The sequence below is a fragment of the Misgurnus anguillicaudatus genome, chromosome 3 (genome assembly GCF_027580225.2).
Source record: "Misgurnus anguillicaudatus chromosome 3, ASM2758022v2, whole genome shotgun sequence".
NCBI lineage: Eukaryota > Metazoa > Chordata > Actinopteri > Cypriniformes > Cobitidae > Misgurnus > Misgurnus anguillicaudatus.
In genome coordinates, this window is record NC_073339.2 from 48282718 (window position 1) to 48426896 (window position 144179).

At 37.3% G+C, this 144179-nt stretch overlaps 4 protein-coding genes, 2 long non-coding RNA genes and 1 pseudogene across 7 annotated transcripts; 5 read left to right on the top strand and 2 right to left on the bottom strand.

Moving 5' to 3' along the window:
* The first annotated feature begins 17855 nt into the window (after positions 1 to 17855).
* Positions 17856 to 20096, top strand: LOC141349192 (B-cell receptor CD22-like; annotated as a pseudogene).
* A 126-nt stretch (positions 20097 to 20222) lies between these two features.
* On the top strand, positions 20223 to 20957 carry LOC129445122 (uncharacterized). Its single transcript, XR_012360825.1, has 4 exons — positions 20223 to 20296; positions 20465 to 20510; positions 20591 to 20671; positions 20798 to 20957. It is a non-coding gene; the product is annotated as an uncharacterized lncRNA (long non-coding RNA).
* Positions 20958 to 24907: 3950 nt separating this feature from the next.
* On the bottom strand, positions 24908 to 26932 carry LOC141363542 (uncharacterized). The gene is made up of 5 exons (XM_073866295.1): positions 26648 to 26932; positions 25670 to 25981; positions 25334 to 25579; positions 25136 to 25249; positions 24908 to 24991 (listed from the first exon to the last, which is right to left on the bottom strand). The coding sequence occupies exons 1-5, from the start codon at positions 26721 to 26723 to the stop codon at positions 24957 to 24959; spliced, it is 783 nt and encodes a 260-aa protein (XP_073722396.1). The 5' UTR covers positions 26724 to 26932; the 3' UTR covers positions 24908 to 24956.
* Positions 26933 to 27859: 927 nt separating this feature from the next.
* On the top strand, positions 27860 to 32471 carry LOC129445124 (uncharacterized). Of its 2 annotated transcripts, none has more exons than XM_055206254.2 (5): positions 27860 to 28014; positions 28486 to 28806; positions 29054 to 29320; positions 29462 to 29614; positions 31921 to 32471. In XM_055206254.2, exons 2-5 carry the CDS (start codon positions 28518 to 28520, stop codon positions 32088 to 32090), a joined length of 879 nt encoding a protein of 292 aa, XP_055062229.2. In that variant the 5' UTR covers positions 27860 to 28014; positions 28486 to 28517; the 3' UTR covers positions 32091 to 32471. The 2 variants fall into 2 exon arrangements, with proteins under 2 accessions (XP_055062229.2, XP_055062232.2); XM_055206257.2 differs by having other exon boundaries at positions 27931 to 28014; positions 28467 to 28806.
* A 2217-nt stretch (positions 32472 to 34688) lies between these two features.
* Positions 34689 to 36328, top strand: LOC141363543 (uncharacterized). The gene is made up of 2 exons (XR_012369064.1): positions 34689 to 34947; positions 35411 to 36328. It is a non-coding gene; the product is annotated as an uncharacterized lncRNA (long non-coding RNA).
* A 915-nt stretch (positions 36329 to 37243) lies between these two features.
* gart (phosphoribosylglycinamide formyltransferase) lies at positions 37244 to 70366 on the top strand. The gene is made up of 22 exons (XM_055206258.2): positions 37244 to 37353; positions 40062 to 40211; positions 40309 to 40404; positions 42913 to 43087; positions 43532 to 43643; positions 61587 to 61655; positions 61766 to 61891; positions 62003 to 62090; positions 62174 to 62259; positions 62721 to 62889; positions 64128 to 64362; positions 64604 to 64698; positions 64887 to 64996; positions 66133 to 66331; positions 66583 to 66834; positions 66911 to 67063; positions 67153 to 67356; positions 68723 to 68875; positions 68956 to 69086; positions 69249 to 69390; positions 69542 to 69657; positions 69840 to 70366. Exons 2-22 carry the CDS (start codon positions 40067 to 40069, stop codon positions 70032 to 70034), a joined length of 3051 nt encoding a protein of 1016 aa, XP_055062233.2. The 5' UTR covers positions 37244 to 37353; positions 40062 to 40066; the 3' UTR covers positions 70035 to 70366.
* A 1226-nt stretch (positions 70367 to 71592) lies between these two features.
* Positions 71593 to 81424, bottom strand: hemk2 (HemK methyltransferase 2, ETF1 glutamine and histone H4 lysine). The gene is made up of 7 exons (XM_055206259.2): positions 81338 to 81424; positions 73652 to 73808; positions 73239 to 73325; positions 73066 to 73156; positions 72576 to 72659; positions 72324 to 72465; positions 71593 to 72208 (listed from the first exon to the last, which is right to left on the bottom strand). Exons 2-7 carry the CDS (start codon positions 73777 to 73779, stop codon positions 72105 to 72107), a joined length of 636 nt encoding a protein of 211 aa, XP_055062234.1. The 5' UTR covers positions 73780 to 73808; positions 81338 to 81424; the 3' UTR covers positions 71593 to 72104.
* Positions 81425 to 144179: the final 62755 nt, after the last annotated feature.

Consider the following 144179-nt stretch of genomic DNA (forward strand, 5'->3'; position numbering starts at 1 on the left):
ATTAATTAACGGTCATTTCATTTTAAGAAAACTTGACTCAATCACGTTGAACCGATGTCCATAATTGAATTACGTGGATCCAACAAGTTTTTTATTTCATTTTAATAAAAGAGTTGTGTGTAATCTTTGTGATGCTGTTAAAAACACATGCTGTGTTTTAAAGTTCAGTTGTTAAGCATGAATGTCCAGTTTCATTTAGACAAAAACTTCATTTAAGTTTAATAATAATTTTTGTGCTACGGCTGTATGTCAACGTTCAAAACATCATTTCTTGAGTGCCCCAAAAGAAAGAAAACATGTGTGAGTAAACACCAAAATATATTTCATTTCTAATTTAACTTTTCCTCTAAAAACATCCGGACTACACATCAAATGAAATGTATTTGATGCGTTTGTGTGTCAGGTGTGGATTTATAAGCAGCACTTCTCACAGTGTGCTACAGGTACTGTATACTTTATAAGGTAGATGACTCGTTTCCATGACAACTCATGAGGATACAGATGAGAGTTTATCATTTATTTTTAGCTCATAAGAACACATCTAATCTATTTCTAACTTTACTCCAATCACCTGATTTATTCTCATCTGACCGCTGGACTGTATTTTAGCTTTCTATGTGAAACATTTTAAACTTATAAAGTCAGTCAGAAATTCAACTTAGAAATTCAATCTGAAATGAAATTAAAGTTGAATTGACAATGATAAGGTGAATATTTCTGTGCTGAAAGATTTAAATGAAAGATTTCCCATAATAATCACACAATTCAAAGATGTATATGTAAATCATTGTATTAGTATGTGTCTTCCCCTGGGATCGACCCCACAACATTTTACCATGCTAATGCAATGCTATACCATCGAACTACAAGAGGAGTTCACTTTCAGTCATTTATTTATTCATTCTTGTTAGTTTTAGTTGCTTTTGTCATATTAATTATATGATGTTATGTCTTATATATTTACTTTCCTTCTTATTGCATTTTTATCCATGTTTTATTTTCTTTTAGTTGCTCTTCTGCCTCATTAATTTTATGATGCTATGTGCTTTGTTAAGCAACTTGGTCAGTCTTGTGCTATTTTAAATGTGCTATATAAATAATAATAATGAATAATTCGTTACATTTATATAGTGCTTTTCTGCACATTTAAAAACGCTTTACATATAAAAGGGGGGGTTCTTCTCAACCACCACCACCTGGATGATGTGACGACAGCCATATTGCAATAAAATAAAATAAACTTGAAACTTATTTGGCTTCCCATACAGCAAAAATATATAAATTTTCAAATATAATTTTAAAATATACAAAAAATGGCCAAAAAATATGTATAATGTGTATATGTATATGTAAATATATTTCGAAATATGTTTACCAAAATGTATTTTCAGCAAAACATTTTTGGCCATTTTTTGTATTTTAAAATAAAATAAAATAAAAATAGCATTTATATTCATGTTGCATTGAAAGAAAACATAACTTTTGAAACAAGTTTTGAAAACATAAGGTTTGAAAAGATTGAAATTAAATATATTTTCAACTGCAAAAATATACTTTTAATTTAAAATTTTATACATAACTATACATTTTATACTTTATATATTTTAAACAAAGTTTTATGTTTTGGCCAGGAAAAATATATTTTGTAAAATTAGAAATGTATGTGTTCCTCCTGAAATACATTTTGAAATATATGCTAATGTATGAAGGTTAAAGCCAAATATATTTTCAAATTCAGAAATATATTTAATGATGTAAGCTTTACTTTGTACGAAATATATTAAACATATATTTAATACTTTGGTCATATTTTTTATTTTAATTTTGGTATTTATTTATTTATTTATGCTGTAATTCTGTATTATGTTCTGTATTAACTTAGAGATTTTTACACTAAATATCTATTACTGTGGTATTGTGTCAGTAACCAAAATGATCTATAATCTGAATCAGACTTGACTGTATGTTGAAGATTCTGGGTGTTGAATGATTAAACTGTGAGACAGAATGAGAACAGACAGGAGAGCGCATTACATAGTAAGATATCTCATCTTTTACACAGCGTACACCATAAAAGATTGAAAACACAAAGGGATGTTTCTGATATAATAGGGTCAGTGTGTGAAGACATTGTTCTCACTTGACAAACATCAAACTAAGATGAAGTTTGAGTTGTTTTGTGTTGAGAGGACACGTGAAATGTGTTTCAGCATCTCTGCTGCTTGACTTTAGATGAACGCTCTCATTCTTTATTGCTCATTTTAGGCCATAGATTCTCCAAAAACCTTCAATGAATGTTACAAAATGTGTAAAGCTGAAGAAAAGGATTTAGTTATGTTTACATTTCAATATTTTTTTATTTCCATTTTTGCCTGTCCGGGCGAGCTGGAAGGCGACTGATTTCTCTGAAGAGCATCTTCTCTTTGATGTTGTTGGTGAACGTTGCTCCACAGAGACCGACGGTTTCTCCGATCCAGGGCAGAAGAACGCTCGCTGCTTTGATCTTCACCATGCATGAATCTTTGCGATTTTCCTCCAGTATGCCACCGTAGCTGTGATGTGTATTTCAAAACCTAACATTTATTTCTGACTGTAAGGCCATTTACTACGGTAAGTGTTGGTAAAGACCAGAAGAGGTTCACATCTGGATGCAATGAGAGAAATAAATGAGAATAGAGTTAAGCTGGAAGACTTAGAAATATTTTTTTAGAAATATCTAAATATGTCCATAACTCGTGTGAAGATTTAAGAGAGACTACTCAGATTACTGCCAACATTCGACTTCAAAACAAGTGAGACTGAAATCATGGATTGTTTATTACACAATGCTGTGAAGAAATGTGTGCATGTACATGTGTTATACATTTTTATTACATGCATTATTTTGACCTTTTTTAAAGGTGATGGGCTAAAGGAGGTTTTTTGTAATGAGTCAACAACAAACCTGGTGTCTCAATCTGAAAGAGAAAACAAAGATGCTTCTTCATGAAGCATCATCAAAGTCTGGAGTCAATAATCAGAACTTGAATATTTCTCATGAAATACATCTGTGATCATATCAACCATTTATATCAACAATTGTCTCATTTGTGTCTATTTTTATTTCTCTGAAGGAATTTTAGAGAAACATCTGAGACGAGGTTTGAGTCTCCAGAGCTTTAAGCCAGAATAGTTTTCTCAGGGGCTTCGCAGTGAAAAGTGGAACATGAATCAAATCTTTGTGGCCATGAAGACCGTGGAGAGCTTGATGAAGAAGATCTTCTGCTTCCTGCAGACCTCATCATTAATGAACTAAACTAAATGAAACCAACATTGTACATACATGTATGTGATTAGTACCGCTAAAGATGATTCAAATAAGTGCATGTATGACATTGACCTGCTCACTCTTTTGCTCAGACGTTCAGATGTTCCTGCGTCTACTAAAGCACACAAGATGCTCTTCAGAACCTTCTGAACCATGAGGAGATCCAGAGATGATGTTCTGTCAGCTGGTGTCTTACTTTCTTTAAGGTCCTGCAGATTGAAGTGAGGTCCGCTCAGGTCAGTGTGAGGACATTTGAAGACTCTTGAAGTGAAGCTTTTTTCACTTTACAGAAAGTGAGCATCCATAAACAAAGATGACAGCTTTCAAATCTCATACGTCTGTATGTTTGGATGCTTCCTAGCCGCTCACTAGGGTTTGTAACAGAACACAAATGTGTTTTTTTTCTCTTTGTTTTCTCTCTGGGCTTCTGTCGATGCTCTTGAAATACACGAGTGTTGTGTAGTGAAGGTGAGATGGGCGGCGTGAGATTTGTGTCACTATTGATCAAACTCTAACAGCTGACCAGTGGCAGAATTTTGGCCAGATGAGCTGAACGTCTGTCACAATCGTTTACAGCAGGATAAACATACACAACTGTGATGCTTTCTAAACACTTGTTCATGTTGTTTCACTACAAAAGCACAAAGTATTGTAATAGTGTAGTCCATCTAATCGTGATTTTAAAAGTTACGCTCAGACTGGAAATGACGTTTTGATTGTTAAAATGGTGATTTTTTATGGGAGAGTTACATCTACAGTCCATCCTGAGCTAAAGACAAAATAATACAAGCATGTCCTTCAGATCGAGCTCTAGACACAAATCATGAAGGACTAAAACAAAAACATCAAATTGTAGGGTAAATATATTAAAGCAAAGAGCAAATTCTCCCGATTTCATTTTTGTTGACATGACAGATATTGTTGTATTTGGTTCTCAGGATTTTCATATCTGCCGTATTTACTTTCATTAGACGTGAAGAGCATCTGTAAACACAACAGCCATCTGTCAAATCCCACGTCTCCATCATACATCAAGGTTAGCAGGATTCAGATGTGCCGTATCTGTTTCATTTACTTCAAAGAGAATTTCCAAGAGCACACGTTCACCGAATTATAATGATATTAAAAACTTTTAAAAATGTTAAAAAGCCTTTTGTTTTGGTGAGGGATAATGCTTGGTTTTCATTGGATCTTCTTATTTTGAAGATCAGAACTTCACGGCTGCGATCACAAGGGATGTAATTATCGTGAAAGAAAAAACAACGAGTGTAATGCCAAAGAGAATATCACACGATGGGGTAAAACATCACAGTTTTACAATAACACACCCACCACAAGTTCAAATGTACAAACACATAACCTCTCTTCCAATACTTAGTTTTTATATGAAGATTCCTTGAAATGCTAGCTATGCGGCTCACTGCGTTTTATGACCGAGTTAAATGAGTTAAGTATGACCAAACCTTACATGTCTGACTCATAAACTGAAAGTCAAGTATCGCTAAACCTTTCAAAGAAAATGACAAACAAACACATTCTGCTCGCTAGTTGATTCTCAATGAGCTCTCGACATTTCCACGATAACATACTCAAGAGATAAACACGCTTTCTTAACATTTCTGTGATGATGTTTTTCCTAAAACCGCTTCGAAGTCGTCAGCTCTGGTTCTTATCTGGGTTAAGTGTTTTTATTCTTCCATAGCTTTAAATCACATCTTAATGTTGGCTTTAAAGAAATGACACATTTTGTTTTTAGATGATTCATTCAGCTAAACATTTCTATGTTTGTATGAAGGTTTTATTATATAATATGGTTTATATACAACACTATCAAATAACACAACTATTCATGTAAATGTATATGCTCAGATGTATAATTCACATGGTCAGACATGATTAAATACTTTGATATTTTTTGTATTATTATCTACAGTAAAGTAAAGCTGCTTTATAAAACAAAATTTAGGGCAGTGGACTCCACTGGGCTCCATTAAAACGCTGATATATTAACTGTCATCATTATTAGATGAAGGTCACAACAACTGCACATGTCTCTTATTCACATGAGAATATGTTTTTAATTCATATTATACCAAAAAAAGATCAATATGAGAGGTCATTTATATAGAGAAAATGTAGTATAGGGTCTGTAGGGAAAACTGCAGTGACCCGATTAAAACACAGTCAACATCAACTGCTCGACTTCTCACAACACAAATCACATTTTTATTTTGTCATATTTGTCACAATATTAATTCTTATTGTGTGTACTTGAAAACTTTGAGCTCAGAAAGTAAAAGATGTCAGCTTTTTATCATGGTTAAAAGTGCTTTGTTAGGCACCATTTCAGATGTCACGTACATGGAGCGTTGGCTGTACGTCTGATGCGGTACACTTTTCTGTCGTAGTAACCTCTGATTGTTTAATAATACAGGATTTTCTGGAGATTTTAGTTTAAATGTTCACCCGGAAACAACACAAAGCCCACTGTTGATAGAAAAAGCTTTCATGTTTACATCGGTGACAATATGCTTCATCAAGAACAAATAAACCCTCCATGTTTAAAAGTATCTTAACGTGTTTGCTGTCGTTGTTAACTTGAATGGTGGTTGTTGCCAGTAGCAGTCGGTGACTTCTCTTCTGTGGGGCAGGAATTCAAAATATGTGTTCAGCACATCATGTGTATATGTGCATCATGCGTCATGTCAAAATACATGCTTGCTGCAGATGCGTCGAAAGTGTTCATGATAAAAAAGACGCTCACAAAACACTCACAAGAGACTAACTTAACACTAAACTCTGATTACGCATGAAATTAAGCGAGTATCTGGCAAACGTGAGTGTCCCTTTTATCATAAACCCCTTTGAAGCATCTGCAGCAGGCACTTATTTTGACATGACACATGATACACATAGGTTCACATGACACAACAAACACATATTTTGACATGATGCATGATGCACATCGGTTCACATGACGCAACGAACACATATTTTGACACAACAAGCCACACACATGACACGCCGAACACATATTTTGACATGATGTGTGATGCACATAGGTTCACATGACGCAACGAACACATATTTTCAAACAACAAGCCACACACAATGCGCCAAACACATATTTTGACATGATGTGTGATGCACATAGGTTCACATGACCCGCCGGACACATATTTTGACATGATGCGTGATGCACATAGGTTCACATGACGCGCCAAACACATATTTTGACATGACAAGACACACACATGATGTGATAAATACATGTTTTAACGAGCTGAAACTGGTTGTTGCACATCGGTTTGTTATCGTGGCGACATCTGCAAGGCGACAACATGATGCGGCACAAAACGTGATTGGTTGCTTTTTATGTCAGTCATATGGACTATTGGACAGTCTTTGGGTCAAAGTCATACATGCACTTGTATTTGAAATCTGTCTTCTGTAGGAAGGTCTGCCTGATATATGTGAAGCATATTCAACATCCCACATCATACCCCCATTTGTACTTTAATACCTCACATAAAGGGATCATTGAAATGTGTGATCTTACATTTTGGATTGAACTCTGTTGAATTAATAAAGAGCTGTAAAAATCCCACAGACGCGACCCAAGTATCCAGTCAGCAGGCAATCAGAAACGCATGGCCACAACTAAAATTTAACAACAAAATCACAATGAGCCGTCAACCTACAGCCAACAACTAATTTATCTTATAACATTAAAAATAAATATTCTATTTGAAGAAAAATGATTATCAACTTGAAAACTGCAATCTCTTTAGATGATGTGCTCGTGCATCTCTCCTGATGATTGTGAAATCTGTTTTACACCCAGTGGATCACATGCACATATAAGAATAATATCAGTGGTTCTGTCGAGAGACAACACAATCTAGACACTGACTGACTGATAACTGAAAAGAACAAATATCTGTTCAGAATGTCCAGGGTCTGTAGAGGATTACTGAGATGAATGAGTACAAATAATGATGAGGCCAGAACAAACAGCTCAATCCTTATCTACTGATCCAGAATCAGCTCTGTGGTAAAGTGACGGGAAAATTAAACATCTTTATTCATGTCAAAACCTACTGATGATTTGATATCTTCTGAAACCACATCCTGATGGAAATAAAGCTCGTATTGTATGTCTGTGACGACTGAAGTGTGGCTGTGATTCGACTTAACATTAAAAATAATGACACATATTACAGCTGAGTTTACTATTTCATCAATACTTTCCAGTATTTTATTTTAAAATCATTTCTGAATTTTTATTACATACTTTAAGCATGACAACAAAGGACTATAAAAGAACAAAAGAGGTTAAAAGGTTTCCAGTCTTTATGGTATGAAAGATTTGTTAATGTTTTACATTTTGTAGTATGTAGTAATGCTACAATTAAATGTTGTAAATTACATTGTATGCTTCAGCACACTGCAAAAAATCATTTGCTGCCTTAAATTTTTTGTTGAATCAACTCAGATTTACAAGTCATTTCAACTTACTATTATTTGTTTTGACTAGTGATCAATTGTTAGCCACTCGTCTCTTGTCAAGTTAAATAATAGTAAGTTTACAGTGCAGTGATACCTGGTTGCACTATACTGTACATTTATTTTTAAGAGTGCATGTTTGTTTTGCAAGAAACACTGCTTTTAAGTTTATGTTCCACCATTAGTGAAATAGGAAAGGGTTAAAGACCTAAAACCCATTAACTGGTTTTGGTAAGTTGCAGTTCAGTGATGGTACTTTTGGTGATGAGGCTGACTAGTGATTAAAATGTATGAAAAATGATGTAAAGATTACCATTGAGGGCATCAATGACCAGACGTGTCACTCTGAAATGACTGATAAATGTTTGTTAATGTGAAGTAATAAGAGTTCACGGCTGTTTAATGAATGATTTACATATAGAGAGATTGTTGCTGTTTAAACTGAGAGACTGACCATTCACCGTGATTAATAAGAAATCTCTTACAATAATTCATATTTGACCTCATTATTTTTACAGTCCTCCCCTGTGTGTCCGTTCAGACTTCATTTCCCATTACAAAGATGTTGACTGTACCGCAGTAAAACCCTTCTAATGTAATAGAGGACGAGTACAGGATCATCACTACATGCATTGTTTATGTGACCTGGATATGAGTCTCACCTAAATGTCAATTTCATACTTCTACCATCATAAAGAGATAAACTCTTGGTGTTGTGTATCGTACATCTACAGGATTACAAGAGGCAGCCTTCCCATCTCCAAAAGGGGGTCAATTCCCAAATACCCCCATGATAAAATGCCCAACTAATTTTTTTGTACCTCATCTTTTTAAATTATATTAAGCCTTCCAGTTCTGCATAATTAAGGGTGTGGCCACTTGAGTGACAGTACAGTTGAGCTGGGTGGGCGTGGTTTCAGCAACCAGCCACCTCAGCTTCACCCACTTCCCACTTCTTTACACAGTTTCGGTTATCTGTGAGTTGGCGATGTCAGGCACCGCCTACTATTGGCTCTTCACAAACCTTTGGGTGATGTCATGGACACATCTTTTTTACAGTCTATGATTACATAATAATTCTCAGCTGATAGGGAATTAGATGAGTTAAGCATTCGTGTGTAATTCTGATTAAAGTTAGACATCAAAGAGACTAAATGCATGATGTTGGGACGGTTTCTGCCTCAGGCTTCATGGTGCGTCTCTCATTTACATTTGATGTTCAGCACAGAAGCACATGTTGAATGAAGGTCAGGGAGAGAAGTACACACGATTCAATCTGATCAGGATACGCTGGGGTGAAGGTGGCTTATTTATATTGTCTGTGTTGTGTTGTTTGTTTCAACATCCAATTCACTACAGCAATCATGCAAACACCAAATGTACACAAAGATCACATCGTTTCTGTAGCTCAGTGTTTCCCAATCCTGGTCCTCGGGCACCCCCACCCAGAAAGTTTTAGATGTCTCCTTATTTAAAACACCTGATTCGACTCATCAGCCTCCTTCCAAAATGGTAAACATGTGTCCCTAACAAGCTGTTGAGTTAAATCAGGTGTGTTAAATAAGGAGACATCTAAAACTTTCTGGGAGGGGGTGCCCGAGGACCAGGGTTGGGAAACACTGCTGTAGCTCAACGGGTAGAGCATTGTGCACAAAGGTTTGAATGTACGCACTGTCAGTCACTTGCAAAACATTTGCAGAATGCAAAATATAAACACACTTTTCTGTCTGCTGGCTGTGGCACGGTCGTGAATTTCTTCCACTTCTGTAAGGACTCAGAGGTGTTTGACTGAATGTGTTTACTGATTTATTCCAACTAAACTTCACATCAATTTCACATCAAGCATCTCGTGCTGAAGATTTCCATAAATGTAAATGTGAAGGAGTTGCGATCATCCTCCACGTTAACATTTCATCCATCCGTCCCTGCACAACACGTGCCTGCTTCGGGCGCTTTAAACTCACTGACATCGTGAATCAAAGCGTTCATGCAGATCGACATTACAAGTCGCAGATGTAAAGCAAGGTTACGGATGTGTTGATGTGGTTGGTTAAGGCGAGGAGAGAAGTCATTATTAGTTTCCTGAAAGAGCCCGAGGCGCAGCGACAAAAGGCCCTTTAAAAATGAGACGGTGGCTCTCTGGTCCATTAGCCTGAAGGAGAAGTTCTGCTGGTGGTCTTCCATTACTCTGGCATCTCTCTGCCCTCCAGAGGAATCACTGCAACCTCACGGCCGTTCATCATCGCAACACATGAAGGGAATTTCTTCCTCCGGGGTCAATGGGTTTCATCGGTCATCGTTCCGTAGGAGATTCTGGGAAGCTTTCGGTTATTTGTGTCGGATTTAGCGGACTTGCTTGCATTACAGTATGGGACCTCATTTATAAAGTGTGCGTATGCATAGATTTGATCCTAAAATGTGCATATGCAAAAATCCACATCAGGGTCTAAACAGACATACACACTTTTGCTTGTCAGATTGCAGCAGGTTTTTGGAAGTATAAGGGGGCGTGCACACCAAAGCTTTTAAGCCCGCAGCTGGCGCATGTTTTCAATTGATTCCAATGGAAACTCTGCGGTTTTCAAATTAGCCGGTGCTCGGCGCTGAGCATCGAAATTTGATAGAGATTCAACTTTAGGTGAAAAGCTCCGCTAGTCAATGTCAGCTCTCACATGGCCATCCAATCACAGTGGAGGAGGGGCGGGACAAGTATCAAAGCAACCAACCGGTTCACAGCTCAAGTATCACAGCTAAAAAGCGCTCGGCTGAAAAAACTGCTGGCATTCGGTGTCCTCCAGGCGTTTTCAGCTGCATTTAAAAGTTTTGGTGTGCACAACCCCTAAGTCATTCTAGCTCTTTTAGGTCAATGACAGTAATTAGACGTCGTTTAAAGGCATAAATCTGCCTTTAAATGACTTTTAAAACTTTTAAACAAAAGTTTTCAAAAACCATATAGTTAAACCATAGTTATTGTAGTAAAACCATGGATTGGCTGATAGTAATCAATACACCAAAAAAAAACATGGTTACTACACTTTTACCACAATAAAACCATGGTTAATTTTCGTAAGGGCAGTTACGCACAATTTCAAGCTCATTTACCATTTACAGATCTCACAGCTGAAAGTAAGCCATACACACTTTTCTATGCGTACAAAAGTGCGCATTATGAATCACACGTGCGCACTTTTGAGAAATGTTTGTAAGATCAAATTTGAGGCCATAAATGTTTGTTTAACCAGCCTGATCTAACTTTAACTTTCAAAAACACAAAACATATTTTGTCTATTTAAATAGATGCTGAAGCATACAATGTAGACGTATTTGCAACATTTAATCACAGCATTGTTAAGTTTTTACAACTACAAAACGTAAAACATTTACAAATTTTTCATACCATAAAGATTGCTGTTTAATTTCCCTTTAACCATTTTATCGAAAATGTTATCACCCTATCCCAAACCTTACCCTAAACACAAACACTTTTTATACCAAAAATTAAATACGTAATGTATTATTTTTATATTATGCAACGTAACGGACAGAAATATGTAGAAATATGCACAATATAGCATTTAAAAGATATTTTAACCCGCTAATAAAGTTCTACCCAGAAACAGTTTATTAAAATCATTCTAAGAAGTGTAATCACAATTATTTAGTGTGAAATTTCAACAGGATTACAAAAGTAGTTAAAATGATGATGTGTTGCAGCCCGGTCCTCTCTGGAGTTTAAGTACAGAGAAATATTAAAGTTATAAATCCACCAGAACGTTAATCCAGCTTCTCTCTGTCAAGGCGCGCATTTTAAAAGTATATCGACTGAAAGACGGCAATGTCACAAATCTCTGACGTAACACACAAGAGACAATGAGCATTTAATATCACTGCTGTAATGTGTCGTAAAGCTTCTTGAGGTGCAATATTTGAATTCACATTCATAACGAACGCAAGATTTTATGTTTATGGTCGCTGATGAGAAGTAAGATCAAGATCGCTGGATAAAAGGCTGAATTTAGATCTGTTCCTCACAATCATATACATTTTAAAGATGTGGATTACATCCAATTCTTTTGTGCATTTATATTGTGTTTTGGTGTAATTATAATTGTTGCATAGGAGAAAACACCTTTTGTATGTCATGGCAAACAAACTAAATATTACAAAATGGTTAAATAATTACAGAAATGTTATTCATTTTAAGGTTTTATTGTTTAATATTGTGTAATTCTCTGAAAGTCATGAACATTTCATTAGATGAATGAGTAAACTGTCTTAAATAAATAAGTCAGAACCAATGCCCGCAATTTTAATATTTAAGAATATGTACAAATCCGCACATCTGTAAAGCTGTTAATATGTAAATAATTAACATATTAGTCCTGTCAACACGTTGATATTATACGTTTCAGTGTATATGAAAACGTAAGTAGTGTGGAATAAACACGTATTCTCATGAGATCACGTTGGTTTAACTTGAATCCTACTTTAAATTTCTTCAATTCATCAAAACTCCCACAAACTCAAACTCTGATAGATTTTCACAGTATGTGGTGATTACATTACAGATCCAGGATCAGCATTATCAACCACAGAGAGAGAAACTTGAATGCTTGCTTGTTTTGACGCCTACATTTGTGTCCCACTATAATGGCTGTCAGTTTTATAGTTTGTAATACATAAAGAATGATGTAAATGAGATGAATCCTCATCCGCACATCACAAACCTGCGTCTAAACTTCTCTTCGGAGTTTTCAAACTCTCTGAAATCATAAAACTTTCTGCCCGAGATGGAACCTTGTGTTTAACTAACTGTTAACTAGTCCTACCCTAAAGGTCTTTCAGATCACACACACAGGTTTAGATCAAGTGCTGGCAGCAGATGCTATGATCTTTAGCCTTTAGTCCCGGTGTGGATGAAGCGTTGTCCACCGCTGCTGCTGGTCATTCAGCGTGGATGAAAGAAAGATCTCCCTCTTCATTTCCAACACAAGATGAATTCTCTTCCTGCTTCACGCGGCTCGGGGCAGGAGGGTAACTCAGGGTTGCAGACAATCCGCAAAATGTCAAAGGTTGACGTCTAAATTGGTACAGAGGCCCAATTCTGCGAAGGTTGGGAAATGTAGCGAAGAAAATGACATTTGAAGGCTAAACTAGGATGCAGTCATCTGTGTCGACAGCGTTCATGAGCTAATGGCCACCTGTCTTTCTGTCTGAAGTGAGACGGGTGTCGTGAGACTGAAACAGACTCTTTAGACAAACGTTTGCAGTACTTGCTTTCAGATGTCAACCACAATCTAATCTATAATCTTCCAACGTCCGGCCATAAACTTGTTTTAAATAAGCAAAAAATAAATTTCTATGGCCAAAAAATATGTTTTAAAAATATGTTAAATGCATTTTGTAGAAAGAGAAACTTAATATATATTAAAAATATATTTGGCTTTAAATTTCATATATTAACAAATATTTCAAAACGTATTTAAGTGGCAATGCATTTTTCTTTCAATGTGACGTGAATATAATAATATATATTTATATATATATATATATATATATATATATATATATATATATATATATATATATATATATATATATATATATATATATATATATATATAAAACATATTTCAAAATATACAAAAAATAACCAAAAATATATTTGTTAAAATACATTTTGTAAACATATTTCAAAATATATTTATAAGTATTTTTTACTCATTTAAGTATCAACTTTGTCTCAGATGTTTCTCATAGTATTCCTGACAAAAAAGAAAAAAGAAATCGACTAAGTCAATTGATGAGGCACAATTATTGTCATTTTGAGGATGAATTTGTTATCCACATTTGATCATTTGAACATCATTTGATTGTGAAAAGTATTTGATGAAAGATGTTTAAGTTCATATTGAAATCTCTGACTTAATTCATGTCAATGAGATATTTCCTCCATGTGTTAGAACATCAACCGGCGATCAAGATCGTAGCACTTTGAGATTTGTAAAGTGCATTATAAATAAAATGTATTTTTATTATTATTATTCCAGATTCATCTGTCTAAACTACACAAGCGCACAAATGATTGAGTTTCATTTCTCATCATCTGCTTTCATAACATCAACATCTCAACAGAGCAAGTTTAACATGCCAATGTGCTCCTTAAAGTTACTCGAGATATTTATTTATATGTCTTGTTGGTTAATTTGGGCTCTTAGACTTACAAACATGATGTTATATGAAAAGCAGAGCATCCAGATTCATTTACACTGATGGTGCAACACTGACACCCAGTTTTCACTGAATGTATTACAGAAAGATTGACCTGAAAATGTGAAACATCATCTGATCTATTGTTATGTAATGAGATAAAAGTATGATAAGTTAACACCTTTGCAAACATTTTCTTTAGTCTATATTCATAAGCTTCTCTTTTACAGTAAGTGCGGTGAATGAACAGAAGTCAAATCAGATGTTATTAAAGTATTTTGTCATCTTGACTCAATATCACAACAAATTTACACAAAGTTGGACTAAAATAAAACAATGAAAAAAAATGACACTGAGAAAGATATTTCTGTTTTTATTGAGAAATGTGGCTGTTGAGGAACAGAATGACACTTTAGTTTCCCATCTGTATATTTGTCATGATTTACGAGGAACAGGACCCAAGTGCAGGTAAAGTAGAACTCAAAAGAGGTTTATTTAAAACAAAAGCCAACGTGGGGGGAAATGACATAAACAGATAACAATAACACACTATTGCAAACCTACACAGAAACTTACTTTACTTATACAACAAACCAAAACCATTCAGCACAGGACAGAACACACTGGGGCTTTAAATAGGAAAAGCTAAACAAAATAATGAGGGAAGGTCGGGTGAGTGGAATTAACCAATAATGAATAATTAATGAGGAAACAAGGGGGCGGAGTCAGAGACAGACACGGCAGCAAACAGCCCCAATAAAGGCCATGTGCTACCACACAAAACATGGGTACCACGACGATCCTCCCACATGAATTACTGTGACAGGCTAGCAGGATCTACAAAAAGGGACTACCAAAACACACTTGTAGCCAATCAGCAGTAAGGGGCGTGTCTACTAACCAACATCATAGCCTGGGTTGTGTAGGGGCGTGTTTGTTAGATGATTTCAAATGTGAACTTTGGCTTTCAGAGATCATGCACCCCACCTTTAAGTAGGTACTCATTAAAATTAGGTACCTACCCAGAGAGTATGCGGCGCCGCTAGAACTGACAGACGGATGACGTTAAAGTGCGCGAGAGCGAGACAGAATTACACTTTGTATGATTTCTCGGATCGGTCTTGCAGCGCCGCATGAAGTCAAACAAGCCTATTATGTTTTCATTCTCTCTCTCTCTTTCTCTGCACTAAATAGCAATGCTGTGGTTGGATAATGCAGATTAAGGGGCGGTATTATTGTAATTAGACTCGCTACATCACAAAACAGGCGAAATCTGATTGACCTCATTTTTCACATGCTTGCAGAGAATGGTTGATCAAAACTAAATTACTGAGTTGTTCTTTTTCATGTTTTCTAGTTTGACCCTTATGAAAATTAACCATGGTTTTACTACAGTTAAAACTAAAAATTATACATATAGAAAGTACACATATATATACATTTAATAAATGTTTTATTTAAATATTGTTTTTTATTTATATATAATTTAGAATATATAAAAATATAAATAAATATATATATATATATATATATATATATATATATATATATATATATATATATATATATATATATATATATATATATATATATATATATATATACACATGTAAATGTTTCTAAAATACATACATGAATGTGTGTGTATTTATATATACATAACAATTACACAGAGCACAAACTCATATGTTATGCAAAAATTAACTTTTATTTTGTATGAGATTAATCTAGATTCATCTATGCCCAGCTCTACTAAAAATCCATGTAAAGCCTGGTAACCACAAAATAGCCATTGTTTTGACAACTATGGTTAGTGCTGATAGTAATCAACACACCAAAAAAAAAACATGGTTACTGTAGTAAAGCCATGGTAACCACAAAATAGCCATTGTTTTGACAACCATGGTTAGTGCTGATAGTGATCAATACACCCAAAAAAAAAACATGGTTACTACATTTTTACCCTAATAAAACCATGGTTAATTTAGCGAGGATAGAAGCACTATTTAAACATGGAAAGTCTGAATTTCAAGCTTTGACCCCTTTAAGATGTTTTTTTTTTCAGTGATGTACTTCCTTGATGCTGGAGGAGAAAAAAACTTTGCCCACTAGAAAAAAAGCTGTTAACCACAGAGTTTGTGTTCTCTTGGTTCCTGAAGATTAGACAGACTCGACACGGTAAGACAAAACTACATAATAGCAATTGTTGGTTCTTTCTGTAGATGAAGTTTAGCACATGACATGAAAACATTATACAGAAACATCTCCATAACTCAATATTAATGTACATAAACTGATGAAGTAATAATAATAATGAATGTGATAAACTATAACTATACATTAGTGTATCACCTTTACATGTACACTCTAAGAAAAGATGTGTTAATTTTAACACACTGTTTTGTGTTATCCTATTTAACACATTATGTGTCATTTCGGGTTGATTTTGAGTTCAAATAAATAGAAGAGACAACACAAGATGTGTTAAAACAACACAAACACTAGATGTGTTGTCCTAAACTAGACACAAGATGTGTTATTTTAACACATTCGTTTTAAGAGTGTAGTGTACTGTTCAGGTTTCATGATTATTTCTGTATTATACAGTAGATATAGTGTTTGATGATGATGTCATTGAGAATGGCTTCTCTTCCTCTGATATTTCTGCTCATTGTTCAAGGTAAATATTACATTAATTTTTTTCTGGTAACTTTTATTTAATTTAGAATTGCTTTATTTGTATGTCTTATTTGATGCTGCAGTTTGTGCTTTGTGCCTGATGTTGTCTTGTTACGCTTTCACACTCGATTCTGTAAATCTTTTCACATTCTCCATTTCTTTTTTGTACTTTCTTTTTTATTTATTTTTATAAATGATACATACAAACAGAACATACAATTTGGTCACCAATACATTTTACATAGGTCATATTAACAGAAAAAAAACATGTCATTTCATGCAGTGGTCAGTGTACATCATGGCTCCATCCACACAATCCATTTTCCCCAATATTGCAAATATTTATCCATCCTCAGGTTTAAGGAATATGACTTACACTCCATGCTTTGAATACTGGTTACAAAATTTAACCATTCCATGTTTGTTAGAGGGTCTGGTTGTATCCACTTTCATGTTACGGTACATTCAGACGGGGCGAAAGCGTTAACGCTTGATGTAAGGCTTGTCTGAAGCCTGGCCAACAGCCAATCACAGTGGCTGCATCACATTCTCTGGTTTTCCATAAATGTAATTGGCTGGCTCTGCATAGGTTAATTGCATAAGGTGATCTGATTGGCTGACGTACGCGTTGCCGCTTGAAAAGTTGAGAAATGCGCCGGCAGATCCACAATTCAGTTCGGCAACGCATGACATCACCCATTAAAAGTGAATGGGAAACGTTAACGTTTACGCCCCGTGTGAACGTACCATTACAGCTTTCTTGCTGGCTGCTAACAGTATCTTTAACAGGTATTTGTCCTCCTTTCTCAAACTTGTTGGTTAGTTACCCAAGTAAATTGTTAGAAATGAGCAGTCAATTTCACTTCCAAAGATAGTATGTAATATTTGTATTACTTCCTGCCAATATATCTGAATGACTGGGAAACTCCAGAAAACATGAAAGTGGTCTGCCAGCTGTTCTCCACACCTCCTCCGAAACAGACCTTTCCCCTTTACCTACAGTCTGAAAAGATTTTAAGTTGGGGGTTAGAAAGTATCTAATGAGATTGCGCCAGCAAAAATCTCTCCATGCACCCGGATACAACTGTGTCATAACCTCCCCCCTAAGGAGTGGCTACCAGACACTCCACCTCAGGGTAAGCAAAAAGAAGCCATGGGAAACAACTCAGAAGATTCGACCATCACGGGAACCGACTCAGAAGATTCGACCATCATGGGAAACAACTCAGAAGATTCGACCATCACGGGAACCAACTCAGAAGATTCGACCATCATGGGAAACAACTCAGAAGATTCAACCATCACAGGAACTGACTGTAACTGCTAACAGAAGTGGGAGGAATTATGATAATGTCGGTCTTGTCTACATCACCAATTCCAGAAAGTAAACACTTGCCTACAATCCGTGTGTTTGTTGTAGTCCAAGAAAAGAGAAATCTTGAATCTGACCGTAGGTGCAATTCTCCCAGGAAATTCTAGATTCTCAAAGATGATGTTTTCTGCCATGATCTGTTGTTTTATGTAGAAGTATAACATGCTTTCATGTTGAAGGACCCTGTGAAACAGATAAATGAATTGTGTGTTTCAGGAGTTTATAGTGCTGATGATGAGATGGATGTGAATTACAGCCCTTCATTCATCTGTGCACTAAAGGGTTCAACAGTGATAATAAACTGCACTTATAAATACCCTACTGGACATCAGATAACTAATGCTTTCTGGACAAAGATTAACAGTCCTGATCCTCCAGATCTGTTCAAGGACTCTGAATACAGTCAGAGGATTCAGTATCTGGGAGATAAACATCACGACTGCACCATGAGACTGACTGATGTGAGAAAGACAGATTCACGCAAATACTATTTCAGATTCATTACTAATAAAAAGAAATACATTGATGTTTCTGGAGTGACTCTTAATATCACAGGTAAGTGAATTACTCACTAATGATAATAATGTGTGTAGAATGACATGTAGATATCTGTATCTGTGTTGTGTTGTCAGATCTTCAGATAAATTCTTCAGATGAGAGAGTGACAGAGAGACAATCTGTGAATCTGACTTGTAAAAGTAGATGCATTCTGACTGACAGATCAACATTCATCTGGTTTAAAAACACGCAGTTATTAAGTGAGAGAACAGACAGAAACAATAAACTCATCCTGAAGTCAGTTACAAGACATGATGCAGGCAACTATAGCTGTGCTGTACAGTGACACAAACTCACATCAACTCTTCAATATCTCAATGTCGTCTGTAAGTTCATATTTAACTCTTTTACAACAGATACTTCATAAGATCAGATGCTCGAATATAAAGCAGGACCATAATCTTATATGTTATTTCATTAGATGCTCCAGATACTCCTGTGATCTCCATCAAACCTTCTGGTGAACTACTGGAGGGTGATTCAGTGACTCTGACCTGCAGCAGTGAATCAAATCCACCTGTTAAGGACTACAACTGGTTTAAGGGGAACAACACATCATATCTTGGATCTGGAAGCACCTACATCATCTCGAAGATCAGATCAGATCACAGTGGAAAATACCTGTGCAGGTCCAGGAATGAACTTGGAGCAAGATATTCAGAAGTGACTTTAAATGTCTTGTGTGAGTTAATATTGTTGCAGTATAGCTGTCATACCAGAACCATGTAATATTCCTGAAATGTGATCTTTTTCTTTTAGACTATCCAAAGAAGGTGAGAGCATCCATCAGTGGATCTGGTGAAATAAAAGAGGGTGATTCAGTGAATCTGACGTGCAGCAGTGAATCAAATCCACCGGTTCAGATCTACAGCTGGTTTAAAGGAGAAACATTTCTAGGATCTGGAAGCACCTACATCATCTCCAACATCAGCTCTGATCAAAGTGGACAATACAAGTGCAAAAATAAACCTGGAGAGACATTTTCTGATTCTGTGACCTTAAATGTTTTGTGTAAGTTAGCTGTAGTAAAATATTCAAATGATATTAAGTGTGTTTTCATAATGAATAAACGTTTCACTTTTAGATCCTCCAAAGGAGGTCACAGCATCCGTCGGTGGATCTGGTCAAATATTTGATGGTGATTCAGTGAATCTGATCTGCAGCAGTGAATCAAATCCACCTGTTCAGAACTACAGCTGGTTTAAGGTGAAGGAAACATCACATGTTGGATCTGGACAGACGTACAGCATCATTCACTTTCATTCCAGTCACAGTGAATGGTTTTATTGTGAGGCTCAGAATGAAGTCGGATCTCAGAGATCTGCCGCTGTATCAGTCAATGTTAAAGGTAAAACAATGTTTTTATTAAATGATTTCAATGTGGCACTACAACATATTCAGGTTAGACAGTGAGAGAAATATTATGATGCTGTCACTTTAAATATCTTGCACAAGTTTCACACTTTTGAGATATGCATTTTGTGTGCGTGTGTGCGTGCACTTTTTTATTACCCCAGCATTACTTTAAGACTAAATGTAACTTCTCATTTTCATGTTGTCTTTTTAGTTGTCAGTTGTGTTTCTTTCACTGTAAATTTCGGAGTTGGTTTTTGTGTTGGTGTCTGTGGAGCATCAGCTACTCTAATTGTTGGGATGTTTATTTGGTAAGAAATGTGTATAAAGGCCCCTTTTACACCGAGAAGAATAACCACACTAAACCAACAGACAATAACCTTATGTTTGAAAATGATGAAAAAATCACTCCCACTGTTATTGTTCCTCTTTATGAACTTTATGAACAGATGTTAATGTCTCTTGTTTTCTTATGACAGCAGAAGAAAGAGTTTAAGAAGAAAAGATTCTGAACACACACCAGAGGTGAGATGATCACAGATGACAACTTTTCATACAAATGCTAGTAGATTAAAGTGTCCATCACTTGTTTGGTTTCGTTACAGAAAGATGATGATGCCAGTAATGACACATACACAGCCATTGAACTCAAGAGCAGATCATCTGATCTGTATGATACACTTACAGTAAGATTAATTCAACTCAATTAGTCTGAATGAAGAACAGAAACACACTCATTTAGTTTTATTCATACAGTTTGACCACTTTTAGAAATGTTTTTATAATCCGTCTTTGTCTTAATGTTTCTGCAGCCCAAGCATAGATGCTGAAGTAAAAGGCAGAGAACAAAGAAACAAAACTTTTCATCTCTAATAATTGACAGAAATCATAACAATTGATACAAACGCTTATACTGTTTATTGCATTTGAAAAGTTTAACAATTTTGTATTACAGGTCATGTGTCATTAAAATACAATTTATATATATATATATATATATATATATATATATATATATATATATATATATATATATATATATATATATATATATATATATATATATATATATATATATATATATATTCAGTTCACACAGTAGTAGATAATTAAAATTGAAAATATAAGAATATAAGAAATATTGTTTGTAAATCTTCAGTTGAGATCTGTTTAACTCTTTTTTAAATGAGACATTTTGAGCAAAAACCTTAAACCACCAGTCTGACAAAGTCTCTATTTTGATGTGATATCTTTCTCTCTGTGTGTGTGTGTGTGTGCGTGCGTGTGTGGTAGTTTAGCTTCATAGACCCCTTCACAGTCCACGTCACAGGAAGTTTCCACTGCGCATGTCTGGGTCAGAAAAGTCATTACAGCAGATTGAGTTGCGTATTATTCGGTATCGTCAAAAATGCCTACTTACGTCGTGGGCTCTGAAAATCGCATCAGGTCTTCCGTTAAGTTTTCGCGATTCATGCAGAATCTCAAAAACAAAAAAATACAACATCTGCGGCTGCAAGCAATTAACGTGCAGACTGGAACAATGCAAATATCAAAGAGGCTTGTGTTTGTAGTGCTCACTTCATTTCAGGTAAGTCATCATTTTTCAGCCCTGTTAGATTAAATTATAAAGCCTAAATGGTATGAACAGTTTGACCCCATGCTGCGCGCACCCGATAGTCATTCAATGTTTACAAACCTTGAAGGGGTCTATATATTATGTTTATAAAAATTGCAAACTATAAACTTGTATGTTCACTGTAAATAAGAAAATAACGACTTTACGCGAAGCTACTAGACCTCAGAAGATAATGCACATGGTGTCAAAAACTACTGACATGTCATGCAAATGAGCGGTAAAAACCCGATCGGCAATCCCGTACTCACCAGGAAGTCTACCTTCAATAGGAAAGTGGTCGCTTAAATATGACCAGGAGTTTATTTTATAAGAATTGAATTTGAGGGTCTGCATCATCTGCCACCTGTCTTGTGCGTTTCATGGTTCTTTTTGTGAGTTTAGCTCGTTTTTTTACTCAATAGTGGATAGGATTTAAGGTGTAACGAAGTATAATACTTTAAACAAAACATACTTTAGTAAAAGTTAAACTACTTAAAAAAGAAGAAGTACACAAAAAAGCTAATCAATTACAATAATGTAAGTAAATGTAATTTGTTACTTTCCACCTCTTTCCTGACAACATCGCATTGTGAGCTAATCTTTTAAACATGGTAAGGAGCGTTAGCCTGGTCCAACCAGACTCTCGTACATTCATTTCACTTGTACAGAGAGTCTGGTCACGCTCCATTGCAAAGCGTTACTTCCGTTAAGGAGGGTCCTCTGTTAAAGTTTAAAACTATTGGATCTGCCCAGAGTCACTCAGAATCTGCCATAACCAATCGCTAACGTTTGGTCGTGACGTATGTCACTCAGTCTGGCGCACGACCTCAACGTCATCGTTCTTAGCCACCCCCCTCTGTTTGCTGATTGGACCTGCAGATTTTTGCCGGAGAAAACAAAACTCTACACAGCAGTCCCAGACGTTGTGCTGAAGTGAAATGAAAATTAAGCGGAAGCACGTAGGAGGGCGGAGCCAGGCTAAAGGAGCGTCACATTTCCGGCAGAGGTATTCAGGCCAATCACAACATTCTGTTTAGCTGGCCAATCGGAGGACACTGTGCTTTTCAACACGTTTCAGGAAGGCAGGGCATAGAGAAGCAACAATAATCTACGGTATGTGTAAAACAATGTGTTTTTAACCATAAACTGCGCAAAAACATTGTTTTACACCAAATACACAAAATACTGTTTTAGCAATGTACACAGCAAAAATTGGAGAGTTAAAATTTCAGTGTTAAACATTTCTGAGTTTAATTTACAACTAAAGAGTAAATTTCACATATTTACAGTAAATTGTTGTTCAGAGTTAATTGACAGAGTTAATCATGCCAACTCCTTAGAGATGTGATTAGACTCCGCCCACATACTTCAGTCTTCTGTTTTCATGTGTCCGGCAGATTGAATGGTAAGTAAAACCGTAAAAAAATGTAATGCAATCTGTAACTTTATCCTCACTATCACCATCTCTGTTTGAAAATTACATTTTACATCTTACTTGTAGAATTTGTTGGTTGTTTCATTTAAAGTCACCATTTGCATTGTAAAGCACAAAGTGGCAATTTTAACATTCTATAATAAATTATTTGTTGGTTATTTTAAGCTAAAACTTCACATATGCACTTTGAGGACATCAAATATTTTTTACATTTTTTATCTTGAAAGTGTTCATTAACTTAATGTGGGGCTATATAAACTCTGTGAGAGTTCATTTAACATTGGACTTTTGCTGTGTAATAGGTGCTCTTTAAAATTATGTTTGAAAATATATTTTTGCAGCATTGGATCATTTTAAAATATCTTTAATTATCTTGAAATATATTTCACTATTTCCCATTACTATCTACACTGGAAAACAGTAGATTGTTGTAAGCAAACGCTAATTCACAGTCACCTTGTAATGCCCTATAACAACACCCTAACTACATTATTAGTCAGTTTTGTATATACAATCATTGTTCACTATTCTTCTTGTTTTCAAAGTTTTGTTTAACTTTAGTATATAGGAAGAGAGTTTTGGACATTCATTAAAACTTTATATGTTTCATAGATTTGATGATAACGAATCATTCCATTAGTCTCCAAAGTTTCTCCATAACAAATACAGGCATATTTATATTGTGAGAAAGCTCTGTAACTTCACATTAACAAAGTGTTGCATTTATAGGTTATTATAAACAACCACAAGACAACTAATAAACACAACAAAAAAACGGATTATTCATCCAGAAAACATCTCTATCGTGGGCTGACAAGCACATTCTTACATTAATGCTTCATTCAGTAGTGCTGTTTGAATTCAACACACATACCCACACTGAATATATTAAAGCTTGTTTGTAGAAATGATGATATATGATTTGTTTACATCAATGTGTAAAGATATGCATATGAACATCCACCTATAGAACAACAACACATAGTGAAAGACGGGAGATTCTGTAACAATGGCATATTTTGTGAATGTTGTGATGAATAAATCAAGTTGCACGCAGGTAATAAATAAAGATGTAAGCTTTCAACAGCATGATTGGTTGAGTTCTTTTGTAATATCCTCTGTATTAATCAAAACCATTTAGTTTTTTTATGTTTTTGCTCCAGTGTAGTGTGTTCAGTTAGAACATTGCATTAGCAGCACAAAAGATCATGGATTCGATCCCAAGGAACACAAACGGGGAACCTTCCCATCTCTCTGATGAAGCCAACACAGAAGTGACTTAAACTGCAATTCATCAACTGGCCGCTAGAGGCTCCAAAAGAGGGTCAATTCCCATAGACCACCATGTTAAAGTGACCAACTTTACAGCCTGGTACAAAAAGTGTTTTTGATCAATATAGCTAATTTTTTTTTTTGCCTTCATGTCAACTGTGAGGGGGTGACTTTTTTTGAAACTCATCCATTTAAATTATATTAATCCTTAAAGCTGCATAATTAAGGGCGTGGCCACTTGAATGAGGGGTAAAGTGCCACTGCTGTCACTAAAGTCGAGCTCGGTGGGCGTGGTTTCAGCAGCCAGCCACCCCAGCTTCACCCACGTCCCGCCTCTTTACCCATTTTTGGTTATCCGCAAGTGATGGGTGGTGGAGAGTGGCCAAGATAATGCCCAGCAGGCTCCGCCCACTATTGTCTCCAAAAAGCTCTTCACAAACCTATGGGTGACGTCACAGACACCGTGTCCATATTTTTTACAGTCTATGGGGAACACACACACTGATCAAAAAGAAATGTATACGTGATAATGCACCGTAAGTTGCTTTGGATAAAAAATGTTTTTTCTCAAAGTCTTAAATGTAAGCTGTAGATAATATATTTCATGAATCACTGTCGAGATGTTAAGATCTTGTATTACTAACTGCTGTTAAATGTTCCTTCCTGATGTTGCAATGCGTTCGCCTAAAGAAGCCAGAAAAACATCATGAACATCACACACCCTCCTGGCAAAGCTCATAACCACATTATATTTTAGATTATATTTTAATAGACATGGAATTGATCGTTTTTAAGTTTAAACATTTAAAAGGAATAAAGATGGCTTACTTTTCCTTCTTCTACACATAATTCCCACAAACACTGCAGCGATTACAAGCAAAACTGTGAGAAATCCACATACTGATGATGTCATCAAAGTGCTGTCTGTCACCGGTCCGGAATCTGAGCTTGCAGAAACAAATCACACTCAGATACTTTGTGTATTTGGTTGTGGGGTAATGTAACACAAACACGTTACAAGTTTACCTTGTGTGCAGATGACTTTATTGTTCCCATTTGATTTTGTCACCTCACATGTAAGCTTCTGGATGTTTGTGCCATTCAGTGTGATAGAGTCGCTGGTATCACACAGGCCTGTCTTTGCGTCTTTTGTACATTGAACGGATAACGGCAGAAGTTGACCGTCGAGTCTCCACAAAATCTTTTCTTCAGGATGAAGTTCTGGGAGCTGACAGTGATATTGACCATTGCTCTGCTTACACTCCATACTGGCTGATAACGATGAAATGGATCAATGCATTGTAAACCTCTCCATGCATTTGAGGAACTGAATACGTTTAATAATGGGGAACACACATTTACCTGTAACCTTCAGATAGATTTCTTCATGTCGTAAAGGTTGTGTCTGGTAGTAACATTTGTAGAGTCCCTCATCTGATAAACTCACACTGTTGAACACAAGTGAGCAGTTTTCGGTCTGAATGACCACCTGGGTTCTGTTCTGGTACTTTGTTTGGCTCTCCTTTGCATCATTGCTGTAACAATTTACAACCTCCTCATCCCGACCTACAACCTTCTGCCAGACGAAGAACGGAGGATGAGCTGAAGGACAGGAACATGGGAGGACTGCTGGATCTCCAGATGTTGCCGTGATGTTGATGATGGTGTTGCAGTCTGTGGAAGAAATGCACACAAACCAATAAGTGATTTAATCTTATAAAAATATACCGAAGTGGTTCCACAGTATTGGTATCAGATACTAATGGTACTCTAAAGCGCTTCATAAAATACCATGGTACTATGGTGCATGTCAAAAAACATCCCATATGAAAAATAACCATGTTGCATATTGCCATAGCAAAACTATAGTGGTTTAACTATACTGCCCCCCCAAAGGCTAAGTTCAGTAACTACACAAATACTGAAACCGAGAAAAATGCCCTTAAAGGTTTTTTCACCAGCCAGTTAAACATGTTACTGCAATTTTGGCACACACGTTTCTCTGAAATGGGACAAAATTCAACAAGGAGACTTTGTCACAAGACACAACAGATCTCACAAAGCATTTTCTGACCAACTGCGTAGTTCCTGCGCTTTGGCTTTAGGGCAGTATAGTCAGCATGATGTTTTTGTTTTAATTAGTAAAATTTAAATTTTTATGAAAGAGATGTTCTGTTAGTGTGAAAAATGATTGAAATAAAAGGAATGAAATAATTTATAACTGCTGTTCTTCCATAACATAGTCATGTATATTACTATATAATTATATAGTTTTGAACAAATGTTTTAGGTATTTTTTATTAGTAAGTTTTTTACTGATCTGGTTGTATTCATACTCACCACAGCAAGAGTAAAACATCAGCAAGACAGTAACTCCTCTGAAACAAAGATATCTCGATACAAAAACTAAATTCATCCCGACATCTGATTTACTTTTATTTAATCTATCCGCAATTCATTAAAATCATTAAAATGTTTTAGTTTGTTTTAGTTCACAACACTTTAGGTTGCATCTTTATTTCTACCACTGGAGTGACACGCGACGATCACGAAATAAAGATTTGAAAATGAAAGTAAATCATCAACAACTTTCACTTCACTTTTTTAGGTTTCACGTCTTATAAGTGCATGCCTTTTATGGTTTTACATCCTGTATAGACGGGTTGCACGGCGACGTCACTAACTGGTTGCGCGCGCAACCGAGAGGCAGAAAGAAGAAGAAGAAAAAAAAAAGAGACAGAAAGAAGAGACGTGCATTGTGTTGTATGCTGGTAGCGGTGTCTGTAAGTCAAAATGCCAAGGAATTTTTGCGTGGAAAATAGTACCAACAGAGTCAGTGCTGGGTTAACATACCAGTAGATGCGACTATTACGTTACTAGCATTAAAATTATAACATTATAATTCATACATGTATAACAGTAACACTGCAAAAATAAAGACAGAAAAACAGATCCAACTAAAATCAAGTCTTATTTATATACAAACAATAAAGAACGCTTCAATAATTAAGGTTGTTGCAGTAGCAGATCAGCTCACCAATCGGGCTTTCTGCCTCCTGGATGCGCGCGCACCCTGCAATGTTTGTAAACTTGCAACCCCTCTATTCATTCTCATTCAAGAGTTCTGAGTATTTTTTATAATCTTATAATTCATAAAGAAACATGAACAGGAATCTTGCATTTGAATGTCATAATTTGAGGTAATTTTGGGAATAATAAAAAATCTTAATCTATAAAAAACATACAAAAATCCACAAGCCCCCTCTGAATTAAATAAAATCGCATGTTTTATCATTCTTTTGATATGGAAATTATAATTACAAAACAATATTTTTTACTGCGTCAGCTTAAATTAAGAGTTTAAAATAAACAAGCTTGTTCGGTTAAAGAACTGAATGACGTCAAAGCACCGCGAGAGCGATTCGAGAAATTATACAAAGAAGGCTAATTTCGACTCGCTCTCGCGGTACTTTGACGTAATCAGCCTGTCATTTCTTTCGGCACCGCATGAATTTCGAATGCACCTAATATAGACAACGTAACAGACGTATCACATTTCATTGACCAATCACATCACAGTAACTAAGTCCTGTCAGCCAATCAGAGTGCAAGGCTTGAGTTCTGAGAGCCAATCACAGGAAAAAACAAACCAGTGACGGTCAACACGATGGGCAGAAAATATTTGAAGGATATTCGAGTTTCCTGAGGTAAATTTCACGAAATCGAAACATTTTACTAAGTTTTACAGTTACGTATGGGGAGTCTTTTAATATCCAGTCGTCAGAAATAGTTATAGTGCGTTTGCGCCATATGCAACGCAACGTTTCGTGTTTATTTTAACGCATGTGTGTGTGTTTGCAGTTTGGTTAAACGCTCTTTTGACGCGCCCTCATCTAAAAATATAACGGGCGCGTTGAAGTTTAACGATTCGCGTCGCTCGCAAGCAGTGTTAACACGAACTGGTAACTTACACGGTAAAAATACCGCTGTCAGTCAAACTGTCGTGTTCCTGCTGAAAAAATGAGACCTCGTTTGCTAGTCTGTTGGATATCTTAACCACCCAACTAAACCAGCTGATGATCACCAGCTTAACCTCCTAACTAAACAAACTGAGGTCCAGTTCTTCTGTTTTCATGTCAGCATGATCAATCCAGTCCAGTATTGTGTTTGTTTTCCAGCACATCAGTAGAAACAGCATCATCCAGAAGAGATGGAGGCGATCCGGTCTAAGGTTGAGAGTGAATCTGAATCCATGAGGTCCACACTGACGAGTGAAGATGATGAGATCCACACAGCCATGCTCTGGTCCATACAGGAAGCTGTTCACAGGCAGACACAGCAGATCGGGGTCTCAGCTTGTGGGGCGACCGCAGTTGTTGATGTTCTGCAGGTGTTGGGTATCACGGTCACACCAGATGCAGTAAACCGCTGCGTGCAGACCTGTCTCAGGAGAAACGATGCACCGCTACCAGATTATCTGCACTCGCGCAGCACAGCTGGTGCGACCCTCTGGCCAAAACATGCAGAATAAAGTTTCTTTTTTATTGCAAGTATGTTTTTGTTTTTTAAGAGACTTCATTTAATGCTAATAGTCCAATAGACATTTAAAGGACCGTACTGTGCATTCAATATACTTTATATTAGTTTGTGTTCCCATTATCCTGGTAGTGCTATTACCAGGTCTTACTCGTTACCCTTACTAGCCATTATACGTTTGTGTTTTGTTCTGTAATGCATTGTCACCAGGTGCGACACACCAGCAGCTGATAGATGGGGCTGACAAGGCCAGCGGTGGTCGAGTAATAGGACGATTTTTTCACCTTTATCCTCGGCGGAAGGTGAAGCTGGTGCCGTGGTTGGCACGCTGGATACGACGCGGAGCCGTACCTGTGGCCACCATGAACATGCAGCGAGCGGTGCCTGAAGGAGAGGAGATTCCTGACGCCTGGCACCACCAGATGATCTTTGGGGTGGGACCCAGCGTTGTGTTCATGACCAATCCTCTGGATGTGGGTGCGTATTAGCCCTAAATTCAAAACAGTATGACTAGTATTGTACACAATATCATTCTGAGTTCTGATTGGAGGAGCCACATTCAAACGCATCGTTGGACTTGGCGATTTCTGTAGTGAGTTGTGGTTTTGTCTTTCGCAGTGAGTGAAGAAGAGGTTCACGAGCGTCTGTGCAGTGAGTCGGTGCTTCTCATTCAGCGTGATGATGTTCTCAAGAGACTGTCACATGATGTTTCGCTATCACAGATCTCAGATCAGCATCCAGATCCCCGCTGGAAGACATTAGATGTCACGGGTATGTCGCCCTGTTTTTAAATCATCAAGAATCAGAGTCTGTCAACAATGTTGGGTGGGGCTAAGACGTGTGACATCACATTGATAAACTCATGAAAATGGGTTGATCTATGAGACTCTACAAGTGTTATGGGGATTTAAAAAGAGCAGTGGGTGGATTTTTATAATAATCGGGTGGTTAAATGTACACACATGTTCAAACACCATGTAAGAGTTTTTTTAATTTTATTTGGCATAATAGGTCCCCATAATGCAATTTAAGTCGTTGCACCCTAGGAGATCTCTCTATATAAAAAACACTGATTTAAAGGATTAGTCAATTTTCTTAAAAAATCCAGATAATTTACTCACCACCATGTCATCCAAAATGTTGATGTCTTTTTTGGTTCAGTCAAGAAGAAATTATGTTTTTTGAGGAAAACATTCCAGGATTTTTCTCATTTTAATGGACTTTAATGGACACCAACACTTAACACTTAAAGGAATATTCCATTTTCTTAAAATAAAAATCCAGATAATTTACTTATCCCCATGTCATCCAAAATGTTGATGTCTTTCTTTGTTCAGTTGAGAAGAAATTATGTTTTTTGAGGAAAACATTGCAGGATTTTTCACATTTTAATGGACTTTAATAGACACCAACAATTAATACTTAACTCAACACTTAACAGGTTTTTTTCAACGAAGTTTCAAAGGACTATAAACAATCCCAAACGAGGCATAAGGGTCTTATCTAGCAAAACGATTGTCATTTTTGACAATAAAAATAACAAATATATACTTTTAAAGCACAACTTCTCGTTTAGGTCCGGTCCAGCGCGACCTAACGTAAATGCGTAGTGACGTAGGGAGGTCACGTGTTACATATATAAAACGCACATTTGCGGACCATTGTAAACAATAAACTGACAAAAAGACATTAATTAGTATCAGTTGACATACAACAACGTCGGAACGGTCCTCTTCTCAACACTTGTAAACACTGGGGCGGAGTTTCGCGTTCGTTCTCTGTGACCTCTTGACGTCATGACGTATTGCGTGGGGTCACGCTGGCCTATCACTACCGGATCTAGACGAGAATTTGTGCTTTAAAAGTGTATATTTGTTATTTTTATTGTCAAAAATGACAATCGTTTTGCTAGATAAGACACTTATGCCTCGTTTGGGATTGTTTATAGTCCTTTGAAACTCCGTTGAAAAAAACTGTTACGTGTTGAGGTAAGTATTAATTGTTGGTGTCTATTAAAGTCCATTAAAATGAGAAAAATCCTGCAATGTTTTCCTCAAAAAACATAATTTCTTCTCGACTGAACAAAGAAAGACAACAGCATTTTGGATGACATGGTGGTGAGTAAATTATCTGGATTTTTCTTTTAAGAAAATTGAATATTCCTTTAACTCAACACAAGCAGTTTTTTTCAATGGAGTTTCAAAAGACTCTAAACCATCCCAAACAAGGCATAAGGGTCTTATCTAGCGAAACAATTGTTATTTTTGACAAGAAAAATAAAAAAATAATGCACTTTTAAACCACAACTTCTCTTCTTCCTCTGGTCCTGTGATGCGCCAGCCTGACCTCACGCAATATGTCATCACGTCAAGAGGTCCCAGAAGATGAACGCGAAACTACACACCAGTGTTTACAAGTGTGGAGAAAGAGGAGCGTTCAGATGTTGTTGTATGTGGAATGATACTAATTAATGTCTTTGTGGCAGTTTATTCTTTAAAATGATCCGCAAATGGGCGTTTCATATATGTAACACGTGACCTTTCCACAATATTACACAATAACTTGAGGTCGGCTGGCTTGTCACACAGCCGGAGATAGATGAGAAGTTGTGGTTTAAAAGTGCTTATTTTTTATTTTTCTTGTCATATGCCTCGTTTGGGATCATTTAGAGTCCTTTAAAAACAACGTTGAAAAAAACTGTTCAACATTTTGGATGACATGGTGGTGAGTAAATTGGTGATTTTTTTTTTTAAGAAAATGGACTTCTTTAACTCATCAGCCCTCCCCCCGAAAAGTCTTGTTTGACTTCATTTCACTCCACATTTATGAGTTGAATTAGGTGTTTTTTATATAGAGGAGGTGAAGCAAGGACCACACTTGAAAAACTCTGAGTTAATGGCAGGTAATTGACAGTCTGATCTCGTATGTTTTTGCTCTTCATACACATGATGTAAGATCCGAAATGTGTCAGAGCCCATAATGTGATGAACTGATGGACAGTGTAAATTCAGCTTGGATGTCATGCTGTTACTTCATCTAAATGGATATCAGGTCAACTGACCGTGATGTTTCTGTAGGTCAAGTTAGACAGATGATCCGTGAAGAAGACCAGGATGATGAAGCTCATCTCAAGACGACCCATCTGATGATTCCAGCAGCGTACACTTCTGGCGTCACTTTATTTGCTCTGAAAGACACTGATGTTGGTCAAGAACTTCTCAACAGCCCAGATCTTCTTCTTCTGTGATCCATCTCATACCTGCCTCATATCTTATCACTGGTTGATTTTTAACTTATTATTTAATAACTTTGATTCAGTATTTATTGACTGTTTCTTATTTTCATCATGTTTGGTGTGTGAATGTTCAGTCATGATTTTGTGCAGTTTGAGAGTATAATGGTTAAAAGCGTTTATTAAAATGCAAGACAAACATGATTGGCTGTTCAGATATTTTTATAAGAACAACAAAATATAAGAACAAAAGATCTGCCTGCTAATGTCAATCTACAAACTCATTTTAAAATAAATTGTGCTATTTAAGTCTATAACATTTTGTATTTGCATTGATTACACAATGTGTTGATTAACATCTCAAACATTAAAAACCCTAAAAGAATGTTTATAGAATTCCTGTTGGAATGCTTAAAGTCATTTGGAAGAATCCTGATGGGATCGGATAAAAAGATTAGAATCAATTCCTACTGAATAGATTGATCCAGGATAAAAACTGGTGCCCTATAGAAGCTGATCTCTAATCAGGTCTTTATGTTGTTAAAGAGTTTAGTTAAATTAAAATCCTACAAGAAAGTTCCCTTTAGGATCATTTAGGTGTTTTTGAAATGTATGTTTGAAATGTATTTATAATTGGGTTCCTTGGCTTGATATAGCATTGAGTTAGCAACGCAAAGGTTGTGGGTTTGATTTTTTTGGGAATACATGACAACATATATTATGTTCAGTACAATGAAAGTCAACTTTCTGAATGTTGTGTTTTGACATAGTGATGCTTGTGATGAAATCACAATGTGTGTTTGTCAGTCATGTGATTTTTTTTTTATCAACGGTCTGGACAATCATTTACAGATTAATTGATTTAAGAGGAACGTATGATGAAAGTTTGACTTTCCCATGTTTAAAGGAACAGTATGTAGGATTGTGGCCAAAACTGGTATTGCAATAACAAAACTTGTGGCTAAAACTGGTACTGCAATCATACAACTGGTGGCCAATACACAACATGACAACATAAACATCAGTTGAGGGCTGCAACTCCGCTTTTTAAATGACAATATCCTGGCCAGACCACTGTTGTCAGTGATATAAGTATTTGAAATGAAAATTATTTCTTAATGTCTAGTGACATATCAGGGACATTTTATGATTAATTGATATACATTTCTTACATACTGTTACTTTAAGTGCTATAATTTAGTCCCCAGTGCTTCTATCAAACTAGAAAATGTGAAAAAGATCAACCCAGTAACTTAGTTTTGGTAAACCATTTTCTGCAAGCATGTGAAAAAATAGCATATTGAAATTTGGCTCCCCTTGTGATGTCAGAAGGGGATCTTATTATAATAATACCCCCCTTGATCTGCACTATCCAACCACGGCACTGCCATTTAGTGCAGAGATCAACTCATTTGCATTTAAAGTGCCAGAGCCCATAATGTGATGAACTGATGGACAGTGTAAATTCATCCTGGATGTCACGCTGTGACTTTATCTAAATAGAGATCAGAATGTGGGTTTTCAGTCATGTAATTTTTTTTTTTATTAACGCTCTGGACAATAATTTACAGATGAATGGACTTAAAGGTGCAGTGTGTAATTTTTAGAAGGATCTCTTGACAGAAATGCAAAATAATATACAAAACTATATTATCAGGGGAGTATAAAGACATTTCATAATAAACCGTTATGTTTTTATTACCTTAGAATGAGATGTTTTTATCTACATACACAGAGGGTCCCCTTACATGGAAGTCGCCATTTTGTGATGCCATGTTTTTTACAGAAGCGCTTTATAGGCAAACGTTTTTACTAAGTTATCTTCAACGGTGACATGTTTGTCCTGTGGTGGCAATGGTAGCTTCTCTATGCATTTCAAAAGCGAAGGGTGAGCTGCAAAATGAATTGTTGGTTGCAATTTGCAACCATACCACTAGATGCCACTAAAATTTACACACTGCCCCTTTAAAGCAACACTATGTAGTTTCCATGTAAAAATGACTTACAGCTCCCCCATGTGGTTGAAAAGCGCATCAGTGCCTGGTATCAGACACTCTTCTGCAGGCAGGGGGAGGGGCGGGGCTGTGTGCTCTACCCTCCACCGCCACTTTCAGAGTGTGCTTGTAGCAGCTAGGAGGCTGCTCAGGTTGCAGCAACAGTACAATTTGTCCAGTTAAAAGTTGTTCTATCACTGAAATAATTTTAGAGACATTATTTAAAGGTACAAAAACTACATAGTGTTGCTTTAAGTTGAAAATATCATGAAAATCTTACATGTTCCATGTTAAATGCAAATGAGATCAGCTTATTTGCATATAAAAGAAAACGGCAGGTTGTTCACATCCAAAAGTGTAAATTTTAACAAGTAATATATAAATTAATACCTTATAGATAAATTATCTATATGGGATTCTGAGCTACAACTTCACATACTTACTCTGGAGGAACCAAAGATATATCTTGCAGCTTAGAAAAGTCTTGTGAAATGTCCCCTTTAATTAAAAAAAATTACATCATTATTTAGGCTCAACTGAGGCGACCAATTAAACGTAACTTCCGGGCCGTGGCCCCGCCCACCGCAGACTATCGTGTTTGCCTTCCTCGCACTTTATTCACCTTATTTTTCACGACAACAAGGGCGGCGCCATTTCGCTCATTTTGTCAACGTTCTTCCGGCCGCATAGACGATGAGCAGCTGAGGCAGAGACTGAAGGCGACGCGTTAAGCTTAAAAAGCTCACTCGAGCGCCTTTATGTTTTTTCTTACCAATTTTTAGCAAACTGAGGAACACCCTTATCCCAAGTAATGGTTCGACTACGATGTTCCGGTAACTTTAAACCACGCCGGGTGTTGAAAAGGTGGCCAGTTTCAGGTAAGCTATCTTAGCTAACTTTGTGCTCGTTCACCTAAAGTTAGATTTGTGAAGTCCGTTCTACAAATACACTTAAGATCAGTAACGTTAGTTTATAAAATGCAACTATTTGAATGGCTTTAATTGTCCACCTATGTTTTTATATTTACGATAGTACAACGAGATATTATAGTACATTGCATTCTTACAGTAGCCCACGTGATTCCTACAAGTTACTGACATTTCAGATGCTAGAATGTCAGTTCATTTCTCATTCAGATATTGATAATGACCTATTTAACAACGTATTATTTAACACTGAAGTTAAAGGCTGTGTGTATAATGTTACTGTCTCTTTTTAATGCATCTCTCTCTTACACACTGTTCTGTTTAAGTATGGGTGCCATTTATATATTAATTCTCATGATGCAAGTTTATTTTAAATACTAACATAAAAATGTTTATGGTTATATTGTTTTCACAGATGCATTGATGTGTAGTGATGCAGTGGACAACTGTGAGGATGATACAATCAACATGTTCCTAAACTGTGATGCAGAAACACAATCCATCCGTCTCTGACCAGAACTACACTTTAAAATCACAACTCAACCTGAAGCAACCTACATCTGATATGGGAAAACAATGGTGCGGTTTCCCAGACAGGGCTTATCCTGGTCCCAGGCTAAAATGCATATTTGAGCTACAATAATTTAAAAACACCTTGTACTGACATACCTCAACATATATGAGTGCCATTGTTTTGTCACAAGATGCGCACCAGTCTTGTTTTTTTTTTTTGTAGGGTTTGTTTGTAAAAAACTAAAATGTCCTAATATAATTAAATCCTAGTCCTGTAAACCCTGTCCGAGAAACTGCTTCAATGTGTTAAGCTGGCACAAATGTACATATCTCTGCTGAGAAACAACCATCTTTGGTTCAGCTTTACAAATGGTTGATATTGCATCCATTACACAGTCGCCAAGCACTTTACCAGTACATACACCAACAGCTTCCAGATAAACACTTGGGATCAGCTCCTGATGACTCCGATAAAGCTGTGTCTTAATTTATTGCAGGGTGGTCTTGCTTTACCTGTTGTAAAGTTACATTAAACCTTCATATGTGATCAGATGTCATGCAGTGATATTAAACATTTACAGTGTGATCAGATGTTGTGCATTTATATTAAACCTTTACAATGTGATCAGATGTTGTGCAATTATATTAAACCTTTACAATGTGATCAGATGTTGTGCAATTATATTAAACCTTTACAATGTGATCAGATGTTGTGCAGTTATATTAAACATTTACAGTGTGATCAGATGTTGTGCATTTATATTAAACCTTTACAATGTGATCAGATGTTGTGCAGTTATATTAAACCTTTACAATGTGATCAGATGTTGTGCAGTTATATTAAACCTTTACAATGTGATCAGATGTTGTGCAATTATATTAAACCTTTACAATGTGATCAGATGTTGTGCAATTATATTAAACCTTTACAATGTGATCAGATGTTGTGCAATTATATTAAACCTTTACAATGTGATCAGATGTTGTGCAAGTATATTAAACCTTTACAATGTGATCAGATGTTGTGCAGTTATATTAAACATTTACAGTGTGATCAGATGTTGTGCATTTATATTAAACCTTTACAATATGATCAGATGTGCAGTTATATTAAACATTTACTATGTGATCAGATGTAACCTGCCATGCAGTTATATAAACCTTTACAGTGTGATCAGATATTTTGTGTAAGGAATTTCTTAAACCATATGTGAGCTTTGTAGATTCCACTTAAAAGGATTTAAGTCTGCTGATTTGAAGGAATAAGTGTTGGCAAGTTTGCAAATGAATTCTATCATGGTACCACATAAAAACGAAATAGTTATTGGACTGGCTAAGGTGCACATTTGCTTTAAAAAAGACGAAATCACTGTGTAAATATTGGTAGGCATAAGTACTTTAATAATTTCCAATGCTGATCCATCAACTCCTGACAGGACGAGGTAATATGTCCCATAGGTTACTTGCCGCGGCCGCTTCATATCGTCTAACCACGAGACGATTGATGGGACAATATAAGACTATCCGAGCGTCTTATGAAGTTTTCTCCGTGCTCCTAATTTAAAACATTAACAGCAGTAGTGATATTTGTCATTTGGCTAAAGTTATAGTGAACTACAAACAATCTTCTAACCCCCAAACTAACCACCGAATGCACTGTGCCATATTAGCAGCGGAAGTCGGTTGACAAAATGCGGAAGAGCGAAGAATTAAAAAGGGGCGTGGCGGAATAAGGTGAATATTTCTCGTGTGTTGTGGCGCGCCGCGTGCACGTGGTTCGAGAAACGCGCTGCTGATCTTCGGTCAGAGGATCTGGACAGAGTCCTGCTTTACATCACTCATACAGTGAGTATAAAACTAACTTACAACTATCAAAATAACTCAAAAGAGTAAACACCGCATGAAACTTTATTGGAGTTTACTAACGTACAGACTAAAGTTACTCATTTAGCCTAATGTTGCTGCCTTTTACTGTTTGTATGTAACTTAGTTTTGTGTTGTGGTGATTGTGTTTGTTTAAAATGTGCATGTTAGTATTTTTATAGTAGTGCTCGTGTTTGGGATTATCCCTGTTAGTATATTTACCCAAACTTACAAAGAAGTACACAAGAAGTAACGTTACAAGTACAGCTTCGAGTATGGTGCAATGCATAAATCACGTTGCGTTTTATTAAATTATTTTTGATATAACATCTGATTCAGTCACTATACCATGTTTACACTATAGTCCAAGTATGTGGGATGTTTTTCAGAGTACCTTGTAGTACAATAGTAACTTACACGAGTACAGCAGGACAGTGATGTAAATGATGAGGTGTGAGTTAGTATGTAAATCTTGTGATGATGCTGTAAGACTGATTGTGTGTTTGATCAGCGATCAGCTGCTGTTTCACAAGTCAAAGTTCAACTAAAGACACAAACAACCGATCAGTGTTCTCGATTATTTAAAGGGGACATATCATAAAAATCTGACTTGCTATAAAAGTGCTATAATTGAGTCCCCAGTGCTTCTATCAGCCTAGAAAATGTGTAAAAAGGTCAACCCAGTAACTTAGTTTTGGTAAACCATTCTTTGCAAGCATGTGAAAAAATAGCTGATTGAAATTTGGCTCCCCTTGTGATGTCAGAAGGGGATCTTATTATAATAATACCTCCCCTTAATCTGCACTATCCAACCACAGCACTGACATTTAGTGCAGAGATCGGATCATTTGCATTTTAAAGGACACACACAAAACAGCACATTTTCACTCACACCTACAAAGTGTCAATTTAAACATGTTAAATCAATTATCTATATTGTTGTTGTATGTATGTGTATTTGAACCCTCTTGAAAATGAGATGATGCATCTCAAGGGGTTATCCATAAATGAAAATCAAAAATCAAATCTATGATATTTTTAGCTAGAACTTCACAAACGTACTCTGGGGACACCAAAGATTTATTTGAAAAAGTATTGAGAAATCTCGGTGTGTTTGAAAATACAGCACTTAACTCAAAAAGTACAATTGTGTCATTATTGCTTTTTTGGATGATTTACTGTACCATGGATGGTACTTTTTTATGGTGTTATTTGAAACACTTTGGAGATGCTTACAAATCTTATCAAAGTACCATAGTATTACCATTAGGGTTTGCCATTATTTACCATTTAAATTTGGAAAATATACGGGAATTATTTGGAAATTCTGATACTCTGATAATCCTGATACTTGTGCTCATCAAGCCTGGATTTCTTTGATCAAAACCCCTTCAAAAATCATTTTAACATGAACACAGAGCACAAGTAAGTTTTAAACACATTTATGTAATTTACGTGAATACATGCAAAGCTGGGCATTTTGGCATTATTTTGTGTGCATGATTTAAGAAATGATCTGCGCGTGTTAGACTTTTTTAACTACATTTTGGTTCCCTGTTATATGTGCTACAATTTTTTCTGATTCCCAGTTTATTTACATTAATTCCCATGGAAAGGTTTTAGCTATGACTTTTTCAACTGTAATTACCATCAGATAGTTTATATAAGGTATGATTTATGTTTAAAGTGTTTTCATCAGTCATGTGTTGAGGATTAGTGTGTCAGGATGAATCTTTAATGTCACGTGAATGTCTAGATGTTTATGTCTGATGTGAATTGAAGGTCTTGAGCTGAACTGAAAGGTCATCTGCTTGCATGAATGCATCTAATATGTCTTGCAATTAAACTGCCTCTTTAAAAAATAATAAATAGATTTTTACTCGCGCTTGCCGTCTGCTGTTTAGGGCGCACTCACATTATCCAAACCAAACCAAACCATGCCCCAGCGCGAATGTCACCCCTCCCTACTTCCCCCATCTGCACGCACTCACACTGTACTTTTATCGATCCGAGTCCGGGCGCGCTTTCGTCATTAAGATGCGATTGTTTTGAAAAAAGCAGGAAGTAAAGCTCTCACTGAACACTGGAACCCACCGTAATGATAGGTCTGTGTTTTTTATTCGGAGTCGTTTGGTGCGCGATTACAGACAGCCCTCTCACATGTCATCATATTGCTTAGTTGATCTGTCACGTGCGCAGCGCGGACATTCACGTAACCCCGCTGCGCGCATCAAAAGGTTTTTACGGAGGCAGATGAAGGTGTGTGGTCGCGCAACTGACGTCTTCACCTTTTGAATCGCGCTCAGGCGCGATTGCGCTCACACCACAGCCTTCCGCGCCTGAGCCCAAGTGAACCGCGCTCCGGCCCACCTCTGCAACCCGGCCGCGGCGCGATTAACCAATCCGCGCCCGGGCGCGGAACAGAGCACTCACACTAGTCAAACGAACCAGGCTTTGGGGGTCAAACGCGCCCGAGCGCGGTTTGGTTTGGATAGTGTGAGTGCGCCCTTAGTGACCTTTTGTAGCTGTCAGTTCAGTGAATCGGCCGATAGTTTGAGATGATCACGATGACTGATAGCTGTTCAGTAAATCTTCATTTCTTAATGATTATCCAGTACATGAGACTTCATTAGACGTTTACCTCAAAATCTCAGGTGTTGATACTGATGATCAGTTTGTGTTATAAACAGGTGTCATGGCCGAACGGGTGCTGGTGATTGGCAGCGGTGGACGTGAACATGCACTGGCATGGAAGCTGGCGCAGTCACCTCATGTCCAGAACGTCCTGGTGGCACCTGGGAACGCTGGAACTGCTGAATGTGGGAAGATCTCGAACTCCGGTACCATGACACACTCACAGGCTTTGCTCTAATAGCTGTTGTTTTGAGTAAATCTTGTTTATAAAAAGTGTCGTGTCTCTGATCTGTTGTTTTTCAGCTGTGTCTGTGAGTAATCACTCAATTCTGGCTCGGTATTGTAAAGATCATAATGTGAGTCTGGTGGTTGTGGGTCCTGAAGTTCCTTTAGCTGCAGGTGAGTTACTTCATTCCTTCAAAATAAATCAATCAGACTAGATTATCAATATATCAATGAGAGTCTTCATGTCTATCTGCAATATTGAACGTTGATGGTTTTGAGTTCAAATGCACAGGCGGCAAACGTCACCTCCTTCAAAAATAAAATGATCAGATTAACCGAATGCTCTCGGCACATACTTTACATCCATTAAATACTTTTGCATCATATCCGCTTAATCCTATATTCAGGCCATTCAAAAATACCGGTTTGTTGGCACAATCCATTAAGAGTCTGACAAAAAATGCCAGATGGTGCACCTAGCGGGTTTAGCATCTGAGCTCTTCAAATGTTTTCTTATGTCCCATGAGCAGGACACCTGAATTTACTTTTGCATGTAAATGTTTATCTGTCACAACAAACTATTTTATTGGAGAGGTTTAAGAATATAGTTTTCATATTTCAAAACCTCTTAGCAGTTATAATAATGCAGTGACAGTAATTTATTAAGTAAGGGATAATGTAGAGGCAGCCGGTAGTTATTGGGAAATAAGCCCCGGCAGTGTGATCGGGACCCGACGCGAAGCGGAGGGTCTTGTATCGCGCTGAGGGGGCTTGTTTCCCGGTGACTGCCGGCTGCCTCTGCATTGTCCCGCTTATTACACGGCTACTTGCCACATAAGAAAAAAAACTGGACATGAATATGAATTTGAAACATTTTATTGGCATATTTGTTTTAAATTAACATTTTTATCCTTCCGCGAAACTTTGCACAGATGCATAAAATGATCGTAATACCTTATAAAGATCCTCTGCTTCATACTTGTCTCCATTTTTTCTCTTTGAGAAGTTTTAATCCCCATTCTGTATTTTTTTGTGTGTTGGCTTCGTAGCTGTCATGCTCTATTTTGTCAAGTTCAGTCTCAGTAAGCTGTCTGTCTCTTGTCGTGGTTGTCGAGTGTTTGTCACAAGATGGCGCCACACAGACAGTAATCTTTATTGATCTTTATTGGCGCGGAGCGATATTACTCGTGCAAGTAGTCCGGCTATGCGTTATTATTTTGGAGCGGTTATTATTCGAAAAGAACGAACCTGCAAATGTCTCAACTGACCAATCAGAATCAAGCATTCCAGAGAGCCGTGTAATAATTTGTGACAAGAGTATGCAGCAAACCGTTGACACCTACTGGTTGTTGTTGGTAAAACCACTGAAAGTGTTACACAATAAAAAAAAATTGAGATAATTTTATGTATAAAATATATACTTTATTGCATGATTTTTATTTATGGCAATAAATGTAAACTGCTATAACTCTTTTATTTAATATTTTCACCTACCGACACTTCCGTGTAAAACTTTGCAAGTGTCTGTTTTAAAACAAGACCAAAGACAAAAAAAATGCCAGAGTTATATTCATTTGTAGGGGTGTCATGATTCTCCAAATCCTCGATTCAATTACATTTTCGATTCTAAGGTCACGATTCGATTCTCGTTTTTTTTTTTTTTATTCTCGAAAGACAAAAATGCTATGCCATTATTATTATTTATTATTATTATAGTTTCACATTATTTTGCACATTGCATGCTTTTGCTCGCATGGGGAGAGAGCTAGAGTGAGGATTCCTTCTTGCACGTATGTGGACTTAATGTGCGCGTCTTGGACTCCTACCATCTGAAATAAATCCAGCGTGTCATAAGCAGCTGCGCTTCTCTTTGTCTCACGTGTCATCTGTCCAAAGTCTAAACATAAACTAAGTGGTAATAATAAGTGATAATCCTTACGTATTTGTTAAGTTTTACGCGTTTCATGCAAGCTGAGGCAAACTATCCCTTTTGTTTCAAATATAACCCACTGCACAAAAATCCCCTCTCACTCTCGCATAACTTACGTGCAGAGAGCTACGCTCTGTCCAAAGTCAGATCACTAGGTAGTAATTCTGTTTATGATATGCATTTCAACGAGTCATAGCAATACATCCCTCGTGTTTAAAATATAAATTGCGTTCCGCTGGACAGATGTTTTTAAAGGCACCTCTGAGAGTTTTTTTCCCCGCTTGGCAAGCTGACCGAACGTGACATGGGGGCATGGCAGCATCGACGATCCCATTTTTTTAGGTTGTGACTTAATTTCAATTGATTTCGAAATCGTGACACCCTTATTCATTTGAAGGTGTACATCACCTTTTCACCCCCAAAAAGGGCTGCGTTGGTTAAGGATTTCAAGATGTTTATAATATATGAAGAGTTTCGTTGCAAAATGAGATAACTCAGTTTTTTTTTTTTTTTGGCTGTGCATTCCAATTAGTATCAATTGAACTGCAGCTGGTTTGTTTTGATTTAAACCTTCATAACTTAAAAATACAGCTAAGTAGCATCGTAAAACAAAATAATAACATGATAACGTAATAATAAACATGTTTTGACAAAAATGTTAAAAACAGATTTAACGAAACTTTTCATATTTATTTAAACGGATTTCAGATACTCGTGCTCTTTTATTGACGACTTTATTTTGATTCTTTCAGGTATCGTGGATGATCTGACGGCGGCCGGTGTGCCGTGTTTCGGTCCGTCTGCGAAAGCGGCCCAACTGGAAGCCAGTAAAAGTTTTTCCAAGTCTTTTATGGATCGTCACGGCATTCCTACAGCACGCTGGAGCTCCTTCACAGATCCACAGGACGCCTGCAGATTCATCCAAGAGTAAACACAAAGATTAATGTGTCTAATGTGGAGATGTTTTTTAGTTCATTTGATGTGTGGTGTGTTGTCAGATGTTCCAATTTGAGACTCTCAATCATTTTAATCGGTGCATTTTAACACACAATTATACACATTTACTTTAAGCAAAAAAATGCCCAATATAGTCCCTTTTTTTCTAAAGAAAGGAACTTCATAATGCTGCACACTGTAATTACAACATTCAAACAGAAACATCCAAACACATAATATACTGTACTTTTGAGAATAGTAGTAAATAGAAATGACACGCATGGATGTATAGAAATGATCAAATAAACTCTCATCACTTCAGATAGTTTATTTGTGTTTGTCCACTAGAGGGCAGCAGTGATGGCAGTCCTCAGTATCAGTACAGTTTAACAGAAGATTGAGTTATGAAATGATTATTAATATTTGTTCATTCAGAGCAGATTTCCCAGCTCTGGTGGTGAAGGCCAGCGGTTTGGCTGCGGGGAAGGGTGTCGTAGTCGCTCGAGATACAGAAGAGGCCTGTCGTGCTGTTCTGGACATCATGAAGGTCAGTATATCTCTCTTTTATCATCCTGATGTGAATTACTGATTGAAGTTTGAGTCCGTTCACAAAATTCATTATTTGTAGAGGACTTAAACTTTTTCAGGCCCTTAATGGATAGAGAGGAGGAGCAAGAACTCCCAGTACATGCATCAAATTAAGACTGAATTTACACACATTCTTTATGATGCTTTTGGTATACACAGTCACATAATGTTAACATACTACAATAACATTTTACATTTCTGAATAGATTCTAACATGAAAGTCATCATTTTAATCAAGTTTGAATTTTTATTATTACCCCATTAATGCATTTTGCAATATACACACACACGCGCACACACCCATATATATATATATTTCTGACAAACATTTCAGTAGTTATGGGCAAAAAAAGCAATTTTCCATATTTCATGTCCCATAGGTGGCGCTGTCACCAAATTTGGCATGGACCCCCAGTTTATGGTCGACAGGACGTGTACGAAATTTCATTTCAATTGATGAAAGAATGATAGAGATACAGCCTCAGAACTATTTTTGTGTCAACCTTGTTAAGTTTGCGCATTTATTACTTTTGAACAAAGATAAATATCAAAATTCTGTTTGGTCATTTCTGTGCGGCTCACTCCAAAGTTCACCTGTGCCAAATTTCATAACAATTGAACCAAATTTGAAGGAGGAGTAGCGAATAAACGGAATACTGTACATTTCAAAATGGCCACTACTGTAATGGGTGGAGTTTTACTGTAAGGTATTAAAAACAACAAGCATGAAAAGAGCAATCACGTGTACTAAGTAGAATTTTCATAGATCAAGCGGATCAGCAGTTATAACCATTTGAACATTGAATTTTTGCACTGCTGGTGGCGCTATAGAGTTAGTACTAGAGACCCCATTTTTGGTCACATGACTTTTTAAGACCACCACTACAACTGTGCCAAATTTTATCATTTTCCTATGTACGGTTCATAGGGCTGCCATAGACGCCTATGGCTAAGAAGAGGAAGCAGAATAATAATAATAATAATAAATATAGCTGCAAGCAGCAATTGCGGGGTCAAGCACCTTCAGCGCAATGAGCACCCAAAGCACAGCAAAAACCACACGACGCAGCAAATGTGCAAAGCGCAGAAAGCGCGCAATACAGAGGCCGAACCCGAAGCAAAGCAAATGCAGAGCAGAACCACTGCAGTGCGGAGCAACAACAGAAAAGATGGCAAAAATATAACACGTGTGGAAAACCAGACAGGTCGAGAAGAACGTGTTAAAGTGAACACAAAAGGAAATCTCAATAAGTGAAAGTAAGAGCTGGGATTCGAACCCATGACCTCAGGTTCCCAAAGCACAGCAATTACCACATACGCCACTGAGTAAACGATGAAACCACTGAGTTGGTGTGTCCAAGCTATAGAATAGAGATTTAGAGCTGTAAACATTGATATCCAGCAATTACCAAAAGTGCAGAAATGACAACAGAGAGCACAAATAACTGAAATACAATGTATAGTATGAGATTCACAAAACTTAAGTGAGAAAAAAGTTAAGACAAAATATCACTGCACATGGGATTCAAACCCATGACCTCAGAATCTCATGGCATGTGGTTAACCAGATGCACAACTCAGTTAACACAGCTCAAAGGGCAGCAAAAAACAGCTTAGGTGCTGCAAGGATTGACATGGGCCAATCAACACAGATGCAGAACTGACAGTGCAGAGCAGAACTAACAGAAATACAATGTATATGAGAATCAAAAAGCTCAAGTGAGATTGAAGACAAGAAGATCATTCTGTATAGTAATGCTATACAATGTAATATACAGTCACATTAATTTACTATGAAAAAGACAACGTCACAGGCACGGTCAAATTGGGAGTGGTATTTCTAAGAAAGAGAACAGAATATCAAAAATCTGTTCAGTCATTTCTGTGCGGATTGCTCCAAACATTATACGAGCAGTACCTGGCATAAAATAAACAAAATTTGTAAAAAGAGTAGCGAAAAAATCATCTACCATATGCTTTACAATAACACATGAACAGAATGTTGGAAAATGACAAACTAGGTATCGTTGCAATCGGCATAAACCAGTGAATACAATTTCACAAAGAAATTAATATCAGACAAAGTATTCAGAAGTTATAAGCAGTTCCATAAGAACTGTTATAGTTTATAACCCCTAGGTGGCGCTGTACTCTGACTTCCCAGGTACCTTCAGGACATCATGTCGAAGCTCCTTACTAATTTTTGCGCGGATATGTCCAACTGTTCAAAAAATATAACAAATTATGTGAAATTTCAAAATGGCGGACAGGCGGTTTGGTCAAACCCGGCATAATACACATCGACAGATGCGGCATGATGTAAGCAATCCATAGACATCAAGATCATAATTTTCTGACAAACAGTTCAGAAGTTATGGGCAAAAATAGCCTATTTTATTATCTCATGACCCATAGGTGGCGCTGTCACCAAATTTTGCATGAACCCCAAGTTCATGGTCCACATGAAGTGTACCAAATTTCATTTCAATTGATCAAAGAATGACCGAGATACAGCTTCAGAACCATTTTTGCGTCAACCTCGTTAAGTTTGCGCATTTATTACTTTTGAACAAAGATAAATATCAAAATTCTGTTCGGTCACTTCTGTGCGGCTCACTCCAAAGTTCACCTGTGCCAAATTTCATAACAATTGAACCAAATTTGAAGGAGGAGTAGCGAATAAACCGACTATTGTACATTTCAAAATGGCCACTACTGTAATGGGAGGAGTTTTATTGTAAGGCATTAAAAACAACAAGCATGAGGAGAGCAATCACGTGTACTAAGTAGAATTTTCATGGATCAAGCGGATCAGCAGTTATAACCATTTGAACATTGAATTTTTGCACTGCTGGTGGCGCTATAGAGTTAGTACTAGAGACCCCATTTTTGGTCACGTGACTTTTTAAGACCACCACTACAACTGTGCCAAATTTCATCATTTTCCTATGTACGGTTCATAGGGCTGCCATAGACGCCTATGGCTAAGAAGAAGAAGAAACAGCAGAATAATAATAATACTGACAATTCCAATAGGTGTCTCAGCACCTTCGGTGCTTGACCCCTAAATATAGCTGCAAGCAGCAATTGCGGGGTCAAGCACCTTCAGCGCAATGAGGACCCAAAGCACAGCAAAAACCACACGACACAGCAAATGCGCAAATCGCAGAAAGCACGCAATACAGAGCCCGAACCCGAAGCAAAGCAAATGCAGAGCAGAACCACTGCAGTGCGGAGCAACAACAGAAAAGATGGCAAAAATATAACACGTGTGGAAAACCAGACAGGTCGAGAAGAACGTGTTAACGGAAACACAAAAGGAAATCTCAATAAGTGAAAGTAAGAGCTGGGATTCGAACCCATGACCTCAGGTTCCCAAAGCACGGCACTAACCGCATGTGCCACTGAGTAAACGATTAAACCACTGAGTTGGTGTGTCCAAGCTATAGAATACAGCTTTACAGCTATAAACATTGATATCCAGCAATTACCAAAAGTGTAGAAATGACAACAGAGAGTACAAATATCTGAAATACAATGTATAGTATGAGAATCACAAAACAAAATTCCACTGCACATGGGATTCGAACCCATGACCTCAGAATCTCATGGCATGTGATTAACCAGATGCGCAACTCAGTTAACACAGCTCAAGGGGCAGCAAAAAAACAGCTTAGGTGCTTCAAGGATTGACATGTGCCAATCAACACAGATGCAGAACTGACAGTGCAGAGCAGAACTAAAAGAAGTACAATGTATATGAGAATCAAAAAGCTCAAATCAGATTGAAGACAAGAACATCATTCTGTATAGTAATGCTATACAATGTAATATACAGTCACATTAATTTACTATGACAAATAGACAACGTCACAGGCACGGTCAACTTTGGAGTGGTATTTCTAAGAAAGAGAACAGAATATCAAAAATCTGTTCGGTCATTTCTGTGCGGATTGCTCCAAACATTATACGAGCAGTACCTGGCATAAAATAAACAACATTTGTTAAAGGAGTAGCGAAAAAATCATACACCATATGCTTTACAATAACACATGAACAGAATGTTGGAAAATGACAAACGAGGCATCGTTGCAATCGTCATAAACCAGTGAATACAATTTCACAAAGAAATTAATATCAGACGAAGTATTCAGAAGTTATAAGCAGTTCCATGAGAACTGTTATAGTTTATAACCCCTAGGTGGCACTGTACTCTGACTTCCCAGGTACCTTCAGGACATCATGTCGAAGCTCCTTACTAATTTTTGCGCGGATATGTCCAATAGTTCAAAAAATATAACAAATTATGTGAAATTTCAAAATGGCGGACAGGCGGTTCGGTCAAACCCGGCATAATACACATCGACAGATGCGGCATGAGGTAAGCAATCCATAGACATCAAGATCATAATTTTCTGACAAACAGTTCAGAAGTTATGGGCAAAAATAGCCTATTTTATTATCTCATGACCCATAGGTGGCGCTGTCACCAAATTTGGCATGGACCCCAAGTTCATGGTCCACATGAAGTGTACCAAATTTCATTTTAATTGATCAAAGAATGACCGAGCTACAGCTTCAGAACCATTTTTGGGTCAACCTCGTTAAGTTTGCGCATTTATTACTTTTGAACAAAGATAAATATCAAAATTCTGTTCGGTCATTTCTGGGCGGCTCACTCCAAAGTTCACCTGTGCCAAATTTCATAACAATTGAACCAAATTTGAAGGAGGAGTAGCGAATAAACGGAATACTGTACATTTCAAAATGGCCGCTACTGTAATGGGTGGAGTTTTACTGTAAGGTATTAAAAACAACAAGCATGAGGAGAGCAATCACGTGTACTAAGTAGAATTTTCATAGATCAAGCGGATCAGCAGTTATAACCATTTGAACATTGAATTTTTGCACTGCTGGTGGCGCTATAGAGTTAGTACTAGAGACCCCATTTTTGGTCACATGACTTTTTAAGACCACCACTACAACTGTGCCAAATTTCATCATTTTCCTATGTACGGTTTATAGGGCTGCCATAGACTCCCATTGGGGAAAAATAATAATAATAATACTGACAATTCCAATAGGTGTCTCAGCACCTTCGGTGCTTGACCCCTAAATATAGCTGCAAGCAGCAATTGCGGGGCCAAGCACCTTCAGCGCAATGAGCACCCAAAGCACAGCAAACACCACACAACGCAGCAAATGTGCAAAGCACAGAAAGCACGAAATACAGAGCCCGAAGCAAAGCAAATGCAGAGCAGAACCACTGCAGTGCGGAGTGACAACAGTAAAAATGGAAAAAATATAACACGTGTGGAAAACCAGACAGGTCGAGAAGAACGTGTTAAAGGAAACGCAAAAGGAAATCTCAATAAGTGAAAGTAAGAGCTGGGATTCGAACCCATGACCTCAGGTTCCCAAAGCACAGCACTTTCCGCATGCGCCACTGAGTAAATAATTAAATTACTGAGTTGGTGTGTCCAAGCTATAGAATAGAGATTTAGAGCTGTAAACATTGATATCCAGCAATTACCAAACGTAAAGAAATATCAACAGAGAGCACAAATTACTGAAATACAATGCATAGTATGAAAATCACAAAACTTAAGTGAGAAAAAAGTTAAGACAAAAAATCACTGCACATGGGATTCGAACCCATGAACTCATGTTCCCAAAGCACAGCAGTTAACGCATGCGCCACTGAGCAAACGATTAAACCACTGAGTTGGTGTGTCGAAGCTATAGAATAGAGATTTAGAGCTGTAAACATTGATATCCAGCAATTACCAAAAGTGCAGAAATGACAACAGAGAGCACAAATTACTGAAATACAATGTATAGTATGAAAATCACAAAACTTAAGTGAGAAAAAAGTTAAGACAAAAAATCACTGCACATGGGATTTGAACCCATGACCTCAGAAACTCATGGCAAGTGGTTAACCAGATGCGCAACTCAGTTAACACAGCTCAAGGGGAAGCAAAAAACAGCTTAGGTGCTGCAAGGATTGACATATGCCAATCATCACAGATGCAGAACTGACAGTGCAGAGCAGAACTAACAGAAATACAATGTATATGAGAATCAAAAAGCTCAAGTGAGATTGAAGACAAGAAGATCATTCTGTATAGTAATGCTATACAATGTAATATACAGTCACATTAATTTACTATGACAAATAGACAATGTTACAGGCACGGTCAACTTTGGGGTGGTATTTCTAAGAAAGAGAACAGAATATCAAAAATCTGTTCAGTCATTTCTGTGCGGATTGCTCCAAACATTGGCATAAAATAAACAAAATTTGTAAAAAGAGTAGCGAAAAAATCATATACCATATGCTTTACAATAACACATGAACAGAATGTTGGAAAATGACAAACGAGGTATCGTTGCAATCGGCATAAACCAGTGAATACAATTTCACAAAGAAATTCATATCAGACAAAGTATTCAGAAGTTATAAGCAGTTCCATAAGAACTGTTATAGTTTATAACCCCTAGGTGGCGCTGTACTCTGAGTTCCCAGGTAGCTTCAGGACATCATGTCGAAGCTCCTTACTAATTTTTGCGCGGATATGTCCAATAGTTAAAAAAATATAACAAATTATCTGAAATTTCAAAATGGCGGACAGGCGGTTCGTTCAAACCCGGCATAATACACATCGACAGATGCGGCATGAGGTAAGCAATCCATAGACATCAAGATCATAATTTTCTGACAAACAGTTCAGAAGTTATGGGCAAAAATAGCCTATTTTCATATCTCATGACCCATAGGTGGCGCTGTCACCAAATTTGGCATGAACCCCAAGTTCATGGTCCACATGAAGTGTACCAAATTTCATTTCAATTGATCAAAGAATGGCCGAGCTACAGCTTCAGAACCATTTTTGCGTCAACCTCGTTAAGTTTGCGCATTTATTACTTTTGAACAAAGATAAATATCAAAATTCTGTTCGGTCATTTCTGGGCGGCTCACTCCAAAGTTCACCTGTGCCAAATTTCATAACAATTGAACCAAATTTGAAGGAGGAGTAGCGAATAAACGGAATACTGTACATTTCAAAATGGCCGCTACTGTAATGGGTGGAGTTTTACTGTAAGGTATTAAAAACAACAAGCATGAGGAGAGCAATCACGTGTACTAAGTAGAATTTTCATAGATCAAATGGTTCACCAATTATAACAGTTTGAACATTGAATTTTTGGACTACTGGTGGCGCTATAGAGTTAATGCTAAAGACCCCATTTTTGGTCACATGACTATTTATGACCACCTCTACAACTGTGCCAAATTTCATCATTTTCCTACGTACGGTTCATAGGGCTGCCATAGACTCCCATTGGGGAAAAATAATAATAATAATACTAACAATTCCAATAGGTGTCTCAGCACCTTCGGTGCTTGACCCCTAAATATAGCTGCAAGCAGCAATTGCGGGGCCAAGCACCTTCAGCGCAATGAGCACCCAAAGCACAGCAAAAACCACACGACGCAGCAAATGTGCAAAGCGCAGAAAGCGCGCAATACAGAGGCTGAACCCGAAGCAAAGCAAATGCAGAGCAGAACCACTGCAGTGCGGAGCAACAACAGTAAAGATGGCAAAAATATAACACGTGTGGAAAACCAGACAGGTCGAGAAGAACGTGTTAAAGTGAACACAAAAGGAAATCTCAATAAGTGAAAGTAAGAGCTGGGATTCAAACCCATGACCTCAGGTTCCCAAAGCACAGCAGTTACTGTATGCGCCACTGAGTAAACGATTAAACCACTGAGTTGGTGTGTCCAAGCTATAGAATAGAGATTTAAAGCTGTAAACATTGATATCCAGCAATTACCAAAAGTGCAGAAATGACAACAGACAGCACAAATAACTGAAATACAATGTATTGTATGGAAATCACAAAACTTAAGTGAGAAAAAAAAGTTAAGACATAAACCACTGCACATGGGTTTGAACCTATGAACTCAGGTTCCCAAGGCACACAAGTTACCGCATACGCCACTGAGTAAATGATTAAACCACTGACTAGGTGTGTCCAAGCTATAGAATAGAGATATAGAGCTGTAAACATTGATATCCAGCAATTACCAAAAGTGCAGAAATGACAACAGAGAGCACAAATAACTGAAATACAATGTATTGTATGAATATCACAAAACTTAAGTGAGAAAAAAAAGTTAAGACAAAAACCACTGCACATGGGATTCGAATCCATGAACTCAGGTTCCCAAGGCACAGCAGTTACCGCATACGCCACTGAGTAAACAATTAAACCACTGACTTGGTGTGTCCAAGCTATAGAATAGAGATATAGAGCTGTAAACATTGATATCCAGCAATTACCAAAAGTGCAGAAATGACAACAGAGAGCACAAATAACTGAAATACAATGTATTGTATGAAAATCAATAAACTTAAGTGAGAAAAAAGTTAAGACAGAATATCACTGTACATGGGATTCGAACCCATGACCTCAAGATCTCATGGCATCTGGTTAACCAGATGCGCAACTCAGTTAACACAGCCCAAAGGGCAGCAAAAAACAGCTTAGGTGCTGCAAGGATTGACATATGCCAATCAACACAGATGCAGAACTGACAGTGCAGAGCAGAACTAACAGAAATACAATGTATATGAGAATCAAAAAGATCAAGTGAGATTGAAGACAAGAAGATCATTCTGTATAGTAATGCTATACAATGTAACATACAGTCACATTAATTTACTATGACAAATAGACAACGGCACAGGCACAGTCAACTTTGGAGTGGTATTTCTAAGAAAGAGAACAGAATATCAAAAATCTGTTCGGTCATTTCTGTGCGGATTGCTCCAAACATTATACGAGCAGCACCTGGCATAAAATAAACAAAATTTGTAAAAGGAGTAGCGAAAAAATCATGTACCAAATGCTTTACAATAACACATGAACAGAATGTTGGAAAATGACAAACGAGGTATCGTTGCAATCGGCATAAACCAGTGAATACAATTTCACAAAAATATTAATATCAGACAAAGTATTCAGAAGTTATAAGCAGTTCCATAAGAACTGTTATAGTTTATAACCCCTAGGTGGCGCTGTACTCTGACTTCCCAGGTACCTTCAGGACATCATGTCAAAGCTCCTTACTAATTTTTGCGCGGATATGTCCAATAGTTAAAAAAATATAACAAATTATGTGAAATTTCAAAATGGCGGACAGGCGGTTCGGTCAAACCTGGCATAATACACATCGACAGATGCGGCATGAGGTAAGCAATCCATAGACATCCAGATCATAATTTTCTGACAAACAGTTCAGAAGTTATGGGCAAAAATAGCCTATTTTCATATCTCATGACCCAAAGGTGGCGCTGTCACCAAATTTGGCATGAACCCCAAGTTCATGGTCCATGTGAAGTGTACCAAATTTTATTTCAATTGATCAAAGCATGACCGAGCTACAGCTTCAGAACCATTTTTGTGTCAACCTCGTTAAGTTTGCGCATTTATTACTTTTGAACAAAGATAAATATCAAAATTCTGTTCGGTCATTTCTGTGCGGCTCACTCCACAGTTCACCTGTGCCAAATTTCATAACAATTGAACCAAATTTGAAGGAGGAGTAGCGAATAAACGGAATACTGTACATTTCAAAATGGCCGCTACTGTAATGGGTGGAGTTTTATTGTAAGGCATTAAAAACAATAAGCATGAGGAGAGCAATCTCGTGTACTAAGTAGAATTTTCATAGATCAAGCGGATCAGCAGTTATAACCATTTGAACATTGAATTTTTGCACTGCTGGTGGCGCTATAGAGTTAGTGCTAGAGACCCCATTTTTGGTCACTTGACTTTTCAGGACCACCTCTACAACTGTGCCAAATTTCATCATTTTCCTATGTATGGTTCATAGGGCTGCCATAGACTCCCATTGGGGAAATATAATAATAAATATAGCTGCAAGCAGCAACACGGGGTCAAGCACCTTCGGCGCAATGCACACAAAGCACAGCAAGCACACAAAGCACAGCAAGCTCACAATGCACAGCAAGCACACAAAGCACAAAAAGCACAGCAAGCACACAAAGCACAGCAAGCACACAAATCACAGCAGGCACACAAAGCACAGCAAGCTCACAAAGCACAGCAAGCTCACAAAGCACAACCAGCACACAAAGCACAGCAAACTCCCAAAGCACAGCAAGCACACAAAGCACAGCAAGAACCACCACAATGCAGAGCAACAACAGCAGACATGGAAAGATAGAACACATGTGAACTACAGACAGGTTGAGAAGAATTGATGAGGAAGAACAAAACATCATGACTCAGGTGGGACTCGAACCCAGGAACTCAGAATCTCAATGGATCTGGTTAACTAGATGCGCCACTCAGTTGACACAGTTCATGAGGCAGCAGACAAGAGATTAGAGAGCTGAAAGGATTAACATATGTCAATCACCAAAGATGCAGGAAAGACACAGCAGAAGCACCACAATGCAGAGCAACAACAGCAAACATGGAAAAATAGAACACATGTGAACTACAGACAGGTTGAGAAGAATTGATGAGGAAGAACAAAACATCATGACTCAGGTGGGATTCGAACCCAAGAACTCAGAATCTCTATGCGGTTGCCTTACTCGCCACGCCACTCAGTTGCCACAGTTCAAGGGACAGCAGAAAAGAGATTACAGAGATGCAGGATTGATATATGCCAATTACCAAAGATGTAGAAATGACACCACAGAGCAGAAATAACAGAAATACAATGTATATAAGAATCAAAAAGGTCAAGTGAGATTGAAGACAAGAAAAACATTCTGTAGAGCAACGCTATAAAATGTAATATACAGTAATTAACTATGACAAATAGACAACATCACAGGCACGATCAACTTTACAGAGGTATTTCTCAAAAAACTGCCTAGGTGCCAGAAAAATCTGTTCAGTCATTCCTGTGCGGATTGCTCCAAACATTATACCAGCAGAACCTGGCATAAAATAAACAAAATTTGTAAAAGGAGTAGCGAAAAGATCATTTACCATATGCCTTACAATAACACATTAATAGAATGTTGGAAAATGACAAATGAGGTATCGTTGCAATCGGCATAAACCAGTGAATACAATTTCACAAAGAAATTAATATCAGACAAAGTATTCAGAAGTTATAAGCAGTTCCATAAGAACTGTTATAGTTTATAACTCCTAGGTGGCGCTGTACTCTGACTTCCCAGGTACCTTCAGGACATCATGTCGAAGCTCCTTACTAATTTTTGCGCGGATATGTCCAATAGTTCAAAAAATATAACAAATTATGTGAAATTTCAAAATGGCGGACAGGCGGTTCGGTCAAACCCGGCATAATACACATCGACAGATGCGGCATGATGTAAGCAATCCATAGACATCAAGACCATAATTTTCTGACAAACAGTTAAGAAGTTATGGGCAAAAATAGCCTATTTTCATATCTCATGACCCATAGGTGGCGCTGTCACCAAATTTGGCATGAACCCCAAGTTCATGGTCCACATTAAGTGTACCAAAATTCATTTCAATTGATCAAAGAATGACCGAGGTACAGCTTCAGAACCATTTTTGCGTCAACCTCGTTAAGTTTGCGCATTTATTACTTTTGAAAAAAGTTAAATATCAAAATTCTGTTCGGTCATTTCTGTGCGGCTCACTACAAAGATCACCTGTGACAAATTTCAAAACAATTGCCCCAAATTTGAAGGAGGAGTAGCGAAAAAACTAAATACTGTACATTTCAAAATGGCTGCTACTTTAATGGGTGGAGTCTTACTGTAAGGTATTAAAAACAAAAAGCATGAGGAGAGCAATCACGTGTACTAAGTAGAATTTTCATAGATCAAACGGATCTGCAGTTATAACCATTTGAACATTGAATTTTTGCACTGCTGGTGGCGCTATAGAGTTACCGCTAGAGACCCCATTTTTGACCACCTGACTATTTATGACCTCCACTACAACTGTGCCAAATTTCATCATTTTCCTACATAGGGTTCATAGGGCTGCCATAGACACCAATGGCTAAGAAGAAGAAAAAAGTACAATTCCAATAGGTGTCTCAGCACCTTCGGTGCTTGACCCCTAATAATAATACTGACAATTCCAATAGGTGTCTCAGCACCTTTGGTGCTTGACCCCTAAATATAGCTGCAAGCAGCAATTGCGGGGTCAAGCACCTTCAGCGCAATGAGCACCCAAAGCACAGCAAAAACCACACGACGCAGCAAATGCGCAAAGCACAGAAAGCGCGCAATACAGAGCCCGAACCCGAAGCAAAGCAAATGCTGAGCAGAACCACTGCAGTGCGGAGCAACAACAGAAAAGATTTCAAAAATATAACACGTGTGGAAAACCAGACAGGTCGAGAAGAACGTGTTAAAGGGAACACAAAAGGAAATCTCAATAAGTGAAAGTAAGAGCTGAGATTCAAACCCATGACCTCATGTTCCCAAAGCACAGCACTAACCGCATGCACCACTGAGTAAATTATTAAACCACTGAGTTGGTGTGTCCAAGCTATAGAATACAGCTTTACAGCTATAAACATTGATATCCAGCAATTACCAAAAGTGTAGAAATGACAACAGAGAGCACAAATAACTGAAATACAATGTATAGTATGAAAATCACAAAACTTAAGTGAGAAAAAAAGTTAAGACAAAAGACCACTGCACATGGGATTTGAACCCATGAACTCAGGTTCTCAAAGCACAGCACTAACCGCATGCGCCACTGAGGAACCATGGGTTGAAAAGCTGTGGAAAAGAGGCTTCAAAGCTGCAAACATTGACATGCCAATCACTGAAAGGGCAGAAATAACACAACAAAGCAAAAGTAAACAGAAATACAAAGTGTAGGGCAATCAGATAGTTTAAATGGCACTGAATTCGTTTAGAACATTTTGTACAATAATGAACAACATGGGCAAATTTTGTCAGATTCTTTTTAATATGACAAAGGGACAGCATGACAAGCATGGTCCGCTTTACAGAGGTATTTCTCAAAAATTTGACATTCAGCAGAAAAATCTGTTCAGTCATGTCTGTGCGGATTGCTCCAAACATTATACAAGCAGAACCTGGCATAAAATAAACAAAATTTGTAAAAGGAGTAGCGAAAAAATAATTTAACATATGCTTTACAATAACACATGAACAGAATGATGGAAAATGCCAAACAAGGTATTGTTGCGATCGCCAAAAACCAGTGAATAAAATGTCACAAAGAAAATGTATATCACTCAAAGTATTCTAAAGATATAAGCAGTTCTATAAGAACTGTTTTAGTTTATAACCCCTAGGTGGCGCTGTACTCTGACTTCCCAGGTAACTTCAGGACATCATGCCGAAGCTCCCTAACTATTCAAAAGATATAACAATTTATGACCAATTTCAAAATGACGGACAGGTGGTGTGGTCAAACCCGGCATAATACATATCGACAGATTCGGCATGAGCTAAGGAATCCGTAAACACCAAGATCATAATTTTCTGACAAACATTTCAGTAGTTATGGGCAAAAAAAGCAATTTTCCATATCTCATGACCCATAGGTGGCGCTGTCACCAAATTTGGCATGGACCCCCAGTTTATGGTCGACATAACGTGTACAAAATTTCATTTCAATTGATGAAAGAATGACAGAGATACAGCCTCAGAACTATTTTTGTGTCAACCTCGTTAAGTTTGCGCATTTATTACTTTTGAACAAAGATAAATATCAAAATTCTGTTTGGTCATTTCTGTGCGGCTCACTCCAAAGTTCACCTGTGCCAAATTTCATAACAATTGAACCAAATTTGAAGGAGGAGTAGCGAATAAACGGAATACTGTACATTTCAAAATGGCCACTACTGTAATGGGTGGAGTTTTACTGTAAGGTATTAAAAACAACAAGCATGAGGAGAGCAATCACGTGTACTAAGTAGAATTTTCATAGATCAAGCGGATCAGCAGTTATAACCATTTGAACATTGAATTTTTGCACTGCTGGTGGCGCTATAGAATTAGTACTAGAGACCCCATTTTTGGTCACATGACTTTTTAAGACCACCACTACAACTGTGCCAAATTTCATCATTTTCCTATGTACGGTTCATAGGGCTGCCATAGACGCCTATGGCTAAGAAGAGGAAGCAGAATAATAATAATAATAATAATAATACTAACAATTCCAATAGGTGTCACAGCACCTTCGGTGCTTGACCCCTAAATATAGCTGCAAGCAGCGATTCGGGGCCAAGCACCTTCAGCGCAATGAGCACCCAAAGCACAGCAAGCAACATAGAAGGTATCAATAACCCAATGTGCATTGAACACCCAAGGTGAATCAAGAACACAAGTACCCAAAGCGTAGCAATTACCGATCAGAACCACCGCAGTGCAGAGCAGCAACAGAAAACATGACGAAAATAGAACATATGTGAACTACAGACAGGTCGAGAAGAATAGGTGAGAAAGAACAAAACTTTAACAGAACAATTTAAAACTTGCCCCAGGCAGGATTTGAACCCAAGAACTCAGAATCTCTTTGCATGTGACTTACACACTACGCCATTTAGTTGACACATTTCATGAGGCAGCAGAATAGAGTGTACAGAGATGAAAGCATTGACAAATGCCAATCACCACAGATGCAGAAATGACACAGCAGAGCAGATATAACAGAAATAATATAGCTGCAAGCAGCAACACGGGGTCAAGCACCTTCGGCGCAATGCACACAAAGCACAGCAAGCTCACAATGCACAGCAAGCACACAAAGCACAGCAAGCACACAAAGCACAGCAGGCACACAAAGCACAGCAGGCACACAAATCACAGCAGGCACACAAACCACAGCAAGCTCACAAAGCACAGCAAGGACACAAAGCACAGCAAGCACACAAAGCACAGCAAGCACACAAAGCACAGCAAGCACACAAAGCACAGCAAGCACAGCAAGAACCACCACAATGCAGAGCAACAACAGCAAACATGGAAAAATAGAACACATGTGAACTACAGACAGGTTGAGAAGAATTGATGAGGAAGAACAAAACTTCATGACTCAGGTGGGATTCGAACCCAGGAACTCAGAATCTCAATGCATGTGGTTTAACTAAATGCGCCACTCAGTTGACACAATCCATGAGGCAGCAAACAAGAGATTAGAGAGATGAAAGGACTAACATATGTCAATCACCAAAGATGCAGGAAAGACACAGCAGAAGCAGAAATAACAGAAATACAATGTACATGAGCTCAAGTGTGATTGAAGACAAGCAGATCATTCTGTATAGTGATGCTATACAATGTAATATACAGTCACATTAATTTATTACTATGACAAATAGACAACGTCACAGGCACGGTCAACTTTAGAGTGGTATTTCTAAGAAAGAGAACAGAATTTCAAAAATCTGTTCGGTCACATCTGTGCGGATTGCTCCAAACATTATACGAGCAGAACCTGACATAAAATACACAAAATTTGTAAAATGAGTAGCGAAAAAATCATTTACCATATGCCTTACAATAACACATGAACATAATGTTGGAAAATGACAAACAAGGTATCGTTGCGATCGGCATAAAACAGTGAATCCAATTTCACAAAGAATATGTATATCAGACAAAGTATTCAGAAGTTATAAGCAGTTCAATAAGAACTGTTATAGTTTATAACCCCTAGGTGGCGCTGTACTCTGACTTCCCATGTACCTTCAGGACATCATGTCAAAGCTCCTTACCATTTTTTGCGCGGATATGTCAAATAGTTCAAAAAATATAACAATTTATGTGAAATTTCAAAATGGCGGACAGGCGGTTTGGTCAAACCCGGCATAATTCACATCGACAGATGCGGCATGAAGTAAGCAATCCATAGACATCAAGATCATAATTTTCTGACAAACAGTTCAGAAGTTATGGGCAATAATAGCCTATTTTTCTATCTGATGACCCATAGGTGGCGCTGTCACCAAATTTGGCATGGACCCCAAGTTCATGGTCCACATGAAGTGTACAAAATTTCATTTCAATTGATCAAAGAATGACTGAGCTACAGCTTCAGAACCATTTTTGCGTCAACCTCGTTAAGTTTGCGCATTTATTACTTTTGAACAAAGATAAATATCAAAATTCTGTTCGGTCATTTCTATGCGGCTCACTCCAAAGATCATCTGTGCCAAATCTCATAAGAATTGAACCGCATTTGAAGGAGGAGTAGCGAAAAAACGAAATACTGTACATTTCAAAATGGCCGCTACTGTAATGGGTGGAGTTTTACTGTAAGGTATTAAAAACAACAAGCATGAGGAGAGCAATCACGTGTACTAAGTAGAATTTTCATAGATCAAATGGTTCACCAATTATAACAGTTTGAACATTGATTTTTTGGACTACTGGTGGCGCTATAGAGTTACTGCTAGAGACCCCATTTTTGGTCACTTGACTTTTCAGGACCACCTCTACAACTGTGCCAAATTTCATCATTTTCCTATGTACGGTTAATAGGGCTGCCATAGACACCAATGGCTAAGAAGAAGAAGAAGAAGCAGAATAATAATAATAATACTAACAATTCCAATAGGTGTCACAGCACCTTCGGTGCTTGACCCCTAATAATGTACTATAGTCCATTGAGACCAAAGTTGGACTTGGGCCGTTATACCAAAATATATATTTGGTGCAATAAAACCCACATCACATCACCAAATGAACACCATGCCCAGAGTAAAGCATGAAGGTGACAGCATCATACTTTGTGGCTGCTTTTCTTCAGCTGGAACTGGGGTTTTAATCAGGGTGTATGGAATAATGAATAGCTCCAAATACCCGTCAATTTTGGCCCAAAACCTAAAGGCTTCTGCCAAAACACTTAAAATGAAGAGAAATTTCACCTCACAGCTTGACAATGACAGAAATCACACATCTAATCAACAAAGGAATTACTTCACCAAATCAATATCAAGGTTTTGGAATGGCCCAGCAAGAGTCCGGATCTAAATCCCATCCAAAATCTATGGGGTGATCTGAAGAGGGCTGTGCACAGGAGACACCCAACCAATTTGACAGATTTAAAATGCTTTTGAAAGGAGAAATGGCAAAATATTGCAAATTCAAAAGTGTGAAATTGATTGACACATTCCCATTAAGATTGAATGCTGTGATAAAATATAAAGGTGCTTAAACTAAGGTTTAGTTTAAGGGTGTGCACACTTATGCAACCTGGTTATTGTACAACTTTACTTGCCATTTTTTCACCACCAAAGTTTTCTTATTGTTATTAGCTTTAATATATAGGTTGGAAGTACGGAATTAAGTTGAAACAGGTTCCAAAATGATTCATCTTGTTTTCATTTTTTAAATCACAAAAACCTGCAATTTTAACAGGGGTGTGTAGACTTTTTATATCCACTGTATATATATACACACCTAGAACCGCCAATGGTCCCTGTACTTTCTGTTAAAGACCCATATGGTTTAGTTAAGTGGTCTTACTGAGGACATCTGCTGGTCAAATCATTAAACTGCACAAACTTCATATTGAGTCCAAGCTTTAGATCTGCATGTTGATTTGCGTACATGACAGTTTATCATAAAATCATTTTATTGTCTTCAGGATCATATAAGGTTTATTTTACATGTACACATGCACTGTTCATATCTTTATTAAGAAAAACTTTTGCAATTGAACTTAAAACCTGTCGGACTCGGATTGAGGTTTGGATCGGTTCTCATTGGCTTGTGTTACTCTGGTTTTAAGATGCAATGATTTCTTGATTGTACTAAAACTGATTTGAGAACAGTTATGTCCATTCATCTGACTATTAGGTGCACCAGTATTTGTTTGCTGAAAGTGTGAAATGATTTTGTGGATGTTTCAGGATAAAGCGTTTGGTTCTGCGGGTGAGACTGTAGTGGTGGAGGAGCTGTTGGAGGGAGAAGAAGTGTCTGTGAGTTTATTTAGATTATTACACAGAACACACACACACACACACACACACACACATAAACAGAGACACACACACACACCCAGTGTCTGAGGTTCTTGTGTCTCCTTTAGTGTCTGTGTTTCACTGATGGCTTCACCGTTTCACCGATGCCACCTGCTCAAGATCACAAGCGTCTGATGGATGGAGATCAGGGACCAAATACAGGCGGTATGGGAGCTTATTGTCCCACACCACAGGTAAAGAACCGCAATGCATACATTATAACATAAAACATGGGGCATGGCCAAAGACATGATGGTATTTTTTGTTAATGCTATTAAAGTGTAAATTCAATCTGTTTTGTAAAGGTCTCTGAGGAAATGCTTGAAGAAATCAAGAGAACGGTTCTTCAGAAAACAGTTGATGGTATGAGGGAGGACGGGACGCCGTATGTTGGTGAGTTTATCAATCAGACTGTATGTGTTGATCAGTGCTGGTCTCTGTAAATAATTCATATTTTTCTGTCTTCTCCTCCTCAGGTGTGCTGTATGCTGGATTGATGTTAACTAAACATGGACTAAAAGTTTTAGAGTATAACTGTCGGTTTGGTGACCCCGAGTGTCAAGTAAGGTTTGACTTATATAGAAGTGAATCTTTAGGTTGGAGCAAAAAGAGCTGTTTTTAGATTTAAATGCAAATAAGCTACAGCTCCTCACTCCCTTATCAACAGACAGAAAGCACTTTTGGTTAAAATACATCTGGTTAATAAAGTCTGAGACAATAGTCTCTAGCATTAGTTATTAACTAGTCAGTCAGTGTCTGTGGGTGGGGCTTTATCAGTGTGACATCACTCTAACAAGAGAATCAAAACAGCATGTCTAATGAGACGGCTTTGGTTTAATAGGCACTGAAGGAGGAGACGGTGGATTTTTTTCATTGTTTGATGGTTGTGTTCACACACTGGCAACACACATTTATGTCCAAACACTTTGAAAAGTGGATTTTGCATAACATGTGCCTTTAATGATTTGTTTGTTTTTGGATGAAATATGACACTGAAGTGTGAGTAATGATTTTGTCTTTTAGGTTCTGATGCCGTTGTTAAAGAGTGATTTATATGAAGTGTTGAAGAACACATTGGAGTCAAACCTGAGTTCAGTTTCAGTCGAATGGTTACAGGAAAGTTCAGCTGTGACTGTGGTGATGGCCAGCGGTGGATATCCTGATAACTATAAGAAGGGTCTGGAGATCAGCGGTACGTTACATCAAATCTTTATTTGACATTTGTCATGTTTGCGCTTACTGACAAATAAAGAGGCTTGATGATAAAAAGTAAATGTTTACATTCTTAAAACAATTTATATTTCATTATTGAATTGTAGGTGTTTGTATAATTGAAATATAACTAATAGCATGATGTCATTAATATTTTAATATTTCAATCTGATATCGTTGAGACACACACTGTAATGAGGGTCTATGGTGGCATTTCTTGTTTAATATATTTTTTGTCACATGAGAACAGATGCAAACTTCATCTTTAGATTGTTTAAAATGTTTTTTATCATTAGTCAGAGTGTTTGTATGTTTATGCTAAATAAATAAAAGCGATGCACCAATTTATAGGTACGAAGAAGGATAAGGGCCAAGCTAAAATTACAAAATTAAACCTTCTCGAAATTCAAGTCATTATAATGCGAGATTTAACTAGTTATTTTTAGAGAAAAAGTCAAAATAAATAAAATTATGAGATTGTTTTCTAAATATTTTGAGAATAAAGTCGATATAAAGAGAATAAAGTAGTAATAAAATAAAGTCAGTATAATGAGAATAAAGTATTTTGAGAATAAGGTCAACACTATGAAAATAAAGTTGTGAGGTTTCGGGAATAAAGTTGTAATATTTTAAGAATAGTCATATTTTTACATTAATGTGTTTGGAGTGATTCTCGTTATATTAACTTTATTCTCTAAATATAACGCCGTTATTCATGTAATTTCACTTATTTGGACTTTTTTCTCAAAAAACGATTAGTTAAATCTCGCATTGTAATGACTTTAATCACAAGATGTTTTTATTTTTAATTTCAGCTTGGCCCTAATGCGCCTTCGTATATGGGCCATTAATTGATACCGTCGATATAAGCAATTTCACACTATCGGCTATAGACGGATTGTTTTAAACCAGCCGATAGTCATGGCCGATATATCCTGTCAATCAAAAGAGAACAGGAAAATGCAATGAATTTGAGCTCTGTGTATAGAAACTTTAAAGAACCATCACTAGTTTAATATCCAACAACAATGGTCATTTTATAAATTAATAACATATAGAAAATGTTATCTTCAGAATTAAGTTAATGCTAGTTAATATAACCACCAAACTATCGGTATCGGCAGATATCAGTCTGAATAATCTGCTATCAGTATCAGAGAAAAAATATATCATCGGTGGATTTCTAATAAATAAACCTTTTGTTTGCTGTTTGTTTAGGTTTGTCTCAAGTGTCTGAGATGGGCGTTCAGGTGTTTCACGCAGGCACCGCCCTTAAGGAAGGGGGCGGGGTTATCACAAGCGGTGGGCGTGTTTTGACCGTGACAGCTGTCCGGCCCACACTCGAGAGCGCCTTACGAAGCGCTAATGTAGGTGTGGCAGCGATCGGCTTTCCTGACGCTGTGTACCGCAGAGACATCGGTCACCGTGCCATCGCTTACCTCACTCGCACCAGGTGTGGAGGTCAATATTAACCTGTTCACACTGGACAAAAAAAACATTTACATTTGTTCTGTTGATTATATTGTATGCCTGTGATGAAAGGCATTTAATTCAGTGTTTATGTACTACTGATTACTATTTCTGAATTCAAGTTTCTCTTAAAATAAAAAATAATAATAATGTTGAAAAGATAATAGGTTGAATGTTCCTCTTTCTAATAATATCACATTATAATGTGTGTGTTTATCCTGCAGAGGTTTGACTTATAAAGACAGCGGAGTGAACATCAGTGCTGGAAACACACTTGTGGATCTGATCAAACCTCTGGCCAAAGCAACATCTCGAGCAGGTCATTCAAACAATCTCATGTATAACGTTTAGAAGAGTTTATACTGTGAGAGAATGAATGCATGATGTTTTTAAATCAATACTTCTCATGCATTTGTCTGATACGGTAACGTCAGAAAACAGTGATATGTTCAGATATCTTCATCAGTACGGTAGTTTTCATAAGAATCTCGGTCTGATGTGATGAAGGTTGTAACGCTGAGCTCGGAGGGTTTGCAGGACTCTTTGATCTGAAAGCAGCCGGTTTCATTGATCCCATCCTGGTGTCTGGGACTGATGGAGTGGGCACCAAACTCAAGGTATGTGACACGCTCTTCATATCTGAACACAAGAACCTGTAGAGCAATCATTATACTGAAACATCAGCACCACTGACCACTTAAAGGGATAATTCACCCAAAAATGTGTATTCTGTCATCATTTACCCTCAAGTTGATACAAACTTAAAGGTGGGGTGCATGATCTATGAGAGCCAATGTTGACATTTGAAATCACCTAAACAAACACACCCCTACCCCAATTTTGATAGACCGCCCCACACATACGCAACCCAGGCAACGAACGATGTTGGTTAGTAGACATGCCCCTTACTGCTGATTGGCTTCAAGTGTGTTCTTGTAGTCGGCCGACTCCCTTTTCCAAAGTGTTTTTCAAAAATCATGCACCACACCTTTATCTAATATAAAATTGTTCTGCTGAACACGGAGGAAGATATTTTGAAGAGTGCCATTTAATAACCGAACAGATCTGGGGCACCATTCACTTCTATAGTATTATTTTTCCTACTATGAAAGTGAATGGTGCTCTAAATCTGCTTTGTTTTGCTTAATACAAGTTAAGATATTTTGAAGAATGCTAATAACTGAACAGATCTGGGGCACCATTCACTTCCATAGTATTATTTTTCCTACTATGGAAGTAAATGGTGCACCAGATCTGCTTTGTTCTGCTGAACACGAAGGAAGATAAAGCAGATCTGGTCACCATTCACTTCCATAGTAGGAAAAATAATACTATGGAAGTGAATGGTGCCCCAGATCTGTTCAGTTATTAGCATTCTTCAAAATATCTTAACTTGTGTTAAGCAAAACAAAGCAGATTTAGAGCACCATTCACTTTCATAGTAGGAAAAATAATACTATAGAAGTGAATGGTGCCCCAGATCTGTTTGGTTATTAAATAGCACTCTTCAAAATATCTTCCTCCGTGTTCAGCAAAACAAAGTAAATGATTCACGTTTGGATTCACTGAAGTGTAAATGATGACCGAATTTACATTTTTGGCTGAACTATCTTATTAGCAACCAGTAAGAAGCTACTAGTGAGTGCATAGCAACCACTGAGAACCTTCTAGTGACCAGCAGAGTCCTGTGACTGCCTACCAACATTGCAGAATCACCAAGTTACTTAAAAATCTGTCTGTTTGCTGAATATAGATTGCACAAGCGTGCAACATCCACAACACTTTGGGTCAGGATCTGGTGGCCATGTGTGTGAATGATGTTCTGGCCCAGGGAGCAGAACCTCTCTTCTTCCTCGATTACTTCTCCTGTGGACGTCTGGATGTGGAGGTGGCATCTTCTGTCATTGCTGGCATCGCAGAAGCCTGTCAGATGGCCGGATGTGCTTTAATAGGCGAGTTTGTGATTATAGTTTTATCCTCTTACACATAAATACATCACACGTACAACTTCTTCGTGTAGGTTAATCGAGAAACATTGTGGGTTTGATCTCAAGGAACCAATTTAATAATGATACACGTTTAAAGTATAGCTTCAATGTATTTTAAGTCACTTTGGATGAAAGCATCCTCCAAATGCATGCATATAAATGTGAGAAGATATGTCCCATCATTAGTCAAAGCATCATGCGATGTGTTTGTTCAGGTGGTGAGACAGCAGAGATGCCGGGTGTTTACGCTCCAGGAGAATATGATCTGGCAGGCTTCTGTGTTGGAGCTGTTGAGCGAGGAGCTCTTCTGCCCAGAGTGAAGGACATCATGGAAGGAGATCTTCTCATCGGTGTGGCCTCATCAGGCCTTCACAGTAACGGCTTCAGTCTGGTACGGAAAGTTCTGGAACGATCCGGCCTCCAGTACAGCTCGTCTGCTCCGTTCGGACAACCGGGACAAAACATCGGTATGATGATATGAGAGAGTTCACATTTTTCAAAGTGTTTCTTCTCAGATCGTCACACTTGTGTCGCTGTGTTAAGGTGACGTATTGCTAACGCCAACAAAGATCTACAGTCGTCTGCTTCAGCCAATCCTGCGCAGTGGAGCGGTTAAAGCCTACGCCCACATCACCGGTGGAGGACTTCTGGAGAACATTCCTCGGGTTCTTCCTCCAGAATTGATGGTGGATCTGGGTGAGCATGAGCAGCACTGACAGTGAAATTTAATTTAAAGCTCATATTTTGAAATGTAAGCAGATCTTTAAGAGTGTTGTGATGTTTAGATGCAACTCGCTGGCGTATTCCGGCCGTGTTCTCGTGGCTCCAGAGAGAAGGTGGTCTGTCCGAAGAGGAGATGAGCCGAACGTTTAACTGTGGCCTCGGGGCCGTACTGGTGGTCAGTAAACAGGACGCTCAGAGGGTCCTGAGACTCGTACAGGCCAAGGAGGAGGCGTGGATCGTTGGCTCGCTCACTCATAAACAGACAGGTGAGCCTGCTGAAGAAAAGTTTTAATAAGGATGTCGAATATAAACATTAATGACTTATGATCACTTTCCAGTACAAACTTAATGAATAATTGTTTGAGCTTTACAATCATAAGAATGAGATAATTTTAGCTTTACAGTCATGGGAATGAGATGGTTGTGGCTTTACAGTCTCATTCCCAAGAAGTCTTGCGAATAAGATAGTTTGGTATTGTCATGAGAATGAGAGAGTTCAACACGATACAGTCATGAGAATGAGATAGTTTGGCCCTGTACAGTCCTGAGAATGTAAAGCCACAACTCCCTCATTCTCAAGAAGTCTTCTCAAAAAGTATCAAGAATGAGAGTTTGGGGTTGAACGTTCATGAGAATGAGATAGTTGTGGCTTTACATTCTCAGGACTGTAAAGTGCCAAACCATCTTAATCTCATTCTCAAGAAATCTTCTCAAAAAGTCTTGAGAATGAGGGTTTGGTGTTATACAGTCATATAAATGAGATTGTTTGGTGTTATAATCATGAGAATGAGATAGTTGTGGCTTTACACTTTTATGACTGTACAGTGCCAAACTATCTCATTCTCAAGAGGTCTTCTCAAAAAGTAACAAGAATGCGAGTTTGGGATTGAACGTTCATGAGAATGAGAGAGTTTGGCACTGTACAGTCCTGAGAATGTAAAGCCACAACTCCCTCATTCTCAAGAAGTCTTCTCAAAAAGTATCAAGAATGAGGGTTTGGTGTTATCCAGTAATGAAAATGAGATTGTTTGGTGTTATTATAATGAGAATGAGATAGTTTGGCCCTGTACAGTCATGAGAATGTAAAGCCACAACTCCCTCATTCTCAAGAAGTCTTCTCAAAAAGTATCAAGAATGAGAGTTTGGGGTTGAACGTTCGTGAGAATGAGATAGTTGTGGCTTTACATTCTCAGGACTGTAAAGTGCCAAACCATCTTAATCTCATTCTCAAGAAATCTTCTCAAAAAGTCTTGAGAATGAGGGTTTGGTGTTATACAGTCATATAAATGAGATTGTATTGTGTTGTAATCATGAGAATGAGATAGTTGTGGCTTTACATTCTTATGACTGTACAGTGCCAAACTATCTCATTCTCAAGAGGTCTTCTCAAAAAGTAACAAGAATGCAAGTTTGGGGTTGAACGTTCATGAGAATGAGAGAGTTTGGCACTGTTCAGTTCTGAGAATGTAAAGCCACCACTATCTCATTCTCGAGAATGAGGGTTTGGTGTTGTCCAGTCATGAAAATGGGATTGTTTGGCGTTATAATAATGAGAATGAGATAGTTTGGGGCTGTACAGACATGAGAATGAGATTGTTTTGGAGATTACGTTATTTTTTCGTGTATGTACAGGATCAGAAGCTGTGGTTATCAGAAACCTGGATCAGAGTTTAAAGGAAAGTCACGGTCGCTCTCCAGACACCAGCAGTCTGCAGAACGGAGCACATCATGGTGACCACAGCACACAGAAGAGAACCAAAGTAGCGGTTCTCATCTCTGGAACTGGTGTGTGTTTTTCTCAATTCTTTCTTTGGATACGACTGCTGAGGATGATGTTTTTAATGTCAATGTTTGATGTTTAATAGGAACAAATCTCCAAGCCCTGATGATGCAGGCAAAGAAGCCGTCCAGTTCAGCTGAGATAGTGGTCGTCATCTCCAACAGACCGGGTGTGATGGGACTGAAAAGAGCTTCTATGGCTGGGATTCAGACGCGGGTTTGTCTGGAATCTATTTGAACTTCATATACACACTTGGCAATGAATAAAGCGAGTATGCGAGTAACAGCAGCCGCCGGAGGCGGAGCTTAGCATAGGGTCAAAACTGATTTCATTATTTAATCTAATCTGATAGTTTTTAACATTGGGTTTATCTATCAGGTTGTGGATCATAAGCTGTATGGCAGCCGCGCAGAGTTTGATAGCACTATAGATAAAGTTCTGGAGGAGTTTGGTGTTGAACTGGTTTGTCTGGCTGGATTCATGAGAATCCTCACTGGATCTTTCGTCAGGAAGTGGAACGGTAAACATCTGCTCAAACTAAATGATTGTACATTTCTGTTAAAAGAAAAGGATTTCCAGGATTTATCTCAATATCAGCATATTGAGCTTAAAAAATAAAAGTGCATTGTGAGAATGATTCATGTGACATGCTTTTGTCTTCTCTTAAACAGGAAAGATGTTGAACATTCATCCGTCACTGCTGCCGTCTTTTAAAGGTGTCAACGCTCAAAAGCAGGCGCTCCAGGCTGGGGTTCGGGTCACGGGATGTACTGTGCACTTTGTGGCCGTAAGATTTCTTCATTTCTATCTATCACCATAGAAACTACTGAGGATTTTGTCTTTCATGAGTAAATCAAAAGGCTGAATCATCAGAAATCACAAGAAAACTCCCACCTGATGATTTTATATCACGTGTTTCTAATAATAGTTTGACTGTGAATATTACAGTAATGTAAATCATGTCTGTAGGAGGAAGTGGACGCCGGAGCGATCGTCGTACAGGAGGCGGTTCCTATCTTGGTGAATGACACAGAAGAGAGCCTATCAGAGCGAATTCGTGAGGCGGAGCATCATGCCTTCCCAGCGGCTTTAGAACTCGTGGCCAGGGGTGCGGTGAAGCTCCGAGATGATGGACGGATCACGTGGAATCAGTCTGTTCAGTGATAACACGTTACTGTCATTCATTTCAGCTATGACTATAAGGTTAAAACACTATGCCGTCATGTGATTATAAACATAAAACATTATATAATCTAGTCATGTGATAGTTTGATTCAGACATTCCACATTTATCTTCTCATGCAGGCTGTTACAGACATCACATACTGTTACATTACCTAAACTTTCTTCACATCTCTCTGTATGAATACTGAAGTGTGTTTTCAGAAATAATGAACGTAATGTTTGTGATCGAGTACAGGACGAACTTTATTCTCTGCATGTAACATCATACTGTATGAACGTTTGCTTTTACATTAAATCTGAATGGCAATGTTTGAGTTTGTCTTTTTCTCCTAAGATCATCTTTCTCATTCAGATATATTACCCATATGGAAAAAAATAAATTTCTTTAGCCAAATATATGTTTTAAATATGCTAAATACATTTTGTATAAAGTAAAGCTTAATTAAATAATATATTTTCAAATTTGAAATTATTAGTTTAAACCTTCATATATTAACATTTATTTAAAAATGTATTTCAAGGGCAACAAATTTCATCACAAACAGCAAGAAATACATTTTTCCTGGGCCTAATATAAAGTTTGTATAAAAAGTATAAAATTATATTTTTGCTGTTAAAAATATTTAATTTTAATATTTTTCAAACTGTTTACAGGTTTGTAACATACAACATTTGTCTTCCAATGAAAATTGAATATAACGCTTTAAAAAATATTGGTAAAAAATACATCTTTGTAAACGTTTCAAAACATCGTATTTAAAAAAAAAATTGAGTACATATATTTTTAAGATATTTTGAAATATTTTCAAAATTATACTTGAAATGTGTTCTTGCCGTATGCTTCGAAATACTAAGAACGAACAAAGGTGTTTTATTCACAGATTTAAGACCTAAAGTGTGATTCATGTCCTTAATAATGTAAGAGTGGTGGAGAGATTAACTAAACCTAGTTAGGAGAAAACTGAAGACCACCCATGTGTTGGATTATATAATGATAGGGAGTTAAAACAATACAGGTTTGATTATTCTCTCTGTGATTGACCAAGAAATTAATTTTCAATTCTATAAAACTACAGAAATTTGATATTTAAATAAACAGAATAACAAAGTTCAAATGCATTATTAAAATCCCATCAAATAAATTCAGAAATGTTTCTTTCTAAATCAATGTTTTAATATGAGGTGGCATCATATAAAATTTGAATAAAAACAACTGGACAAAAAACATAAAGTTTTGATGCAAATGCAGTTGTACGTCCTGCTTTTCAGTGTTGTATTTTTTCAATACATTTTTTTTTTGTATAGCGCTTTTCTCAGTTTTCACTGTTGCAATGCAGTAAACTTAATCACAGACAAAATTTAAGAAGTGCATAAAGAAAGGAGTTCAGGATGGTGTTATATGAAGTCCCTCCCATGGTTTTATAAACTGTCAGAGAAAACTGAATAAAAATACTTTACACCTCAGGGATTTGTGTACATGACAGAGACGAGACACTGAATTCGCAGTTACACTGAAAAAAAAAACAATACCTTACAATACAATATACATATTATTGTTTAATGTTGTGATCAGGGCAATGCATTGTTTGTACTAAACTAAAAAAGTAAAAAAAGTGATCTCAAATAAAAAGATTTTTGACTCAATAATTCTGAGTTTTTGAACCTCACCAACCCTGAAGATTTAACATGAAACACAAACCTAAAGGTCTTTTATTACACATACAGAAAAAACACATTATACATCCATGCATTCAATACATTGATGATGACCTATAGGTTTATTTTGACCCATCTGTCACACTATAAGTGTGTTCAGTGATGCTTTACAGAAAAACAAACGACCGATGGTTTACCAGCAGTTCTTGTGTTAAAACAGTAAAAGAGTTTGGTTTATATAGTGATGCTCATAAAAGAATTTAATTTTGTACATTTAGAAGGAAATGAGTTTTTACTGTGCACCTGTTTAAAGAAATCCCTCAGATGAGAAATACAATATATTCACACACACACACACGTGTGCTTTACAGTCTTCATGTGCTAATGATCCTCTCATCTATTAAAGCGCAGGATGAAAAGTTTCTCTCGTCCAGCCTGACGGGACAAACACACTTCTCCCTTCAGCCCCAATTCTCCTAAAAGAGCCACGATCTCTTCTAGATGAGGCAAAAACACAACAATCAAAACTGTAAGAAAAGCACAAAGTTTAAAGCAACTGACTTAAAGAAATAACCCGAGGTATTAAAAAGTACAAATAGTGTGTTGCCTTACCTGGGTTATTATCAGATACAGTCACCAGATAAAACACCCCATGATCAGACAACAGCTGTGGAATCATGGGAAAAAATCTGTCCATCACCTCTCGACCCCGAAAACCACCGGCCCAGGACGCTTCAATGCCACGGCTGCCCACCTGTGTGCACAAAACATGACATTAATATAAGCTGTGTGTCTGCTCACAACTGACATTTTCTCTTTACAAATATAAGATTATAAAAATGACAGCGTTAAATACAGCTTTACCTCTTCTGAAGGTGTGACGACATACGGCGGATTAAAAACGAGCACGTCCACTTTTCCATTTAATCTGGGCAAGAGACAATCTACCTGTGACACACAACACAATAAACACACTTGTGTATATACAGTATTTACTCACCAAAAACACCCCACAGACAACATCAGACAGACAAATGTGTGTGAAATAAAATGAAGCAAAAGTTTGGTTTATCCTCTGTCATTTTTACACATTTGATGTCATTTGTAAATACTGAATCAAATCTTTAAAAGTCTGGATTCACAAAGAGATTTTCTATGATGATTTTCTGTAATGTGTGCTGTGATATAAAATGTCCAGATTTTCCACGACCATGGGAATGCTGTGTATTTACCTTTATGAACAGATGGATTATCTAATGCATCACATTTCTGTCAAATACTGTGGTCACGTGTGTTCAGAGCGATGTGTTCTTTTTCATGTATTTAATATGAGCTGTAGGAGGGTTTATCTCACCAGGTCAGTGGCGATGGGCTGCAGCTGTAAGCCGTTCCGCTGAGACGTCTCGAGCGTGCAATGAGCCGCAGTCAGGTTCAGATCTGTGCATCTATACAACAAACACCACAATAAAATCAAACCATTAAAACAACACAACTCTAATTTTGATGAAATCTCTCTCATATACTCACAGATAAACAGCATCTGACCCAATGACTGATGCCAGGAAAGCCGATACGACCCCAGAGCCGCTACCCACCTCCAGACACACAGAGGCTCTGACGACACAAAACAATACTTCACTTTTGTGACAAAACCAGTTTCAGTCCACTTCTCTAACTCATTAGTAAAGCCAATAACCACACTGCATATCAACACTAAACTTACTTTAATTCTCTCAAATGTGTGTTACAGTACTGCCATTTTATAAGTGCACTATTAAGTGAATGAAAACTGTAAAAATCAGAATTAGTCAGAATGCACAGCGTTAAACCTCTTTCATAAGTGAAGTGTGTATAAACAGAAGTGAATTTACCTCTAAACACGACTGACATTCTGATGAAGTGTGAATGTAGCTCATGAATCACATGATGCAGGTCCTCACCTGATTCCCTTCAGTCTGTCAGCATCTTTCTCCAGAGCATCAAGGAGAAGAAATGAATCTTCAGCCGGTTCATACACATCAGAGAAAGGTCCACGGCCCGCGTGAGAGCAAAGAGGTGTCGGGTACATGAGGACAGGGACTGATGATAGGACAAAAACTACACCGAAGAGAAAAAGACACTGGAGTTTAGTTAAAGACACATGAGGAGGACATATGATCTATCTTTCTTAACCTACACCAAAGAAGTTCATAGACACTATAGACCACACAATCTTACACAATAGAAAACGATGGTGGCATCAGTGGTAAGGTGTTAGCCTGGTTTTGATCATATTTAAACAACTGCTATTACTTATGTAAATGAAGAAAAGTCATGTCACTCTCAGGTTAAATATGGCATACCGCAGGGATCTGTTCTAGGCCCTATCCTTTTCTCATTATATATGCTGCCTCTAGGAGACATTATCAGGAAACATAACATCAGTTTTCATTGCTATGCAGATGATACACAGCTTTACATATAAAAGCTCACACCCTATCAAAACCCACCAGTTTCTAAGCTAACAGACACAGTATCTGTAAAAAAAAAAGTACACATGAGAAATATAAAATAATAAATGCTAAGAAAAACTGCACAAAAACATGCAATATGTTTAAGTTAAAGTTGCACTATAAAAACAAATTCAACACGTACAGAACCTACTTTAGTATTATAATAAATATAACAAAGAAAAGTGTGTTTTATTTTAAGAAAGCACAATGTTTATTATAAACTGGTCTTTGTATGGGTGGCCTCATATATTTAATGAACCACAGATCAGACAAACTGGGCACAAACTGGTTTTAAATGTCTGTTCACACGCAACAGGGGTTGATGAGGTTTTATGGTTTTATTTTCTGTGTTTTGGCACTCAATAGTGTGAATGTTTAAAAGCCCGGAGCTGCCCTAAAAACCAGAAGACTAAGAGAAGTCAAATTTACAATGTTTTAATGAAGTCTATAAATCTGACACGTCCACATGAGGTTTATTTTAACAAAACCAGTCCATCAAATAAACATCTTTCTACATGTTTCTGCAATAATGACCCCGTAAGTTCATTGAGTTTCATACATTCATAACCATTTAGCTGACTTACAAAAGACCATTGTGTCTGTACCATAGTTCAGTGATGTATCAGGTGGTAATACCATGATAGGATATAACGTTATACTTTCTGTTGAGCTAACTTGCTACAATAATAAACTAACGTGTAACGGTATTGCAAAGTGCTTCAAAAAATGTCCATGATACTATCATTGAGTCCAAAAGTATATCTAACCAGGACATTAAATCAACCTACCAGATAAACACGGCATGAGTCTAAGTAAATACTGTGGTAAAGGATGTGATGAACTTACAAGTATAAAAATGACACGTAAGTTAAATACCAAAATATATTAGATGTAACGTTAAGTTAGTCAAATCTTGAGAGACAGCAAGCGCAAAATGCGGCAGCGGCATCTCGTAGCGGCACTTCCGGCGTCAACTCCAGCAGCCAGTGACGTTCTCCGGCATTTCGGAGCGGCATCTCGCGCAGCCAGTGAATTTCTTTCGCAGTGTGGCTGTTGGTAGCAACTTCCGCGGGCCAATTACATAATTTCACTTTAAAACTACATTTGAACTTTCATTTTATCATGAAATTTGTTAATAGAGTAGTAGTATTAATCTCCAGCAGCCATGGACTTTTATCCGGCAGTCCGTGACTTTCTCCAGCAGATGTCGCTCTCTCTGTCTGTGTGTGGATATATATATATATATATATATATATATATATATATATATATATATATATATATATATATATATATATATGTATATATATATATATATATATGTATATATATATATATATATATGTATATATATATATATATATATGTATATATATATATATATATATGTATATATATATATATATATGTATATATATATATATATATATTAGGGATGTCCCGATCCGATCACGTGATCGGAAATCGGCCCCGATCACGTGGTTTCAGACTCGATCGGAATCGGACGTTACCTCCCGATCAGGACTCGGATACATATGCAGGGTTTAAAATCCATTAAGGTCTCGCTCTGCTCCGCGCCAGTGTACGCGCTGCGCTGGTGCGTGTGAACTGATGAGAAGAGAAAAGGCTTGTTCGACTTCATGCGGCGCCGCAGCAACCGGCAGCCGGATGACGTCTAAGTTCCGCGAGAGCGATTTAAAAGTAAACTCCTCCGTATGATTTCGCGGATCACCCTCGCGGTGGTTTGGCGTCGCCCGGCTGTCGATTGTTGCGGCGCCGCGTGAAGGCGAGCAGGCCTATTGACGTGCTTTCAAATTAATTCATAGGCTTCACACTCGTGCGTGCAAGGAACCCACGACAAGGAAAGGAAGGAACCGCTCATTTAAACGACGCGTTGATCGTTTTTGTCACCATGTGCTCAGACGCAGCTCCGCGTCTCACTCAGAACCTCAAGAACGCGCATTCGCGCAGGATACTGTAGAGATGAGAGATAGAGAGAGAGGTAAGAATGGTGCCCACGTGGAGAAAACTTAATAGAAGTCTAGAAACAAAGTATTAAAGTATGTCTAGCCATGTCACTCATCTCATTGCAACTAGATAACTGGATACAACTGATTGTATAGTTTAATAAAATAATGTATTTTGATTATACAGATTAATTACGACCTAACTATAGGTATTTTATAACTAACTGCTGACCATCTTAGGGAATCTCTATGGCTAATTTATAAGATATATTGCTGAATCAGTATGATGTTTTTCTTGTTAATTGAGTCTGGGTAGCCTATCTTATGCCTAGAATTAGTCAAGGAGGTTGATTCTTATAACTTCCTTCAAAGTTTGATCAATTGTGCATAATGACATGTGCAACAAATGCATATAGGGTGTCAGACACATAGATTTGCATAATTTAAAGTTCAGGTTTTAAAGTTTGGGTCAACATGTGGCACAGCTTTAAAGCTGAAAGTTATAAAATCTTATCAGAGGTCCAAAATGTCATTGAAACACACCAGTGGCTTTGCTGTCATCAGGATTAAACATGTTACCCCTCGAACCCTTCCTCCCAACAGAGCATCCCCACAAAACAAATCCCAATTTAACCCCTGTACATATACTATATATATTCTCATTATTTTTTAACACATCTGTAGTTATGCGCTGGCACAGAGTTAGACTCTTTTGACTCCACACAGAAACAGCAATGCGTGCGGCATGACATAAGGAACATCCTGGTTCTGTTTTTTCGCTTTTATTTATTCTTTTTTTATGTATTATAGAAGTATCGGATCGGGACTCGGTATCGGCAGATACTCAAAATCAAATGACTCGGACTCGGACTCGAGGGCAAAAAAACCTGATCGGGACATCCCTAATATATATGTATATATATATATATATATATGTATATATATATATATATATATATATATATATATATATATATATATATATGTATATATATATATATATATGTATATATATATATATATATATATATATATACATATATATATATATATATACATATATATATATATATATATATATATATTATGTATATATATATATATATGGATATGCAACATAATGAAACGTTTTTATAGTAAAAATTAAAGGATTGCAGTAATGAAGACACCCTTCAGCTCTTGCTGTTGTTCACTGTTTATTAAATAAGGTTTAATTTGTAGCCTAATTGTGTACAAAATATAAAGCATGAATCGCTGCTCATCAATTCTGGCAAAAATATGTAGTTCCTTTAATCTACAAGTTCACAGCATAACTTTTCAAAGTCCTTTCATTTTCTTAAAGACAAACGTAAAAAGTTTGGCTGGAGAACTTTTATTCATCCTTCCAGCTGAGCAGCTTGGGTGATCGAAAGGATGTCTGCCAGCCAGGGATCGGGTAGAAAAGAATATCGGTGGGTAGGGGAGATGATGCAAAAATGTTTTAGGGCGAAATGCAAATGAACCTGACATTCTAATGTAATGTTAATGCAATGTTACACTGTTTAATTATAAATAATAAAATATAACAAATAAATATAATTAAATGTGTTTTATTAAAAATGTCTCTATTTCACTTTGCGGTTGTAGCCTGAAAAATGGGTCAGCTAAACTTTCAAAACCTGTAGGCCGAACAATTATATTTTATTACATCAAATCAACATATAAATATTAAAAATATAAGAAAACAGTTAAATGCGTACATGGGTTATTTTGTGTCCCAAGCGAATAACCAAAAAGTGGGCCAATTTATGCCCAATTGCATAATTTATGTGTGTTATGTGTGGTCGCATTTGCTCCTAAAATCGAATTGGCGCGAGCTCAAATTTTGGAAGCCTTTGTGCTAATGCAAATATTTTTTGTGGTGCCACCTGTTTTAATTTCTTTACGAAACAATCACATATAAGCCTACTGTGGAACAATGACAGAGACCAATAATACTTTACACGGATGACTCAGTTTCGTGCTGTTTCATTAAGAAATGCGATCGTCAAAAACACACTGACAAACCCTTAAAATAAATGTCTGTAAACGTAATGAGGTTGAATATATATATATATATATATATATGCAAAATGTACTTTTAAAATATTAAAAATAGTGATATTAAATTATATTCATTTATTTCATAACCCTCAAAAGATTTGTACTTTCATTTTTAATTTAGTTTTGTTATGCAACACTTAAAAAATAATGTTTTTGTATAATATATTTTTTATTTGATTATTTAAAAAAATATAATTATGAATTCAGTTTATTAAACATGCCGTTTGAGACGTGAAATGTAATTAACCAATAAGTAAAATTAAAAGTTAAAATTCTGAATCTAGAAATTAAAAAAAAACAAACTAAAACAGAAAAATGGAATTTGTGAAAATAAAAACTGAATTTAAAACAATGATTTAAATCTTCATTTAAAATAAAAGTTAAAACATTTTTAGGGCCCCATGAATCTACACATTTTAAGTACATAAAATAATTTAAGATCAAATTTGAATGTTCAAGCTTTTAATCTTCAGGATGATGAAGTTAGCGTGCTCTTATAATTTTCAATGGATGATCCAAAATTTTGCTGATGCTCCTAACATTTACATTTGGGAGCAGCACCAATATACTAAACAGTAAATCTCGAGGCATGATAGTGCAGCAGCCTGTATATCAATACACAAAACAGAATAACTTTCTCTGATGTAGTGCAGCAACAGAATGTTTTAGGCCGGCGAGCGGCGACAGTTGCTAAACAGCCACGGCTGCGAAGTTATCTGGCTGCTGGAGATACAGCTCGGATTCATATTAACTTAGGCCTACTCATATTAACCGAATAACAGCTTATATTCATATGTTATAGCATTTATTAAAGCATGTGATTTATAAGTTTGATTTAGTCTGCAACTAACTGTGATTGATTGAATCAGAAAGTGTAGTAATTCAGCACACACGCGCGTAGCGCATATACCTGCAGCGCTAACTTTCTCTGATGTACAGGCAACAGAAACTCACTTACAAATTTCATAATGAATGCTTACAAATGACAATATATAATATTGTATATTGCTAACAGTAACGGCTGATATCCCTGGCTGCTCGAGATGCCGCTGCGAGATGCCCCTGTAGAGTTAAAGCGGCCGGTTAAAGTCCCTGGCTGCTTAAGATGCCGCTGTAGCGGCCGGTTAAAGTCATTGACTGCCCGACATGCCCCTATAGAGTAAGCGGCTAGTTAAAGTCACTGACTGCCCGAGATGCCGCTCCGAGATGCCCCTATAGAGTCAAGCGGCCGGTTGCTAAAGTCACTGGCTACTCGAGAAGCCGCACGAGATGCCCCTGTAGGCTTCCAAATATATTTTGAGCTCGCGCCAATTCGATTCCAGGAGCAAACGCGACCACACATAACACACACAAATTATGCAACTTGGCACAAATTGGCCCACTTTTTGGTTATTCGCTTGGGACACAAAATAATGTACGCATGTTTTCTTATATTTTTAATAATTATATGTTGATTTGATGCAACAAAATACAATTGTTCGGCCCACAGGTTTTGAAAGTTTAGCTGACCCATTTTTTTAAACATTGTTTTTAAGTTAAAATGGGCCAGGCCCAGTAGGCTACAACCGCAAAGTGAAACAGAGACATCTCTAACAAAACACATTTAATTATATTTATTTGCTACATTTTATCATTTACAATCAAACAGTGCAACATTGCATTTACACCACACCAGAACGTCAGGTTCATCCGCCCCTCGCATCAAAACACTTCCTTTTATAAGTGTCTATCAACTGTCTCCCTATTTGGCCAATGCTCCTCTCATCATCTCCCCTACCCACCGATATTCTTTTCTACCCGATCCCTGGCTGGCAGACACCTTTCGATCACCCAAGCTGCTCAGCTGGAAGGATGAATAAAAGTTCTCCAGCCAAACTTTTTACGTTAAACCTTATTTAATAAACAGTGAACAACAGCAAGAGCTGAAGGGTGTCTTCGTTACTGCAATCCTTTAATTTTTACTATAAAAACGTTTCATTATGTTGCATATCCATATCCATATCCATATATATATATATCCACACACAGACAGAGAGAGCGACATCTGCTGGAGAAAGTCACGGACTGCCGGATAAAAGTCCATGGCTGCTGGAGATTAATACTACTATATTAACAAATTTCATGATAAAATGAAAGTTCAAATGTAGTTTTAAAGTGAAATTATGTAATTGGCCCGCGGAAGTTGCTACCAACAGCCACACTGCGAAAGAAATTCTCTGGCTGCGCGGGATGCCGCTGCGGGGTGCCGGGGAGCGTCACTGGCTGCTGGAGTTGACGCCGGAAGTGCCGCTACGAGATGCCGCTGCCGCATTTTGCGCTTGTAGAGTAAGCGGCCGGTTAAAGTCACTGACTGCCCGTGATGCCGCTCTGAGATGCCCCTGTAGAGTAAGCGGCTGCTTAAAGTCACTGACTGCCCGAGATGCCCCTGTAGAGTAAGCGGCCGGTTAAAGTCACTGTCTGCTCGAAATGGCGCGCGAGATGCCCCTGTATCGGCCGGTTAAAGTCATTGACTGCCCGAGAGAAGCGGCTGGTTAAAGTCACTGGCTGCTCGAAATGCCCCTATAGCAGCCAGCCGGATAAAGTCCCTGAATGCCCGAGATGCCGCTACAAAATCCTACAATATATTAACAATTTCATGATAAATGCTTACAAATGGCAGTATATAATATTATTTTGTTTTTAAATGTAGTTTTAAAGTGAAATATTACATTGATTTATGTAACTGGCGAGCAAAAGTTGCTACAAACAGACACGGCTGCTACAAAAAAGCCTCTGGCTGCTCAAGATGCCGCTACAAGATGACACGAGATGACGCTGTACTGGCTGGTGCCGGAAAAAAGTCCCTGGCTGCTGGAGATGCCGCCGGAAGTGCCGTTGCGAGATGCCGCTGCCGCATTTGTTGCGAGATGCCGCTGCCGCATTTTGCGCCAGCCCTTACTGCAAATCTTTACATTTTACTATAGTACAGATAGCAATTGTACGGCAAATCATGTAAGCATTAAACTTACGCTATATTTAAAAATAGAATTAGATTTAGCATTTGAATATAAGTTAGATTCATGCTTAATAATAACACAATTCTTACCCTCCCTGCGTCCAGCGCATTATTTTAAAACAGTACCGCGTGGATACGGCGATATTTACTTCCGGTTACTGTTATATGTCCCGCGGTGCATTGTGGGAGTTGAAGTTTTCTTTATTCAATAAAGTAAAATAAACGTGAACGTCTTTAATTTTGACGGTGAGACATCTCAAAGCTGCTTGAGGAAATGACAAGAGTACATTTCTGCAAATTCCTCTCAAAGAGGTGATTACACTGATGTTATTAAAGCAGTTTTGGTTTTTTTTTTATTCACATAAAATTCCCATAATTCCCAAAGTACTTTCACAAGTCTTTTTTAAGATGTCCAATAAATCTTTGGTGTCCCCAGAGTATGTATATAAAGTTTTAGCTTAAAATACCCCACAGATAATTTATTATAGAATGTTAAAATTGTCACTTTGTAGATGTGAGGAAAAATGTGCCGGTTTGTGGGTGTGTCCTTTAAAAAGCAAATAAGCTGATGTCTGCACTAAATGTCAGTGCCGTGGTTGCAGATTAAGGGGTGGTATTATTATAATAAGATCCCCTTCTGACATCACAAGGGGAGCCAATTTTCAATTAGCTAATTGTTCACATCCTTTCTAGAGAATGGTTAACCAAAACAAAGTCAGATTTTTGTTCCCTTTAAACTTAATGTAGGTAACCTTTATAGATTTAACTGTAGAGCTCAATAAAGTAATGTTATGTCTGACTGCACATGTGACGATGAATTGGCAAATTATTAGACAGCAGCAAACCTCTTATTTTAGGTAAATACATTTTATGGAAAAAGTAATAAAGAACTTAATAAGGAAAAACTGTGTCAAACAAACAAACAAAAATAATAGTTTCCTTTATTTTCTCTATATAACTTTTTTCCAGATGGCATTTGTTAAATCTGCTTATTAACAATCCTGCTCGTTCTGAGACAGAAGAGACTTATATAAAAGAGCAGCAATAAAAACCTATAATGACTGCATGTGGTGAACAATAAGCTGAAGGACTTGTTGAATTTCAGACATTCCTGGAAGGACCCGAGACAAGACCACAGGAGCCAGAACACAAGAGGGCGGAGCTTAAGCTGCTCAGGTGGGTGGAGCTTGAAGTGGTCACTCATTTATTTTTTATCAAATAAATAATTTAATTGTTTTTTGCTTTTAGGTAAGTGGCTTTAACTTTCAATAGATGGCAGCATTGATCTGTTGCTCTGTGTTTCCTTATAGTCCATATTTTATATCTGATGGTACAGTAAATGCCAATATCAATTTGTATGGTTGTTTTATGTATCTAGACGTTTCTTATAATTCAGCTGCATTTTGAAATCAATCCTGCCTATTTTGTTTTATTTACAACTAATGAGATCAATAAATATATTCTTAAACTGATTTACTCTTCTTCAATGTATTTCTTTTTTGTAGAAGAAAGGCTTTTCACAGCTAGCAATGCCAAATATAAATATTTTGAACCCAATGCTGGGAAATATTAGACAGAACACATGTTTGTTTATACAGTAAATAACCCTTATGCTGGGTTGTTGTTAACCGAACCATGAGTTAAAACAACGCAGCACTGCATTAAAACAACCCAGCATTGGTTTATTTATTAACCCAACATGTGTTCTGTACAATATTGACCCATGCATGTAAACCTGATATGATATTAATAATCATTTCAAACTAAATGTTGGCTCTTATAGTGATTCTGAGATACAATATTTGTTCTGCGTTAAAGGAAAACTCACTGCTTAAAGACTCTGAAGGGTTCTTGTATGATCTTCTGAGATATCTTGACTCATGTTTTCTTAATCAGTTCAGGATTAAGACTGCATGACAGACAGTGACCTGCCTTTAACCTACCAGAGGAAATATTTAACAACACTTCCCAGCTTCTCTTTCTCTCTGAGAGTCAATGTGAGGGTGGATATCTGTACCATCAAACCCTTCATACAAACCCCATTAAAGTAGTGCATGTAGGTTATAAACTTGGGTATAGTGCACAGGTCATAAATACTTTAATGATGATGATACTTTTATTGTTTACTATATACACAAGAGCAACATGAAACACAAAGATGAGTAAATATTGAAAGAATTCTCATTTTTGGAAGAGCTTTTGTTTTAAACATTCATCATCTGTGCACTTGATCTGTAAGAATCTGTGCTGTTTTCTGTTGAGCCAAATGTTCAGTTTCTGATGAAGTAAATCAAGAAAGTGACGGTACCGTTCAAGCATCAGAAGATGTGAGTATTCATTGAAGCCAGCTGTATGGATGTGTGAGAGGGTTTTGTTCAGGATGTTCTGATCTTAAGAGACCATCGGCTCTCAGTGAAGAAACGGCTGGTGCGGTCAGAAACACACACGCTTCTTCACACCTCAAGAAGTGCCCGTGACATTGAAGAAAACACTGAATGTTAACGTTGTCATGTTTTGGGTTGTGTGTAAGATTAACAATTGTTTGTATATTTCTTCATCTAAAACTGACACAACTAACACCACTGATTTCACACAACAGTACAGTTACAGTTTAAGAGCTATATTTATATCTTAAACGTGTTTATTACTACATAGAATGCTCAATTCAAGAAGCATAAACGCAATTAGATTTTTTGATTTGAGAAAGAATGATATATTGCATCAGTTATGTTTAAAAAAACTGCTGTTGGCTATATTTTTAAAATATATAAAAGTAGAATTGGAAGTCGAATGTTTTATTTTAAAGCATTTGCTTTGATGTACACTGTAAAAAGTGAAAAGTTGGTTTAACTTAAAAAACATACTTGGTAATTGGTAACACAGAAAAAATGTAAGTTTATTCAACTTTTCACCGAAAGTAAAATTTTAAGTTAAAATAACTTACATTTTTTAGATTTTACTAGATGAAGTATTTTTTAAGTTGATCCAACTTTTCACTTTTTACAGTGTAACTGAGGCCCAGAAATGACAATAAACCCCAGTGACCCTCATGGCTTGACAAATATAAACCACAAATAAAAGTCTGTCCTGACAAGTTTCTTTATCGCAGCTCTGCGTTCATAAATGTCAGTGCTGTAGAAATATGAGTGAAATCTTCCACAATTGTTGCACGAAATCTCCAAAGAATTCCAAGGAACGTCATTATAGTGACAGATGTGCTGGAGAGAGAAATTCACACTGGAAACACATTTGAAGGAATTAAATAACATTTTACAACAGCTTGATATAAAAACCATTAGACAGATGATTGCGATGATTGTTGATAGAGGAGTTTTCACAGGTGTTGTGTCTCTGGTTTCTGTGAATGAGATGCACTCAGGTGTGCTTGTGTAGAAATAATATCTCAACAGAGCTTTTCCAGCAGGCATATGACCTTTAACGTTGAAATATGATTAAAATAACATCAGTTTTTGTTTCAATGTTGAAACAACAATTAATGCTAAACAGTTGCAAAAGGTGAATAAAATGCTTAAAAATCAACATTGAAATTTGGTTGAAATAATGTCAGTTGTTTGTTCAACATTGATATAACGTTCATACAGCGGTTAATGCTAAAGCGATATCAATGTTGATTCAATTAGCAAAAACAATGTATATATCAATGTTCAAAACGTAATTCACCCATATTGAAAGTGAGATGTTGAAACAATGATGCGATATCAACGTTGATTTCATTGGCAAAAATTTAAAGGTTATTCAATGTTGATTCAACCTTGTCCTTGACGTTGATTTAACGATGAATCAACATTGAAATGCCGTCTGGGATACTTCCACAAGAGTTTGTAATGTAAGAAACAGGAACAACATATACTATTAATTCATCAGAAAGATGCCATAAGAGCGTCTGGATTTATCACTCTCTCATGTCTAATCCCATCAGTCCCAACTGAAAAGACAGATGCAAACATATCATGTGTACATGATGTGTGCATATTTTCTCTATATATTTATTTATTTAGTAAAAACAGACACTTTCAGATGCATAAAATGTATCTCAGCTTGATCACAAACCCACTTGATCATTGCTGATATTTTTGTTTTGATGAAGACAGAAGAGAAACAGGCAGATGAAGTAGATTTATTTCTCTATAGGGTCAAAGGCTCATGTGAGGTTGAATGTTCTCACCTCTCGACACACAGCTGTGGTGCGTTAATGTCAAGCTTGCGTTAAACTACCGCTGAGACTGTGAATGGAGAGCTGAGAGACGACTAAAACTGCCTCTATAAAGTCAGATTCAGTCACATTCAACACAGGACTCATAAAGCACACAATGTGTTGTTTTCATTGGTAATGATGGGATGGAAGACCAGAGGTTGGGCAACTTATATCAGCTGACACCAGAGATTGAATGTAATAAAGTATCAGTCATCTTCAGTGCCGAAACCACGGGACCCCCCGGCATCTGACTGGCCACCCCAAATTTAATGCGCTGGTTTCACTTCCTCCAATAATTCACTTTTCGTTCATCAAAGTGCTTATTTTGACATGCGGTAACGCAGCACATTGTTAAAAATAGTTAAAAACAAATATTAAGAAAATATTAATGTACATTGCAAATACTACATAATGATTTATCGTAGGCTGTGTAATATTTCTGTGGAATGAAGAAAGTCTGCTTTTATAATAAAGATTGGCCTTTCTTTTTCTGTTTACACTGTTTTTACAGCAAAACTAAATTCAGTGTTTATTATTCTTGAAGTGATTTTCTCAACCAATCAGAATAAAGCATTCAACAGGCCCAGTATAAATTGTGATAGCTAAGATTAATTTAAAAAAAAAAGAATTATTAAAATGTACTTTTTATACTGTTTTTGTTCCTCAACACTGCCTGGATCACATTTGGAAATACAAGAGATAAGATCCAGCACATGAGATATGGACAGGTGGTTTGGGATCATACAGGATCTCTGAGATCACTCATGGTTATTTATGGGATTGAGCAAGTCTTGGCCTGCATGTGGCACTGAAGTTTTCTGTGTTTTGGTGCTGAGATGAGCACAACCCAAACTCAAGCAAAGCCGTCAGAAGATCCAGACATCAAATCTGACCTGGTTTGGGCGTCTGTGAGAACAGTCCATAAATGCTTCTCTTATTGGTTTCTTGGATAGCGCTTTATAAAAACTTGGATGTGATTTATAAAAATGTCTGTGTTTTACTTGAAAATTATTCAAAAAATTAAAATGATGTAATTTCGGATTTGTTGAAGTTATTTTTCTGCATGTGTTCTTTTGGCAGAGTTAACTGTGTGTCTTATCAGTTTGGATACACGACCCATTTGAGGCTTTGTGGATTGAGACGAGCTGTTCTCTTTCACTTAGACTCGTTCAGTGTGTTCCTCACAGATCTTTCCATCAAGAAAACTCCTTTATATCAGAACACAGATGAAATCTGGAAAGAACAACAACGCATTTCCTTCAGAAATAATTTAATAAAGCACACGAGCACTACAGACGTCATCTTTCTGGAGTTGATGAAAGTCAAGGATGTGGTATGTAGGGCGTTTTGATACTCGGGCCAAAACACAACTCTAGATCTTTCATTTTAATCACTCAGTGTCTCTTCTCATTTGCATAATGTTTAATGTGGACTGGGGGACTTCTTACATATTCAGAGGCTATGCAAACCATCATGCTGATGTGTATATTAAAAATAAAATGACTTCTACTCACCTTATCACATATAAACTAAAAACTTATAAGATTTTAGACTCTTAACTCTTGTCGGTCATGTGTATGAGAGTGAACAGAAGATTTGATCTTTTGATTATAGTAAAAACATCACACATTTCATTATCAGAAGCTATTTCTGTGCTCAAAACTCACACAAGCACTTAAGATCCTTACCACAAATGTGCTGAAGCTGATATTTATCCTCTAAAAGAGAGCTCTCAGTAATAAACTCAATATAATAAAGGCAACAGTTGACCTCAGACAGACGCTTTCCGGCTCCTCTGATGAGAACGGCACATTTTTCACTCATTTCTTAGCAGTCTGGATGTTTAGTAGGGAAGTTTGTGGGCGATGCTCTCTCATTAGTACCACATCAGTTACAGAAGACTGGTTTAACTCTTGACCAGACAAAATTCAATTAAACTTTTACAACTTCTGTGGATGAGAAATGATGTGTCCACATATTGATAGATTCAACCTAAATCTATTCTGCAAACAACTAGAAATAAAGAAAATAAGAAAAAGGCTGATTTTTGTTTAATCTTAATCTTTTATCTATGGAACCAACATTTAACAATATACAATATTAAGGATATCAAACTGGAATATGAAAAAAATATTCTTTCTTTCTTTCTTTCTTTCTTTCTTTCTTTCTTTCTTTCTTTCTTTCTTTCTCTCTTTCTTTCTGGGTGTCTTCAGTCTTCAGAGTAAGATTGTTCTTCTGCGTTCAGTGTTATTGTGGTTTGTGGTTCTGTTCTCACCCAGACCTCCAGGACCCTCGGGGAGAACATGTGTGAGCCAAATGTGTCCATAGCGCAGCACACATACATGAGATGTGAGGAGACTAAACAGAGACAATAAACTAACAGGAAACATTTATATAAAAGATCTGTATGTACAGTGCTGTATTAAGTTTTTTACATTGTGCTTCATCAAACAGCTGAATTGTTTTGTATAATGATACATCTAGTGGCAGCTGGTGACTTTTTTTTCCAAAGGGTGCCAATTCAAAATATGTGTTTGTTGCGTCATGTGAACCATGCATCATGTGTCTTGTCAAAATAAGTGCCTGCTGCACATGCGCCAAAACAGTTTATGATTAAAGAGACCTTCACATTCACAAAATACATGCAAGACACTAAATTAACACTAAACTCTCATTACACATGAGATTATGAGAGTATCTGGCAAATCATAAACCCTTTAGGCATTTATTTTGACAAGATGTGTGACAAGTTCACATAAGTTCAAGATAAGCACATAAGTTCACATGACGCCCCGAACCCATATTTTAAAAATGACAAATGACACACATGACAGGCTTAATACATGTTGTGACGAGCTTTGCATCGTGCGCCCTTGAAAAAAAGAGTCACAGGCTGCCACTGGATGAATACCCCAATACAATCATAAAATGTTTATATTAGACCCAACAATGATTAAAACAACCCAGCATACTATATTTTAAATTACAACCCAATAGGTTCATCTTTAATGACTCAGTGCTGGTTTAAAAACAAGAGTATGATCTCAAATGTGTCCCAAACTGAGCTCAAGATTTTCAAAATAATGATTCTTAAAGGGTTCTTTGGAGCGATGCCATTGAAGAACCAGTTTTGGTTCTCCAAAACATTTAATGCCGATGGTTCTGAAATTATCATATGTTTCTAGATATAAATACAGTTTTGTGCAATAGATGTTGAAGGTTCTTTTTGGAGCCATACTAAGAGTCTGCAATGAATTCAAAGATCTCACTTTGAAGAGCAAATGATCTGAACTGACTTATACTGTATGTCAACAAGTGTCTATGGATCTGTTTTAGGAGAAACATCTGAAACTTAATCAGTTAAACTAATTTATCAGAAAATAAAGCTGGTTGTGTTGAAACTTTGCATCTCCTGGTGTAATGCCACACAAACACTGCAGGAGAGAAAACTCAATGTCCTGAACATTCTTACAGTTTCTGTCCTGATGTCATGGACAAGTTGAATTTGAGCTCAGTGATTCACGAGATTTTCCAAAATATGACACCCAACAGTGATTACTCCACCGCCGTGGTCATATTCAATTTACACTGATATTACACAAACACATGAGTGTACGTGCCCACTGAAGATGTGTTTGTGTTGTGTTGAAGCGTGCTGTTTGTTGTATTGATTTGGGACCAACTACAGCTCAAAGATCTGAGATAAACTCTTCGTTTAGTGCAGCTGCTGTTTTCTATTTTCCAGACAATTTCACATGCTGACAAACTTTACTGACTGTTACCAATAAAGATAACTCAAGGTGTTTATCTGTGTGTGTGTGTGTGTGTGTGTGTGTGTGTGTGTGTGTGTGTGTGTGTGTGTGTGTGTGTGCAGGGGCGTCATGCACCAATTTTTTTTAAGGGGGCACAGTATGCAAAGCTCACAGAAATTTGTGCATACACATACATCAAACGAATTATATTATAGAGCTTTCAGTCTTTTCCATGGCACTTACATTTCTAACATTCTAAACGCCCCTGCCATAGTGCAAAAACCTCCAAAATAAAAGTGTTGACTAACTTTCATATCAAATACTATTCAATCGGATTAATGAAAAATTGGCATCATATTTACATCTGAAACGGCATGTGTCTTATTTACGTTTTGTTTAATGACTTGTTTAATTCTGTCATTAATGCATTTTTCACAACAACTGGCAAAAATTCTTCGTACAAGAAGGCCATTCTCAAATAACGAATCTATAACCACATATGTGTACATACTCCACCAACCTGTACAAAATCATACTACGATTGCAAGGATGTACACTTACTGACAACAATACGGAAGCAATGCAAATGAAAAACAACAATAGAACAATAGAAATCATGGTTATTTAAAATGCTTTTCAAATAATTCTTAACTACAACTCCAGCAACACATAAACTAAAACAAAATAATATCAAAACAAAACATACTATGACATCCCTTCAAATCTTGTCACGACAACCGCCAAAACCACTAAACACACAATAAAGAATTTTAAATGATGTGATAGAGCACACATATCCAACTAAAACACTAAATAAAACTCTTAGTATAACAGAGCTAAATGCAAAAACAAGTCTTACCTTTTGTCGTCGTGCAGTTTTTATTCCACAAGTGGACAAAAATGCGCGCAACAATTCCCAGTGGAAGAGAACATGTTTATTTATCCACAGAGCAAATCATTACTTCTGGAATATGCAATATGCAAAGCGCGAGTGTGGGGGAGAACCATGAGTTTGTTTAAATGTTAAAACAAAAAAAAAGGATTTTACTTGCGAAAATACAGATTATAAAAGCAGCGGTCAACATGAGACCTCCTGCAGCGCGAAACTCACTATAGATTGTGTTCGACTTCAAGCTGCGCAGCAAGAACGACAGGCTGATGACGTCAAAGTACCGCGAGGGTGAGTCGAGGAATCATCAGAAGAGTTTGATTTCAAACCGCTTTCGCGGCACGTTGATGTCATCCGCTTGTCGGTTCCAGTGTTATAGCATGAAGTCGAACACACGTGTAAATGATCCTTATTAGTGATGTACCAATGTTTAGATATGTTCTACTGAAAATATTTAAAATGATCTTTAATGAGCATCATTATAGCCTGTTGATTTCTGGTGTTTTGTCTGAATGCTAGGGTATGGTAACTGCCATACCCTGCCATACGCAAACGCCGCCCCTGCTACTAATATAGGTCGAGACGGTCACATTTTAAACCATACAATTTCTACACAGAGGAGGTTAACAACACATTACCGTACTGGGGATTTGGAAATGTTGTGAGCGTGTCTTACACGTTTTAATTCCTAAGATAGCCAAATGCAGCCAGCAGCAACAGCTAAGCTCGTGAACGCGCGCCGACTGCAGCGCCTGACGCCAGAATAAAGTAATGTACACGATCAAAACATTATCAAAACTCTGAAAAGTGACACGGATGCAGCACAAAATTGACAATTTGGGCATTTTAAACAGATTAAAAGATTAATGGACTCTTTTTTATTTTTGAGGTTGCTTGCAAAATCCATTTGGCTCAAAAATCCGAGGGGGCAGCTGCCCCCTTAGTTTCAATGGGCATGACGCCTCTGTGTGTGTGTGTGTGTGTGTGTGTGTGTGTGTGTGTGTGTGTGTGTGTGTGTGTGTGTGTGTGTGTGTGTAACTGGTAATTATCATTTTGTGGGGACAAATTGTCCCCACAAAGATAGGAATACCAGTGTTTTTGTGACCTTGTGGGGACATTTTGATGTCCCCATGAGGAAACAAGCTTATAAATCAAACAGAATGATGTTTCTTGAAAATGTGAAGTAGTAGAAGGGTTTCTGTGATGGTTGGGGTTAGGGAATGGGGTAGGTAAGGGGAATAGAATATACAGTTTGTATGGTATAAAATGCATTACGTCTATGGAATGTCCCCGAAAAACATGGAAACCGGAATGTGTGTGTGTGTGTGTGTGTGTGTGTGTGTGTGCGTGCGTGTGTGTGTGTGCGCGTGTGTGTGTCTGGATTGAGTTTGCAAAACATGCAAAACATCTCTCTGACACTTATAAAAGACCGTTTTATATAGTACTGACAAGAACAAAGTTTAATAATAATAATCGAGTGCTCGTATCACGTTAAGAATAAATGAGAAAGCAATAGTAACGTTACACAAGTATAGTTTTATTAACTTTTACCTCGCGCCAAAACAATAACAACACAAAAGACACTAAATGTGAATTAAAAAACAAGTAATAGTTTGATCATGACACCAAATACTGCTGATTTGATCTCATTTTGACCATCATAAACAAACAAGGCCAACATGAGAGCCAGGGTATCTCTGTCAGAGATGTAGCCCAGAGACGGAGGTGGTCAGCGGGGCGAGTGAACACTGATGTCCGCTCATGCTTTGGTTCTCATTCGTACCGAATCTCACTAAGCAAACGTTCAAACAGGCGCTATCTTTACTAATCGACTGCAGATTTAAATATAATACATATATATTCTCGACTGAACTAATCTTAAAACTACACTTTGTGACCAAGAAACGGTAATATAAAGTAACGGCTTTTCCGTCCATTGAGTTGTTATGAGCTTCAAAGCAGCCGAAAGTTTTACCTGTCATTCTGGCTGCCCTCAAATCCGTGGCGGAAGAAGTAGTTCTCAAACGAAGAGGCTTTTAAAATAACTCCGTTGTTGTTTTCTAGTTTTCGTTTTTCAAACGTGTGCCGTCGAACTGTTGTATAAAAGCAATATCGCTCTCGGAGTCGTGTGATATAGCTCTATATCATCACGGCTGTGATTGACTCCGGCCTAATCACAGCCGTGATGATATAGAGCTATATCACACTCCTACTCGAGCGATATTGCTTAAATATATTTCAAAATATACAAAAATGCCAAGAAATACCTTTGCCGAAATATATTTTGGAATATGTTTTACTAATATATTTTTTGGCCATTTTTGTAAATTTTTAAAGATATTTTAAACATAAATATATTTTAAAGCATTTAACATCTATGTCATCCTCCATATTTTATTTTAAACCATGGATATATATTCACATCTCATTAAAAAAACACTTTGTTTTTTGTTTATGTTACAAAAATATTTGTAACTTTTAAATTACAAAAATATTTAAAATGAACTTAAAATATATTTGGCCATACATTTCTTGCCATACGGGTTGCAATTGCTTGTCTTTGAAATACACTTTGAAATATGATGTTTATATATCAATTTTAAAACAAAAATATTTAATTAAGCTTTACTTTCTACAAAATGTATTTCGCATATATTTAAAACATATTTTTGGCCAAATAAAAGTATTGTTTGCCGTATGGGATGAGAGAGAGATCCGACTGTAAATACAAAGCATGCTAAAAAATGAATACACTGCACCTGTATGTGACAGATATCTAGAGATCAGATTATAAATATTACAGGTGTCCTTATAATTATAAATGTAACAAGTATTTTCATGCTAGACCAAACACACTTGCTTTCAATGACAGCAGATCTACAAACTAACATCTGAGCTAAAATCCTTTCAATGCAGGATACCTGTTTAACACATAACAGATAAAGTCATCTCATATGGATGATATGGGGTTAAATCCACACTATATGAAGATGAGTTAAGATTCTGTTTTCCTGTTGGTCAAGAGCGAACAGGGTGATTCTTGTCAAAGTGTCTGTACATTATCATCATCTAAGAGGAAAAATGACATCTCAGCAGATACTAAAGTGTGAACGCGTGTGTTTGGATTTCTGCTTGTGATTGTGTTTAGAATCATAATTGGATGTGCATGCATTGTGTGTATGACATTTATCTCTGTATATATACAGTACATTTGTCCGCTTACCGCTTGAATTCATGTTCCAGATGTGCAGAAGTGTGCGTGGGCCATCTGGACACACATACAGGACTAAAGTGTAAAGCCAAAGCAGGTAAACAAAGAGAGCTCTCATCCCACGCCGGCCTTCGGTTTTCATTCGTCTCACAAACGTCTGCTGCGAGCCCGGTGGCAATTCAATCCCGCCGGGAGACGACACTTAAGCTATCTGTGTTTTCTTTGGCTTTTAAGACTTTTGGCCTCTTATGAGAACAGTAAAGCTGCCTATGAGATTTTTAGGTCAGATATGAAAGAGTTACTAAAATATTGATCATTTAACACCAACTATGAGTTCACATTGTATGTTCATGAGAAAGTGTTGTTGTAAATATTGTCATAAAGCTGAACAGGTCACCTATCAGTATTTGGGTAAAGTCTGTGCAGTCTCTCAGTAAACAGTGGAAAATTTTCCTCTGAATCAAATGAACACAGTTTGTTTTTATCCTCCCCAGATAAATATTTCATAAGTATGTGATGAGGGCAAATATTTTCCCACAGAAGTGTTTTTGCCAACATACCAACTGGAATGGTGAGAGTAGATGGTAAATAAACTAATATCAAAATAATTCTATGGTAGATACTGAACAGTGTGTGCTTTGAGAAAAAATATGCATTGTTAAAGAGATCACACAAAAATGATGAATCTGTCACCATTTACTCACTTTACTCACAGAAGCACCATTGACTTCTATAGTAAGATCATAAGAATGCTGTGAAAGTCTATATGGGGTTTGTGATCGGTTTGGTTACAATCATTCCTCAAAGTATCTTCATGTTCATCAGAACAAAGACATTTAGACAGGTTTGTAACAACATTAAAGTGAGTAAATGATGACAGAATATTCATTTTTGGGTGAACTATTCCTTTAAATTGAATTTCTCTTTTCATTTCATATATAACTATAAAACAGTATGAAGATCATTGACCAATAACTCAACCAATGAACAACAACAACTGCATGAATATGAATGATGTCCCTTATTATAAAAACAATTATGGACTTAATATCTGGTAAACACTCTGAATGAATAATGAGATGAAGGATGATCCTGTCATAGGGCAGACATACAAACATTATGAAATCAAGTTTGTTTTGAAACACAAAGCTCCATACGGCTCATTCAGTTCCTGGAAGATTGTGCGATCGGTCGAGTTAATCCTGATGTTGTGCTCAAATTAAATCTTGGATTTTCCACAGATCCATTACTTAGGAGTGTCAGACATTTATATCTGAGCTCCTGAATCCTTCAGGACCTCCTACAAAACTGTGGTGATGATGGTCATCTTACTGCAGACTATAAACACATTTCTGAGGTTATCACACTGCAATACTCTCTCTCTCTCTCTCTCTCTCTCTCTCTCTCTCTCTCTCTCTCTCTCTCTCTCTCTCTCTCTCTCTCTCTCTCTCTCTCATATTAATATTTTCCATGGTCTTTCTGTGGAAATGTGCTATTTATGTGCGGTGTGTGTGTAGTGATATAATAACAGGATACATTAATTACATACACTAGACCTTAACATGATTTTTATGTACACATTTTGATTTGTCATTTAAATATTTGTATGAATTTCAGCCAATACACAAGCTCACAAGTGAGTGATTACATTAAACTTAAAAGTATAAACCCCAGATGTACTGTGATGGACTTATATGTGCATTATGTATATTCAAAGCTTCCACCATTAACCTGACGAGTGATCAAATTCAGCAGTACATGTAAAAATAAATTTTTAACATAGCATTAGTATAAATTCATGATGTCTGTATCAGATCATCTGTCTCTCTGATGGTCTGTTATTATATAAAACATTGTTACATTGCAGATGAACAGATCTACAGCAGCTGAGAGAGATTTGCGGTTGCATGTGAGAACAAGAAATAAAGCGTTTCTTCATGTTCCTACTTTTCTTAAGAGATTTACTGTTTTGTCTCGGTGCAGCGTGTTAGTGAAACTCGACTCTGCTGTGACGTCAGGACACTCGATGTGTTTGGGAAATCAAACTGGATTGAAGTCTTTCTGAATCTCAGCTACTGGGTTAGAAATAAACCATTAGACCAAGATCTGTATTGATGGATTCAAGTTTTTCATTACCAACAGCCAGATGAACATACAGCTGAAACTAACCATGAATCTTGGGAAATATCTGCTAGTTAGTGATGGTTTATTTATAGGGCTTGTCAGAGGTGGGGATATGTCACACATGGTCAAGTCCAATGTCCATTTGAAAACATGTGCAAATGATAAACTTTTCCTATTTAAATTTGCGTGTCAATCCGAATCGAATTACATAAGAGCCAAACCGTGTGTTGTGCCTCTTGACCATGGATCACCTGCAAGCAAAAAGCTTTAAATTTTCCACACAAACACTTGAAAATGTGCACATTTAATACAGACATTATCCTACATGTAATATTGAGCGGCCCGCTTATTTTAAGATGCCAATCAACATAAAAATTCAGGCAACCATGGCCAAATTATGACAAACAGGAAAGATTAATTTATTACATTAGTAATCGTTATAGAGTGAAACTGACTATAAAGAGATGACTTTCTTTCCTTATGGTTCTTGTGGTTGTCCTGTCGGATATTCTTGCGTTGCATATTTTGCATCTGGCAAATCTTTTTTTATTGGCACCTGACATATTTGGCACGGTTTGAGTTTTGCAGCGTTAAAGGCATAGACACTGATTAGTGGTGCTGACGTCACAATAATACATTTTATTTTAATGAATTTATTGTTTGTTTATTATAAGTTCAAGTCATTGTCGAGTCTTCCCCTTCAAGTCAAGTAAAGTCTCAAGTAACTTGTTCTCAAGTCAAAGTCATGTCATTTTCATACTTTAATCAAACAAGTCGCAAGTCTTGAAAATTGTGACTCGAGTCAGACTCAAATGAAGTCATGTGACTCGAGTCCCCCACCTCTGCGGCTTGTTTGCTCTATTGTTTCACAGCAAGAGTCGTCTAAGTGCTCTCTAGAGTAGCGTTCCTTTCATTTGATTTGTCACACCACTGCATATACAATCCTGAAAATGTCTTTCTATGGTTGTTTGTACACATCCAGACAAGATATAAATAGATTTGAGATTAGTGTTTGAATAGTTGTGAATTGAGTTCACGCTGAAAGCACAGAGACTTCACATTGCAGTAATTGAGAGCACATGGACTCCTTTCAAAGAAACTAGTTAAAAGTCTGACCTAGTTTCTAGAGCACATGAGCAGCTGAAGTTCCCAGACAAGACTTCTTTAAGGATTAAATCAGGACATGTGGTAGATGACCAGCAGTCCTGTGAACCCAACTGAGAAGACCATCGTGAAACTGACATCACATCTCATCCTATAACATTTCACTACTGTCACGACACATCTCACTTCTATCACATCTCACTCTTATCACATCCTACTCCTATCATGACACATCTCACTCCTATCACATCTCACTCCTATCACATTTCACTCCTATTACATCTCACTCCTATCTCCTATAACATTTCACTACTGTCACGACACATCTCACATCCACAATGTCTCACTCTTATCACATCTCACTCTTATCACATCTCACTCCTATCAGGACACATCTCACTTCTATCACATCTCACTCTTATCACATTTCACTCATATTACATCTCACTTCTATCTCCTATAACATTTCACTACTGTGACGACACATCTCACGTCCACCATGTCTCATTCTTATCACACCTATCTCCTATAACATTTCACTACTGTCACGACACATCTCACATCCACCATGTCTCACTCTTATCACATTTCACCCCTATTACATCTCACTCCAATCTCCTATAACATTTCACTACTGTCACGACACATCTCACTCCTATCACATCTCACTCCTATTGAATCTCACTCTTATCACATCTCACTCTTATCACATCTCACTCTTATTACATCTCACTCCTATCTCCTATAACATTTCACTACTGCCATGACACATATCACATCCACCATGTCTCACACTTATCACATCTCACTCCTATCACATCTCACTCTTATCACATCTCACTCCTATCTCCTATAACATTTCACTACTGTCATGACACATCTCACATCCACCGTGTCTCCCTCTTATCACATCTCACTCCTATCACGACACATCTCACTCCTATCACATCTTACTCTTATCACATCTCACTCCTATCAGGACACATCTCACTTCTATCACATCTCACTCTTATCACATTTCACTCATATAACATCTCACTTCTATCTCCTATAACATTTCACTACTGTGACGACACATCTTACGTCCACCATGTCTCATTCTTATCACACCTATCTCCTATAACATTTCACTACTGTCACGACACATCTCACATCCACCATGTCTCACTCTTATCACATTTCACCCCTATTACATCTCACTCCAATCTCCTATAACATTTCACTACTGTCACGACACATCTCACTCCTATCACATCTCACTCTTATCACATTTCACCCCTATTACATCTCACTCCAATCTCCTATAACATTTCACTACTGTCACGACACATCTCACTCCTATCACATCTCACTCTTATCACATCTCACTCTTATCACATCTCACTCCTATCTCCTATAACATTTCACTACTGCCATGACACATATCACATCCACCATGTCTCACACTTATCACATCTCACTCCTATCTCCTATAACATTTCACTACTGCCATGACACATATCACATCCACCATGTCTCACACTTATCACATCTCACTCTTATCACATCTCACTCCTATCTCCTATAACATTTCACTACTGTCATGACACATCTCACATCCACCGTGTCTCCCTCTTATCACATCTCACTCCTATCACGACACATCTCACTCCTATCACATCTCACTCCTATCACATTTCACTCCTATCACATTTCACTCCTATTACATCTCACTCCTATTACATCTCACTCCTATCTCCTATAACATTTCACTACTGTCATGACACATCTCACATCCACCATGTCTCACTCTTATCACATTTCACCCCTATAACATCTCACTCCTATCTCCTATAACATTTCACTACTGTCATGACACATCTCACATCCACCATGTCTCACTCTTATCACATCTCACTCTTGCCACAACATGTCTCACTCCTATCACATCTCACTCCTATCACATCTCACTCTTATCACATCTCACTCTTATCACATCTCACTCCTATCTCCTATAACATTTCACTACTGCCATGACACATATCACATCCACCATGTCTCACACTTATCACATCTCACTCCTATCACATCTCACTCTTATCACATCTCACTCCTATCTCCTATAACATTTCACTACTGTCATGACACATCTCACATCCACCGTGTCTCCCTCTTATCACATCTCACTCCTATCACGACACATCTCACTCCTATCACATCTCACTCCTATCACATTTCACTCCAATCACATTTCACTCCTTTTATATCTCAGTCCTATTACATTTCACTCCTATCTCCTATAACATTTCACTACTGTAACAACACATCTCACATCCACCATGTCTCACTCTTATCACATTTCACCCCTATTACATCTCACTCCTATCTCCTATCACATTTCACTCCAATCACATTTCACTCCTTTTATATCTCACTCCTATTACATCTCACTCCTATCTCCTATAACATTTCACTACTGTCACGGCACATCTCACATCCACAATGTCTCACTCTTAACACATTTCACTCCTATTGAATCTCACTCCTATCTCACTACTGTCACGACACATCTCACATCCACAATGTCTCACTCTTATCACATCTGACTCTTATCACATTTCACTCCTATTACATCTCACTTCTATCTCACATGACATTTCAATACTGTCACGACACATCTCATATCCGCCATGTCTCACTCTTATCACATCTCAGTCTTATCACATTTCACTCCTATCACGACACATCTCACTCCTATCACATCTCACTCTTATCACATCTCAAACCTATCACATCTCCTATCACATCTCACACATATCACATCTCACCACTGTCACATCTCACTCCCATCACACCTCACATCACATCTCAGTTACTTCCAGAGTCACATGGATCCAACCTTCACATCACAGCCAGTCTGAGCAACCAGAAAGGTTTATTTTAATCTGAAGCACATTGAGAAGGCAAGGAACCCACAATCCCGACATGCTGTAGCTCTAAAGGCGGAAATCAGTCTGGCAAAGAAGTGTAACAGTGACTAATAGACGGAAATTACCGTACTGCATTTTGTTTTTCCACTCTTTCATCAAATAAGAGAGCCAAACCTGTTTGACGTGGAATATTGAAGATACACTTCAGAGCAATACTGGGCAGAAGATCTGAATCATTTGGTGCACACACCAACATTCATAGCAGTATTTTTCATTTAACCTGTGGGAAACAAGACAGAACAGCTGCAGCTCATGGCTCCATCAAAACATTCAGACATGGCTGATAAAGATCTTTACTAATCTTCTGTAATGTCAGTTTAATGACAATCATTTAAAAATGATCATATTGAAATGTAGTACTTAAATAAATCCTGCAAAGTGTTATATAAAGGTCAAAACAAGCAAAACCTATTTAAAGGAAGATGTTTAATACTATTTTCACATTTGGGATGTGAGATTATGTCTGTAAACCTTATAACACTCATAATTATCCACCTGCCATTTAATTCCAGTAAAGAATATGAATGACATGTTATAATAACACTGAAGCATTAGTCAGAATGAAAGTCTGTGTTTATTAAATATAGACTGTGAACTTTCCGTGTTAGCTGACAGTAATGAGTTTTGGATCTGGCTCTTTGTTTTACACATGGCTTTACTTTAAAATCCCATGTTTAACATTTGTTTACGTTGCCCTGGAATTGCTCGACTTTTGTCAAATAATGTTCATGCTACTTCTTTCACCTGCTCACATAAAATGAATGTTTTGATTTAAACTTATTTTTTCATCACTAACCACTATGACAGAACAACACTAAGGGCAGAAAAATACTCATTACATTTACATTTAGGCATTAAGCAGACACTTTTTCCAAAGTGATTCGTCTGAAGGAGGTAATAATATGCAAAGTGCTAAACAAATTTATGTTTAGTATACAAAGCTTCAGCAGTAGCAGGACCAGAATTTGAGTACAAAGAAAATAAAATTGCAATTTTAAGTTGACTTGTTACATGACGTCTCTACTGTCACTGTTGTGAATTTCATTCAGTCTTTATATGTCTGAACACTCCATGCAGGGCTTTTGTGAAAGAAACAGCTTCGGGTTTCCAATCCGGTGTTGTTTTCTTTGCCAAGCAGGTCAGGAGGAAAATCCCTCAATGCCTTTAAAGAATTAAGGGATTATAAAGCAAGCACAAATAAATCACATCTAAATATCTAACTAATCTAACATGTTCAGCTATTTTTAAATATATGTTGGTATAGAATACTACTTTATCATATACAGTATAACAGAAATGAATAAATTTAAACAAGTGATGCACTGATGTACAGTATATGAATATTAAAGATAAAATGTTACATTAAATTTACATTTAGACATTTAGCAGATGCTTTTATCCCAAGTGAAGAGTGAAGAAAACAACAAAATGATTCATCTAAGCAGTTCATTTTTTTATAAATAAAGCAAAGGTAACTTTCATATATCATACAATATTCATCAGCTTCAGTGACTCGTCATGTAAACTTCTGTGCATCACGCATCATATCAAAATAAGTGCCTGCTGTAGACGCTTCCAAGGGGTTTATGATAAAAGAGACGCTCACATTTGCCAGATACTCGCTTATTCTCATGTGTAATCAGAGATTTGTGTTAAGTTTAGTGACCCAACAAACACATATTTTGACATGATGAGCAACACACATAACACTCCAAACACATATTTTGAATTTGCACCTCTCAGAAGAGAAGTCACCAGCCGCCACTATTTATTCCACTGGAGCCTCTTCATCTGCACAATCCTGCGTTCATCTTGCAATATTTGCACCAGATGCAACAGTGCTTCTGTGTTTTGATGGCTATAATGATATGTTCATGGGACTGTAACAGTAGCTGTACTTTAAATCACTTTATGGGTTCGTTATTATAATAGTTTAAGCAGACAGACTCATACATGTCCTCTTTACAAAATCAGCCTGCAAGTCACTGTAAAGTAGAGATACACCGATACATCTGCTTATTATCAGAAGATAAAAAGTCCCTACTATCAGACAAAACAGGCAATGATCAGGGCAGATTATATCTTGAGGGGTGGATCAGGACTGTGTGATTATTTTAAAATGGGTCACAATGACAACAGAACACTGAACTTTCCACATTGTTGCACTTTAATTTTTTAGTTTAATCAACTTGACTAGTGAGGAGTTGGTATAAATTATAAAAATAAAGTGGAAATAGCTAAGCTAATTTAACTTATTTTTTTATAATTTATCCTCACTAGTCAAGAAAGTTGTAAATACAAGTTGATTAAACTTAAAAATTTAAGTACAACAAGGAATATTTTACAGTGTACAGTGTAAAGAAATTTTTGTTGATTAAACTTAAAGGTGTAACAAAGGATTTTCTCGAATTTTAGAAAAGAACCGCCTCCACCACTTTTTAAAAAAATGCAATTGCGCAACACTCCTGATTGACAACTAGGAGGACCAATAGTCTTGATGATCCACCCGGAAAAAAAAATCCTCCGCAATACCTTTAAACCTCATTCACACAACACTTTGGTCCCAGAAAATTTCCATAAAATTTTCAGAGAGGCTTCGGTGTGAACACAAACATGTCCTATAAATTATCTGGGATTGCTCCGTAAAGAGGACCTACAGTAGTAACATTGCCGTAACATTCCCTGAAAAGCATTCTGTGTGAACAAGACGCAGAAACAATGCCGTAATTTAATATTGATATTGACAGAGAAATTTTGTATCAGTGCATCACTACCGTGTTTTTTTAGTATTCAGTTATTACAATTACTTTGAAGCTATAATTTTTCAATCCATATAAACATTTATTTTACAAAGTCCTTTCTTGTTTCATAAGGTTGCATATAAATAAATCTTTCCCAGGTTATGAGAGCGCAGGCCCTCAAACAATATGTTGCTTTTCACATCTAATACAGTTTGCAGAGTCTTTCTGAAGGGTTGTGATCTTAATAACCAACTAGGCATAACCTACCAAAGCTATATCAAAGATTTATAATCGGATCTGATTGGATGCAAACAAGCATTTCAACCGAGCATCATCAATGTCTCATTACACCCACAGCACTGAATGATGAAATACATCATCCTGATCGATTCTAGACTTTATTCAACACCTCAAACCTGGACTTCCCCAAACCTTGTGCAACATTGTACTGTAGTCAGGTCTGTGTAAGATATTTTCCCCGGCTCAGATGAAAGCCAGCCATCGGTAAGTGGGCCATTAAACCGCAGGAAGGAAAAACCCCTGGCTCCGGCTCTCAGAATAACCTACGTCCCATCCCATCCCTGTTCCTCTACTCACCGGCCTTTAACAACTGGAACAGGAAGACGTTTTAAGGCAAACCCCAGTAACAGCAGGTGGGAATGACGTGGATGGAGAGAAAGGGAAACGTTCTGTCTGTCAGCATCTGAGCTGAATCCAATGACTGCAGAAATAAAAGCTGCTGAGATGATATTCCCAAATGTGTTTCATTTCTACTGAGTCATGCTAATAAAGACAGCATGAGAATCGAAGGAAGCAGGCGTTTCTTTTTCAGAGACCTCGGTCACACAACTGCTGCTCATATCAGAGGAGGAAGAGGAGAACGCTGCTCTATTCATTCTGAGGAAGATGTAGTGATCACTTTCTGTCTCAAAACCCTGTGAGCTTACTACATCACACAAGCATAACCATTGCTATACAGACCGAAAGACTGAAAATGTGCCCTATGAAAGTAAACAGAGTCCATTTAGATTTCATGGTGACTTTAATATGCCACGACTGGTGTATCTTAACTTGTTCTGGATACAAATACAAAGTTATTGAGTCTTTTTACCTTAAAGGACAAGTTGGGTATTTTACACTTAAAGCCCTGTTTTCAGATTGTTTATGATGAAATAGAACGGTTTTGACTGAAATTTGGACATATGATGCTGGTCCGAGAATTTTCGGGTGTTTCTTGTATCACCTCCCACCTCTACAATGGCTGCATAGGTGCACAGGAAGAATCCTTCCTAAAATGCATTAATCTTTCGTTTACAAAGACGTGAAACTCACCGAGTGGTCAGGGGTGTTCACTGATATGATCACACAAAAATCGCTCCAAAAGATGCTTTCCATGCTGGCGAGATCATCAATAAAAGCTCTGGCTGCCCTGCCAACGATGCTAAAGAAAAGTTGTAGTGGACGCTCTGACGCTCGAATGCATTCTCTGAACTCCTCTCAGGCGGAGTTTTCCGTTTTCCGATTGGTTGCGCCGAACATTTCAACCTTCCGCTTGGTTGTCGACGAACCGCGTCATATTTCATTACCATAAAGTTGAGCTTATTTCAACTCACCGGAGCTCGTCACCGGCTCTCATTGAAAATGAATGACTTCCGGCCACTTTGACGCTCTGAATGCACAGTTAGGCATTGTAGAAAATTGAAATGTTTTTAACTCCACGTGGTTCGGACGCACCTGTAAAAAACGTCGCTTCCATTATGAGCGTGCATACTGCGCGCCTATATTTAAATGAAAAAACTTGAGCGCGAAAAAGAAACGAAATGTGAATTGCCCCTTAAACTGTCGGAAGTAGTGACTGTCTTTCCATATCATGCCGTATATCGGAGTGAAAAAGTAGGGCGGCACTTGGTTTCATCCATCGATAACTGATTGCATCGTTGGGCTATGTTCCTCATTACTAATCGCTGTAATCTTTTCCCTGACAAAAATTAATCTCCCATAGCCCCACCCTCATGACAGGAAATAAAGTGAGATCATTTCGACAAGGTTTTTGATTAAATATTATGAGGGCACATGAAGTGCACTAAGAAGATATTTATAAAAAACACTATAATATTTCAGAAAATGTACGTTTTTAGCATCTCTACACGTCTGTGGTGTGATCACTTTTTTAAATGATTGGCGGACCACAACATTTGTATGATAAAAGCTTTTATCTATAGCAGATGTTCACCAAGGGAACACAAAAGCAAATTTAAAACTGCAGTGAAGTGCTGAGACGACAGAAAGCGTTATTTGAGCTGTGATGGGATGAATGATCAAAAGTGATCTGTTTTCATGGAGAACATCCAGAACTCAAACTCCAGAGCCAATATTAGCTGTAGGTCTCAGGTTCCCTTTAGGACACCATCATCAGACCATGAAAGAACGACGTCTGATATTTCAAAGCCTACCGACCGACAAGATTAATCCCTGCTTAAATCCTTTATTTACCAAGCAGTGTCACTTGTGTCATTTTGACACAAATTTTCCTTTCTGGCAGGATGAAATCATAGCACAAATAATGACTCAAATCAAACTAACACCAAGCCAAAGGTCTAGAAAACTGTGTTGGTGTATTTGCAGACAGGGGAAAAACTGACCAGAACTGGGTCACATTTACATGTTGCAGTGGATTTTGTAACAAATCAATGCTGTTTTATAATCTTATAAGACATGCAGTGTCAATGAAAGACACTTAACTGTGTGTTTAGATCCGTTCAGGTGGCCTAAACATTTTCCCCTTCCTTAAAATCACATCAATTCATCTTAATGCCGCTCGAACCCTTGGTATGAAATTGAAGAACTGGACACCATCAGATTCTTCAACTGGTTTAACAGCAGGATTTAATTGCATATGAAGTCCTGATTCGATACACTATTAAAATAATCATCATTCCATCTGTCTAACATTGAAATGAACTTACTGTTCATGAGACCTGTCAGATGGCCTGTGTCTTATAGATGACAGATAAAAACAGTCATGCTTGAGGTTTATTATTTGTGTTTAGTATTGTCAGAATCCATCCATCGCTCTGTGCAGTCCAGCAGCTGTGTGATGCTGTAAATGTGAATGTGTGCTCAATGTTTTCCCTGGAGCTTTACCCTGACCGACTGACCTGAAAAGTCAAAGCTTGGTGAAAGCTGAAGGAAATCTGAATTGCTTTGCAATAGCTGAGAGGAAACTTCACAATAAATCTCTTGCATTTATGACCTGCACATTTACATCATATCACTCCATTCAACCAAAGTCACCATGTTTCCTTTAACTGTACCACTCCTGTACATCTTTTCTAACGACAGGAAACCCCCTATTGTTTAATAACACCCAGACTAACTTGCGACACGATGAAATAGATTTTTATGTGCGTTTGTAGGTGGAGTAGGCGCAGTATGTTCCTGGAACAGTTTTGACAAACGTGGATAAGGAAGCCAAGCTGAAGAAAGCACAACCTTGGGAAGCAGGAACACTTTGAGGAAGTACATCATCGTCATCACTACTTGAGAAGCCAGAATCCTGTGAGTAACAGTTACTGCAAGTTAGACTTTAGGGTGGGACTTTAATAAAAGTTGCTTATGTAAGATGTTAAAACAAGTTGTGGACTCATGTAAGGTCAGAAGGTCTTGGACACAAAACATCAGTTACTGTGTTTGGTCACATGCATAATAAAGATGCTTACAGTTAAAGGTTCTTCACAGCGATCAAAGGACATTTAAAAAATTATCTTTCTTTATAATCTGAAAAACCGGTTCACCACAAAGAAGATTTTAAGGTTCTTTATGGAACCATTAAGCCAAAAATGGTTCTTGTATGGCATCATGATGCATCTTTATTTTACAACTTTAAAACAGTTCAAGACAAGACTCGAATGGGTCTCCGGTCAGAGATCTCTACGCTTTGTCAGGTCAAGTAAGTGAGGAAATTAACACAAATGGGCTTCTTTTGATCTCTGTATGTTCAGGAACTCACAAAAGCTCTGATAGCATCACAAAACAACACTGGGGTCATTTACTGTACCCCTAATCTTTTATCAGACTCTTAAACCTCATTCACACAGCACTTTGGTCCCAGAAAAAATCGTAAAATTGTCAGAGAGGCTTCTGTGTGAACACAAACACGTCCTGTAAATGTTCTCAGATTGCTCCCGTAAAGAGGACCTACAGTAGTAACATTGCTGTAACATTTCCCGAAAAGCATTCTGTGTGAATAAGACGCAGAAGACGCGCGTGTCATCACAACAAGAAGTTATGATTCAGCTCTTTAAAATGAGGAATTTAAATGCAGATCAACAATCATGTCGAGAAATGTCAGCAAACTGGACTGAAGCAGAGATCTTGGAGCTCATCACTATCAGAGATCATTCACCAGCATAAAATAATAGTGCGTCACATGCTCCTTATGATCTTATCATAAACTATAATGCACATGCGTGGTACCAAGTGCAGGACTTTAAATGTGTCACGTGTCTTTACGGGATCTTTACATTATGTTTGTAAATGCACACACAGATTCCAGAAAATCATTGGTTGTGTGAATGAACCAAAAATCAAACAATAACACAAGGTGTAAAAACACCTTATCTACCCATTCACACATTTCAGAGAGAAACAAGAAAGTCTGATCTTGAGTGGAAGAATTTAGACTTGAACAGATTCTGGTTTTGTCAGTTCATGTATAATGGAGCACATCAGAGGTTCAGGGGCATCTGTGACTCACAAAAGAGTTTTAAGCACCCGTCAGCATATTTGACAGAGTCTGTGACCGTAACACGCTGGAACTCAATGAAGTAAATCCAATTACTCCTGGAGACCACTGTGATGGCAACATCACATCTATAAAATACCATCTGATTCTCCTCCAAAACAAGATGTGATTCCCCTTCAGTGGCTTATATTTGATAGATCAAGGATCTTCACCAGCAGACCACATCTTTGGCTCCAACACACATTTTCATTTTCCAGAGCGATGGAAGGTTTGAGGTCAACTTCTCAGAAAGCTCATTTCATCCTTCATTGCCATCAGATCATACAGTATGTGGGATCAGACAAACAGATTAATCAGACTGTCGTGAAACACGGCTATCCCCGTGGAGAATCACCACAGTTGAAGTTCACTTTCATAAGGGATAAACTTGCGTGGCTTTCCTAGAATCTCAGATGTGTCTCAGACATTTTCCAAGAAATAGCAATTATGGGAGTTTTTCTTGAAAAAATTGTGATTGTGTTAGTTATGCATGAGGCACCCACACAATAATGATGTTTTATTTATGAACTAGAACATTTTAATAAATATATGCATTGTGGACCATATTGGAGCCCCCATGAGCCTAAAACTTCTGTGCTTTAAATCAAACTGAATTAGGCTTGATTTTGCCATTTCATTGTGCCCGCTGCATCATGCAGTTCTATTTTTTTCACTGGTGGGTACAGCAGTGCCATCTTATCGTGCCCGCTGCATCATACAGGTCTCTCGTTTTCATTGGTGGGTACAGTGGTGCCATCTCATCGTGCCCACTGCATCACACAGCTCTATGGTTTTCATTGGTGGGTACAGTGGTGCCATCTCATCGTGCCCACTGCATCACGCAGTTCTCTTGTTTTCATTGGTGGGTACAGTGGTGCCATCTCATCGTGCCCAGTGCATCACACAGCTCTATGGTTTTCATTGGTGGGTACAGCGGTGCCATCTTATCATGCCCGCTGCATCATGCAGTTCACTTGTTTACATAGATGAGTACAGCGGTGCCATCTTATCGTGCCCGCTGCATCATGCAGTACACTTGCTTTCATAGATGAGTACAGTGGTGCCATCTCATCATGCCCGCTGCATCACACAGTTCTCTTGTTTTTATTGGTGGGTACAGCTGTCATCTTATTGTGCCTGCTGCATCACAGAGGTCTCTCGTTTTCGTTGGTGGGTACAGTGGTGCCATCTCATCATGCTCGTTGCAACACATGTCTCTCGTTTTAATTGGTTGGTACAGTGGTGCCATCTCATCATGCCCGCTGCATCACACAGCTCTCTTGTTTTTATTGGTGGGTACAGTGGAACCTAAAGCCAGAAGGCTAAATGTGGAAAGTGGATCTTCTGGTCTCGGGCCACGGCAGCTGTCCACAATCCTGGCATCAAAACAGCCCTTACCTGTCTGTTCAGTTTGAGTTCTAACAGCTGGGAAATGGCCAATCTGGCAACCGCACCATTATACGTCGACACTGCAGACAAGATCCTATTCATCCGGTCAGTGAGCGGCGCCTCCCCTGCTGGGGTGTTGTTGGTAAGCTGAGGCGGTGCACGGCTCGTGTCCTTCTTTGAATTTGGAGTCTGGTGGTCTCATTATTGGCTGGAAATAAAGGAAGTGGGCGGGGTTTCCTGTAGGAAGGAAGTGAATGCTGTAGATGGGCGTACAGCCCCTGGTGAACAGATCACACACACACCCTGAACCCAACACACTCCACCTTTCTCTGGCCTGGTATCACCCCAAACTTTCCAGAACTTTCCTCGATCACGCTGAGACACCCCAGACCTGAACTGTTCAAATGGAAACATGAAATGCAAATGATTTTCTCTCTAAATGTTATTTGTTCTGAGAGACACTCAATGCCAAAATTTACTTTTTTTTAGTAAAATACAGAAAATGCATATTTATATTAGAAAACTTTCAGTTGTAATTAAGGTGCTCAGATGCAAAAGCCTCTAAATGTCAACAATAACTGAATGCTCTCGAAACATAGTATACCTTCATCAAATACTTCAAATTCACTTAATCCCAGCCTTAGGTCATTTAGAAAGACGACTTTGTTGGCAGAATCCATTAAGAGTCTGAATGAAATGCTCATTTACAAGAACTGACATGTTTTCTTTTAAATTAGCATTTTTTTCAGACTCTTAATGGATTCTGCCAACAAAGTCGTAGGCTGCTTTAACACTGCATGTTTGAAGTGACTCAATTCCGATTTTCCCCTCATGTGGCGCAGATCGGATATGACCCACGCATGTGTAAGCAGGAAAAAAGCACATTGATTCTCCGATCGGTTTCAGGCCTCATTCATATGTGGAAAAAAAACAGAAGAGTCGTATACATGCATTTGCGTCCGCAATGTAAGTGAACAGATCGGATATTCCCAGGTCAAGGCGTGTCGTGCATCACTAAAAATGTGATGCATTTGATATGAACTCAGGTAGACACCACCCGCGATCACATGACTCTTCTTAGTAGTTTCAGGTCAGTATGCCTACCGTGAAATGTTTTGCCAAGTGTTTAGTGTAAATGCTTTTATTTGATATGAGTCCCTTTTAAAAGATGATGTAAGTGGGTCGTCAAAAAATAGGATACATGATTGGAATTGGGCATCAAGATTTGAGTGTAAATCGTTTGCATTTTAAGTTGTTTTATTAGCATTTAATGTTATACAATCACAAATGAGATTTCAGATATCTTTTAGACAGTAATGAGATTAAACGGAGAGAAATGGAGATGAAATCTAAATAAGCACAGTCTGTAGAAAACAGTAAACCACAGAAAACAGAATGACTTTCACTGACTTTACCAAAAAGCATCCAGTTTTTATACATATTACACAATTGTTAATTTTAAACCCTGTCCATGTCTGTGCCAACTTGAGCTTCAGAAGTTACAGTGCACATGAAATTGGACTCATTTTTTTGTGTGTATTTTGTGTATTGTAAAGCCATCAGATGGTGGGCGTGAGGAGGAAGAATCTCTCGTTGTACTTTATGATTCTAACAGAGACTCTTTAGTTAAACTGAGCCAGAGAGGAAAAAATGGTTCATGTACATCAGTCAAGCAGAGAAAGACAAACTGTAAACCTGTTTAGGTCTAAACTGTTTAACTCATCTGAGTTGAGCCCGTCACAGTTTTAAAGGGACAGGACACCTAAAAAACCCATAAGACACTGCTTGTAGAAGTGTGGAATCAACAAGTCTGCTGTAAAAATGTATCATGTTACCTCAAAAATAAGCTTAGGAGAAATTGCCCAGTAATAACAAACCGGGTTAGTTTAGAAAGCTGCCAGCATACTAGCTAGCAAATGTAAACATTACAATAATAATTAATATAATTCATTTTAATAGTGGGCATGCACAAAAAAGTGTTTAAATGCGACTGAAAAATGCCAGGTGGACGCCGACTGTGGGCACTTGCCAGCGTTTTTAAGCTCAGCGCTTTGGTTGCGATACTTCTCCTTGTTTATCAGTCGTTGAGTGTGGATAAAACGCTGAGCGCCTGTGAAATAAACCGCCAGCTGCTTGAGTTTTTCAAAAGTGTGGTGCTTCCATTGGAAACAATTGAAAACATACGCCAACCACCAATGTAAACGCCTTGGTGCACACGCCTCCTTAGGCATAGTCATTTTAATTAAGATTTTCAATTGAAGGTTTTAGATTTGTGGAAAAAAAATCTGTCAAGATTCTCCTAATGCGTGTGCTGCAACTAGATTTCACAATCATAAAAACCTGTAGTGTGAGCAAACCTGTGATCACTGGTGTAGAATATAAATCTGAATCATTCAAAAGTCATAAAGTTAAAAAGTCAGATTCAAAAATCATAAAGTGAAAAATGTAATTAATGTTGACAAAAACTTGAATAATGCTATTTTATAATCTCCACGCCCTTCAATTAGGATAAAAACTCTATAACAATCAATCAATCAATCCATCCATCATTGAAGCTGCTCAATACAACTCATCATATAAACCTTCTAATGTTACATTTCAAACCAATTGTTTGTTTGTGTTCTAAAAATGAATCAGAACAAGTTAATTGACTCATACTTAGCCACTTATTTCTCATGTATCTAATGGTGCTAAACTTCTGCAAAAGAGTTCCAGAACAACAATTACACATAATATATTGCAACATCATCAGCCAATAAGATGCCAGTCTGTACTGGTTTTATTAATCTGTTAATTTTATGCAACAATGTTATGTTGGCTGAACAAGTAAAGCTGACAAGAGATAATTTTTTGTTGAATTAACTCAATTAAATTAAGTTCACAATGTTAAATAGATTTTTGAGTAATCTAGTAAAATTTGCAAAATTGAAAGTTCATTGTTTTGAATCTGTACTGTATATTCTCATACTTGTGAAGAGTTGAATTTAGGACAATATTGAATAATAAACATTGATCTCAGTGAGATCATCAGCATATGTGTGTGTGAAGTGTAAGAGCGTTTGTATAAACGTCTCAGATCTCTACAGATTTATAATGTTTCACTGTGACAGCAAGCATTTGCTCTCATGTTTATTTCATTATCTGTGAGGTCATTACTGTACATAAACTTCTATTGATTTTATTTCAAGCTAAGTCTCACAGAAACATGTGCATGCCATTACATATAAAATCCAAACACAATCTGGCCTTTTTATCTAGTGTGGAGCAGTAAAATTTCGTAGTCTTATTAGTGAGGATATTTGGCTTTCAGAAATAAAACTAAACCTTCACACACACACACACACACACAGACAGTAATTCCACTGAAAGACTCCAAACCTGTCCTTTGAAAGACCTCGTCACCAGTCAAAGCCTCGGACATGAAAGCATTTCAGCCGCTGATAGAAGAGCCAAATGAAAGTCTGTACAACGCTTGTCATCGTTTTCTAGACTTGAGAAGACCGAACGCTCTAATCTTCAGACAGACTCCTTATTCTCAAACACATTGGCTGGCTCTACAGAATAACTGAGGATTATGGGTAATTAGGACAGAAAGCTTTGTTCATGGAGAGGTGAGCAGAACTTCAGGTTTGAACCTGCCTGTTCTCAGATCAGCTGTCTTGTTACGCAATCATTTATGTCAGAAAACTTTCATATTCATTTCCCATGTTTGTAATTAAAGCAAGCAACAGAATATCTGTGACCTGATTCATTACCAATATATTCAACCATCTCTGTATATATTTTCCTAAACCCCTGATGATAGAGTCCAGACTTCAGAAAAATATCAATCTTTACTCATGTTTGCGTTATAGATGAGTTTTTAGAGACAACATACCTTGTAGGAACTGTGAATTAAAATGCATAAACCAGAAGCAATAATACCCAACAAATTGAAAAGGGACGACCCTTTAAAGAACAAATAATATTTATTTTCATTTTCATGCGTGCATTTATGAGGAGGAAACAACCGTATGAGTGGTACAAGCAGCTTCTGAAAGCTAGCTGGAAATTCATTTTTAGAAATGGTTGAAAATGTAAACAGTCCTTGCATTGGTGTTTAAGCCAGTAAATATTGACAGCTGTGATTTGCATGGACCTAGATTGCTATTTGACAGCTCCTTGATGTCTTGCTCTTGATCAGTGATTTATTCAGACATTAGAGGGCAGTCTAACTCTATAGACAGCGTCTCCTCACTCCCGTCTGTCTGTCTGCGAGTCTGTATGTCTGTGTTGTCTTTGGATTCTTGCAGATGTCAAACAGCTGCGACCAGACGCTCTCCGCTAACACCAGGTCACGACCGAGACTCTTCTCTTACATCATCCAGTGAAACATTTCTTGGATCTGTTGGATGCTTTCTGTGAATGTTTGTTTATTTGCTGCCCTTGAACAATCGTGATTAAAGCTTGGGACGCTGGGATATATTAGACCAACTGCATGCCAGACACAATCTTATAAACACGTGAACCCTCTTTGAAGCAACAAAAAATAAATGATTCTGTCCACATTAATATATCACAGCATATTTTATAAGACAAAATGAAGGCTGACAGTGTAGCTCTTGTCCAAAACCTGTCTACTGTCAACATTGGCAGCAAACGTTTTTAAGACAACATCATAGCTGTCTAATAAAAACTCTTGTATAACATGCAGAAGTGTGAATCAGATGCAGTGCAGAAGTGTCTCTTCTACAAAACGTCTGTCATTTTTAGGGTTGAATGGTTTCTTTTATATAAACTCTATAGCAGGCATCATCTTTGATCTTCTCTATATTGAGTTTGTTATGGAAGTGTAGTTTTTTTATTTCTGTGAATGACTTGATTGTTCTTGTGTTCCTCTCATGCACATGCAGAATCACACGACTCTCTCAAAAAACAAAATATGACCTTGGAAACCAATGAAGTTACATTACCGATTGCTTTGATCAGTTTACTGTGTCACATTCAATTAGATGTATTGGCCAGCATCTGTGTGTGTCACATAAGTCATGAAACCTTTGCCAACTTTTCCATTGTTTGAATCCAGATCTGAGCTCAAAAACCGCCTCATGGCCCTGATCCACTAATGAACCCATTTTAATTGCTCACTAATCCATTTAGTGTAAAATCTTTGATGCTGATTCATTTTACAAATATTTAAGCATTTGAGTTCTTCACTGCGATGTCCAAAAATGACAAAAGACATGAAAAACATTCACTAAAATACATTTGAAAAGTAATTGTTGTCTGGACTAAATATCAATTGTCATCATCATAAATGTATTATTCTGTGCTAATGAATTCTGCAGAAAGAATTAATCATGAGCATATTTCTACAATTATTAAAATTTAGATAAAAAAACTTCAAGATCAAAAATTCTTACACATCACTGCATTAAATACTAGTCTTAATGACCCTCAAACTAAATAAATTGCACTAGCACTAAAGTTATATTCATCTTTTCAATATATAGGTCCATTATTCACCAAAAACGTCAAATAGTTGATAAACAACACTAGCTAAATTGTTACAGACCAGACGTGAGACATGTGAGGTGAATGTAAACACACATTTCGCAATCTTATGCATGTTATAAAGAGTTAGAGTCTAGGTTAAAAGCAGAGGTCAGAGGTCACAGGTGAAAGGTTAAAACAGGTTCAAGTCTTACGTAGGATAAATACTTTGGTTATTGAGTCATAAAAAGCTTCAATGAACAGAATGCAGAATCCTTAGCAAAAAGAGGCCGTCCGACTGTCAATTATCTCTCCTTGACGTACATTTTCCCAGAAATGGCGCACGAGAGACCATGAAAGACAGAAAAAGGGCAAACGTGGTCAACGTCAATGTCAAGATATGAACGTCTACGTGAAGCTGGACTGAGGTGGAGAGGGAATGTTCACTATCACTGTTACAGCTTTACAGGACGGGATTTACTATGATACTAGAATAGTCGATATATAAGAGACCTGGCCTTTCAATGTGGCTGCCAATGGACAAACACTATAAATAAACTCTCAAACGCTAAAGCATACTAAAAAAAAAAAACTCTAAACAAACTCACAAAAACTCAAAACAAAATCTAAAACAAACTCCCAAATACTCAAAACAAACACTAAAACATGCTCAAAAATACTCAAAACAAACTCTAAAACAAACTCCCCAATACTTAAAACAAACACTAAAACATACTCACAAATATGTTAAACAAACTCCCAAATACTAAAACAAACCCACAAATACTCAAAACAAACACTAAAACATACTCCAAAATACTCAAAACAAACACTAAAACATACTCACAAATATGCTAAACAAACTCTAAAACAAACTCCCAAATACTCAAAACAAACACTAAAACAAACTCCCAAATACTCAAAACAAACACTAAAACATGCTCCAAAATAAAAACAAAACTAATACTCCAAAATACTCAAAACAAACACTAAAACATACTCACAAATATGCTAAACAAACTCCCAAATACTAAAACAAACCCACAAATACTCAAAACAAACACTAAAACAAACTCCCAAATACTCAAAACAAACACTAAAACATGCTCCAAAATACTCAAAACAAAATCTAAAACAAACTCCCCAATACTTAAAACAAACACTTAAACATACTCCAAAATACTCAAAACAAACTTTAAAACAAACTCCCCAATACTTAAACCAAACACTAAAACAAACTCACAAATACTCAAAACAAACACTAAAACAAACTCACAAATATTCAAAACAAACTGTTTTAAACTCAAAACAAACACTAAAACAATCTCACAAAAACTCAAAATAAACACTAAAACAAACTCACAAATATGCGAAACAAACTCCCAAACACGAAAACAAACCCCCAAATACTCAAAATAAACACTAAAACAAACCCACAAATACTCAAAACAAACTTTAAAACAAACTCCCCAATACTTAAAACAAACACTAAAACATACTCCAAAATACTCAAAACAAACACTAAAACATACTCACAAATATGCTAAACAAACTCCCAAATACTAAAACAAACCCACAAATACTCAAAACAAACACTAAAACAAACTCCCAAATACTCAAAACAAACACTAAAACATGCTTCAAAATACTCAAAACAAACTTTCAAACAAACTCCCCAATATTTAAACCAAACACTAAAACAAACTCACAAATACTCAAAACAAACTCTTTTAAAACTCAAAACAAACACTAAAACAAACTCCCAAAAACTCAAAACAAACACTAAAACAAACTCACAAATATGTGAAACAAACTCCCAAACACTAAAACAAACCCCCAAATACTCAAAATAAACACTAAAACAAACTCCCAAATACTCAAAACAAACACTAAAACAACCCCCGCCCCAAATACTCAAAACAAACTCCCCAATACTCAAAACAAACAGTACAACAAAGGTCTAAATATTTAAAACAAGCACTGAACAAGCTCATAAATACTTAAAACAAACACTAAACTCTCAAATACTCAACCTTCCAAACCATCAAAACAAACTACCAAATACAGTTAACAATCATCCAAACTAACAGACCATTCCCTTCTCTTTAAATATAGAGGAGTGACCTACTGTACAGTACTGTAGGCATCTCTGTTTGACAGATCATACTGCAGGCAAAAATTGCTTCCTATAAAAACTGGCAATAAATCTTTTTCTAATTATTTGAATGAGGAATTCTTTATCCATAATTAAATCAGCATTTGTCTCCGAGGACTCGACTTTGGTTTATCTTCTGCAAACAAGCATGACTGACTTTTTTCTCATTGAATCAGATGAAGAATGTTTTGACTGACTAAAACAAACATCATTACAGATTTCTGATTGCTTTCATAGCCGCTCCTGCTCATTAGGACCTATTAAAGAATCCTGACAGTTTGTTTTCTTACTTTATGATGGTTGAGAGAATAAACTTCAGATATTGTCTTTGGATTCAGTTCTGAATTCGAATCAGCGATTGGCCAAACATTTCTTGAAAGTGTGGACGAATGTTTGCATCTTACATTTCAGGCCTTTATGTCATTAGCATGAGCAGTGAAAGTTTATTGTACTCCAATAATTATATTTCATTAGCAAACGTACTACAATAACTAGTCACATCACTCACCGTAACTTCTGATTGGTCTTTTCACAGTCAATAAAATGTAATTGGTCACAAATGCGGTCATTCATCCATGTGAGGATATAGTTCGCCTTTGACTCTTGAGTAAAATATACCTGTACTTTAACTTTTAACACCTGTTAGCATGAGAGTTAACTTACATGCCTGAATGTGTTTCAGTCCATAAACAAACCACAGCACTTCTTAAAGAGACAGACATTTAAAACATTTGAAAATCTTCTTTGCTCTAGAACTTTCACATGAGAGTTTTAAACATATTATTTATTTCATGTTTGTCCCTATCACACATACAAAGCTTAACATGTGCACACGATTACTTAAAGGTTACCTAAGAATTTATTATTCTGCCATGCTACATCAGTTCAGGGATGAGGCTGTAAACATTCAACCAAAACATGGACATCAAGGCCAAACACGTCCTTCATGAAAGCTTCTCGTTCTTCTCCACACCTGAGTAAGTTTGACAACTGTTGCTAGACAACCACATCACAAATCCAGCCCATAATTAGATTGAAAATATGTAGCTTCAAAGAGTTTGTAAACTTTTTCCCATAGTGTCACAACATTATAGCTGTTCATATCAAGATGCAACAAGCATTATGTCCAAGTTCATTTGATTAAAACACGTGTTTGCTCAGAGCATCATGATAATGCAGGTCAAATTAAGACTTGATGCACTTTTATCCATTTCACTAAAGAGATATGGGTCTAAAATCATTTCTGATCAGAACACAGTCGGTCTGAAGCTCTGTCGACAAGCTTTGGCCGAAGGGTTGTCATTAAGATGAAAGCACCGTCCTTCACTTGTAAAAAACAGCTGGCTGAGGTGTGGAAACCTGACAGATTACAGAGCCACTGCTCTCCATTTGTTTTTCCAAAGACAAATCTCAGGAGATGAGCTTTTATTCTTCAGAACAGATGTTCAGCTCAGGTCTCTTCTTCTTGGTTTATAAACCCTGACCTTTGCTCTATAGGCATCTGCATGCAGGACATAAGAGGTAAATGACTCTTCATCATCTTCATCACTAATACGATCTTACTTATGCAAGTAAACTCTCTCTAATAGAAAATCAAACTTTACATGTAAGTAATTTTCTAGGATTCTCTGAAATAACCTTTAACTCTTCCCCTGCCAGTCTTTAGTTTAATCAGATTTATAAAAGCAAGATTAGCTTTGAAGAAAAAATGAAGAAGGAGGAGTTACTACCGCGGGAGGAGCGAGTACAAGTCATACAACACTATACAACACTTATATCTTATGATTCACTACATGTTTGGGTCATTTATATAATATGCACGTGCCTACTTCCAACATAAGACAGAAGTCTTACTTACCGCATGCAACTCCCGGTTGGGACTTTTCAATGAAATCCAGCACATCAAACACAGACACAAATCTCCACTGCTACCATATATTGTATGTTTATATATTTATAGATTCTCGAAGGCATTAAACTTTTTTAAAAATGCTGGCGGAGTCGGAGCCGATGGTGTAGCGGACAGTGCTTTGAAATATGGTGCAGATGTACTTCCTTTGATCTGAGTTTGCATCCCGGCTCCATCCTTTGCCGATCCCATACCCATTTCTGCTTCCTGTCCTTTCCTTAATAATCTCAAACAAAGGCAAAAATGGTCCAAAAATAACAAAAAACACTGTTTTTAATAGTAACATACTACTATTTACATTTGTGCACTGGCAGACTTTATAGCTATAGCTATAATCTCCACATTGATCAGTATGTGTGTTCTCTTGGATCAAACCCATGACCTTTGTGTTGCTACAGTAACATAACGCTGTAACCACTGAGCCACAGGAACATTACTATTGTGCAATAAATGCTATGAAGAAAGCATTTTTGTGGCATGTAATCTCATTGTTTGTACAACAATTGAAAAAATAAAACGACCGTCATCTAAGTAAGAGAAAAATCCTGACCGATCTGAGAAGTTTGGCTGTAAGAAAATCATTGAGCTCACTGCATTAATAAGAGGTACAGTATGTATTGTATGGGCCTGTGGGCTCCAGGGACTGATTACGGTCATTATAGAGGCCCTACGACACACGTGCGGTGTATACGGACTCACCGAGTGAAGGAAGGATTACTGTAAAAACTGATGCGGAGCAGCGCGGCCAAACCGTGTTTACACAGAGACAGAATATTGAATTAAAGCCCACCTCTGACGTGGGTGACTGAGGGGAGTGAAGTCCCATTGACCTCAGGGGAAAACCCTTTTGACGTCAAGACGGGCCCCGACGCCCCCCCTCCACTGTTTTCATACCAGCTTAAAGAGGTCAGATTACAGGAGACGAGGGGAAATTACAACCGCTGGAGGAGCAGAACCCGTAACCCCCTCCATCCAAAACGCCCCTCCTCACGCTTAAACCTTCAAGTTAATTTTAGTGAAACAAGATCTCACAGCTGGATCAGTTGAACGTAGGAACAGCGGGAACATGCCGTATGTCTGCACGCTCAAACACTCCTGTTTCCTAAACACAGGTCGAGGGTTGAGAGACTCACATAAAAAGATATTTCTTAAAAGTTAAGTGATGCAATATTGCATTGCATTACTTTTTATAAACGCGCACGCGGATGCAGACACACTCGTACTGTATGTTTACATGTATGAACATGACAAACACACACACACACACACACGTGGCACACGTCTAACATGAGGAGATCGGTGTTAAAGACAGTGATCAATGAAACGGATGTGTTTATACAGACAAATGCTTCCAATCTACACTTGTGTGTGAATGTGTAATTATGGTTATGTTGTGTGTCTGTCATTATCAACACACATCTGAAACAAGGGAAGTAAACACAGGATGAAAGCTGTCAATATACAGTTGCAGAAATGCAGGTCATGCATTTTGGAGAATTAACTTTAATTCTGGATTTACCTTTTGGTATTTCCCTGATAGTGTTACAGTGCTGTACCATGTTGATAAACCATTTTTACCAAAGACTTCATGACTTGCAACTACAGCAACACCTGAGCAACCACATAACATTGTGTCATTGTGTTTTAAACCGAGAAAATGAATGCGTTCTTGTGTATAGGTGCATTTGATCTGATATACTTATAAACATATGCAGCAATACACAATCAAAGTGACGATGTCTAATTATAATCTATAATCTATTTATGAGGACAATAAAATTAGCCATAACACTATTTATACCAAGGGGCTGTTAGTACTTTATTTACATTTTTTTCATCTGGGAAACACCTTTTATCCAAAGCTCAACATATTTGTATCAATATGTGTGTTCCCTTGGTTCAAACCCGTCACCTTTTGCGTTGCTAACGCAATGCTCTACCACTGAGCAGGTTGAGAAATGTTTCAAATGTCTGTCAAATGTCTGAAAGGGGACAAATCATGAAAACCTGACTTGAAATCTGAAAATGGGCTAAAGATCAACCCAGTAACTTAGTTTTGGTAAATCATTCTCTGCAAGCATGTGATAAAATAACTGATTGAAAATTGGCTCCCCTTGTGATGTCAGAAGGGGATCTTATTATAATAATAACGCTCCTTAATCTGTACTATCCAACCAGAGCACTGCCATTTAGTGCAGAGATCAACTCATTAGCATTTTAAAGGACACACACAAAACAAAACATTTTTGCTCACACCTACAAAGTGTCAATTTTAACATGTTATAATAAACTATCTATATGGTATTTAGAGCTAAAACTTCGCATACGTACTCTGGGGACACCAAAGATTTATTTGACAACTTAAAAAAGTCTTGTGAAATGTCCCCTTTAAAATAGCCACCAGAGTAATGTCTGTGGTACTTGTGGTATAAGAGGAATAATTAACTCTGTTCCTTTGAATTATTCGCGTCGTGCTACATTATCACCTTGAGTGTGCATTATTTTTAAATTATACCACGGGTCTGTTGAATGCTGCATTCTGATTGGCTGAGAAATGTTCTATGGGTGTTGATTATTTTTCGGTAAACCGCACACCTAATTTTTCAAATGTCTTAAAAATAGGCTCCAGAGCAATGTTTGTGGTAACCGTGGTATAAGCGGAATAATTGACTCCGGTCCTTTGAATTATTTGAAAATAATGCACACCTGCGGTGTAACGGCACTCCGCTTCACGTCGTGCCGCATTACCACCTTGGTGTGCATTATTTTCTTATAATTCAATGGCCCGTCGTCAATTATTCCTTACTAATTCAACGGCCCGTCATCAATTATTCTGTACATATATATTCTACTTTCCTGTTTTCTTGGTTTCTTTTCTTCTTCATTCATGTTAAGCTGCTTTGAAACAATGCTGCATTGCAAATTAAAGTGCTTTATAAATAAACTTGCTGTTGTTTGTAGATTATAATCTGTCTGCATTATAAAATGCATTTAAAGATTTTAAGAAAGTTAAACAAAGTTGACCCCCATCTGCAAGACAATGCTGAATAAAAGCTCTTGTTCAACAGGTTGATGTCTGAGAGCACACGTGGATTTGTGTTGAGCTGAGTTTAGGCCAAAATAAACACAATATTTTACAACAGCCGCGCTCATTGAGAGCTGTCAGAATGTAACACCAGGAAATGTTTCTCAGGTGTCGCTCAGGTTCATTATGTTTTACTGTTATCTTTGAAATGAGAAACCTCACCAGCTAAAGAAACACAACAACACACACACAGAGAGAGAGAGAGAGAGAGAGAGAGAGATAGTATATGGTTATCTATGGATTTCTCTGGTTAACACCAGTATTCTACACAATAATGTTAATCAATTACACATTAAGATTGTGTAGCTGCCCTTTTACATGTCTGTAGTGTATGTGAAGTGTTATGATTGGCTGTGTGTAAGGTGTGTTGGGTGAAACTGTTATCCTCACCACATCAACATTCCTGGGACAGATGTTGGTTTACATGAGTGCCCAATGTTCCTCTCACATGAAGAAGAAAGATCTTTAGGATTTTACTGCATTGTAAAAAAAATGCAGCAGTTTTGTCAGATTATTTTGTCAGATTATTTTTGTCAGATTATCTATTTATTTGTCAACATTATTTTTATGTTACTTTAACTTAACAAATTACATTAAACAACTTCAACTTGTTTTTTATTAAGTTATGTCAATTTATCAAAGGTCAAAACTTAAGAGTAGTAGGGTAAATTTACTTGCAAACCAAGTTTTCCTATTTTTAAACCATTTCCGCTTCGGTTTAGGGTTAGATTTGGTGTTTGCGTTAGTATGTCACTTTAAGTATTGGTTTATACTCTTTTTTCTGATTTATTATTTTATATTTTCTGAACTTTAAACAATTGTTGCCTGGCGTTAGGGTTAGAGTTGGGTTTGGGTAAGAATGTCATTTTATGTAAATCTAACCCTAAACCGAAGCGACAATGGTAAGAAAATAGGACAATACAGTTGAGTAACCAATCCGTGAAAATGCCATGGAAAAAGACAGTCGGTGTCAGGGCCATGGAAAAATGCGAAGATCCGTGAGAATGCCACGGAAAAAAGATTTTTCTGCTTTTGTTTATTTTATACAGATGACGAGCATAAAGAAATGTCAGTGGACTGCTTTAAAAACAAATTTGCAGTAATTTATTTTGGATGAAGTGTTTGAGATGGTGTGAACATGGATTTATGTTATTGTGTTATCAGGTTGCTGATTGAGTATCATTGCATGCAATTTGAAAAGCATCAGGACTTAACCCAATTTCAATCCAGTTACTGTCAAGCAGCCTTTAGCATCTTTTCTTAAGCTGTATGTTAGATCTGTATATAAACAAATGGGTTAAGAGGAAAGCAGCCGAAATGAAGCTCTTTGTGTTAAGTACAGAAATGACGACAATAGCAGCAGAATTTCTTCGGATTGATGTTTCTCGTCCAGATTCAACCAAACACAGCTAACATCAAACCAAACCGTTCTGTTCTCCTGCTCAACCCATTTCTGTTTCTCTCTCTCTCTTTCTTTCTCTCTATATGGCCGTTGTGATTTACACAGACAGATCATTGGCCTGCTTCTGGAGATTCTCACGTTCCTCTGTCGTCCAAAAACACGAGTTAGCGTAAGAAACCTCTCAACGCTCCGTCAGTACATTCGTGGAATGCTTACGTAATCCCGCTTGTACGCTGTACACATGTCAGAAAAGTCCAAATACAACAGAGAATACGGTGATGGAAAAATCTGCACTTGTTGACCTTATGTGAACACGCTGTACTCTCCACCAATTACATTACAGTCAAAGCTAATGGTACAGTATAACATTACACAACAAACACATGGTACACTTTGTGCCTTAAGATCAACATTTCTAGGTCAATGTCATGCATTTTAAAATCACAATAGAGTATATAATATTTCAGACATAATGTTCTGATAGTAATAAAAGTCATGTGAGCTGTACAGATCAGTTTGGTGTTCATTTTACAGATCTTAGCGTGTAATTGACTGAGTGAACAAGACTGTACAGTGATATTTAACTCAACCTACACTATTGTTATTATTATTATTGCTATTATTATTATTATTATTATTATTATTGTTATTATATTATTATTATTATTATTATTATATTATTATATCAAACAAATCTTTTACTAATATAAACAATATTACTTGTGAAAATAAGAAGGCCATAAATCATAAATGACGTCCGGGTCACTGAATGAGTCTAGCTGTAATGTTCTCATAAAACTCTTGTAATCTTTGCTATTACGGGTAACTCAAAGTCCAGCTTGGAACATGCTTTTGTTTTGTTTAATGATTCAAGCTCTGTGTGAACGCATTAAACAACATCACTTACGCACGTATGCTTAGTTTTACTGTAAAACAAACTCAACTCACTTAACAAATCCTGAAGAGTTTACTGTCTGATGGGTAACTCGGTCTGCTGAGTCACAGGAGGTTAATACAGTAAATCCAGGAAACTTGAGTTTTAACAATGATGAGTGTAAGGAAAGGAATGGGTTGTGTTCTGGTCACTATAAGGTTGAAAAGTCAAAAGGTGATAACAAACATTTATGATACACTGCAGCTGTGAATGATGGTGATGTGGTGGTTTTGACTGGAACAGCAGGTGCACCGGGGACATAATGAATTATGAATCATTGTATTTTGGGGATTTCTAACAGTATTTCTCACATTTTACTCTTTTCCAGTTAATTTTGTGTAAGTTCAACAGCTGACCACCTAATAAACTCAAACAGTATGTTTAGTAATTATACTGTAATAACACAACTGTTTCCTGAAACTTACAGTAAATGCAATGACAAGAAATCTTAATAAGAACCAATACATTAATAATGCTTGTTAAATGTTTGTTTGGTTATGAATTCTTTCTCTCTAATGCAGCAATTTCTGCTTCAATTTTAAATGTACAGCAACATGACAAAAATACATAAATAACAAAAAATGATTGTAATTAACCCTAATTTAAGGAAGTTTTTTTTGAAAAAAACATTTGTATCCAAACAGTTCTGGGGCACCATTGACCTTCATAGTTTTATTATTTTCCTACTATGAAAGTGAATGATGTCCCAGATCTGCCTGATCGAGTATCTTCATTTGTGTTTAGCAGAACAAGAAAATATATACAAGTTTGGAACAACTTAAAGGTGAGTAATTGATGACAATATGTAATTTTTTGTAAACTATACCTAAAATGTCAAGACAATGAAAAAACAACAAGAAACACAACAACAGAGTGTAGCAGAACACCATAACAACATCTCAGCATCCTTAACAACCATCCCGAATAACACAACATCACAAACATGCAGAAGACCTCAACAATGATGGAAAAATGTAAAGAAGATTATTTGGCTTAAATTAATTACAATGTTGTTAAACACAATATCGTGACTGCTGAGTTAGTGCTATATGCTAGTTAACGCTATATGCTAGTTAATGCTATATACTAGTTAACTCTTTATGCTAGTTAATGCTATATGCTAGTTAATGATATATGCTTTTAATGCTATATGCTAGTTAATGCTATATGCTAGCGTTCAGGCTGAAGTTCTACTATTGATGTTACAGTTACGTTTTGCAGGTCCATACTGAAAAAAACACAAACTTAGCACTCAGAAACGTCCATTAACAATCTCCAAACAATTGATTATTTCTCAAAATCTGATACAGACTCAAACATAAGATCTGTTTACAAACACACAGAGCTACTGAAGGAGAAACAGCCAATCAGAGCAGAGCTCAACATTATTATTCATGACTCTTTCAAATAAGATAATAATAGACCATTTCATTCTTAAGACAAATCCTAGTGTTGTAAATGGACATGTAAAACTGACTCTGGATCCTTTTTGCAGTTAATAAAGCCACAAAAATTCTATGTAGATATCAGAGAACAATTGAACAGATTAAGACCTTTAAGACCTACAGTACTGTATGTAAAATGTTCTCCATGTGGTTTCAGAAAGCAAGTTATGACTAGTTTTGACAATAAACCTTAACTTTACCTAACAATGTTTATAGTTATATAAAAGTCTGTGTTTTTGTCTTATATAAACGTCAAGAGGCTGACATTCATCACAGTGTTTAACGTTTGACTGCAGTAAATTCAGGTCTATGAAGAAAACTCTTGAAATGTCTTGCTGTAAAATCATTTTTACGCACCAACAGAAACCACAGACTTCTGCACATGCCATATACAATCTGTCTGTGTATTTATTCTGGTACTGAAATAACTTTACAATATTCAAGAATGTGATATAAAGTTCATCTATGATGGTCCATATTCCTGAACTGTAAATGCTGAAATAAACACAAAAGGCCACTTTCAGTCTGATGAGCATTCCTGAAGTCTGTCTGCAAGCAACGTGTTTTACAAAGGTTTTCTGTCTATTATTCTACAGATATATGACTTATAGTCATGTATATAAATCATATTCATGAGGATCTTCCTGTGTAAATGTGTGTGGTGTCATTACTCAAACTAAAGCCATCAGTCAAAAGTCTGTGTCCTCTAACAAACAGAAGATGTGATAACAAACTTCACATGGATGCCTACAAAAGGCCTTCATTTAAAGAGAGAAAGAAAAAACACAACCCTCACTGACACACAACTCAACTTCAGCTATTATGTGCAATCCAAACACGACTCCATTATTGCTCAAAACGTCGAGCTTGTTAAGAAAACAATGTAATTAGGAGCAGACCACCGGTCCAGAGTTTAGCCGAGCTAAGAAAAACACAGACGTGAATGGATGTCACCTGCCAGGTAACAGCGAGTCCTCACGACCCCCTGTGTGAGTTTCATAGAAAGTCAAAACCTATAGACTCTGTCCGGGGCGGTTTACACTTCATTATTTATTGCGGTTGTTTCTGAAGGTTGGATGAAGACGATGTGTGTGGCCGGCGGGGCTCTCTATCCTGGGTTAGGTTAGGAACCTGCATGTGGTTTTTATTAAATGCGCCTGATTTATGATCGCTTCCAACATGTTTATATGCCAACTGTAAAACTAGTATACAATTATGTACTATGGGAAAATGTTAAGTTCAATCACGTAGAAACGTAACATCACATCTCTCCTCGACAACTCGCATGATATGAGAATCAATCACGTCTGTATAGCTTAAACGTTGAAACGTAATACTTAAGGGTTTGACGTTTGTTTGAATCACTTTTAAGCGAGTACTTATTAAAACAAAGGCTTCTCTTTTTATTGAAGTATACTGACTGTATTTATACAGAATTAAAGGTCTGTGATTGGAGAAAAATGAGATGGTTTGGATTCAAAAATGTGGCCTTGTGAAGAACAAGCTGATCCAGATGAGAGAGGAATGTTGGTATGAAGAGTCTTGCTTCTACAACTTGACAAGACAATTCATAAAGCTGGATCTCACGTGACTGATGGAATACCTGAAAACTTCATCCACTGCATTCACAAGAGATGCTAAATTGAAATGAAGGTGATGACTGCTTTTAAACAAAAGGTGCAGGTCAGATCTTAAGGTCCTCAGATCTCCGGTCCAGACAGGCATCAGAGCATCACAAAGTGATGATGAGCAGTGCTTTAGGACTTCAGGATGAACAATGAAGCATCTTTGTGATTGGCTGAGCTTTTATGGAGAGAAAAACAATGACAGTTTGAAGCTCAGAGTTCACATCATGGACCAAACACCTCAAGAACACCAGAAACTTCAGAATGATCTGTCAGATGCTGAGAACATTCCTCATATACAGTAAATCTGAAATTTACTACCAAACCAGCAGACTGGTGGAGATCTTTCAACACTGAAACAAATCAATATTAAATGTTTCTTGGTTGCATTCAAATGAAAAAAGGCAAAACCCTTATTCGCATGGGATTAATATGGTGACCTCTAGTGATTTGTAATAACTATTAGTGATATGCGGGCCAGGGGTTCTTCCAACCCTTTTATTTTTTAGAAAATAAAACCTGCAGGTCCCTCATCTTTCATTTTATTTCTCCGTTTGTTTTGTTGTTGTGGCTGCTTGGCGCTTTCGTGACATGAGGACAAAGTTTTGGAGACATCAAGTTACATTGCTACATAGACCTACGTATTGTAACCTTATCAAAGAACCTAATAAAATAAGAAAATATTTATTCACAAATGTTTAATAGGCTATTAGGGAATTGCATGCAACATACATGTTTTTTATTTGTTTTAATGAATAAAGTGACAATTTCTTTACCTCCTCCAACTGGACCTGCGGGTTATGAGCGATGAATCGCGCATCATTAATAACTACGGAGGCTGTCAGTGATCTTTATCTTGTGCAAATCTGCCATGTCTGGAATTTGTAAAAATTCCCCCGCAAATGACCTACCATATTTCACCGAACACAAGGTCCTGTGATAATAGTCCCGTGTGAATTCACATCTTTGTAATTTGGCCAGGATTTAGCTGGGATCATATATCATTTTTTCATGGCTGTGCACTTTTTTATTTCGTTTTTTTTTTATTTAGCACTTTTCGCACAGCAGAACACACACATACTGAACAGAGACGCATCTCTACGCTTCTTTTGGCTTTCAATGGGAAACTTAAGGGTTATGTTTTTTATATTTATGCTTTTATACATCTGATCTCTTCTCATCCATGATCGATTATTAATATTCAGAATGTGCAGAAAACGAGATCTCTATACAGGTGGAGTTGTCGGCTGCAACATCGCAGGACCGTTTCTAAACTGATACTTGACGCGGCATCGTGATGCTACCGATCAGGACAAAAACTCTGATTAACATGGAAAAGTAGCATTTAATGCGCAGCGTAGTGTTGCGTGTATAGGACACAGTGTAATGCTAAGACTCAACATCATTTCAGGGAAATAAGTCTGTAAATTAAAATCAAAGGCTTAGCTTATGCCGTACAAATGGGCCACATGAACCTCAGACGTGGGGGGTAATAGATCACACAAGGTCTCCAGACTATACTAATCCCATGGGAATACTACGAATAGCACGATTGTACAACACCAAATCTATCAACCCTATTGCAACATCTTGAAGAGTCAACACTTATGCAGTTATTCATAAACAATGATATGCTGATCTATCCCAAAATCTCATAGGACACAACTGTGTCTCCTAGAGAGTCCCATCCATTTGCATTGATCCGAGTATTCTGAGCAACAAAGATTTAAATAAATCAAAATTATTTCTATGCTGTTGATTCAAATGCATACAGACGTTAATTCAGATGTGCTGCAGTTTGAATTGTGAAGCTGATATTAAACTACATGACATTGAGAAATTGCAGGAACAAACACACAATAATGAGCTTGTATTAGTAGCAGATAAGCAGAACTCAATGCATTTCATTTCGTGTCAGAATGGAAATGGTAAAATATTTGTTAAAATCTGTTGAATATGAAAACACAACAGAAATTTTAATAGTAATAGTTTTAAAAAGTAACTTACTGTAGATTTACATTGATGTTATTTACTGGCAACAGTTTGCTGAAAGTTAAATGAACATGAAACATGTTCAGTCTTTATCTTCTACAGTAATTTACTGGCAACCAGCTGCATAATTACAACAATTTTTTACAGTGTTTATTTAGTAAAGAAAAAGACTTGTTAATGTTTAACGTTCATTTAACTTTGATAAATAACAGTAAATAACAACAATGTAAATCTACAGTAAGTTACTGGCAAACAGCTGCATAACTACAGCAAAAAAATGTTTCAGTGAATATATTCTGTTTTAAAATGCAAGAATGTGATGAATTTTCTGAGATCTGTAAATTGTTGTTTTTCAATCAGTTATTTTACATGAACTGTCTAAACAAACTAATTTACAACAACAAACTATACTTCATTGAGACGCAAGATTTAAGAAGAGCATCTTTGATTGTTTCCAGTTAAAAGTAAGCCTGTGTGATAAGGTGTTTGAAGTTTGTTGTTAGGAAAGAGAAATTATTTGAAATACAGCTTATACTGAACCAAAGAAAAGTTTGCATTTAGCTAAAGTCTACAAGAGGAAAAATGATTATCATCTGTGCATGATGGTGAAGCGTCAATGATCTGATGTGAGGAGAGAGAAGTAAATAGAGAGAGTTTTCTGAGCCATACTGTAAAGAAACTCATAGTGCAGACAAACAAAGCCATGAAGAGACACAGAAAACGTGTGATTGGACCGAAATGGACCAGATGCTGGACAAGTGGAAAAAGAAAGAGAACATACGTGGTGAGACGTGCAGAAACATCAGGACAAAATGGTGGATTTTGAGAACATGCGAGAGACACCTGCACAAACTGCTCCTGACATTACAAATCGCATCGCTTTAATATAATACATTGTTTCTCCTTGACACCAATGACATTTCAGAGTTTCAGAGGTGATTTCAACATTGTGGTTGGATCTGCCAAGATACCAAGTCAATTTCCCACTTGAGATATAACTAAGAACTCAAAGTCCTCAGTGCTATGCACGAACAATATCGAAACAATACAATTCAGATTCTATGAAATAAAAAAGTGTGAAAAATGAAATGAAAAATAAAGGTTTCACAATATCCTAAAACACTTTTGCAGAATAGCAAAAACAGATGAACTTAAAGATTAATAAACAGATAATAGATCAGATCAAGTAAAAATAATGTAAATGTGGTGATAGTGAAGTTCACCAGAAACCTGATGGTACACACGTGACTTAATAAAACACGCCAAAGTTTCCAAATCAAAAGGAAAATAATCACTTTCAGAAGGTAATAAAGAATGCATCCGTCTAGATTTTCCACTTCCAGATTTTTCCAGGAAACCCACAGGATAACTCACAATAGTAATCCCCCAAAGTATGCATACATTAACAATGAAACTTGACTTGAATAATTTATGGAGAAAACTGAAGAGATGTGTGCTTGTGCTAAACTTCACTCATGAAAAACATTTGGTGGATGCTTTTATTTAATGTGACTTAAGCCCTATTCAGACGGTAATTGTTTCTCGTGGGGGCGTAAGGTATTTTCATCATTTACAGGGCTAGTCAGATTTTATTGCCGTTCAGAATGTCAGTGTTTTTTCTGACCATCAGCTTAAACATTTCTGGCCAAATTACTTATTGTTTTTTGACAAACACCAAGGTTGTGTGATAATTGCTGTCAGAATCCACATCTCTGAGTTTATAAAAGCGGATCAATGTAAAAGTCATTCTGCACTTTCTTTAAGACCACTGAAAAGCATCATATAGTCACACACTTTAAATTTATTTTGCATCTGTGAAGCGTTTTTCTTTATGAACATTTTAAACTTTGACATCTTCATAACTGAAATGATGAGAAGTACGCACACAATCTTTCATCGCTCTTCTACAGCGAGTGTGAGCTGATATAAATAAAGAGAAGAAAATAATGGAAACGTTTAAAAAGTGATAAATACAATTTTAAAATGTATTCAATTACACAAATGTATTTCATATACGTATCATCAAATATCATATATGATCATGAAATGAACCACACATGCAGCGCATTTCCAGATGTTTCAAATGATAAACTCACACATTTACCACAAATGTATCTTTATCTGAATGCATGAGTTTTATTGTGGAGGAGGCATGCGAATATATTTTGCAGACATTTTCATGAGAAACAATTACCCTCCGAATACTGAAGTTATACATTATATCAGTATGTGTGCTCTCTTAAAATAAAATTCAAACCCATAACATTCTCACTGCTAATGCAAAATCTACTGTATTATATTAATTGTCTTGGCATTGTTAGACAGCTACTCAAGTCATAAAAGCTCACTCTCTTTAGTCTCTTTAAGTCTTACCAATTATCCGATTCACAAATTTACATTTCCTTTTGTGTTTAAGTGTGTATTAAGTAAGGAATAATTGACGACGGGCCATTGAATTATAAGAAAATAATGCACACCAAGGTGGTAATGCGGCACGACGTGAAGCGGAGTGCCGTTACACCGCAGGCGTGCATTATTTTCAAATAATTCAAAGGACCGGAGGCAATTATTCCTCTTATACCACGGTTACCACAAACATTGCTCTGGTGCCTATTTTTAAGACATTTGACAAGTTAGGTGTGCGGTTTACAGAAAAATAATCAACACCCATAGAACATTTCTCAGCCAATCAGAATGCAGCATTCAACAGACCCGTGGTATAATAAATGTTAATGATATGCAAAAGGTACAAATCCCAAAGTAAATGATGACCCAAGTTATCATCACCAACTTAAAAGCTCTTTTCTATACAACAAACACACAGATTGTAGGCAACAGTTTACTTCCTGGGATTGGTGATTTGGACAAGACCTTATTTATTTATTTATTTATTTATTATCATAACTCCGTCACTTCTGACTCACAGCCTGTAAGTAGTCGATGTTTTCATATTTAAATAATTAACTACTGACTCAACCATGATTCAAACACAAGTATTGTGAAGTACAGAGTAGCACTTGTTGTTTGTGGTTTCGCTGATCACAAATGCAGACATGGTTTAATGTTTTACTATCCTTAACTTACAAATCTGTTACATTCTGCTCAAGCCGCGTTGATAAAGTTGATCGATCAGCTTGGTCATCTGCATTTTCTGGATCAGATTCGATTTTAACTCCTGTCAGTATTGCATTGCACTAATCTTTCAAATACGGTAAGAAGCGTTACATTTCCCGCTGTCGTCAAAGGTATTCAGGCCAATCACGACATACTGGTTATCTGGACACTGCGCTTTTCAGAACAATAAGCTTTGTACAAAATCAGAGCAATTTAGGAAGTCAGGGATTAATGGAGCAAGAAAAATATATGTAATCACACTGTATTATACCAAATACACAAAATAATGTTGTTTGGGGGCTCTTTAAAACTGAGTTTCTGTGTTTTTTCTTTCAGCTCTGAGTCATTTGTTTTCTCAACACACCTGACGCACAAAATCTTTTCTTCATCAGTAACACAATAACGTACAATGAGAAGGCCAACTGGCTCTCAGTTAAAGAAAATTTGACCGAGCAGAATTCCTCATACAGGCACCCAACTCCAAATCCAGACAGAGGAAAACTAGACGCTTGAAAGAAAGAAATGACAACACAAGAAGAGTCTGTCGATGAGCACAGATTTCTTACATTGCTCTGTGAATTCGCTCTGTTTTGGTGTATTGATGACTGTGGTATGTCGGTCTGAACACATGGTGATAATTATTTCCCAGCGCTGTTGTTTTTAACAGGCAGGAATGTGGGCAGAAAGACACAAAGATGTCGACTTGGCTGAATTTCCCTTAGTGGTTAAAGTCCTTCGTGTATAATGGCCTGACTTTGTGTATCGTGGTTTTAAGATTTCAGGTTTTTTTAAAGATGCTGTTTCATTACATTTTCTACTCATATTGCAAAATTATAGTCTTTCAACAAACAGCTACAAAAGACTGCATCCTGTTTGCACTTTAAATGTAAGTCAGCGGAGTAAATAAACTGCAAAAGGTCTCAGAAACACAACAACTCTCATATAAAGCAGATAACTACTGTAGCATCTCTAAAAAGATCTTCACCATTTATTAAGGTTATCAGATTTGGTAAAAGCTTTATCGGCAAATGTACATTTAGTAGCAATGACCAACGTCTACGCTGTAAGACCTATTAAATAAATAAGCTAATGATTGTGTGTAGTAATTTGCTCATTTTGTGTAATTGTATTTCACTCAGCTCTGCACATTCACTTTTGTTGATGTGACAAAACTGATTTGATTTTGACTGTAAATATAAAAGTTGAGCTGGAGTTTGTGTGCACATGATTGTCTTCCTATCCCAACACAATAATCACTACAATATGTGTCTTTATTAAAGAAACTACAGGAGCCTGGAGGGAATAAAAGACCTCTGTGCAGTCCAGTTCATAACACAAGGCAACATGTGAGTGATGAGTTGAAGGTAAAAGATGATTTTACAGATCCTCTTCACAAGCGCTCAACTTTTCCCCAAAAACTGCACTCTTAAAGGAGTAACAACAGCTGGGTTAACATGGACTGTAATCGGTTTAAATGTTCAATCCGAATAAAAATGCTCCATGTTAAAACCTCAATCAGAATAAAAAGCCAAACCAATTAAAAATCTAATCACTGTGCTCGTTGTTTATTAATGATGACCTGAAATAGACAAACAACAATTTTAGGAGCATGGCTTGTGTGCATTATTTTGAAACTGTATTTGTGCAATTTGTGCATGTCAAATGATCAAATCTGATTTGAAGCTTGTGCCATAAACATGCACATCAATCCCTTCACATTATTAAGTGGATGATTTCATTCTGATTGAGGCTACATGTGTCCATGTAAACGTAACCAATGTGAAGTTGTTTAATTACAAGGACCTATCGTGTGAACACATCCCCATATAAATCACAGCAGTTGCACATCACAGAATGAGAAGAAATGGCCTGACGTCAATCCATATAAACTATATGTGATATACGTATATTAAAAGCACATATGTTTCACTGAGATCAAAGATCTTCACACGTACAGCCAATTACCCCAGGTGTTGTGATGGATCATTTATGCCTCTTCATTCACAGGTACAAATTTACAAATCACTGCCAGATTTCAATGCACATCACCAGCTTGGCTTGCAACCCCAACTCCCCCCAAAAATAACACAGATTGAAGCCACATGAGATCTATTAATGTTTATGATCATTTGTTAGTACTGAAGGACAGATTCATTTATTACCTCCAGTTGTGCTTTGGTACAAGAGTTTGGCATCATCTTCTCTCTCCTCATTTGAAATGTGTGAGATCTTGGCAGTGTTGGAAACGCAGTGTGTTAAACTCTGAGACCGTGTGCGAGCTGTCATCATATGGACGTTTATGATTTTCACTCGAGGCGTCTAATTACACAAGACACAACAAAGATTGAGTTAACAAGATCCTCAGTCCGTTTACTAAACACATCCAATCCAGGTGTAACCAAGGTGCAGCTTCTTTCAACAAGATGTCAGATGTCATAGTGTGGATTCAGTGTCATCATTTCAGTTGTCTGTGCAGGAATGATGCAATCCAATCCGATCTGTATGAAAACAATGAAATGCAGACAGCACATAATAATGAACAGCACTATCAGTTAATGCAATTCATTTCGGTTTCCACAACTGTGAGCAAAGAGAATGTGAGTTAATCGAAAACAGATCGTTTCCAGCAAATCTCCACGAAAAGAGCTGAGCAAGATTATTAAAAGCTCCAGTATAAGAGATTGAGACCCCATACAGCTAACCAGATAGCTGCCATGTGCACGGGACAAAAACCCAATAACCTCATCTTTACCCAATAGTCATACTGTAATACTGGAAGAGATGAAGGTCACCTTTGGAAACAAACTTTGGAGATAATTATCAAACAGTTTGAGGATGCAGGATCCTTTGAGTTACGGGTGTCATAGAATGTAAAACTGTATTTATGTAGTAATAGATGAATAATAAGAGTTCTGTACATGTTAATAACATATCTTGAGCCTCAAACACGATTGTTTCCTCCTTCTTATGTAAACCTCGTGCATGCAAAAGACCGACTGCTGGAAAACAAACCAATCTTAACATAATACCAACTGTGACGTTACAGTCAAGATGTACACCCAACACTAAAAACAAATTATGACTGCTGAGTTAGCATTATATGCTAGTAAATGCTACAAGCTAGTTAATGCTATATGCTAGCGTTTAGCGTTAAGTTCTACTATTACAGTTACAGTACGTTTTGCAGGTCTATACTGAAAAAAACACAAACTTACCACTCAGAAACGTCCATTAACAATCTTCAAACAATTAATTATTCCTCAAAATCTGATACAGACTCAAACATAAGATCTGTTTACACACACAGAGAGCTACTGAAGGAGAAACAGCCAATCAGAGCAGAGCTCAACATTATTATTCATGATCCTTTCAAATAAGGTAATAATAGACCATTTCATTATAAAGGCAAATTCTAGGGTTGTAAATGTAAAACAACCTCACAAACATTCTATGTAAATAATAGAGAACTATTGAACAGATTATTACAATGCATTCTTTGGCACCTTTAATGAAGACAGAAGAGAAACTTTTGGCTGACTCTTAAGGACATCAGGCTGTTGCTGATTCCTGTGGGACACATATCTCCAACATCCATGGAATTGTCACTATTTTTAGGTCTCTTGGAAGTGAATCTAATCCAGCAGTTTACAACAGATGAAGCATTAAAACAAGAGAAGATTCTCTTTAACTGTGGGTTAGATAAAGAAAACTTGTGTTTAAGTACAAGAACCTCATAGAGATTTGGGGATTTGGGTCAGTGAGAAACCACAAAGCAACACATTTAAAACCATTGAGAACCTTCGCAACTTAGAAAAAACTTTTTCTGTGATGTTGTTAGTGGATCCCCTCCTGACATTTGGCGTGTTATTGTTAGACTTCTAAAATTAGGTCAGTTCAGTTCTACCTCCGAGACTCCAGTCTGTCGAGTCCAAATAAATGATAAACTAATGTTCAAGTAGTTCTCTTCACACTTGGACGAAGTGATGCTCCAGGTTTGTTTGCCATGTGCAGGAATTATAGCACACTGCAGTAGATATCCCCATCTGATGTATAGATAAGTAAATGCTGTAAGGTCCTGTTCCCAACAATATAGCCATCCAAATTTAATCCACAACACTGCCAAAAATGTTCTGTGTTTATGAATCTGGCATCCTCAACTCTGTAGTCATAAAGGGACTGTGGAGCCATGCAGAATTACTTACACTCACTTACCATACCAAATAAACCCAAACCGCAGGCTGTCAGGTTGGCAGAAGTGAAACTAGGTCAGAATTAGTCCACTTGAATTTCTATTCTATATTCATCCATTGACCCATCAGACTCTTTACATGGTCATAAAAGAAGGACATCTCATAATAAAACACTTCTTATCCATGCACAATAAACTCAAGAGGTCTCAACACTAAATCTATGTCATTTTACTCTTACTGGACATTCACAGCACCGTCGGCGAGAGCGTCAATTAAGTGGCCGGAAGTCATTCATTTTTAATGAGACCCGACGATGAGCTCTGGTGAGCACCTCCGCGGTGCGTCTTGGATCTTGGTGTGAGCATCGAGGAGAGTTGAAATCAGGTCAACTTTATGGTAATGAGCTATGACGCGATTCGGCAGCAACCAATCGGAAAGTGGAAACCAATAGAAGTCCTCGCTTAAGAAGATTCCAGAGAATGCATGTAGTCAGAGCATCCACTAATCTTTATCGATAGCATCGTTGGCCAGAGCGTTTTTGATGTTCTCGCTTGAGGCGGTGTGAAGGAACAGTTAGGGTAGGAGAAACATCTGAAGTTGGGTTTTCATCCAAACAAGAAAAACAAAACAATGCAAATTAGATGCATTTCCAGCAAGCTGTTTGAGCGAATGATGGTAGTATTGGTAACCTAGTAACCAACAGTAAATAAAACAAGGTACGCTTAGAAAATTAAGACAGGCTGTATTTATTTACGACTGGGCAAGTTAAAAATGTACTAGGAGTGCAGCTTGTGATTGTTAAACTGAATGCTGTGCACAGAAGAAGGAATGCAGCATTTTTGATGAAGGCACCAGCAGCAAGGGCATTGCGACGACGTCAAGCCCCATATATGGTAAAGACAATGTGAGGGGAAACAGCTAGATGATCAGTCACATGGGTTTGATGTTCGCTACATCAAAATTTATTCTGCAAATGTGTTTCCATCACCCATTAAGTCAAAAACCAACTCAAGCAAGGGTAAAAAAAATCAAAATTTAGCATTTCCATCACTCGTTTCTAATTCAATACTTCAAAATGGGCATAAAATCAGGGTGATGAAAAGCCAGCTTGAGATATTTAAGATTATACCTGAACGAAAACAACTGAAAATGTTAAAATATCCCTTAAGCTTTTAAGGAGCAACCACTTATCAGATTCAGCAAAGCTAGTGAGTTACCTAGTTACTAAAGGTTGGCCTATCAAATGACCTCTTTAGTAAAGCCCTCAGAGAAATTTCCTGTAGCTTTAGAGAAAAAGAGTGGAAGTTTCCTTAGGTGGGACAGAGTCCAAAATGCTTATTTGCCCTAAAACTCTATTTCTACTCAAAAAAGAAAGAGAGAAACAAAGTAAAAACGCAGGCCAAATCTTTTGTTTAACTGCACTGGACTCGTGGCGCCTCTGTGTTTTCTTGTGGGTTTATGATTGACATAGTAAATAGAATGATGGCTAAACTGCATCATTTCAATATTAAATATTGTGAACAGAGCTGCCTCAAGGGATCCAGGAATCTGCTCCAGTAAAGCTCACAATGGAGAATGGCCTGGAAACCATAGTTAACACCACAGCAGATAAAATGCTTGCTCTCAGCTGACTCAGGGAAATGAGCACGAGCTTATGCGTATGCGTGTGTGTGTGTGTGTGTGTGTGTGTGTGTGTGTGTGTGTGTGTGTGTGTGTGATGGGAGGGAGAAAAGGGTGGTGAGGTTCAGTCGTATATGAGACAAATCAATGCAGAGGACTGAAGGAAAAAGGGGGATGTATACATCAACCACTCATTTGTTTACTCGTGTGTGCTTCTTGTTTACAAGAGCATGTTCTTGTTTACAGATAACTCCGCATTTTCTCGGACAACACATTTGGGTTTCCCTTTGCGGAGCCGCAGGAGCTGCACACTGACCTCAAGGGCCTCGGCTGGCAACGGTACATGGGGCTCGTCCGGGATGCGGACCCAAACCCTGTGGACCTCCAACCGGTCCTGGCAGGTGATGAAAGGCATCGGTCCAAACGTGGGGGCGCCTGTTAGAGATAAAGAGCAGTGGGTGGGGGTGGCAGCTGCCATTAGAGGGGCAACACTGCAGGCCCTGTCAGAGCTGCCATTATCTTCCTCTGGCAGGACTTCAATGGAGGCCTTATCACCCTAATGGACACAAGAGGAGGTGCTGACAACAGTGGAACCCCTCAACCCCCATCCATCGTCCACATCATAGCAACCATCATCAGCCTCTTTCTGAGTGCACCATGCACACAACAAACAGAATGGATCCCAATGGCCCCTACAGCTATAGATATTAGAGATAATGTCATAGCAGTATCCCATAACCTCCTGGTTCCTTAAGGAAAAAAGGCTCTTTAAGGATTAGTAGCCTATGTTATGTAAAAAGCATATGCCTCATTTCTGTTATGAGCTCGGAGAGCTGTAATTAGACAGCAGTGAATGCTTCCTTCCTGCAGATGCCAGACCCCTTCCACCTTCAGCTCCCAGGCACTGGGACTCCTCATCCTGTATCTGTTGACTTGGGTGGTCTATCAGTGTATCCCATGAAGAGAAAGAGGCACAGTTTCTAAGCAAACCAGAAAAGGTGTTTCACAAAACTTAATTCGAAATTAAATTGCTAAAACAGCAAGAATAGCAACAGTGTTTTGTTTATATGCCTCCAGCAGACGAATCTACTAGACTCAGAGCTCAGCGGTCAGGCAAACACAGTTGTGGGCTTTTCCTCTGCCACATCACCGCTTAACAACATCTTGAGGCTTGTAGCTGGTATTCTGGGAAGCCACATGTGGGGACTGATTCTTGATCGCCCTTGTCTTTCATTTCATTTCATTTCATTTCTGCAGTGCATTTCCTAAAGTGTGCTGCTTCAAAGCAGCTCTACAGGAGACACTTCAGCACAGGAAAAATAAAAAAAAATATCATGCAATTGCGGTGTTATAACTTGTAGCGTAATTTAGAAAAGGATTCTAGTTGAAAGTATGCTTTCACAGTAACATTTCGACAATATCTAAGAAGAAAAAGCCATAAGTGGAAGAAAAAGCCTTATGCCGCATTTACACCAGCTGCGGTAGAGGCAGCAAGCGCGGGGGGTGATTGACATGTTAAATCAATGCAAAGACGTGATTAGACATCCTGCGGCGCAGTACGTGCGGTAGGCGCAGCGCGAAAGGCGCGGAACTGAGCGTTGCTGCGGGAAACGTGCACATTGAAAAATCTGAACTTTGGTGGATTTCTGCGCCACGTTAACCAATCAGGACCTTGCTGTAGTAGTGACATGATTACAGGAAGGGAGCGGAGTCTCAGCAGAGTCACAGAAGCCCCTCCCATGACACGAATTTCCATGTGAATGTCTCAAATGACTAGAATTTCACATGCGGCTTTCACATGCAAATGAAGCGAGTAAACTCAAATGTTCAAGCGTCCAACTACGCGCGAATGGCGCGTTTTTGCCGCCGTCACCATGGCTGGTGTAAACGCAGCATTAAGAGAAGTCTAGCTTGACTGGAGGTCAGTCTTCCTCTGGCTTAAAACACAAGGTATTGAAAACCATCTCTTATGGTCAAATAAGTACAGAATCTAAAAGTGTATACCAGCGATGTTGGTGTGAGACCCAAACAAAAAAATCTTGATTCTTCAGCAAGAATCACCCTCGGGTTCTGGCACACAACATTAGGTGTGTTTGCCATTTGTTTTCTGCCGTATTGCGGTCGAGTCTAACGAGAGCGGTCCACCTCTCAACGCAGCACGTTCACACATCTCATGGCGCCTGCAGGGCCGATTCATCTGGCAAGATTAAACTCCCACATCAACGTCAGGGCAATTCACAAGAACACTGATGTGACGACCAATGAGTCACGATAACACCAATAACTGCTGGCTTACGAAAGTCCAATCGAGCACACTGAGATCCTATCACTCAACCAGCACGTCTTCTCCAGTCTCTGCCATTTTGGCTCTTTTGAAAATTTGGAGCGCGCTCAAGTCCTCTGCTGTGCTATCAAAGATTTGATACATGTGCTCTGCTGTTTTATGGCGTTATAAAGTCTTGCTCCGTTGGAAACGAGCGAGATCCATTTTATACAATCTAGATAGCGAGCAAGACATTAGGTTGTGTGGCGTGCTTGTATTAAAAAATGACCACCGCTTCTTAATTATAAGAAGTAGACGTTACTGTGAAGCGAGATTTTGTGAGCACATGTAGGGTTGTTGTAAAGTTGTTGCATTGGGGAAACTGAACTGTGCTGCTTAAAGACTTCATTCTGAGAATTAGCCGGCCTGAATTACAGAGATCATGTGGAAAAAAACTAGTTTAATTTAGACCACATGTTATAATTATGGCCTTTTTCATTATGTCTTAGTGTCTCTTATTGAACGCAGTCAAACGACTGCTTGATTCTGAAATCACAATCGTGTTAACACACTACTTCGTTGGTTAAACAGGTGTTGCTATTTCTTGCAGCTCAGACAAACAAACATAAATCACTTCATGCAATGACATTCAAATATTTTTAAGTGTCCAAACACATTTGTGGCTTCTATATTCAAGTATAGATATAGATGATCTATATAGATTCATTATCACAATCATCATTTGGTGGAAAGTTCAGTATGTGTGTCTGAGGTCTGTTGGGAGCGGTGAACAGATTCTGCTCTTACTCATTTACATTATCTCTGTTTCCTCTCTGAGCTGATATCTTCTTATTGTCTGCAGGTCTCTGAAGGGTTTTCCTCTCATTCTTTTACAAAAGATGAATTAGACGCGATTGCTTCTGCACAGCGTTATCATCACAGAAGCTTCAAAGACAGAAGTGCTTGTTCCTCTTCTGTTCTCCTCATGTGAACATTTACTTGCCGTCCTGAATCAAGGGAGAAGGATTTCAATGCATGCCGTGTAAATATTATGTTTGGCCTTTGTGTACAGAAAAGCTAAAGATGAGATCTCTGTAACATCTCAGTCAGCAATAAGATTAAATGAAGATCAAATGGAGACAGATGTTCCTCATGAGAGCGCAGTATAGTCTCATATGTTTCTCCTCTAGAGTTTCAGATGAGATCTCATAAGTTAGTGCTCATGATTAATTTATTATTAATTCAGACATTTCTCATTATAATGATTATGCATGTCCATGTCAGCATGTGAAAAAAAGCTTTCTTTTTTAATTCTTTGGTAAGGCAAGTATTTGAATGTTTACATGCATTAATATAATATTCTCTTGATGTCCGAAAAACCAACAACTGAGCAGTAGCCTACACTGCAAAAAACTACTATTTTTTGTGTCAAGATGTTAGACTGTTTTAAGGTGTCAAATAAATCTTTGGTGTCCCCTGACTACGTTTGTGAAGTTTGCTTAAAATACCCCACAGATAATTTATTATAACATGTTAAAAATGACACTTTGAGCAAAAATGTGCCATTTTGTGTGTCCTTTAAAATGCAAAATGAGCTGATATCTGCACTAAATGTCAGTGCCGTGGTTGGATAGTGCAGATTAAGGGGCGCTATTATTATAATAAGATCCCCTTCTGACATCACAAGGAGAGGCAAATTTTAATGATCTATTTTTTCACATGATTGGAGAGAATGGATCACCAAAACTAAGTTACTGGGTTGATCTTTTTAACATTTTCTAAGTTGATAGAAGCACTGGGGACACAATTATAGCACTTAAACAAGGAAAAAGTCTGATTTTCACAATATGTTCCCTTTAAGAAAATAAGTCTCGGCATATGGGGTAATAAAAAATCTTGAAATAAGACAAAAATACTAAGTAAGAAAGTCATTAATGTTCAATGTATTATTATGTGAAGAGATTTGAGTACTAAATGTCTCTAAAGCTTGACATACATCAGAAGGTTTGACTCAGAAACTACAGTAGTTTGATCATAATGTACTTTCTCTTCCAGGAATTGTGTGACTGCCAGACCACTAAACATCTCTACATCTATAGCAGCTGCTCGTGCGTCAAGGCCTACAGATGTCATCGTGAAGATCTGTCAAGCCCCTAGTGGAGAAAACTCTTCAAATCAACCCTCAGGAAACTCATGTAGGCTTGATTGAACTTAAAACACAGTACAGCATCTAAAGTAAAGAAGGTTTTAATGATATCTGGTTTAATTAATAAATACAAATAAATTAATAATTAAAAATAAAACGCAGTCTCTGACAAGCTACAATTACTAACCCTAAAGTACAATTGTGATCTCTTGGAAACAAGCAAACAATTTCTCCGGTCCACCTTAAGAGTTTCTTGAGCTGTAGTATGAGACTCTGGTCTGTAGATGGCAGTGTGAGACTGTCCTGAGAGCAGTCTTCAAAGGACATCTGAGGCTGAGAGGCAGGACTTCATTTAAGGTAGACTGAGGAGGATTCCAGGACCTGCTAGAGAGATTTTAAGAAATCTGAATCATGCAGAATAGTAATGTAATGAAATAATGTTCACTAGTTTCCTCTTATTAGTGCACAGTTTCCTTGAACATGCTAGTCATTCAGAACATCAACATTACTAAATCACATTAGTTGGAGTGACCTAGATGACAAAGTTATTATAAATGTTTATTTCACTGTAAAAACAAAATACAGAATTAAGTTAAAACAACTTGGTTTTTAAAGTCAATTTAAATTATTTAAAGTTTTGACCTCTCTGAATAGTTGACATAACTTATAAAAAAAGTTGAAGTTGTTTGACTTAATTTTTTAAGTTAAGTAGCATAAAAATATATGCTGATTTGACAAAAATGCTGCATTTTTTACAATGCATGATAAATCTGTGTATACATGTGTGTGTGTGTTGGGTGACCGGTGGAGGCAGGCCGTGTGCTGGTCCGGCTCGGACAGACTGATACAGTAAAGTAGATTACAGTCTCTCTCTTTCTCAAAAGATTAATCAGCATTTACTGCCCTGTACAAACACACACACACACACACACACACACCCACACACACACACACACACACACACACACACACACACACACACAGTGCTTTCATACTTCACCTCATAAGAGTCTCACTGAAGTATGAGTTTTAATTGTATCAGATGAATGTTGATAACATTATTTACTGAAGAATCCTCGTGTGTTTTTGTGACACTTGTCCTCTGACCCCTGTTAAATGGGAAGGTCAACTCCATGGAAACCACGTTGTGTGGTGTATGGAGCCGGTCCGGTCTGGCTGTTAGGTACCTGCCTGTGTGATCATACAGGGAACATAGCAACAATAACCAAGGAGAAAAACAGAGACCCTGCAGGCGGACCAACACCTTAACCCCATGAGATACAGGGTCAAGACACGAACACACACAAAAACAAACACACACGCGCGCGCGCACATGCATTTCATTCACAGATGTGCCATGGTATGTTTTGTTAAATAAGATGCTTGACATTCAAATATACTTGGAAAATAACACATTAAAATATAATTAGTGAAGTTGTGTAATATCTCTGCCTGTATGAGAGTAAAGTCACAGCTTTAATTCATATACAGTATATTAATCCGTCTAAAGCAGAGGTCTCCAACACGCACAATGTCTGGGATTTGCTCGCCAATGCACATCCTCAAATTTAATATTTATTTATTACATATTTTAGCTTTGCTTCTTTTATGCATGTTTACATTTTAAACAATGATAAAACATATCAACACGTCAAATAAAGTTTTGAGTAGACTATTTAAAAAAGTAGCCTTTCACGTTGTTTTATCCATTGTGGTTGCCCTGATCTACAGAAACTCCGTATGTTACAGTAGAAATAATACATAAAGCTGTAAAATCATATAAACTCCACATGAAGCTCATATATCATTTAAACACACTTTCCTGTATGATTCATGATAAAGCAATTCAATAAACTAAACTCAATGACTTGACTGCTGTATGTACAGAACACAGACTGATGATGTAAGATCAAGGGTTGATGATCAATAGGGTATTATTTACTGATTACTACGGTGTAACTGCCGGTTGCCAGGGTATCGCTTGGTTCCACCACTTTCAAGGCCAAAAAAGTCCATCCATCTTTCCAGAAGTAATCCACACGGCTCCAAGAAGTAAATAAAGGCCTTCTATGGATAAATATCCATATTTAAAACATTATCAAGTATAATAACTTATTTAACTGGTGGCTCAAAGTGTCCAATTGTGTTCTGGTATCTACTTATATCTGTTGGTGGTTTAATATAGTTTATTTTAAAAAAACCAAACCCAGTTGGAACCCAATCCTTTTGGTTTTCACAATATACTGTAGTGGACTCAAAAGAGTATATTGAGTATAAGAGTATATTTAAAAAACCCAGATGTTTTTTTTTTTTTTTTTTTGGCGCTCTTTAGAACTGAAGTAACGTCATATCATTTCTTCTTCACATCACAACTTCATAAGAACTCAGACCCTGGCTTTCTG

Bases quoted from the DNA above. Each gene is read 5' to 3' on its own strand.
- gart (XM_055206258.2), top strand. From the start codon at position 40,067: ATGGCCGAACGGGTGCTGGTGATTGGCAGCGGTGGACGTGAACATGCA. The intron at 43,644-61,586 runs GTCAGTATATCT...TGGATGTTTCAG, and splicing joins CTGTTCTGGACATCATGAAG to GATAAAGCGTTTGGTTCTGC. The intron at 66,332-66,582 runs GCGAGTTTGTGA...GTGTTTGTTCAG, and splicing joins GGCCGGATGTGCTTTAATAG to GTGGTGAGACAGCAGAGATG.
- LOC129445124 (XM_055206254.2), top strand. From the start codon at position 28,518: ATGGAGGCGATCCGGTCTAAGGTTGAGAGTGAATCTGAATCCATGAGG. The intron at 28,807-29,053 runs GTGCGACCCTCT...CATTGTCACCAG, and splicing joins GCACTCGCGCAGCACAGCTG to GTGCGACACACCAGCAGCTG. The intron at 29,321-29,461 runs GTGCGTATTAGC...TGTCTTTCGCAG, and splicing joins GACCAATCCTCTGGATGTGG to TGAGTGAAGAAGAGGTTCAC.
- LOC141363542 (XM_073866295.1), bottom strand. From the start codon at position 26,723: ATGAATTTAGTTTTTGTATCGAGATATCTTTGTTTCAGAGGAGTTACT. The intron at 25,982-26,647 runs GTGAGTATGAAT...TTTCTTCCACAG, and splicing joins GATGTTTTACTCTTGCTGTG to ACTGCAACACCATCATCAAC. The intron at 25,580-25,669 runs GTAAATGTGTGT...CATCGTTATCAG, and splicing joins AATCTATCTGAAGGTTACAG to CCAGTATGGAGTGTAAGCAG.
- hemk2 (XM_055206259.2), bottom strand. From the start codon at position 73,779: ATGTACCCGACACCTCTTTGCTCTCACGCGGGCCGTGGACCTTTCTCT. The intron at 73,326-73,651 runs GTGAGGACCTGC...TTGTGTCGTCAG, and splicing joins GACAGACTGAAGGGAATCAG to AGCCTCTGTGTGTCTGGAGG. The intron at 72,209-72,323 runs GTAAGGCAACAC...TGCCTCATCTAG, and splicing joins TGTATCTGATAATAACCCAG to AAGAGATCGTGGCTCTTTTA.